The sequence below is a fragment of the Tenrec ecaudatus genome, chromosome 5, assembly GCF_050624435.1.
Source record: "Tenrec ecaudatus isolate mTenEca1 chromosome 5, mTenEca1.hap1, whole genome shotgun sequence".
Lineage (NCBI taxonomy): Eukaryota > Metazoa > Chordata > Mammalia > Afrosoricida > Tenrecidae > Tenrec > Tenrec ecaudatus.
In genome coordinates, this window is record NC_134534.1 from 128,676,119 (window position 1) to 128,820,297 (window position 144,179).

General features: G+C 43.5%; 1 protein-coding gene and 1 non-coding gene across 2 annotated transcripts; one reads left to right on the forward strand and one right to left on the reverse strand.

Annotated features, from left to right (window-relative positions):
* Nucleotides 1-11,963: 11,963 nt before the first annotated feature.
* On the reverse strand, nucleotides 11,964-12,127 carry LOC142449740 (U1 spliceosomal RNA). The gene has a single exon (XR_012784854.1). It is a non-coding gene; the product is annotated as a U1 spliceosomal RNA (small nuclear RNA).
* A 10,614-nt stretch (nucleotides 12,128-22,741) lies between these two features.
* RYBP (RING1 and YY1 binding protein) lies at nucleotides 22,742-99,482 on the forward strand. The gene is made up of 5 exons (XM_075549887.1): nucleotides 22,742-22,882; nucleotides 23,638-23,763; nucleotides 97,102-97,278; nucleotides 97,373-97,471; nucleotides 97,885-99,482. The coding sequence occupies exons 1-5, from the start codon at nucleotides 22,851-22,853 to the stop codon at nucleotides 98,135-98,137; spliced, it is 687 nt and encodes a 228-aa protein (XP_075406002.1). The 5' UTR covers nucleotides 22,742-22,850; the 3' UTR covers nucleotides 98,138-99,482.
* Nucleotides 99,483-144,179: the final 44,697 nt, after the last annotated feature.

Sequence of the window (144,179 nt, forward strand, 5' to 3'; positions counted from 1 at the left end):
GGCAAGGGGACTCTATCTGATCAAAGGGTATCTGTTCATCACAGCTGGCTCCTAGTTTTCCCTTCATAGCCCCTCCCAGGAAAAGGTCACCTTGGCAACTCCCATCCCTGCTGGAAGGTCCCAGTGGCTGCAGGGAGCAACCGCCTTTGGCTTTATTTGCAGACACACAGTATCCACACGCCTGCTCTGGGGTCTGTGGGGGTGGGCTCCCTGAGCCCTGACCCACAGCGCTCTCCCTCCCTCTCTAATTCCTAACTGCCCTCCTTCCCAGCACCGGTTTCCCTGCCAGGAGGAAGCCGTTGGCTCCCTCCCCTCTTTCAGACACAAGTCTACCCCCAACTCCTCTAAAGTTACCCAAGCTGCCTTGGGAACTCTGCGAGTTTAGATTGATGGAGCATGAGAGATGGAGACCAGCAGCCTTTTCTTTACTTCTGCTCGGTTGCATTTCTTTTTTGAGACTGCGCACATGGGCCCAGCAGTCTGCGTGGGGAAGGGAAGAGCAGGAGAAGCAGAGAGGTGTGGTGCCTATCACCTGAGGACTCCAGAGCTTCACTCCCAGGCCTGCTTCTTCCAGCCTGCGATTCCAACAGCCCGGAACTCCTCGGTCCTGTTTCAAAGTAACATTAGCTGCCGGAAGCTGGAGCAATTAAAAAAACATTTTAAAAATTGCTATAGGGTCAATTCAATTTATGACAACTCCTTATCTTAGACCAGAACTGTGCTCCCTAAGGCTTTCAATGGCTGATTTTGGGGAAGTGGATTTCCAGGCCTTTCTTCTCAGGCACCTCTGGGTGGTCTCTGTAGGAGAGCTTAAATTCAGAGCACCCTGGTTAGCAAAACACTGTGGATGCTACTAACAACCCCAAATCCATTTGCTGAGTCCCCACATAGATTAAGCCTCCATTGGATTCTTTCTGATAGTTAATTAAGGGTGTAGATAATCTTGTCCTCGGGCTGAATGCCTTGGAAAGGAGATTATCTCCAGCTATCCCAGGGAGGGGCAGTCTCTCTCTTGGGCTTTCCTGAGTGTGTCCTTGATGGAGGTCACCATACTGGGGACCAAACAGGGAGTGGAATGATCATGAGTCATGCCCTATCAGCATCGGCCTAAGTGCCTTTGCTGGAAGGCCCTACACACATTTTGTAACCCCTTCCTTTTTCCTCCCCATTTGATTGGGAGCTCTGCAGATATTTTATAACAATCCATAGTTCAATTAGATCAAGCATAATTGTACAATTGTGGCCACCGTCATTTTCAAAACATTGTCTTTCTTCTTGTACTCTTTGTTATCAGCTCCCCTTTTCCCCACCCTCTTTCCCCCCTCCCCCAATGTCAGTTCCCCTCCCCACCTCTCTTTCTGTACCCTCAGGGAATTATTACTCCCTTCACAATTCCTGAAGGGTTTTCTCTATCTTGGATTTCATGCATCTAGTGATCTTAATTATACACATGAACATATGCAGGTCTTACAGAATTAATGAGGTAAAACTAAGACCATAATAGTAGGGGGAGGAAATAAAAAAGAACTAGAGGATTATTATGTATTTCAACAGTGCTATCCCACACCCTGGATATATCATCCCTTCTGCGTGACCCTTCTGTGAGGGACTGTCCAATTATCTTACAGGTGGTTTTTGGCCTCCACTTTGTCTGTGCGCCTTCAGGTTAATTTGGTTGCTTGTTTGTGAACTTCTGATACCTATTCCCATTGACACCTCATGATCACACAGGCTGGTGTGTTTCATCCATGTGGACTTTGTTGTTTTCCTGCTAGATGATTGCTGGTTTAATTTCTAGCCTTTAAGAGCCCAGACACTGTATCTTTTAATAGTAGGTTAACATCAGCTTTCTTCACCACACTGGTTGACACACCTATTTTGTCTTCGACGATCGTGTCAGGAAGGTAAGTAACATACATTATCACATTATTAGAACAAATCATTCTTGTATGGAGGTAAGATTGGAGGCCCAAAGTCACACACACACACACACACACACACACACACACACACACACTCCTATCTTTGTACATTGAGATATTTACATATCTACCTTTATACCTATATATATTTTACTTTCTTGTTCTTTCCTCTATTTCTTTTTTCATTCCTCCTGCCCCACTATCATGTTTATCCATCGGTCACCTCAGTAATTTCTCTTGGGTACCTTTCAATATGCGTCAGAAAGATGAAAGCCTCATCTTTCTACTGGTTTTTTTGAACTCCTGACCTTGCAGTTAGTAGTCCCACATGTAACCATACTCACTGCCATCGAGTCCATGCTGACTCATAGGGACCCACAGTGGGTTTCTGAGACTGACTGTTGACAGGAGCAGAAAGCCCAGTCTTCCTCTCGAGGAGCTGCTGTGGGTTTCCAGATGCAGATCATGTGGATCATAGGCCAGCTTGTAACTATTAAGTCGCTAGATTAGGGACAAAGGGAGGTTGTCTCCTCAATGCCAGCACAGGGCCCCAATACCGGGGTTGTAAAGAGATCAACCACACTAATTAGACACCTATAGGAAAAATCCAAACTGAGCATGCTCAGACACAAGCCCCTGGAGCCCAGGTGGAAGATCCACCTGGGCACACAGGCTAGACCCAGCCACATGACATTACACAGGTGGGCCTAGACTCAGCCATAGGATCAGCCAATGCCCTCAGCCATGCCTCCCCTGGCCATGCGGGGCGGGAGAAAATAAGAGGCAGGAGCACAACCCAACATGCTTTAAGCCCTCTTTTATTTTGCCCTTGCTCAGGTGCATGATGCAAAGGGGAGGTCGGGGGTGGGGTGGAGTGGGGTGGGGTGTGCACACTCACCTGCATGCCCCCCTCAGGGCCTTCCCAGGCCCACAAGTCCTCTAGGCCTCCAGGGATCCCCCAGTTCCACACGTGTGGGCTTCACACACCCGGTCCCTGTATTCTTTCCACGTGGGATTTGGAGCTCAGTCGTGAACACGTGGGACTTCCGCACAGCCTGGCACCACGCATTCCAGAAATAGCACGTACCTTTTCAAGACTGTCATACCTGAAACGTTCCCTTTCCTTCATAAAAACTCACTTGGATTACAAAAGTGCTTCTGCCGTGTGCACTTTCAGCTCTGGGAAGCAAAGAACTGAGGTAACCCCAATCCAGAAACCAAACGCAACCACCGCACAACCACAGTGTGTACTTTACAAATGTCTTCAGAAGCAAAAGTATTAAAAATAAGAAAAATATGGGCACCTGAATGAATTCTGCCTCTGGCTTTACCACTTTCTGTGTGTGACCTTGGGCAAGTAATTTCCCCTCTGTCTGTCTTCAGCCGTGACAGGGAGGAGACATGTTAGAGATGAAGATGCTGGTGCTCTTCAAAGTCTGTAGTTGGAACTTTTTCTTCTTTTGGGCCTTCCTAGATCCTGCCTCTAATTTACTGTCTCGTGTCATCTTCCAAGTGGGCCTAAGCTCCTTTGCCCCATAAGCCCTTTATAGAGGAGTCTCCTTCTGACCTACAATTCCTGGGAGTTGACATTCAGTAGAAAGCAGGACTTCAAAAGAAATCCTTCTGGCTGGACCCCTGACTGAGGATTTGCATGTCCATTCCCAATGTACTGAGTCAGAATCCACATTTTCCCCCAGCTCTCCAGGGGATCCTGTACTTTCTCAGGTGACTCTTTATGTATGCAGGTCTCTGAGATGGGATGTGGATGCTCGGCAGGGGGCACATCCGGAATGAGCTGATTCAAAAGGTGATAGAGTGGAGAGAACTTGGGATTCTGGTTCCACCACACCCAGTTGTGGACTGTGGCCAGGTGCCTGCTCAACACTCTCCTTTGGAAGATGGGAAGGGTGATAGCTCACTCACTGGCTCCTTGGAGGCTGCCCTGCCTGGGTTTAAATCCCAGCCTTGCCGCTTTCCAAATGCATGATTCAGGGCGAATGACTTCTCTTTGCCTCACTTGCCTCCCCTTGGAAGGGGGCTCCGAGATAGCACCCACCTGACATGAGGGTCATGGTTCAGATGAACTGAGGTCTGACACCAGGAATTCTACGCACATGTGCAAGCAGGCATTCATTAATGCAGCTGGTGGTTTCCACAAGGGCCGCTTCTCTTCAGCTCCGGCCAGCCACCTCAGGAAATGCAAGCAGACGCCAACCTTTTGTGTTCCTGTGGGTCACTCAGGTCTGCAAACTTGGGAGACAGAGTCAATCCTGTCCCTACAACAACTTAAAAATGATTCAAGAGCCATAAATAGATTTTTGTAAACAAATGAAATCACTGTTACCCTTTAAATAATAATCCTTAAAATGTTAATTAATATCCTTTACGTTTTCTCAATTTTCACCCTAGAGTAAGGTGACCAGATTTTAACATTGGTAAAGCAGGACACCATTGACCGGGGGCGGGGTGGTGGTGGTGTGCTTGATTAAAAATTTGGTCTGTATGGAGCAACAAAAATTTTCATAGAACACAAAAATAGTATTGTAATATATATTCTTAAATTTCAACATAAGTACAGTTTACAAATATAATACATTAAAAATTATGTATAGTATTATTTTATTCTTTGGCATATTTTTCATTTGAGTGAATTTTTTATTAGATTGCTGTTGTTTAAAAGGTCATGAAATTTTTCACAAGAATTTGTTAAATTATATTTCACACATAAAATGGTTTTCAAAGTCTCAACACTTAATTGTGATTTTTCTGATGTCCACACTTTATTTACCATACAAAAACCACGTTCAGTCGCAGCATTAGTTCCTGGTAAGGACAGCGCGTATTCCACAATTTTTAGCGCATTATTGTATGGAACATGGTTTCTTTCAAAATGATGAAATATTTCTAACCATTTGATCTCTATTGTGATTTTTGCGGATACCCAAGATTTAACCTTTTCCTTATCAATATATATTTTAAAATAATGATACCTCATTAAAAAGATCATATTTGAAAATATTACTATATGGGAAATTTTGAGTAATATGATCGAATGATTTTTGCACGGTGGGAAGTATGATATTTCAAAGCACTTGGAGACACAGAAACATAAAAGATATTTAAATACTGCTGCATCTTCCTCCACAATACAAGGATTTTTCTGGAAAACAACTTATGGAGACAAAGAAATTAGCATTAACAGAATCGCTGATTTGTTGACCTCACTTGTTTAACTAGCACTAGCACGCAGTACGATGTGCAACATCTGAGAGCCAGTTACAAAATGTTTTCATCATTGCCAGTGCCAAAAAATGCCACTGTTCATTAAGTCCAAACAATGGTGGTCGAATTCTAACAACTGGTCAACAATACGAACTTTGATAAGCAGTTCTCAACAATTATTTGTTATTATTAAAGTTTAACATTATAAAATTAATAAAAATAATATAAAACTCATATCCTGGCGAAATAGCCACATGGCAGCTGAAAACCATATATTCCCTTGCCGTTCTCCCTCCGTTCCTTAGCTTGTCATGCATTCTTTCCAAAATTCGGGACTTTTTTTTTTAACAATTTATTGGGGTTCATACAATTCTTATCACAGTTCATACATATACATACATCAATTGTATAAAGCACATCTGTACAGTCTTTGCCCTAATCATTTTTTTCTCCTCTTTTCTTTTTTTACATTTTATTAGGGACTCATACAACTCTTATCACCATCCATACATATACATACATCAATTGTATAAAGCACATCCATACATTCCCTGCCCCAATCATTCTCAAGGCATTTGCTCTCCACTTAAGCCCCTTGCATCAGGTCCTCTTTATTTTTTCCCCTCCCTCCCCTTTCCCCCCTCCCTCATGTGCCCTTGGTAATTTATACATCGTTATTTTGTCATATCTTTTAAAAGGACACCGGACAAATTGTTAAAAATCGGGACTGTCCCGCCAAAAGCGGGACGTCTGGTCACCTTACCCTAGAGTCACATGTACATACAGAAAGCACCCTACTTTACCAACCTCTTCTTCAAACCACTTTCTTAATCTGATTAAGAGTCTGGAGATTGTCGGCTCCAGGCTTCCTGTTTGTGGCAGCACCTGCAGAACGTCCAACCAGAAAACCAGGTTTGGAAGCCTGCTCCAGGGACAGTGGCAGCTCCCAGAGGGTGAGCCTGAGGATTACGAGGAATGGAATGGAGATTGATGGGATGGTAGTGGGCTTGGCTTCCTTCTGTCGTGGGTGCGGCCCTCCTCCATCAACTCTGCCTCGATGGGCTTTTTCCTCTGAACTAAAAAGACCCAGGTGAACCAGGAGCCTTTTGTGACAAACAAGCTCCATTGAGTTGTGCGAATTAGTTGTTAAAATGGCATGTGCAATCAGGCTTCTGTCTCAGGTAGCCATCACAAATTTGCATTCCTTCCACAGTTTTAACGAGCATCTGCGCACCAGCATATTCTGAGTGCTCATAGGGAGGTGCATTCCGTCCGTAGGTAAGCAAAATTAGATGGAACTATGCTGGTAATAATTATTCATTTTGTAAAAGTCGTTATACTTCTGATGAAATGCTACATTTTTATTCCTTTGTGTTTGTTGCTTCAGAGAGCCAGCATATAATGTAAAGAGAAGAATGCCAACCAACCAGAAGGTGACACGCTGTCATTTGACTCAGCTTTGTGTTGCACCCCAAATGCCTATGAGATATTAAGAGTGAATTAATGCAATTCCTGAAAGTCTTCGAAGAGCTAAAAACACTCTCAGAACAATTGGTGTACATTCAGCAGAAGCAGAAAGCAAAATGAACATATGTTCAGAAAAGAGAAGTCACCTGTGCCTAATACACCAAACATCATGACTATTGTCAATTTCTCCTACCGCTAAAGGAATGGGATTCTACAGTGAAAAGATGCTTAAGGGTAAATCCACAGCCGGCGATGCGCACATAAAAGTGAGGAATATTGCAAGGGAGGATGCCAATCAAGAATATGGAAATATCATAAATAATGTATTTATTGGGTTTTGTCAGGTATTGTTTAGTATTTTTATTACTATTTTAAAACTCTTATAACATGATCTAGTTCTGAATCCCTCTTTTATTGTGCTTCTTTAAATATTAACTGTATGAAATAATAAACTACCTGTTGGGATATTGTTTTTTCTTCTCTTATACTTCAAATGGTCATTGGGGCAGAGAACTGGTTGTTTAATTATTTGAATCCCACTATTGGACAGCACTTACTGCTTAGCATTCCACTACCAAGCCAGGGGTCTCAGAAGGAAGCCCGAGGATCTGCCTGTGAAAGCTCACTATCCTGGAACCCCTGCAACACAGCCCCGGAATCCCCATGACACAGTTCTCCTCTGCACACCAGGCATCTGGGTCAGAACAGCTTCAGGATCACTAAAAAAAAAATTTTTTTTTAAGCCAAATGCTCTTCACTCTTTTACAACCTCAGAGTTCTGACACAGATTCTAAGGGTAGAAACGCAAAAATCAAGAACAAAGGAACCAACTTTCGGGGCTCAAAGGTCACTGCCAATGCTCTGGTTCTGACTATTATGACCTGTTTCAGGATTTACAAGACTAAGAGGAGGCCTGGCGGTGTGGTGGCTATGAAATGGACTGCTAACCACAAGGTCGGAAATTCCACTGAAGAGAGATGAAGTCTTCTACTCCCATAAAGCTCTGTGCTGCCCGATCGGGGTGCTATGAGTTGGAATCAACTCAATGGCAATGAGGAAGGCTTTCATTTTATGGGAGCAGATGGCTTCACCTTGCTTCTGCAGAGCACTGGGGGGGTTGGACCACCTCCCTTTCAATCAGCAGTCTAATGGCTGACAATCCTGCCAGAGCTCTTTGGGGCCCAGAATCAATAAGTACTGCTCAGTCAGTGAAGGATATCACACCACTGTAGGGAGCTCCTAGCACAGCCTCTTCCTCGGGCACAATCCTGAGCAGTCCTGGGCGGGAGGGCAGGCGTCATTCCCTCCCTGGGTCCTGGTGCATGGGCCATGTCTGCTTTGCCAAAAACTTATGGTAGGATCGGTCCTCAAACTTGTAACTTGGCCGGAATTCCCTCTCGTTAAGAGGAGACTGTCCTCTGTTAGCAAGAATCCCTTCAATCTCTGTCTCTGCTCACCTTCCGCAGGGACTCCCCAACCAACCTCCCTCTTGAATGAAAGCCCAGTTGCAGAACCAGTGCAAGGAGGAGGCTAAAGGCTGGAGTTGGGAGTCAGATATTGAGGACGAATTCTAACTCTGTCCCTCAGTTAGGGTAAGACTTGTTTTCCTCATCTAGCAAATGGAGTAATAATCGTTTTTACCTCACTAGTTATTTGAAACTACTTCATTCCATCTAGAGCAGTGGTTCTCAACCTTCCTGATGCTAGGACCCTTTAATACAATTCCACATATTGTGGTGAGCCCCAACCATAAAATTAATTTCGTTGCTACTTCATCACTGTAATTTTGCTACTGTTATGAATCGGGTGGCCCCTGTGAAAGGGTTGTTCGAGCCCTAAAGGGGTCGCGACCCACAGGTTGAGAACCGCTGATCTAGAGAATTACTGAGTTCCTTCTGTGTGCCAGGAGTTCTGAGTGTGCAACCAGTTGCTAACTCAGAGGTTTGAGGTTTGAGTGACAATGCTCTTATAAAAGGGGGGGGGGGGCGCACATTAAAAGCCCTATGTAGCAAATGAAATAAATCAGCTACCAAAGGACATATATTGTATGATCACAATTATATGAAACATCTAGAATAGATGAGTGTATGGAGACCAAAGTTTATTAGTGGCTACCAGGAAAGGGAGGGAGTGGGGAAGCAATGCTGAGTGATCAATGAGATTCTTTTAAGAACGATGGGAAATTTGGGGAATGTTGAATGATGACGGTGGAACAGCATGATGAAAGTATTTACTGCCACTGAACTCTGCATGTCAAGATGGTAGAAATGGCAAAGTACTGTCATCGATACTGTTCTTATTTTTGGTATTGGCCAATAAGTCAATTTCAACATGCAGAGACCTCCAGAGTGTAGAGCAGAACTCCATACATAAGGCCTTCAAAGCTGTGACTTTTCAGAAGCAGGTGAGCCAGGCCTTATTTCCAAGGCACTTCTGAGTGAGACTGAACCATCCAGCTTAGGTTAGTAGTTTACTGCTTAACCATTTGTGCAGCCAAGTGGCTTTTATTACCTATATGCTTACTGCAATAAAAATTTCAAAATGTATATACATAGGGCTTCAAAAAAAGTCCATGATCGTTTTCATTTTTGCAAGCCTTTTTATATACACACATACACATACATTGTTGTTAGGTGCCATTGAGTTGATTCCAACTCATAGCAACTATGGACCACGGAATGAAACACTGCCTGATCCTGCACTAGCCTCCCAAGCCTTGCTATGTTCCATCCCACTGTTGTTGCAATTGCATTAATTCATGTTGTCAACAGTCTTCCTTTTTCACTGACCTTCTCCAAGGACTGGTTCTGATAACATGTCCAAAGTAGGTGAGACAAAATCTCACCATCTTTGGTTCCAAAGAGGATTCTGGTTGTATGTCTTCCAAGACAAATTTGTTCATTCTTCTGGCAGGCCACAGTATTCTTTGCCAACACCATAATTCAAAGGCACCGATTCTTCTCTGGTCTTCTTCATGTATTGCCTAGCTTTTGCATACCTGTGAGGCTTTTGAATATACCATCATTTGAATCAGGCACGTTAGTCTTCAAAATGACACCTTTGTTTTTTAACACTTCAAAGAGATCTTTTGCAGCCCACTTACACAGTACAATAGTTTGTTTGATTTCTTAACTGCTGCTTCCAACTGGTGTTGATTGTGGATCCAAATAAAATGAGTTCATGGACAACTTCAATCTTTTCTCCATTTATCATGTTGCTTACAAAACGGTGAGGATTTCTGTTTTCTTTATATTGTGGTGTGATCCATCCCGAAGGCTCTGTGGTCTTTGATCTTCATCTGTAAGTGCTTCAAGTCTTTTTCACTGAAGCAAGTAGGGGTGGCTCGTCTTGTTAGGTTGTTAATGAGTCTTACTCTAATCCTGAGGTCACATTCTTATTCAGCTCCTTGGGATATTTGTGCCACATACAGATTGAAGACGTACAGTGAAAGTATACAACACTGATGCACACCTTATCTGATTTTACACCACACAGTTGGCCCTTGTTCTATTTGAATGACTGCCTCTTGGTCTCTGTTCAGGCTCTCTACTAGTATCTTTGTGTTATGACATTCCCACTTTGCAACTTTACCCATAATTTGTTATGATCCACATAGTTAACTGTCTTTGCATGGTTGATAAAATATAGATAAGCATCTTTCTGGTATCCTCTGTTTCCAGCCACGATCCAACTGCTATAACCAATCATATACCTCACTCCATGTTCTCTTCTGAATCCAGCCTGAATTCCTGAAAGGTCCAATCAATGTACCGCTGCAACCATTTTTCAATGACCTTTGGCAAAAAAAATATTACCTCCATGTAATATTAATGATATTGTTCAGTAATTTCCAAATCTTGGTGGATCACTTTTCTTTGCGTTATGTACAAATATGTATCCCTTCCAGTTCTTAGCCAGGTAATTGTCTTCCAAATTTCTTAGCACAGTTGTGTTAGTCTGGGTACTTTAGAGAAACAAATCCACAGAAACTCATATGTATAAGAGTTTTGTATAAAGGGTAAGTGCATATCAAGAAAACATTCCAACCCAGTGTTGCCCAAGCCCACAAGTCCAACATTAACCCCTATGTCTGACAACAATCCACAAAGTCCTCCTCCATCTCACTAAACACACACTATGATGCCGACTGCAGGAGGAAAGCCAAATCAGTGAGCGTGTAAGCATCTCAGTGCTGGCAGGGGTCTCCACATGGCTGCTCCAGCACCCAGGGCTGCATTGGAGTAGGTCCATGTGACTTCTCCTCAGGGATGTCTTGCAGGAAGTGAGCCTCGCCAACTGAAGCAGGAAACTGGCTAAGGCAGCTGCACCCTGGTCTGACCATCAGAAAGCAAGAGACCTGAGAACTTGAAAGACGAGGCTCACCGAGCCATTTATCTCTCCGCCCTTCAATTAACCCCACGTGTGTTTATCGGCCAGGCTGGCACAATAAACTAACTCAACAGTAAACTGAGCACCTCCAGGGCTACATCCATTTGCTGAAACATTTCTCTTGATATTCCATCCATTCCCGGAGTTTTGGTCTTTGCCGGTGCCTTCAGGGCAGCTTGGATCTCTTGCTTCATTGCCATAGCTTCTTGATCGCATGCTAACTTTTGGAATGGTCAAGGAGTGATCAGATCTCTTTGGAACAGTCCAGCCTTGTATTCCTTCCGTCTTCTTTTGATGCTGCCTGCATCATTCAGTATTTTGCCTTTAAAATCCTCCAATGTTACAAGTTAAGACCTAAGGGGTTTTTTTTCCAGCTTCAAAATTTATTATTTTAGTTTGAGAAATGCTGAGCATTGTTCTTCCCATTTGCTCTTCTTTAAAAAAAATGCTTTTATCATTTTATTAGGGGTTCGTACAGTTTTTTTTTTACCGTGCGCCCCCCCCCAGCGCAGGCCCGCGGCCGAGCCACACCTCGTACAGTTCTTATAACAATCCATACACACAACCATTGTGTCAAGCATATTTGTACCTATGTTGCCATCATCATTTCCTAACATTTTCTTTCTACTTAAGCCCTCGCTATCAGCTCATTTCCGCCCTCCTCCCCTCCCCTCAAGAACCCTTGACAGTTTATAAACTATTATTATTTCTTCATGTTTTACACTGACTGATGTCTCTCTTCACCCACTTTTCTGTTGTCCATCCCCCTGGGAGGAGGTTATATGTAGATCCTTGTGATCAGTTCCCCCTATCTCCCCCTTGCTCCTTACCCTCCTGGTATGGCTACTCTCATTATTGGTCCTGTTTGTTTTTCTAACTCCAGGTCTTTGCATATTTTATTATGATACTTCGTCTTATGGAGCTGCCCTTTGAAATATTCTGTCTAGCTCTTTTTTTTTTATTAAGGGGACAGCACGAACGCAGTCCCCCACTACCACAAATTTTGCAGTCAAGTTTCCCACATTTGGGGAAATTGCAGGGGTCAGCACATCCCAAGTGCAATGGGTGAGCCTCGCCCTGGGAAAACCACCTTCATAATCATGGTGTCTCTCCTGCCAGGTACTTTAAGTAGGTGTCTAGCTCTTTATCTTCATACTTTCTTCTTTTCACTTCTATGTTCAAGAGGAAGTTTTCAGAGAGTCTGAGAGGAAAGTACATGTACACACACACAGGAGGGGATTTCAAAAAGTGGAATTAAAAGATAATAGAATTTTTCCATGAATTTTTGAAGCCCTCTTGCATATAGACATGCTTATGTATATATTTATATAAGCACACACAGACATATAAACATGTGAAGCATAGTTCCTCTCTGACACACAGGGAATGCCAGGAGTCAGAATCCACTTGATGACCACTGTGCCATGCATGCCAGGCACTGACACAGATCCTAGGCTGTGCGAACAAAGCAAAGTCATTGCTACATTGCAATGAAATGTTGGCGAAAGAGTTGGGGAACAAACAGCTAATACATCATGTTATGCCAGGTCCTGAATGAGAAGGGTATGAAAAATATAAAGCGTGAGAAGGAGGTGGCAAGTTCCTGGGACTTAGGCTATGTAAGGTATTTTTTAGGGAAGTCCTCTTTGCAGAGGAAACAGCAGACCCTGTGGATGGAGTGGAGGGGCCATGGGGACATCCGAGGGGAAATGGTGGGGAGGCATGGGGGGGAGGGCACTGCGTTTGGCAGGCAATAGCTCAAGGCCAGCCTGACTGAGCTGAATTGGAGTGCAAGGCACACTCATAATGACTTCTGTGGGTTTCTAAAACCTTAACTCTTTCCAGGAGTCAGTGACCTCATCTTTCTCCCACAGAGCAGCTGGGGATTTTGAACTGCTGACCTTGCAGTTACTTCATTGAGGTGAGGTGAGTAGGTGGAAAAGTGATGAAATTGCCGAGTGCTTAATGCCGCGGTGGTCAAGCGTCTGGATTTTCACCGGGGTTGCATAGTAGCTGCTGTGATTTGGTGCTACCAAGTTGGTTCCCATTTCTGGGGACCGTGTGTGTGGCAGAAGGAAATGCCATTGGGTCCTGTGCTGGCTCTACAATGATTGCCATTTCAGCCCAGTGTCGCAGCCGCTGTGTCAGTCCAGCCACAGAAGCTACTGGAAAACTTGGAGCAGGGGAAGGTCTTTATTCTTTACATCTTCAAAGGATCCCTTTGATTGCTCTGTGGAAAAGAGGACTTTCAGCATTGTGTCGTCAGGAAGCCTGTCCCCAAACATTTCTAGTTTCTTGTCCTCTCAAGTTGCACTACATGGTCCATTGGGTGAGGTCGTGTGTAACTCTTATCCAGGTGACTTCCAGGCAGAACATTTCATTGCCAGTGTGAAGCCTTCCAAAGTTCCTTGTCTCTGTGTCACACGCGGCCAGCCTGGGTTCCAGAGTGGGGATGTGTGGAGCAGCTGGCTGAGCTTACACATAGCTTCAACAAGAACGCAATCTTTACTGCAATCAATCCCTAGGATTTGATCAGTGTGTCACCTGCCTACCACAGTCTAGCATATCCTAACATGTACTTGTAACAAGAGAAGTAGGGAGACCAGGTAGGAGGCTGGCAGGTGATCCTAACTTGGATGGGAGTGACAGTGACAGTGATAATGAGATAGTGACCAGATTCACAGTGATGTGCTGATGGACTGGATGTAGGGTCTGAAGGAAAGAGAGAAGTCAGGCATACTTCCCAGGATTATGGCCTTGCTAACTGGGTGAGTTCTGCACAGGGCAACACTGGAGGAAACAGAAGATTATTCACAGTGCTGGGCACAAGACAAAACGAAGCAGCCTCTTGTGGTCCTTACTGCCATGGACTGCAGTTTGTTGGGGGAATTTTTCAATCCACAACGAGGAGAACAAAACAGAACAAAGAGATTTATTTTCAGTTTGCTTTTGTTTTTTAATTGTTTTGTTTTAAAAACAAATAGATTTACTAAGGCGTTCCTTATATATTGTAATATTTGCCCTTTTTAGTTTATAGGCTTAAGGGTTCGGACAATTGTTTTGTTTTATAACCTCCTGCACATCCTGCTGTGCCCCGTTGTAGTAAACTCCTTCCTTTCCCCGTAATTCCTGGCAGCCATTGGCCTGTTGGTGACGCCTGTAGCTTTGCCTTTTCTAGAAGAAGGTGGTCGACATGGAATCACACACTACCGGCCTTTTTAATTTTTATTTATTTATTTTTATTTTAACAATTTATTGGGGCTGATACAATTCTTTTCACAGTTCATACATATACATACATCAATTGTATAAAGCACATCTGTACAGTCTTTGCCCTAATCATTTTTTTCTCTTTTCTTCTTTTACATTTTATTAGGGACTCATACAACTCTTACAACAATCCATACATATACATACATCAATTGTATAAAGCACATCCATACATTCCCTGCCCCAATCATTCTCAAGGCATTTGCTCTCCACTTAAGCCCCTTGCATCAGGTCCTCCCTTTTTTATTTTTATATACACTATCTGACTTTAAAAAATTGGCATCTTTCACTTAGGCTAAATACATCTGAGAACCCTTCACGCTGTTCCGTGTGTCGGTGTTTGTTCCTTTTTATGGCTGAGTAGTACTTCATGGTCCAGACGTTCTACACGTTGTTTATCTATTTACCAGCTGGGGAACATTGAGGTTGTTTCCAGATGTTGGTGATTATGAATCCCATTATGAAAGCAACAAGGCTTTTTTTTTTTTTTTTTGGTGAGGGGGAGGTGAGCACAGTATTTGTGGGAACATAGGTGTTCATTTTCTCAGTTCTTAGCAGTGGATTGCTGGGTCATATGGTTTATAAGAAACTGCCAAACTACTTTCCAGTGTGGCTTTATTACCTTATCTAACCCCTACCAGCAAGTATGAGTTGCTCCCCATGCTCCCCAGCACGTGGGACTGTCAGGGTTTTTGATTCAGAGCATTCTGATGTTTAGTGGTATCCCCTTGTGGTTTTTATTTGCATTTCCCTAACGAGTAATGATGTTGAACATCCTTTCACACACTCATCAGCCACTCGTATATCTCTCTTTTGTGTGTGAAATGTCTATTCAAATCTCATTAGGTTGCTTCTCCTATGATTATCCTGAATACAGTCTTCATATATTCTGGACACAAGTCTGTTATTAGATACAGGTTTTGCACATATTTCCTCCCAGTCTTTGGTTTGACTTTTCATTTCCTAACAGTATCTGTCAAAGAGCAGAAATCTATAGATTTGGTGAAATTCTCTTTATCACCATTTTTTTGAGTGTCTTATTTTTCTTTTTCTAAATAATTTTATTGAGGGCTTCTTGTACAACTCTTTTAAAAATATTTCATTTAATTTAAAAAATTGTTTTATTAAGAGTTGTATGAGTCCCTAATAAAATGTAAAAAAAGAAAAGAGGAGAAAAAAATGATTAGGGCAAAGAATGTACAGATGTGCTTTATATAATTGATGTATGTATATGTATGGACTGTGGTAAGAGTTGTATGAGCCCCTAATAAATTGTTTAAAAAAAAAGACCATGTGCGAAGTATGTGGCATGAATGGATGTTGTCTGGTCAAGCCCGACTTAAAAAAAATTGTTTTATTAGGGGCTCATACAACTCTTATGACAATCCATATATACATCAATTGTGTAAAGCACATTTCTACATTCATTGCCCTCGTCATTCTCAAAACATTTGCTCTCCACTTAAGCCCTTGGTATCAGCTCCTCATTTTTCCCCTCCCTCCCCACCACCTCCTCTCACGAACCCTTGATAATTTATAAATTATTATTTTGTCATGTCTTACACTGTCCGATGTCTCCTTTCACCCACTTTTTTGGGAGTCTATCCCTTAGGGAGGAGGTTATATGTAGATTCTTGTGATTCATTCCCCCTTTCTACTCTACCTTCCCTCCACCTTCTCGGTATCGCCACTCTCACCACTGGTCCTGAGGGGTTCATCTGTCCTGGATTCCCTGTGCTTCCTGCTCTTATCTGTACCAGCAAACATGCTCTGGTCTAGCCAGATTTGTAAGGTAGAATTGGGATCATGATAGTGAGGGGAGAGGAAGCATTTAAGAACTAGAGGAAAACTGTATGTTTCATCATTGCTACCCTGCATCTTGACTGGCTTGTCTCCTCCCCACGGCCCTTCTGTAAAGGGATGTCCAATTGCCTACAGATGGGCTTTGGGTCCCCACTGCCCCTCATTCACAATGATATGATTTTTTGTTCTTTGATGCCTAATACCTGATCCAATCAACACTTTGTGGTCAGCATAGGCTGGTATGCTTCTTCCATGTGGGTTTTGTTGCTTCTGAGCTAGATGGCCGCTATTTATCTTCAAGCCTTTAAGACCCCAGATGCTATATCTTTTGATAGGTGGGAAACATCAGTTTTTTTCACATTTGCTTATGCATCTGCTTTGTCTTCAGTGATCGTGTCGGGAAGGTGAGCATCATGGAATGCCAGTTTAATAGAACAAAGTGTTCCTGCATTGCGGTAGTACTTGAGTGGAGACCCAATGTCCATCTGCTACCTTAATACTAGACCTATAAATATATGGACATAGATCTATTTCCTCATCCTCATATATAAACATATGTACATGCCTGTATTTAGACCTCTATAAATGGCCTTTGCCTCCTAGTGCTTTCCTCTATTTCCTTTCACTTTCCTCTTGTCCCAGTGTCATGCTCAGCCTTCATCTTAGTTTCACTAATTCCTCTTGGTTACATTGTCCTTGAGCAAGTCCTACCAGGCCTCCTCACCATCAATTTTGGGTCATTTGTTCCCTTGTCTCTGGGTTTGTTAATAGTCACATCCTTTCCCCCACCTCCCCCTCTCCCATGTCCCCCTGGAACCGTCAGTCCCATTGTTATCTCCTTCAGATTATTTATCTATCGACATTTTCATTTAGGGTTCATGTTCTTTGTATCACACCTAAGACATCTTCCTCATATCCAAGGTCACAAAGATTTTCTACAAAGCCTTCTGCTAGAAATCACATAGCTTTCAGTTATACATTTAGGACTACGAACCATTTGGAATTCATTTTTTTCTTGTCAATGGTGTGAGGTATAGCCCAGACAATTTTGGCTTGTGTTATTTTAAACTCTAGAAAGCGCAGGTTGATAAACTTCCCATCTTTGTTACTCCTGCGCATAGATGCCACTGCAACCGGTTGCAAAATTTTGGTGAAGTTTGAAACGCAGATGGACAGGAAGCCCCGCCTCTCCCTGACTCCATGGATACTTCTTGAGCAATGAATCCTTTCTTTCAGCATCAGTCTCCAGATGCTCCCACAATCCCAGCCCAAGCTGGAGACGCTCAGAGCCAGGTGCTCCCTGGTTCCTAAAATACTCCAGGTAGGTAGCTGCTCCAGGACACAATGTGGCTTTCTTCAGTCACTCAAAGGACATTCATTGGGAAAGTCGGTTATTCAATCTTGGCAATGCGGATAGGAACATGAACCTTCTTAGCATCATTTCTTCTTGAGCGGTTCATGGGAATTCTGACATGCCTGGGTTGCAGTGAAAGACTAATGCACTCAGTTGCTAACTGAAAGGTTGAGGTTTGAGTCCACCCAGAGGCAGTTTGGGAGCAAGGTCTAGAGATCACTGCCAAACAGTCAGCCCGGGAGGAGCCTGGGAAGCAAGGTGCTACTCTGACACACGTGGGTTTGGTATCCCTTAAAAGTGGCTGCAAAGCAACTGGTTGTTTCTGTGGACACTGTTTCCCCCTCCTGTCCCACGAGAAGCCACTAGCTTTAGAAGCTGCATTACAGCTGTCACAGAACTTTCGGACTCTTCAGAAATTCAAACTCACTGCCATTGAGTTGATTCCAACCCCCTTCTCCTAGAAAAACAAGTAATTGAAAAGATATAAACCAGAATGAAAATGCAGAAGGGAAGAATCAATCAGGGGCAATTTACTTGGACATGGATCTAGGTAGACATATACTTTTTCATTATTTTTCTAACTTCACTGCAAATGAGTGGAAACTGCATCCAACTTAGCCAGTTTGGGACGCAAACCATGAGGAGGTGTAACGTGGGCGCGGTGAGGGTACGCCCCTGAGGTATTTGGGGAAAGGCTTTCTTCTCTCACTGGTTATCTAGTATTGCTAAAGTTCAAAGTCCCAGTCCTGGCTGGTAATCCAGGGTTTTCTGCCTGGCAATTTTCACTTGCAAATGGAAAGGCTGCGCTGATAATATTCTAAGCCCCTCCTTTGGCACACACTTACAGCTTTCACTTCTTTCTTGGGTGACAGGAGGACAGGACACCCACTCAAACTGCCATTCCTGTTCAGTGTCCAGGCCATTCTAGTGGTCTCCTCACTTACCCCCCAACCCCAAAGCCTCTGCCCACATGTTCATGAAGGCAGACAATGGCCACTCAGCCCTTGGCAGACAGATGTTCTTGGCAACCCCATCAGTGGCACCTTTAGCACTCAGGATAAAGACTCCTCTCCTAGGGTTAACTTGTCCTGCAGGAACTTGCCAGCACTCGGTTCCAGTATCTACTCTCCCAGGTCTGTGGACCCTGCTGCCTGTTTTAGTTGCTCCCAATTGCCAAACCCCAGACCACGCTACCCTGCTTGTATACTAGGTAACCTTCACCGTCTAAGGGAAGCCTTCCCTCACCAGCTCCAGGGACACCCTCCCTCCTTGGAAGCAGACTGCCTCATCTTTCCTTGGTAAATTCAAACCACCAAGCTTTTAGTTCACAGTAAGTTGGGTTGGGAATCAATGGGATAGCAATGGGTTTTCCTTGTTAATAAGGCAATACTATTGCCAGGTATTGTGTCTCCAAATATTTTTGAGACATAAAAGGCACAGATCACCAATGAGCCAAAGAACAGGAGCTGAAAAGGAGTGTAGAACCTTTCCCCAGAGCCTGCACAGAAAGAAGTCCTTCCCAGAGAGCCTGCACTCTGATTTCAGACTTCCAGCCTCCTAAACTCCCAGGAAGTAAAATTCTGCTGGTTAGAACCACCCACTTGTGGTATTTCCATTATAGCTCTCACTTCCATTGAGTCTGTTCCAACTCAGAGCCACCCTATTGAGATCCTAGCATGACCTTGGGACCCCCTGGTGGCATAGTGGACTATTAATTGAGCTGCTAACCCACAAGGTCAATGGTTCAAACTCACCACTGGCTTCGAGGGAGAATGATGAGACTTTCTGTTCCTGTAAAGATTTACAGTCCCCTAAACAAGAAAGAAAGATTTACAGTCCCAGAAACTCAAAGGGGCTTTCTGCTTTGTCCTATAAGGCTGCTATGAATCTGTTACAGAAGCATTAGCCACCTAAGACACCAAACTAAAAACTCACTGCCTGAGTTGATTCTGGCTCATAGTGACCCTATAGGACAGAGTAGAACTGCCCCTGTGGGTTTCTCAGACTACTCTTTATGGGAAAAGAATGCCCTTTCTTTCTCCCAAACTAACACGTCATCACTCTAAAATCACAGTATGTTCCAGAGTCACACTGGTCCTGTCTTACTTCCTTAACGACGATATTTCCAATGCATATCTACCTCCATCTGAACCAAACTAGAGCCTCTACTTTCACAACTAACTACATGATGTCCATAGTAGAAATTAGTTCTCTATCCTGGAACTTTTTCTTGAAAAACTTTTTTTTTTTTTAAAGTTCTTTGGTCACGTGTTGGGTTGTTGACTGTGAGGGTCAACAGTTTGAAACCACTAGCTGTTTCTCGGAGAAAGATGAGACTTCCTGTTCCAGTATACGGTCTTGGAAACCCACAGTAACGAGGTGGCACTTTGGACAAAAGAACTGTATGCTTAATGATTCTAATCTTGCTGACTGTAACCTGTTTGCTTCCCTAATGAACTCCTATATCATGAGCATTATCTAGAAATTCTGTATGGTTTTTGAAATGGATTATCAGATTATCAAAGCTAGCAAAGAAGTAGAGAGATTTCAGGGAAGGGGGGTGAGAGTAAGGAAGGTAAAGGCAGTTGGAGGGTGAAGGCATGTCTGACCTCTACCTTTTGGTCATCAGCTTCAGGCTGGTATGGAGTTGGGTTCTTTTGAAGCAGGAGGAGGTCACTTGTGGCTTCCATACCATTTTCTCATATGCATTTAAGCAAACAATCAAAACTAAACTGAAAAAGGCAATATGGATGAATGCCCAGCCAGACACAAAGCGTACATAGCGATATGATGCATTGTACAAAGCTCATAGACAGGCAGAATTAATGCCAAGTGAAATAGTGGTTCCCTAGGGGGTGGAGAAGCCCTATTGTCTCTGTGAGCTAGGCATTGGGCTGATAACCACAGGTTGGTGGTTCGAACCCACTAGCTATTCCCATAAATATCTGCAGTCTCTATGTTGGAATTGCCTCAATGGCAATGAGCTGGGCTACTTTGCTTTTGTGAGAGAAGGAGCCTGGTGACACAGTGGGTTAACACTGAACTATTAACTGCAAGGTCAGTTGGCTGTCTGTTCCCTTAAAGATTTATAGATTCACCAAATCCTAAGGAGCAATTCTAGTCTGTCCTATGGGGTTGCTATGAGTTGGAATTGACTTGAAGGCAGCCAGTTTGAGTAATTTTCATTGTTGGTGGTGGCAAGAGTCCCTGGATGGTGCAAATGGTTAATGGGTTTGGCTATTTAAGCAGACGGTTGGAAGTTCGAGTCTACTCAGGGGCATCTTGGAAGAAAGGCAATCTACTTCCTAAAATTCAGGCTCTACAAAGCATAGAGCCTAAGTAGGAGGAGTCCTCTGACATATGCTGCTGCTTCTCCATGGGTTGGAGTCAACTCAGGTGGGAACTGGTGCTTGTGAGGAGCACTCTCTGGGAGGCCACATTTAGATCTGGATGGAGCTTAGGGGGTGTAGACATATGTAAAATCCACCAAGGTGAGGTGTACACTGAGGAGCTCTGCAGTTATTACTTTGCAAAGTACAGCGCTAATAGACATAAAAAGGCAGGGCTCCTTTCTATCACCTTCTGTCCCCAGCTACCTACCTTTTCTTCTAAGGTCACCCTCCCTGCTAGGAGCTTACTCCCCCTTTCTTTTGGTACCGCCACACGAAGGACAGAGTCCTGGGAGCATGTCAGGAGGCTCCCACGGCCCAGGCACCTGTGCACCTCCTCGGCTTTCTAGGGTCCCTCTGCCCTCCCTCAGGAACTTTGTCTCCTCTCCTAAAGCTGGGAGACCTGGGAGGCTGCTGACCCTTGCTAAACAGAGTCCTGCCTCCTGCCCCTTCAGGGTGTGCCTGCCTGGAGCACAGTATGTGCAGAACAACTTATCATGACACACTGTCTCCCTATTTTATTCTCTATTCTCATCCCCCAGACTAATCCTAGAGCTTTCTGCTCCTGGGCTCTCAGGCTGAGCGCTTCCCTGGTTTTTTGTTCTAGTAAACTTCCTTTCCAAGGGGCAGTCCTGATAACCCATTTTGTGTTTGCATTTAAACTAGGCCTGTCTTGGAGGAGCTGAACGCCTTATCTTCCTGGACACCCTCATCCCCACCCCCTTCTAGCTTTGTCTTAGGGCCCTGCCCCCTCCCCCATCGTCTTCGACTTGTCTTTTATCTCATCTGGCACCTCCACCCTATGAGACTCTCCAACCCCAGCGGGACAGAGGGCCTGGAGTCCACTGTTCAAGTCAATTTGGCAAGCTTTCTTGGAGGAGGGCGAACGAGAAATGTACTACTTATTCTTGATTTTCAAGAATCTTTTAAGACGGGGAAATGGGCACAACTCAGGATTGGTTTTAGTAGTTTCCAACCCAATTCTGCTCTTAAGTGCCAGGCACTGACTTGTGTGCATTTTGTAAGTTAATCTTTGAATTTTCAAAGCGACTTCAGGAGGATGATTATTTCCCCCATTTTAGAGATGGAGATGAGGCACAAGGTCATACTGCTGGCACGTGGTCGCTAGGATTTGAATTAGCCATTTCCCTAAGGAAACGCCCTATTTTCCTGTACTAGGGATTCCCAAGGAAAGCCAGTGCACCTGGGCTGTGGGTCTACCCCCACCCCCACCGGGGTGGGGGCATTTAATTGTGCTATTATACCCTTTCTGCTCATTTCCCTGAGTCAGGGGCCTGGGAGGGGGCTTCCGGCCTGCCAGCGTCTCAGTTGGAAGCTGGGACTTCAGATACAAAGCCCCGCGTGGCAAAGGAGTCGAGGGGTGCGGAGGAAATCAAGGAGGCCCTGCCCACTACCGGGGCGTTGCAAGCCTCGAGGCGTTGCGAGCTACCGGGCTGTTGCAAGCCCGCGGCGCGCGAAAACTGCGCGGAACTACTTATCTGAAGCAGCTTTTGAACTAGGGACTCAGCGACAGTCCCTGGGGCGGTCGTGAGCGGCAAGAAACCCGTTGGCAGCTCCCGGGCGCGGCCACGTGCGCCCCGCCGGGCTCGCACGCTCCGCCGCGCCGGGCCTCGGGGCCACCGGCAGGCACGCGCGCCCCCAGCGCGCACGCACACCGACGGCCAGGCCCACGTCCGCCACTCCCCGCCCTCCCCCGCGCCCCGCCCCCGCCCTCGCGGCGCCGGCTTCGGCCCTCCTATTGGCTGCACGGCCGGTGACGCGCGGCGCCCGGCCCCGCCCCTCGTCAGTCACTCGGCGGAGGCGGCGCTGGCGGGGACTAGTCTCGTCCGGAGACTGGCAGCGGCGGCGGTAGCGGCGGCGGCGGCGGCGGCGGCGGCCGGAGCTCGAGCCCCAGCGGCTGAGGGCGGGCGCGGGGGAGGGAGGGGGGCCGGTCCGCGACGACTCCCCGGACAACGTTTCTCCTCAGAGCAGCGCCGGTTTCGGCTTTGGGGGGGGCGGGGGTACAGCCCATCCATGACCATGGGCGACAAGAAGAGCCCGACCAGGTACCTGCTCCGAGCAGAGGGGGCGGAAGGGGAGGGAGGGCTGGGGGCGGGCGGGGGCCGGCGACGACTAGGCCCCGGAGCCACCCGGGGCGGGGGGGAGGCGCTGCTAAGATGGAGATCCGGGGGCGGGGGGAGGCGGCGGCGGCGGGCGGTGGCGGCGGCGGCGGGAGGCGGTGTCGCTCCTGCTCGGGGCCAGCGGCCGTGCGCGCCGCAGCCATGGCGGCTCCTCCTCAGCCGCCCTCCGCCGCCGCCGCTGCCGCCGCCGCCGCCACTCCTCCCAGACAAAGGGAGATTTAACCAGGTGGGGAGGGAGGGAGGGCGCGAGCTGGGGAGGGGAGAAGGAGCGGGCCCCTTCCCCGCCGCCGGCCCCTTCCCCGCCGCCGGCCTCGGGCTGCCCCTGCGCGCCCCCTCCAGATCCGGCCCGCGGCTCCCCTCCCGGCCCCCCCAGGCCCACGCTCAAGTCCACAAGTCCGCCCGCTTCCTGCGCCTGCCGCGGCCCTTCCCGGGGCGCCGCCGCCCGCCGGGTGTGTTAGCTGATCCCACTCGGGTCCGGGGGCTGCGAGGTGCTGGAGGGGGCGCCCCGGCTCCCCGTTCCCTTCCCCCCAAAGGGTGGGTGGTCGCTCGCTGGAGCGAAGTTTCCAACCCTGGATTCCTACGAAAATGACGACGGCTCACCAGTGTCTGTTCTGCTGTCTCCCTTTTTCCTGCTCCCTGTTTCTTTCCTCCCCTTTCCCCCACTCCTTACTCCTCGGAAGGCCAAAAAGACAAGCGAAACCTGCTGCCGATGAAGGCTTTTGGGATTGTAGCGTCTGCACCTTCAGAAACAGCGCTGAAGCCTTTAAATGCAGCATCTGCGATGTGAGGAAAGGCACCTCCACCAGGTACTTTAGGATCTATGTTACCTTTTGTTAAATGACTTTTTTCCCCCTTCGAGGTGGGAAGAGGATTGCGGGGCCCTACTTTTCTGCTCTTTCCGACTTGTTGATTACGCCTTTTTCTGCATTGGGGGGTGGGGTAGGTGGGTGAATGGTGGTTTTCGTGGTTGTGTGTGTTTAGTGTTGGGTGCAAAGCCTCGTGTTCACCGAATGATTTGTGGGAGGGAATTTCTCCAGGTTTTCTTCTTACTCCAAGCAGACACTGGGTTTATTTGACAATTGTAGCCATTGGACTTGGAACAAAAGGGGGGACATAATAAGTGCTTTAGCTGTGGATTTTAGGAAGATAGACTTGATTATTTTTGCCATGTGCAGAATGGTTTTTAATTTGCCTATCTTGAGTTATTTTTCCCCCGTCCCTGAGAGATTTAGTGTAGTGATCCAGTGCTCGCTGTGCTTTTCCTGCCTTGAGCTGCAAATGTCGGTTATTTTCTTGCACTTGATAATAAGTTGGGGCTTGATAAGTGCTTTCCCCCCCTATTTTTTGGGAGGAGTGAGATGTCAGCTTCCCCCCCCCCCCCTTTTCTTTTTGCCTTGCTTGGCTAGCACAGTGTGGTGATGGAGGATTTTGTGAAAAACGTGAAATGAATATAGTGGTTCCATTGAAGTTGTGTTTTCCAGCTTTATTGTTCTGAAAAGAATGTTGACTGAATTCATTTTACTTTAGATGAACGTGGTGCACTGCATCTTGTGTCAGAACCAGTTGGACAACTCCAGATTTAACATTTAGATATACTTGGATAAAATGTCAAGACTGATTTTGTACTCTTTGCTCCTAACATGTATCCAGAATATGTTTCAGTGGAGCGAGACTCTGAAATGAACTGTTCTTGGTGTCATGTAATAAGTAGGCATGGGGTCGGGAATGAGAGAAATGAGGGCGATCTGGGAATCTTGAGAGTTGGCTGCCTAAGTCTTATTCCATCAGGTCCTTGTTTTTGGGTAGTAGGATTCTAAAATTCCAGTGGAATGTCCTTAAAATGAGTGTGCATGTTAAGGTTTCATGGCTTTATTATACCTGGAGTTAAGTAGGGAATTGGGCAATCTTAAAGAATACCACCCTGGGATTAATTGGTTCAATCACTGGTGGTAGAACTGTGAATTCTCCTTTTGAAGTAGTCTGAACTTTGAATAAAAATACCCAGGAACTAAAAATACCTTTTTGATAGTAGTTTTAAAGTGAATGCATGTTCTTTTTTGTATGTATGCTTGTGGAGTAGATGGTTCAGCTTAACTAAATGTTATGAATGATTTTGGGGTTATTTTTGGCTTGCTATCTGAAATAGGGAATTCCAGCAAATGGCATAAATGTTTAAAAGTGAATTTGTTGCTTAAAACTAGTGTGATTATACATTATTTATAAAGAGGTTTTTTTTAATATATATATAAATTTGTAGAATCCCTCAGGGGCCAAACCTCTTTATTGTGGTTTTGCTCTGAGTGTTACTGGAGAACACATTCAAGTAAATTGGTTAGGAAACTCCTAAGAACTTGAGGGCCCTACTGGTGATGGGCCACTTAAACAAACCCAAAAGTTTGTATTTGATTTATTGCTGGGAATAGTGACCTCATAATGAAATGTTTAACAATTTCTGTGTGTCTGAAAATCTAGTTTATCAGTTTCTTAGTAACACGTACATGTGGGAGATTTTGACTTTAAAACAATGCATTTGTTTTAAAATTTGAACTATACTGTCATCTGTGGCCCTGAAGAAAGTTTTAAATTAAATCTCTATTACTCCAATCCAAACCCACTACTGTCGAATGGATTCCTACTCTGGCAGCCCTCTTTGGGCAGAGTAGAATTGCACCCTGGATGGTTTCCACGACTTTTCAGTCTTTCATTGAGTGGCTGGTGGGTTTGAACCATTGGCTTTTTGGTTAGCCCCAGCAGGACTACTTTTACAAAATTACAATAACAAATGCTTTAGATTTTATTCAGGGATGGGATACTTGCCATAAAGCATTTATTTTTAGGCCCTTCCATGTAATTTTTTTGATACCTGGTGTCAAGTAGGATTTGAATAAAAGTTTCAGAGGTTTGCCTGAGAACATACAAACTTTTAACAGTTTGTGATACTCTTTTATAGTCTCATTTTGTTTTATCTTGGTTATTGACATTGTTAGTACTTTGGTACTTGCACCTATTTTAGAAATCATTAATTGGCTGTCAATATTTTCATTTTGTCTAAATGCTGTGGTGGGTGTCGCGGGAGGAGGTGAAGTCTACAGGTTCTCACCATGTCCCATCTGGTGTATTCAATGTTGGTCCATCTCTGTGTGTTACCACTTACTACAGTGTTTTCTTGGCTTTTTTCTTGTCACTTTTCTAGCATTTCATGGATTTGATGTGAACTTGATATTTCTTTTTTTTGGGTAAACTTGATATTTCATAGTCCTACATTTTAATCAGTTGTTCATGACCAAAGAAAGTGGCTTTTGGTTTGGTATGGTGTCAGGGCTGCTGAGTATAATGGATAAGAGTTAGCACTTTAAAAACCCATGGGCTTATTTAAGAGGACTTTCACCTTGTTGACTGATATAGAACTTGATTTCATTGTTCTAAGCTGGTGGATGACTTGTATTATAATAAGCCTTAGCAGATAAATTGGCCATTGGTTGGTCATTTTGAGTTTTGTTCATTATTTCTGTTTTTATCATCATCTAGCAGTTAACCAAGGTTGAACCTAGCGGTAGTCAAGTAGGACCCAAAATATATTCCTCAATTTTATTAGGAAAATACTGCCATTTTCAGGATGAGTCCTGCTCAACATTTGAAGGTAGCCATGGCAGAGAGCCAAATGACCTTTGTTATAAAGGTGCTAAAAAAACAAACCAAACTCATTACCATTGAGTTGATGCTGACTCCTAGCAACTCTATAGGACAGGGTAGAATTGCCCCTGTGGGTTTCTGAGACTAACTCTTCAAGGGAGTCAAAAGGCTTTCTCCCTCAGCTGCTGATTGAATTGCCATCCTTGCTGTTAGCCCAAAGTGTAACCCCTGTGCCATCAGGGCTGGTAAGGTGGTCCAGCTGTGGGAGGTCCCAGTAGACTGGCTCGGGAATCTTTGAATTTCTTCCCTTCCATTTCTTCTGGTCAAGTGGGATTGATTTCTACAAAATCCTCTGCAACTTTTCACTACTATTGCCCTGGGCATCAGATATATTTAATTCTACAGCTGGAATTCTGAATGCGTGCTGTGGTTTTTCTTCTTGGATGATGTAGACCTGAAAAGGTCAGAAGCTCCTAAGGACTGGACCCTGTTAGGCAATGTAAAAAACCAAACCAAACTCAGTGCGGTCAACTCACAGTGACTAGGACGGGATGGATCTGTCCCTGTGAGTTTCTGAGACTAAGTCTGTACTATAGTAGACAAGTCTCATATTTCTCGCAGATTTCAAACTGCTGACCCTGTGGTTAACAGCCCAACCGTAACCACTGCACCACCAGGGCTCCATTGAGAGATGGTAAGTAGCCTTTTAATAGGCTACTTAGAGGTTCGAGGGCCAGTAAAGAGCTGCAGTTCAGTTGTGGTTGAGAAATACAGCAGTGTGCCAATTCAGAAATATTTGATGAGCGTTTTCTCCCATCTATACATTCCCACTCTACTCCTTTCTGGTTATTAGTATGATTTCATAGCTTTGTTGAGTTTGCTTAAGTTAGAAGTGCTGACCAGCAACTTAATAACATTGAGGTGTAATTTACATATCATAAAATTCACCCATTAGTTCAGTGGCTTTTTGTCATTTTAAAGAGCTATGGAACCATTACCAGAGTGAAGTTTTAAAGTATTTATACTACTTCCGATGGTTACTTCATGCCTGACTATGATATACTTCTTAGGTGTAACATTGGAGCATGGGGGAGTCACTGGAACCTGGTTAGTAATCCAAGATTTCCTCTCCACCATGCTGGTATGCTTGCGAAAAGAAAGGCCCATGTGTGTACCCATGTGGAAGGCAACAGGTGGAACAGGTGGAAATACTATCCCTTATTTGGTGGTAACCAGTGTAGTTTGTAATTTCCCAGCCTGCTTTGCCAGCCTTAAGAAAGAGGATACCAACTTTAAAAGAAGAAGAAGAAAAACAACTCACAAGTCCAAGAATTGACCTAGTCAGTGTTCTTTGAAGTTGATGTTTTTCAGAGCTGGGCACAGCGAGCTCCTGAAGTTGGTGCTGCTTAGATATACTTTACACCTGGGGCTGCCTCTCTTTGGATGCCTTGGTAAACCTGTATTGTAAAATGCAAACTGCTACTCATGCATTATGTCTTTGATAATAGTGCAGCATTTTGATCTTTAGCTTCCCTTAAGTCATACTTACACTTGTAAACAAGGGGAAATTTTTTGTTGCTTTAGGTAATTACAGCAGAACTAGAGTTCTTTCAGTTTTCAGCTCCAGGTTTTTGCAATGTGTTGAGTTGAAAGTATGTTTTATGAAACCCTTGTTTATTTGTATTCTGGTCTTTTTAAAGAGCTTTTTCAGATCAGAGGAAGTCAGGAAATTTCTTCAGATGAAGAAAAATTGGTACTCAAAAAGAAAACTGAAGGGAAGGATTGAAGGGGTGGCAGTATATTGTGTGGGAAAAAGGTATTTGTTGTAGTTTTAACTTGGTCCTCCCACTCCCTTGGATTTAGGTATCCTGACATCACAGTCTCTGTCCTATAGTCACAAAGTATTTCAGAATTAATTTCAAGTCAGTTCTGATTCACAGCGACTGTATAGGATATTAGGACTGCCCCATAAAGGGTTTTGGAGGACGTGCCAGCCCGCTCACCCGTATTCCTGCCAATCACAACAGCAACTTTACCCCCTTAGTTTTTAATTCTTGGTTTTGTTGAAGTGTTTGGTTTTGTAGAAATTCTCCATAAAATACTTAGAAAAGTACTTAGGCCATATCAAGCCTTTTCAACCTCAAACTGGGACAGAAGTTAGTGTGGATAAAAGACCACTCTTATCCAGAAATTGTAATGATTAATTTTATATTTGTTAATACATTGTACTCAATGATTTATTACTATGGACTGGGCCTTAAGTACACGAGGTGACCTTAAAGTAAATTACCTGGTAGTTGTGGTCATTTGAAAAGAGTCTATTGAGCACACAACTAGCTAGCCTTTTAGGCTCTGGGCATACAGTGGTGTACAGTACAGATTGGTAGGCTCTTTTGTGCTTGTGGAGTTTAAAATCCTACGGAGACAAAGAAGAAAAACAGGTAAACAAAAATAATATGAATAATGCCACTTGAGCTAAGTGACAAGTGCTGTGGAGAAATTAGAGCTAGATAAGGAACTTTTTATAGGCGTCCTAGTGCTGCAGTGGGTTACGTTTAGGCTGCTAACTGCAAGGTCAGCTAGCTGTTCAAATCAATCAATCAGCCACTTTGGCAGAGAAAGGAAAGGCTTTCTACTGTCATGAAAATTTAGTCTTGGAAACCCACAGGGCCAGTTGTACTCTGTCTTATAGGATCTCTTGATGGCCCTGAAAAGAGTTGAACTTTTAAAGGTAATGGGAACAAGGCCAGGTGACTATAGATAATACTGAGATAAGCATTTGACTTTCTAGTATGGTAAAAAGCTGCTTGCTTCTTTATCAGGGGGAGTAACTATTTTTATGGATGTATCTATGTTTAGTTCATTGGATTGGGACAATTTCTGGAGTGTGCATATTTGTATGCAGGCTATTAAACTTTTTAGTTGCATATTGAAGACAGCCCAGGTGGACTGACTTGCTAGTATTTGCTGCTAGTCATAGGGTAGATTAAGAGTGGATTAGTTTTATATATTTATTCATCTGGTATATATTACATGTTTCAGTGGGTGCTAAAGAAATTTCAAGATTCCCTAAAATGTGGTTTCTACCTACAAGTAGTTATGACTTACAAAGTAATTATTAGTAATAATTCATATTATTATTTTAGATAGGCAGCTGCAAAAGCATATGCCCACATTTAATCCTGGATCATGGACTATTGTACAAAAGTTTTAATTGCCAGGGGACACTTAGTAAATTTTTTTTTCTGAAAAGGGGACGATAGTAGGCCAAATAAGTTGGGAATCCTGTGGTTTGGATAAGTCATGGCCCCAGTTCTCCCTCCTGAAATGAGTCTGCGGGCGCACGCACACACTCACACTCTAGCCCTCTGGTGCCCATCACCAGTGCCTTTTTCTCTTTGCAGCAGCTTTCTTTATGCTCCGGTCACGGGATCTCTCCCACCTTTCGACTTGGTTCTTTTGATATCGTCGTAAACTACATGTAACACAAACATTGCCATTTTAACAATTTTTCACAGTACCACTAAGAAACATTAATTACATTTGTAATATGCAACCATTGTATTTGCTTGTATTATTTTAAGTAAACTTTTGTTGAACTTGAGCATGTAGAGATGTACAGATCATGAGTTTATGGTCTGATGATTTTTACAAAATGAACATACTTATATTGAGAAACAAATACCGGGAGCTCCAGAAGCCCCTATGTGATCTTCCAGTCCCTGCCGTAACTCCCTACCCTTCAAAATCGCTGTCCTGACTTAGAACACTGAGAGCTGCAGACCTAGAGCAACCTTATAGGACACGGTAGAACTGCCCCTGTGGGTTTCTGAGACTGTAACAAGAGTAGAAAGAGCCCCATCTTGTTCCTGCAAAACTGCTTGTGCCTTAGCCCAACTCATAACCACTATGCCACCAGAGACCCTCAACTTAGGAAACTAGAGATGAGTTTTGCTTACGTTTAAATTTTACAAATGAGTATAGTCCTACAGTGTATGCTTCTGATCGTGGCTCCTTTAAATCCTGATTATGTTTGCGAGATTCACTCATGTGTGCACCTGTGTATTTTATCAGTGCAACTGGAGCCCTGGTGGCTCTCCTTGTTAAGGGTTGGGCTGCTAAATCACAGGGCTGGCAGTTCAAAGCCACCACCTGCTCCTGTAAGGATTTATAGCCTCGGAAACTATACAGGGTCTCGAGTCAGAACTGACTGCATGGCAGTGGGTTTTCTGTTTTTAGTTCTTTGCCTCTTGGCATTTCCCCACCCCAATCCCTGTTTTAAGTGTTCACTTTCTGTGGATGATGTCATCCACACCCTTTCACTTCTATGATGTATTAGGCATATACTCACAGCCATTCCTTGGGCTTCTCCAACTGGACAATATAAAGGCACCTCAAATCTTCCGGGCTGAAAACCTGAATTCATCTATCAAGGTGCTTTTAAGCTGCAAGACAGATCTTAACCCTTTCCTGCTGAAAATGACCTTGGGATTCTCACAGCCTTTAGGATATAATCCAAATCCCTGGGCAGCAAAAGGGCCTTCAGATTTGGCCCTTTTTCCATGTCTCTTTCTAATATGTCTGGAAGCTGTCTGCCTGGCTCTCTCTCACTAGCCTTCCACACACACGTTGGGTGTTTCATGTTAACTGGTTAGAGCAGTGGTTCTCACCTGTGGGTTAGGACCCCTTTGGGGGTCCAACGGCCCTTTCACAGGGGTCGCCTAAGACCATCAGAAAACACATATTTCTGGATGGTTTTAGGAACTCAGACACCAGGCAGGTCTTTCACATGCAAATACGCCCACATACGAGTACCTGATGTGAAGACTACTACCCATGCTACACCATGCTTCAAGATAAAATTTCATTTATTTGTCATTAGAAATAAATAGGTCACAGTATATAAGTACATACTGTTTTTGTGATTAATCACTGTGCTTTATGTTCAATTTGTAACACTGAAAATATATCCTGCACATCAGATATTTACATTACAATTCCTAACAGCAAAATTACAGTTATGAAATAGCAACGAAAATAATTTTATGTTTGGGGGGTGTCATCACAACATGAGGAACTGTATTAAAGGTTCTCGGCATTAGGAAGGTTGAGAACCACTGGGTTAGGGTCTCCCAAGTGTGGGTTCTTTTCTCACTTTCTTACTTCCAAGTGCTTTTCCTCTGGGTTTTCTTCTGAAATGCTTTTTCTTCATGTGCATCCTGGCTGACTCCTTTTTGTCCCTTAAATCATCTAGGACGCGTTTAATCACCCCCTAATCGTGCACCTCTGTGGTAGCACTTCAACTGCACTGTTTCATTTTTCCAATCCCTCCCCGTTAATATTGTCAGGTTTTTCAGGACAAGACCTGCCTTCTCGGAGGTTGTATTCTAGTCCATGTTAGGGTTCAGTAAGCGAGTGTAAAGTGAAGACTGGAGGAGGCATTTCAGCTGGACTGAACCCCTTTTAGCACGAGCCTAGTAAGCATACTAAGAACACTAATATTAGAACATTCTTTTTTTTTATTAGAACATTCTTATGAGGGTTTTGCTTCCTGCATGTTTAATGTTCTTGGAATAGGGGGTAATCTTCCCAAAGTCTGACTTTAAAAGTAATACTCCTGCTCTGATCTTGTTTTCTAAGCTAAAACTTAACGCAGCAGTTGGAGGCAATGCCCTAATAGTGCTTGCTGGCTGGGGTGTCGCACTTCAGAGTGGTGGCAGACACAACCTGAATGATAACAACTCTGACAATTGTTTTTTTTAACTGACAATTGATCTTCTCTTGCTTCTTCATTTCATTTGGTGATTTTTGTACCCAAAAGTCATAGTGAAAAATTTGGTGAGCAAAGCAGAGAATCAGTCATGCTGTACAAAACCGGTTCTGAGTAGTCAAAAATTACGATGTGATCCAGCACTAGATGCCTGTAAACTGGCAGCTGTCAAAGGGTCTCCAAACATTTTGAGTGTTACTGGAAATGTTAGACTGCCTGTTGTCTAAATTCTGTCTTGATAATGTACTCATGACTTGAAAGTCCATATCTTGTACAAGGTGCGTGTTACGCTTTTGTTGAGTAATTTGGGTTAATTACTCAACAGAATAGTTGAAGTCTTGACTCATTCACTTCACTCATTTACTAACCTATAATTTCAGTTTCATGCAGTGATTGATATAGATTGTGGTGCCAAAATTGAGTTCTGAATAAAGGTGTAATGTAAATAAACTCTTGTGTTATTAAGAGTCATGAATAGTTGAAATTATAAGGTAAACAGGTGAAGATTTTTTATTTTCAAAATAGGATTAGACACTATCTTCTGCTTTTTTTACCCTACCTCTGCCAGTTTAGACAACCTGTTTAAATGATCTGTGACTGAGAAAAGCAACTACCAGTAGGAGATATGGAAGAAAAAGCATCTTAAAACTTGCTCAGATCCTTTTTCGCTACACTTTAAGAATATGGGCATTACAATTTGAAGAGGAAACCCTGGTAGCCTTTGGGAAGGACAAGCAATTATGAGCTTGTGGGATGTGCTTGATGCATCTGGGTATCGAGTCTTTGATGAACAGTAAGTGCATGGTGGTTAGTCAGAGGGAGAAAACAGCCTAGTGACTGCTTTCTAAGAATGGATCAGATTTCATACTCTGTTAGACTGTAAGACTCTTTCCTTCATTCATTTACAAAACTAAGAATGTTTACTACCATCCCATGATTCTACAAGAACTGTCAAGCTTGTAAGAAATAGAAATCCAATTCAAGCTTCCTTAAGCAGTGGACACAAAAAAGAGTTTATTGGTTTGCATAGCCACTAATGAGCAGGATACCATCTGAAATCAAGAGTCAAAGGAAAAGCTGCAGGAATCTGGCCCCAATCACTTGTCCAACCTCTAAACCATTCTTTGCTGCCTCACTGCCTTTGATAGACAAAGTATGCTGCCTCCAGGAAAAAAGAAAAACAAAAACCACTTCACTGCCAGCAGTTGATGCTAACTCATGGTGTCTATAGGACAGCGGCTGGTGGTTTCAAACTGCTGACCTTGTGGTTCGGAGTCCAGTGTGCAACCACTAAAGCATCATGACTCCCAGAGGATGTGATAATGCCATTGGCCCAGCCAACTGACCCTGTACAGGGTCCATTGCTTGAATGGAAATGGGAAGTTTACTAAATGAATAAGCAAGGCTGACCATAATAATACCAGCTTTGTTAGAGGGCTCATACTGATAGGTTCTTGAAGGTGGGGACTGCACTGAAGTTAACCTGTCATCACCCTAGCACTGGGCAAATGATTGCTAAACTTACTATATGAATAAAGGGAAGGTTTTCAGCAAAGATGAGTGAAGTATTCTGTAGCTTGTGTTTTCTTTTATAGTAAGTTATATTTGATCACTGCTTCTTTGTCCTTTATTCTGCTTGCGAAGGCATTATATGTTTATTTCAGAAAATTTTAGGAAAAAACATGGCCAAAAGTAATCCATAATCCCTGCACCAGAATTATTCTTATTTATTGAATATTCCTTCATTGGACCACAAATGTTTCCTTAGCTAAAATTGTTGAGGGGCTGTCCTTTCACACACTATATCATTAGATTAGATTTTCAAAATAGGGTCGGTCTAATACTTAGTGGGAGTGGGAAAATCAGGGGCTGTGTGTGATAGGAAATGAAATTTTTTACTTCATATACATACCCTTGTTTGAGAACATCATAATTTCAGAAGTCTTTTCAGTAGAAAGTAAAAATTCCGTTTTCTTCCTGTAATTTTTTCTTTGGGAAACTAAAACTGAGAAGCAGTTAAGCACCCAGGGAAGCCTAGCCAGTTTCTATACCAGTTTGTTTAGGGAGGATAGTGTTCTGATTTGTTGTTAGTTGCTTCTGAGTTGTTCTGACTTAGGAGGGACCCAGTGTACAGCAAAGCAAAAACACTGCCTGGTCCTGCACCATCCATGTGATTGTTATATTTGAGCCACAGTGTCAATCTATATTGTCAGGGACCTAATACTTTACAAAGCATCAAGTCTTTTTCCAGGGACTGATTTCTTGATAATTTGTCCAAAACGTCAGCATTCCAGAATCACGTGGCCCTCTTGTTAAAACATGTAGTGCTGGGAAGTTATGGGGCAGGCCCTGAGGACCCCAGATACTGCTGATGCTTGCCTGCTGGTCTGAGGAGTACACTCTGGGAAGTGCAGTTTTATATGACCTTACATTCTCCTAAAGAGAAGCCAGCCAGGCTTTCTAGTGAAGATGAGGATAGATTTTGATGTTATGGAAAAATTATTAGGTCTTGGCATTTCAGAGTGAACTTAAAAGAAGGGAACAATCAATATTCTAGGAACCATAGTTTTCATCTAGATTTGGCAATGGAGATGACTGCTTAATTAATGAATATACATCGCAAAATATAAGAATGTATAAATTAGGGATATTTCAGCTATAATTGTATGCATTCACTTTATGCATACAAAATCAGCAATTTTGTATTAACATTTGGATTGAATCTCAGACATAATACATTTAAAATTCAATTTCTTTTTGACACGTTAAACATTTCTCAAAGTGGGCAATACTGGTGTGGGGTGGGGAAGTTGGGAGGGGCACAGCAACAATCCATCTAGGTTGCTGAAAGGCCTGATAGCTACATTTTACCCTGGATTATGGGCTATATATAGTACAAAAGTTTTTAATTAACTGGGGTGGGGGTATTGAGTGATTTTTTTTTTTTTTTCTGGAAAAGAAGCAGTAGACCAACTAAGTTTGGGAAACCCTGTGTAAACAGAACCAGTCTTAACATATATTTAAAAAGTTTAATGAAATCAGCAAATCAGCACTAGTAAAAAGTTGTCAAGGAATGTGAACAGCCAATTCAGATAAGAAGTACAAGTTAAATCAATAACAGAATTAGTAGCATAAGATCACTTCTTTTTGGGGGTGGGAGTTTTTTTTTTTTTTCAAGATGGCAATGTAAAGTGATGAGTAATAATGGAATAAGCTAAAAAGTGCTATTGGCACCAGAGGAGCACCTAATCCAGCCTGGAGCAGAGAGGTCATTCTAAAATGAGCCTGCAAGGAAGTTAAGAGGGCAGGGCAGAGGAAAAGAACGAGGTAACCATGGAACTGTCCTTATTTTAAAATCTGTTCTGGAGAATGCTCTATGTGAGCTGGTAAAGTGATAAATATTGTGCTGTTCGCTTGAGTATTTTATGTATAAGAGGTCAAGTTTGTTCATTGTGTTAAGTTAATCTATGTTGAGTTTCTTTAATCAAAAGTGGTGTGTTAAAGTATCCTATTTTAGAGTCCTCTGTCTCTTAAATTCTGTTTGACTTACATATTTTGCAGCTGTTTGATTGGTTGCATAAATATATTTATTATCCTCTTGTTTCATTGAATACTTAATCCTTGTCTTTTCTCAAGCTTCTTTGACAAATCAAACTAAAGATTTAAAAAGAAATTAATAGTGAGACTTAGGGGATAGTGGACCCACAGAGACCCTAAGTGACTATGTGAGATTGTATATTTTAGAGAGAAGTTGACATTGATATTTAATGCTTTCAGAATAGTTGTACTCCATTATCTTATAAGTTAACTTCAAGGGCTTGGTGTGACCTCCATGTAAAAAGTCTATGTAAATTCATTAACAGAAATGTTTCTTATAAGTACCTAAATAGAAATCATGAGAGACCAGTTAAAAATTATGGAGTAGCCATGATAGAAATTTTTAGCTATTAATAATATTTTAGGGGAAAATATTTTAGGGTTTGCTGATAGAAATGTAAATGGGCTGAAAGTGGCACAGCCATCCTGCAGGAAATTGTTTGCTGCCTTTTCTTACAAAACTTAATTATGCATTTCACATCTTACCCAGCAGTTGCTTTCCTGCACATATATCCCAGAGAAATGAAAATGTGTGTCCCCATAAAAAACTGTTTACAGATGTTTATGACCAGCTTTATTTGTATTAACTTCAAATTGGAAACAACCAAAATATTCAATAAGGAAAAGGTCCATATACTGTGGAACACTATGTAGGAACAAATGATTGGTACATACAGCAGCTTGGGTATAGATCTCGGGGGTTATTGTATTGAGTTTTAAAAAACTCAAACGGTCACAGATTGTAGAATTCTGTTAGTGTTCTTGAAATGACAATGTCATAAGCATTGGCAGGATTGATGGTGCCAAAGCATTGGTTAAGCAGGGATGTGAACAAGAGATCTTTCTGGGGATGAGACAGTTCTGTGTCCTGACTGGTGACAGTTGTAGAGATCTGTACCTGTGATAAAATGGCCCAGAACTATACACATGCATGGAACAAAGTGCCATATATTTCCTGGTTTTGCTGTTGTATAATGAGCCAGAGGAAAAATGGGATTAAAGGATAATGGGATTTTCCCATTAATTTTTTGAGACCGTCTTGTATCATAAATTAAGAAGCTGCAACCATTATGGGCAAACAGTTATATGGGACCCTTGAGTTTGGTCTTAGTAATTTCTATGATTCTAATTATTTTTAGAGTAAAAAATTTAAACACATAATCATTAGGAGCAAAGAGCAAATAAACTATAAGATAACCACTAATAAAATAGAATTTAATATATATGACTAATCAAGAAATTAACTAATTGGTGGTAGAATTGATTCTTTTGTGCTTTAACAATTTTCTACAGTATTTGCATGGGTGAACCTGAATAAAGTTTACACTTGGAACAAAGGTTAACAACATTTTAAAACTAATTCTGGATGATTGAAATTGGATAATGGAGCTGTGAGTTACATTCAGGATTTCAAGATGTGCTAATTGACCTTGCAAGCTTAGTGTTAGAGCAAGTATTAAAACAGGACAAGATCTAATTTGGTTATCAAACATGGTTGTGTTTGTGACTTTAAAGTTGGTTTATGATCTTAAGTTCTATTTGAAGATGCCTTGATTCTGGATTTGTTTTGCCTGGTACCAATACTATAAACTGCATTAAAGTTTTCTTACCAGTCACAGTAAAAAGAAACAGGTGAAAGTAATTTTAAGAAAGTATTTTTTGTAGCCTCCTGTGTTAAAATTATTACAAATGCAACTTGTAGTCAAGGTAAAATTATTGCAAGATAATTTACACGCCTCTTTAAAAGTTTTTCTTAAACGACATTTGAAATTTGGCGTGTATTTCCTACTCCAAGCACATGTCTTTTCAGCTGGATTCCCTGGAATTACTAGTGAGTGAGAAGTGGCTACCATGTTGGAGAACTAGTAAGAGCTAAGGCTTAGGAGCCAGCCAGGTGTGAGTACCACAGTGTGTCCTTCATTTGCAAACCTTTGGACTTAAGCATGTTACTTGAGCCCGAGTTTAGGCTTACATTTGTAATCTGTGGAAAGTAGCTACTCTATAGGGATATTGCAAGACTTTATGAGTGAATGTGTTGAAAATGCTGCACAGGACCTGGCACAGAAATAATGCATACTATAAACAATGCTTAACTGTTAGTATTGTTACTTTTTAATGTATTTGTGTATTGGTATGGGTAATAATTTGAAGGATATGACCGATTTCTTGATATTGTGAATAAATGTATTGATACATGAAGCAACCGTCATTTTCCAGAATTAAAGTATATTTATCCAATGTTTATAGTTTGAATGAATGAGCAAATGAGCACTTATTCATATGCACAGTATTGTACTAGGTGCTTTTAACATTGTGCTTGTAGGTCTTAAACCTCAAATACTCTGTATTTTGTATAGCACATTATGTTTCATATGTCAGTTTTATATCCATTTTATCAGTAATATCCTGAGAAGCAGTAGGTTCTAGTCTAGTCCACGTCTCACAGTCCAAGAGGCTGAGGCTCAGAAAAATTTTGAAGATGGTAGTGATTTTATATGCCTAAATAGTCTCACTGCCATTGAATTGATTCCACCTCAGTTAGAAAGGCAAGATAGAATTGCCCCAGTGGATTTCCAAAACTACCTATGGGAATTTAAAGCCCATCTTTCTCCTGCAGAGGAGCTGGTGGTTTGAACTGCTCACTTGTGGTTAGCAGCCTAACATACCCCACTATGCCACCAGGGCTCTACTCAGCTAGATGAATAGAAGAATTAACTAAGTTTCTGTATGGTAGCAAGATGTGTTAGCCATTATCTTTGCTTTGATTCCTTCTCTCCCATCGTGGCCTTCTTAGGGGAGAGCACACCATACATGGCCAGAGCCATTTTTTATCTAGAAGACCAGTTGCTCAGAATTGTCCTGATAATAAATAGAATCAAATCTCCTACAGTGTAAGAAGTTAAAATAAGCTTGGATGGATCAGGTGATTTCTTTAGCATTTTATGGCACTTCTTTTCTTAAATTTGAGGGTTTCTCATCTTGTATCTTGGTTAAATGTATCCATAAAAATGCTGAGGATATGCAGTATATGCTAACTGCCTTCAAATCAGGTTATTTGAAGTGCTGTTCATTGCTTGATTTACTCAGAAAATTACACAATTCTTTGAAAGGATATTGCATTCTGGCATTAAAATCACTGGTGAGAGGCAGTGCCTTTATCAATGATTGACTCTTGTAAGGTAGGGGTGCAGCAAAAAGACATTAGTCTCCTGGGCAGAGTCAGCTGGAGCACGCGTACATCAGCAGAGTCTATGTTGTAATATAGATTCTGCTTTCATTGTGTGCATTACCGGCTTTGTTTCTGAGTCTTCTCCAGTTAAAATGTTGAGCAAGTCACAAGGCATCCACTGTATCCTCCAGAACTGCGGAGCAAAAGGTATAGTTTACTTCCAGTGTACACTATTGGAGCACGTGGGGGCGGAGGGCGAATTAAATGTTGGTACAGAGTTGGAGCAATGATGATTGGAGCGGGGGTGTAGAGTTGATTTCTCTCCCCCCCCCCCCCCCCCCCCGTGTTTTCATTTTTTTTCCTTTGATTCATCATGATCTGTATTTATAATGCTTCTCTTTAAGAGAGTGAGGACTGCAAATCTGATAGGAAGACCCCACCAAAACATTTATACCAAAAATTTTGCATGAGGATTGTTTATTTCTCTATTGCAGCTTTGTTGTGAGGATTGTGGACCTCGGCTATCCTGTGATTGAGTGACTTCATTAAAATCAGATTTTGGTGTATGAGGGCAAAGGGGGTATGAGTATCTCTACCTAGCGTTACAGGATTCACTGTTCAGTTTAAAGAACATAAATGCAATCGCATTATAGTTAGATATTACTGTATAGTGAAATGTATATGCTGTATTGTGATTACGACTGGGTTGTAATTAAAATTTGAAACTCACAGAACTCTAGATTCTTCTCACTTGTATAAGACTGATTTGTATCAGTTTTGGCAGTATATAATATTAACCTGACACCTAAGTATTTCAATGCTATATTATTTGTCTAAAATATATAGAAAATACTGCCTTCTCTCCTCCCCTTCTCTGTTGTATATCAGTGGAAGTTTATATACTTGGGACTCGATAAATAGTTTTAATTTTCTGTTATAAACTTTTATCCTCTTGAGTTTATGTGTAAGATGAAGTTCGCTTATTTAAGCGAACAATAATGTTTTTATTTTGAAACCTTTCATCTTATCACTTAACCCTAACATGCTTATCCCTGGTTTCCCTATTCAGAGAAATACAAACAATGCTGACTGACAAAAACTAGATTGAGCCAACGTTCTTATTCATGATCATGGATAGGGTTTCATATCCAAACACCTGATGTGGAAGACAAATAGCTCTTGTAAAGGTATAAAAAGGATCATTTCATATAAAAGAATCAGTTTGGTGTGTGTTTTTTGGAAAGCATTTCATTCTATAATTAGGTAATGTCCCAGTGCAAGGCTTGGTCCTAATAAGCATGTGTGTACCTTGGACACACTTCCTGCTTAGAATTTACTGAAGAACTGTTAATTTTGAGGTATGCTAGGTGCTGAAAGACCACCACCACCAACTCAGAAGGTGATGTGAAAATAGCAGGGTGCAGCTCATGAAAGGTTTCATCAGTGGCTTCCTCCTTTTGATGATAACATTCACCGGGTCAACATTTAATGGGCATTTAACCTGTAGTAAACACCAGGTTAAGCCCTGGTGGCACAATGGGTTAAGCATTGGACTGCTGTCCACAAATTCACTAGTCTGCTCCTCAGGTGGAAGATGTGGCAGTCAATCCTGTATGGTTGCTTTGCAGTCAGTTCTGAGTTTCTTACTAAGCTTATTGTTTGCATGTCCTGCAATCCTTGTAAGAGTGTGATGCATACCTAGATAACACCCACATGAATATCAGCTGAGGCACCTAATTTTACACCCCCCCCAAAAAAAAACTGCATTAAAAATGTGCTGGGGGGCAAACTCGGCTTATACATGAGTATATGTGGTATATGTAATTGACAAAAGTCCTGTTTATCTTTGTTTATTTATCTTTTCTTCTAGAAATGGCATTTGTCTACAGAATCGTCCAGTCTATAGACATTCATCCACAACATTTAGTCAGATACCAAATCCTATGTATTTGTGTAGCCACCACAAATAATGAGTTCCCATTATTTCAGTAGTCACTGAATTGTGATCCTGTTTCTCACACTTGCACCAGCACCATTTCAATAACCTTGAAACTGGTCTAACAGGTAGATGCTTCTCTCACTACCTAGAGATAGCTCCAGAAAACAAAAATCATGCAGCTAACTGCTGGAAAATTTTAGTTTCTGCTTAATCGTAAAAGAAAATATTGTGGTATTTCCTTAGCGTGGCATATAAGACTTGGCTAGCCTGACTCTGCCCTATCTTACCAGCCCCATCTTATTCACACCTTTGTTTACCTTCTGGGCTAACCTTCACAGTGTTGCTGAATACATCCTGCTAGTCCACATGCACTGCTTGAGCTACCTGGTAAACTCCCAACTTCAAGTCCCAGCTCATGTCAACTCCTTTGGGAGGCCTTTCTAAGAATCTTCTGTTGTCTTTGAAGAACTCTAGCCCAGCACTTTGTCATTTGCTATTGGACTTGCTTGTTTGTTGCCCCAATTAACCTATAGAATGGACAAGGACTGTGATATATTTATTAAGTCAACAGAGTGTATAGTTGCCCATTGCTGCTTCTGTATTCTTCAATACAAAGTGCAATGTACTCTTCTACTTACTTAAAATATGATAGGTTTTTTGGTGTGTATGTGTTTTGGTCAATTAATTGTATCATTAAATATCTTCACAAATGGCTTTCCCATTAAAAAGAATTTGGTAAATGACAATAGAAACGTTGCCATACTTTGTCTTATGAGAGACTTTATACATATTCAAATGTGGAACTGAATTCACTCACAAGCTTATGTCTGAGTCAAACAGTGTGTTTGTTAAGTGTTAGGCGCTGTCAAGTGGGTTCTGACTCCTAGCATCCCTATCTGTGTACAAAAGACCAAAACACTCCCTCCTCGCAGTGCCGCCATAGCTGTTGATGCGTGGGGCCCATTGTTGCAACCAGCGTGTGCTATTCTGTCTCTTTGAGGGTCTTCCATTTTTCCTCTGACCCGCAACTTCTCCACGCAGGATGTGTCTTTTCCCAAAAACAAATTTCCTCAGTCTCACCACCATGGCTTTTAAGGAGCACTTGGGTTTTACTTCTTTCAAAAACTCGAAGGAGACTGCAATAGAGAAGAAACAACCCTTGAGAACAAAAGGTCAGCACTTACCCCCCCCCCCCAAAAAAAAAAACAAACAAACAAAAAAGGAGGTAGGTAAAAAAGACAAATGGAATTTCGGATTCCAGGGAGGAAAGGGTAAAATACTGTTAGGTTGAAGGAATTGCCACTAATGCCACAAAACAAGATGTTGAATGGGAGACTAATGCTCTCTGTAACTTTAACCCATGTCACAGACACATGTTCAAGAGAAATAGTGCCCCTTAGTTTATTTCTCATCTTTAGCTTGTGTTTTTGCACAGCCTCTTTGACTCTTCACTATTTCCTTCGTTAACTCCCTTTCAAGTTCATACCTGTTTTTCTGCTCACAACTGAGACTAACATTTGATTGCAGAACAGAATTCTTGAGAATCCATGTCTCTCAGGAAGGCTGCAAAAGAATGCCTTCTCCTTACATTCGTTCTCTGTAGTAGTTTAAGATTTGAGAAGCAGGTGTAAATGGAACCGTGTGAGTGGTCCAGAGTCAGGATATAGGTTTAAGACCACACCCATTTGCCTGTGGAAATAGATTCCAATTCGGTGGAGCCCGTACGGTTTCCAAGGCTATACTTTTTTCGAAGCTGACAGCCACGTCTTTCTCCTGTCCTAAGAAAGGGACCAGTGGGTCACAATCAACTAGAACATAAAGTCTCTTTTTAAAATTTTAAAATTATATCTTTAATTCCCCTTTTCTTTGACTTTTTGGAAGCCCCTGCAGTTGCAGCTCAGTAGGACTTAAAAGTGTAACTCTGTTCCCAAAAGAGGTGAATAGAGAATTTCTTGAACTGATTGATAATTCAGATAGTGCACTTTTATTTTCTTGGAATGAAGTCTCAGATATTTCCCTCTCAGCTCATCTTATTTTGTAAATGAACCCTCCAAATTGCTTATTAGTGTTTTCTGAACTCTGACCTAATAATGAGTTTTGTGAGAGAAGACATTTATTGTGATGAATTGAGATATTTTGTTGTGTTTTAAATTAATTTATTAGCCATTAATAAACTTTAATTACTGGAGCATGAACTTTTAGAACAAACACAATTAAAGTAGAGATAGAAGCTGAACTGCAAAATTGGATGTAAAATAAATGTTGTATAGACACTTGTAATCTCTACAGGAAAGTTCCTGTACAAAGTGAGTACCCTGGTGCATAGAGACCAGGTTGAGTTCTAGACGGGAAATTTAACATGTGACTTGTTGCTATCTTGTGGTTTTGAAAAGGTGTATTTTAGAAATTAATTATATTCTCATGCTCAGAATATTGCTATGTGCCTCTTGGTGGCCATTGTAGTGTAGTGTGTGTAAAATGTTGTGTTATTGGGAACATACTCAATAGAACCAGTTTCTATACACACTATTTAGTGACATGGATTACATTCTGTGAGGTGTGTGACCCTCCTCACCTCCGTTTTCTGAGGTGTTACTCCTCCATTAGGAAAAATTTCACTGCCCCTAAAGGCTCTTATCTTTGTTGGCTGTTGTGGGTGGCACTGTGCTACTGCAAAGTCAGTGGGTTCAAACCCATTATTTCCACAGGACAAAGATCAAGCTGGCTATGACTGTACTGAATGAATGACATTTTTATAAATCCATAGGAAAAGTTCTATTTTTACTATAGGGTCACTCTGCATTGAAATCAGTGCGGACAGCAGTGATTTTTTGTTGTTGTCAGGTCCCAAATACAGCACACAACTACTACTTAATATCTCCTTGTCTGACATTACACGTTCTATGGGAATATTTTGTACATTAATGAAATTCATCTGTAGTAACAAACGCTGATGCGAATGGAGTTGCACTGGCAATGATGGCTATGTGCCACCTTGACTGGGCATAGCGCTCACTGCTAACGGTTATGTAATGATGTACTTCTCATAGTGCTGTAAAGATGTAATTTTTTACAACTTTGCAAGCTTTTAATCCTATTTTGTGATCTGATTAGGCCGTCCTGCGTTTTCATGTAACACTTTTCTATTTGACAACCTGGTCTTTGGAATCTCACCATGTAAATGAGCAGTGAATATAATGCTCAGGTAAGGTGCTTACAAATGAGCTGTTTAGCTTTAGACGACCCTTGATGACCCAGTGGTTAAAGAACACACGTGCCAAGCTGAAGGGTAAGTGTTTACCCCCAGCTACCATGCAGGAAAAATGCAAGTCCACTTGCATGAAAGATTTCCTTATCACCTTGGAAACCCTATGAGTTAGTTTCTTCTTTGCCCTGTAGTAGGTTGTGGAATTGACTTGATGTGAGTGGGGTTGGGTTTTTTTATTGTTTGGTTACAAGAGAAATTAAAGGAGGATATTTTTGGCTTAAGATTTAAGTATTATCTCAGGGCAACAATTTCCGAGGTTCTTCAAATATTCATGACTCCAGGGAAATTTGGAGTTGAGGAGAATGTGAAGTTCTGTTCTGTATCCCCCATCAGGATTCTCCTGTGAAGTCTTTGATGGAAATGGAAATGCAGTTAGCCACATCTTCTTCTGTGTGACCCTCCTGTCCTCTAGTCTGGTCACACTCAACCACTTCTGTCATTTGCAAGCTTTTTAACTAGAATATCCCATGAACCCATGACCCTAAATAGCTAAACCCAGAAACCAAATTTCATGGTCTTTGTATGAATGTAGCCTTAGCAGCTACCCTTTTTGCTTGTGGTCTTTTGTATATCTAGCACACAGACCAATAAATTACTTTTCAGTTTGTTTTTGTTTTCAGTTTAATGATTGCAAGTAAGTAGATCCATTTTTCCCCTATTCTGTTCTTTATCCAGACTTTATAGTTTTACATAAAATAACTTTAAAGATGTGGTTTTTATTTGTAACTTTTTCCACTATTAAATGCATGATGTGAAATTAAAATTTTCAGTAATTTTTATTTTTTCCCTTAGGGTATGATGAAGCAGAAACACCCTTCAAACATTACTCTTGGCATTTTTATGTAACTCGTCATTTTTTTCTTAATCCTAATGTTAACCTTGTTCCTTGGACTTTATGGTATCATCTTGCTTGGTGTTTTACTTTAAAATTTGTTATGTATTTACTCGATAGAGCAAACCTGCTTAGGTTGGAGGTTTCGTTGGTAAGAAAGCATGAGTTGGTGCTTCTTTACTGTTCGTTTTATTTAAAGTATAGACGGTTGGGTTCTTTATAGTCAGAATATCTGTATTGTGCCGGCAACTCACTTTTGCTATGGTCGTGTTCCTATGAATAAACTTTAACTCTTGGTTTAGCAGTACATTTTCATGAAATTGTGAAATAACTTTATCAGTGCAAAGTTTCCATTCCTAACCACTGTCTATGTTCCAAGCAGGGCTGGTAGGCTCCTGCTTATATGTGACAGCAGGAAGCCAGAGTGGGAGAGTGGTGACTGCACAGCAATTGGCAGCCAGCTTCCAGTTGTCTTATGTGACTTCGAATGTTCTCATCTAATTCAGAATTCATTTTAACTACTAGCTTGTACCTTCTCATCCTCCATATCTCTTCCAAACTTTTCCCCTCTCAAAACAAAACGGAACTCAAGTCTTAGATTAAAAACAAAGGCTTCTGGAAAATAAAGAAAAACATTTTTATATCTACCTTTCCAGACACAAAACGTGAAAGAAGCCCCACTTCTGCGCAACCCCCGCCCCCATGCTGACACTGCACAAGAAATAACCAAGTGTATATAATTGACCTTTGAGCAAACTCAGTGTGGCTGTGTTTCTCTGATATCTTGTCTTGAAATAACATCAAACTTTCAGATCAGATACTGATGTGAAGATAACCAATATTGCATTGTAGGGAAAATAGTAAATAGCACAGGGATTCCCACATCACTATTTTTCCTTATAAACTAATGAGGTTTATGATCTTGTCCAGGCATCAGACAAAACACTGTGTGCCTTGGTGACACTGTGACTATATGAATTGTTAAGCAACGGAGCACTTAACCTCTTTGGGTCCCCACTCTGCACCCTCCCCCCTCATTGTTCCCTGATACCTGATCCCATCAATAATACCTCGGGATCAGCACAGGCTGGTGTGCTTCTTCCATGTGGGTTTTCTTGCATCTGAGCTAGATGGCCGCTTGTTTATTGTCAAGACTTTATTAAGACCCCAGACGCTATATCAGGCACCATAAGTTTTCATCACCACATTTGCTTATGCGCCTGCTTTGTCTTCAGCAGTCGAATTGGGAAGGTGAGCATCATGGAATGCCAGTTTAATAGAACAAAATGTACTTGCATTGAGGGAGTACTTGAGTGGAGGCCCAATGTCCATCTGCTACCTTAATACTAAACCTGTAAATGTATGCACATAAACCTATTTCTCTGTCATCATATATAAATATATTTACAAATGTACATGCCTGGATTTAGGCCTCTATAAATGCCCTTTGCCTCCTAGTTCCTTTCTCTGTTTCCTTTTACTTTGCTCTTGTCCCACTGTCATGCTCAGTCGTCATTTGAGTTTCAGTAATTCCTCTTGATTACATTGCCCTTGATCACGCCCGACCAGGCCTCTTACACCACTTTGCTACCGATTTTGGATCACTTGTTCCCTTGTCCCTGGATTTAACACCGTTTTCTTTACTCCTATCTACCCCTCTCCCATGTCCCCCCTGGAACCATTGGTCCTGTGTTTTTCTCCTCTAGATTGTTTATCCCACCTGTCTTATCTAGACAGACCTGCAGAAATAACATGCACAAAAACAAGACAGAGGAAAACAACAACAACCAATGACCCCCCAAAAAGCTCCTGTAAATAGTTCAAGGTCTGTTTGTTGACCTTTAGGAGTGTTTCCCAGTTGAGTATGATATGGGGTACCTCACGCTAGCCCCCAAATCTATCTTTGGTACTTCCTCGCGCCTTCCTTGCTCTGCTTCCCTTGCTGTTCCGTTGCGTGCCCTTCGTGTTTTGCCTCAGTGCAGTGGGGTCAGCGAGGGATGTCATGTGTCATAGTTGGGCCAGCCCTATGGTCCTCTGTGCATTGGCTGCTCTGGGCAGGGAATACCGTCCTGAAGGTTTGGTGGGCCAGTATGTTCTCCACTCTCTCTTCCTCCCCCTTCAATTGCCTATATGTGTTTTGATCAGACATGTTCCTGTTCCTGAGCTGTAGCTTCAGTGCTGGCTTCTGAAGTAAATTCTTCTGGGGGGAGGGGTGACTGTCCAGGTAGTTGCTACCCACCCAGGCTCTTATACAGTGTTTTCTTTAGTGTAGTTTATTTCAGTCAGCATGCTTATTTTGAGGTTCATCTTTATATATTCCATTTTATTGCTAAGTAGCATTCTATGGCATGAATTATACACGTTTACAGCCCACTTAATTATTGATAGATATTCGGATTGTCTTTATATTTGGGCTACCACAAATAAAACTGTTGTATAAACTGGTGAAAGGTCTTTGTGGTTTAACTTGTCTTGGGTAAATACCTAGGAATAGAGTGACTGGGTAATATGGGGGGTATACCTTCAACATTAATAAGGAACTTCTAACCTGTTTACTAAGATAGGGCTTTGTGTCATTTAATGTCCATAATAATGTTCTGATGAAGTAGCATATTCATTGTGCTCTGGACATTATGTGAACTCAGGAGCCCACTAAAAGTCATCCTCCTTTCCCCTGCTGCCTCTGCTGCTTTTGGTGACAGAAAGGGTAGTAGAGTGAGCAAGGGGTGAGGATAGGGTGGGAGGGTGGAGTTTAGCAAGCCCAGGCCTTGCTGCTGCCTTGTTACCTGTTTGACAATCATAAGAGCTCATGTCCAGAGCCATGCCCTCTGCCTCAACTGCTCATAATCACAACTATCATCCAGTGATGTGTTTCTCACTGCATTGAGTCCGACTAGTAGCATAACAGACACGAACTGCCCTATGGGTTTCCGAAACTGCAGTTCCTTACCAGAATACAAAGCTTCACCTTTCTCTCACTGGGTGATTGGTGATTTTGAAGCACTGACCTGGAGGTGAACAGTCCAACTTTAAAAACCTTTGGGAGAAACAATAAACCCAAGGTTTTCCCCTTTAAAATAACAAACTTTGTGGGGTCGTAGATGTATAAGTGGGTAGACATTTCCCCAGCTCTGGTTAAGCAACGTATACCTTACCTGTACAAGGAAGACTTCAAAAATTGAATAGAAAATGACAGTCTTTTAACTGCAATTTTTCATGACCTTTTTTTTCTTTTTTTACATTTTATTAGGGGCTCATACAACTCTTATCACAATCCATACATATACATACATATACATACATCAATTGTATAAAGCACATCCGCACATTCCCTGCCCCAATCATTCTCAAAGCATTTGCTCTCCACTTAAGCCCTTCATGACCTTTTGGAATTCCTCACGCCATTTGCTTGTTTCACATCCTCACCACAGCTGATAATGGTCAATCTTTCTAATTTTATTATATTGCTTGTCACTAAAACAATTCATTGCCATCAAGACAATGCTGACTCATAGTGACTCTACAGGACAGTGTAGAACTGCTCCTGTGGGTTTCTGAGACCATAACTATAGGAGTAGAAAGCCCATCTTTATCCAAGCAGTATTGAACTGCTGACCTTGCAGTTAGCAGCCCAACATAAAACCACTGTGCCACCAGGGATTCTTCTAATGACGTCTTAAATGGGGTTTTAATTGGCTTTATCAAGTAACTAATGATGTTATGCTTATTTGACATCTATTTTATGTTCACTTTTACCCATCTTAAAAATTGGCTTGTGTGACTTATTACTGAATTGTGAGGATTTTTTCATTCTAAATTTGGAGATGTGTGCATGTTGTATATGCTGTTGAGTGTTTAGAATAGACCGACCGTATATATTTGAATATAAGCTGACCTGAGTATAAGCCGAGGTACCTAATTATTACCTGGGAAACTAGAAAAACTGAGTATAAGCCTAGGGTGGGAAATGCAGGATGTGAATTAATACAGAGACCAAAGGGGAGAGACAGAGCACAGCCACAGACACATCCTTACCAGTTTAGCTGGCTGCATAAGTGAATCACTACAGGTACTTCTGCTAATCGGAGCCTTCCACGTCATAGGACGACTGATTGGTTAGATGTGAGTAAACAAACATTCAAAGACCTGCAGTCCAGTGGGGCTTTGAATCAACAGTGGAGGAACGGCAGTCACCTGCGAGATGTTACACCTTGCTGGGGTACCACTGACCCGTGTATAAGCCGAACCAGTTCTAACTTACATTTTTCTATTACATATGGTAGTCTAACATATTTTTCTATTACAGCCTATTACTTTTGCTTCATATTGAAGAAGTCATTGCCAAACCCACAATCAAAGATTTCCTCCTTAGAGTTAGGTATTTGGTCCATTTTGGGTTTGTATACATTTTGAGGTAAATTTTTCTTAGATTATAGCACAATTTTTGGGGTAAATATTGTATTTTTTACTCACAACGTTGCATGAGATATAGCACGATTTATGGAAAAGATAATCCTGTCCTCTTAATAGCTTTGGCTAGTTTTGAAAAAAACAATGCATTGTTTGAGGGGGTTTCAAAAAGTTAATGGAAAAGTAGGATGAAAAGATAACAATTTGTTTCACAAATGTTTGAAAGCCCCTCTTACGTATGGCTCTATTTCTTTCTGGGCATTCTATTTTCCATTTTCTTTATGTACATCAATACTCAATATCACTCTATATGTCTGAAAATGGAATAAAGCAAGTCAACTAACTATTCTTTAAAGTTATTTTGACTATCCTAAGTCCTTGACTAACTATCCTAACGTTATTTTGACTATCTTATTTACCTTTCCATAGTAGGTTTTCGGCTCAGCATGATGATTTCTACACAAAAAAATCCTGTTGGGATTTTTATTGGGGTACATTAGCTCTATTGATAACAATTGACATTTGAACAACAACAAAGTACTCAATACCTCAGTCCTTGAGCACAGTATCTCTAAGTCTTCTGTCCACAGGATTTTGTGGTTTTCAGTTGATAAGCCTTGCACATCTTTTATGTTTATAAAGGATTTGTTCTATAAGTTTCTTATTTTGTAATGTATTTAACTGGATTCATAATCAGATTGAGTTAGAAATTATTCCTTTATTTTCAGTATTCTTTATGTTTATAGAGCATTGGTATGATTTCTTTCTTTAAATACCTACTAAAATTCACCAGGGAGGATATTTAGAATTGGACTTATATATGTGTGTGTGTGTGATAAGTAAGTATGTCTAGGTATGATTTGTTGAAATTATAGCAAGACATGCCAATGATTTCTTTTATTATTATTTAAAAAACATTTTAATGGGGGCTCGTGCACCTCTTATCGCCATCTATCCATTGTGTCAAATACATTTGTACATTTGTTGCCATTGTTATTTTCAAAACATTTTGCCCTTGGTATCAGCTTCTCACCCCCACCCCAATGAACCCCTGATAATTTATAAATTATTTTTTCATGCCTTGCACTGACCCTTGTCTCCCTTGACCCACTTTTCTGTTGTCCATCCCCCGGGAGGGTAGATCATTGTGATTGGTTCCCCATATCTTCCCCTACCTTCCCTGGTATTTCTACTCTCAATATTGGTCTTGAGAGGTTTATCTGTCTTGGATTCCCTGTGTCTCCAGCTCTTAGTTGTACATGCTCTGGTCTAGCCAGATTTCTAAGGTAGAATTAGGCTCATGCTAATGGGGGTGGGGGTGGGGTGGGGAGGAAGCATTGAAAGAACTAGAGGAAAGATTTGTTTCAGTCTCCTTCCTGGCCCCCTTCGGTAAGGGTGATGTCCAGTTGCTTACAAATGGGCTTTGGGTCTCTACTCCACTCTCCCTCATTCATAATAAGATTTTTTTGTTCTGGGTCTTTGTTGCTTGATACCTGATGCCAGCGACACCTCATGATAACACAGGCTGGTGTGCTTCTTCCATGTGGGCTTTGTTGCTTCTCAGCTATATGGCCGCTTGTTTATCTTCAAGCCTTTAAGACACCAATGATTTCTACATGGAGAATTTAGTGACGTTATATTCAAGTTGTGTAATCATTTCTAATTTCCCCCCTTAGGAAAAAAAATTTCCTCCACTGAAATAAATGCGCTGCCTATGAAGTGTTCTGTTAATCTTTAGAGTTGGAATCGTCAATTTTATCCCATATTGTTAGATTTTAAAAGAGCTCAGTGCTCGAGACAGACATTCTTTACCAGTTAAGTTAAGCTACTTGGTTTTTAGAAGACTTTGGAGGATATTTTTGGCTTAAAGTTATCTCAGTGCAATAGTCTTATGGATTCAGCCAGCCGTCATAGCTCCAGAAATCCTGGATTTTATGAACGTTTGAAATTGTATTTTGTATTTACCCCTCTTTGGGTTGTGAAAAATTTCATTTGGAGAAAAGGGTCTAGCTCTTCTATACACTCTTTGATCAATTCGGTAAGTAATGGTTATAAGGCACTTTGGTCTTATGGTCCTAGGGGAAAAGAGGCAGTTCTTGATGAGATAATTAACCACACATTCCTCCTCTTCCTCATTCTCTTTCCTGCAGGAGGAAGAGACCAATCTTTGTATGTTGGGTGGCTGTTATATTAAATAACTTATAACTTCTTAAATGCCCTATTAGTAATTTTCCACTTAACCCATATATATAAACGATGGTAACTTTTGCAGACCTAAGTTACAGGCAGTCCTGATTATGAGTGATGTCCACTGGGTGGTTCCTACCCATTGGCAGTTCTTCAAGAGGAAAGAACTGGCAGTCTGATCCTGTCACAAGCTTACCGCCTAGAAAGCCCTCTGGGGCATCTATTGCCCTGTCAGGACTGTTAAGAGTCCGAATGGACTTTCACATCATTCAGAATTTGTGCATGGATCAAGAGGCAGCATGGATCAAGAGGCAGTTTGACCAGCAAGGGAAAACTGCATAGTTTAAAACCAGGAAAGGTGTGTGTCAAGGTTGTATCCTCGCATCCTACTTGTTCAATCTGTATGCTGAGCAAATCAGAGAAGTTGAATTACATGAAGAGTGTGGCATCAGGAATGGAGGGGGAAGGCTTATTAACAACTGCAATATGCCGTTGACAGCCTTGCTTGATGAAAATGAGGAATTGAAGCATTTGCTGGTGAAGATCAAGGATTGTAGCCTTTGATATGGATTTAACTCAATTTTAGGAAGACAAAACCTCACACTTGGACCAATAGGTAACATGATAGAAAAAAAGTTGAAGTTTTCAAGGAGTTTTGTCTTAACTTGAATCCATAGTTGGTGCTCACGGAAGCAGCAATCAAGAGCTCAAAAGATGTGTTGCATTAGGTAAATCTTCTGTACAAGACCTCTTTAGAATGTTGAAGAGCAAAGATGTTACTTGGAGGACCAAGGTGCACCTGACTCAAGCGATGGTATTCCCCATTGCATCATATGCACGTGAAAGTTGGACAGTGAATAAGGAGGACCATAGACAAATGGGATGCATTTGAATTGTGATGTTGGAGAAAAATATTGAGAGTACTAAGGACTGCTAAAAGGACTGTCTTGGAAGAAGTAAGGCCAGAGTGCTCTTTAGAGGCAAGGATAGCAAGACTTCATCTTACACACTTTGGGCATGTTTTCAGGAGAGAACCCAGCCCCTGGAGAAAAGGGCATCATGTTTGGTAAAGTGAAAGGGCCCCTAAAAGGAAAGCCCAGTGACACTGGCTGCATGGATGGGCTGAAAAGAACAATTGTGAGGATGGCCCAGGACCATATGGTGTTTTACTTGGCTGTGCAGAGGGTTTCTTTTCTTTTTTAAAAATCACTTTATTGGGGACTCTTACAGCTCTTAACACAATCTATAACATCCACCCATTGTGTCAAGCACATTTATACATATGTTGCCAACATTTTCAAAACATTTTCTTTCTAATTAGCCCTTGGTTTCAACTCATTTCTTTCCCTACCCTCACTCTCCCTCACGAAACCTTGATCATTTATAAATTTTTTCCCCCTTACACTAAGCATTGCCTCCTTTTACCCACTTTTCTGTTGTTCACCACCCTGGGAGTGGGTTATTTGTTATCATTGTGGTCTGTTACCCCTTTCTCCTTCCACCTTCCCTTTCCCCTCCTGTATGACTACTTTCTTTATTGGACCTGAGGGATTTATCTGACCTGGACTCCCTGTGTTTACAGCTCTTATCTGTACCCATGTACATGCTCTGATCTAGCTGGATTTGTAAGGTAGAATTGGGGTCATGATAGTGGGGGGGGGCGGTCACATTAAAGGAAAATTGTATGTTTTGTTGGTGGCTCGTCTCTTCCTTCTGTAAGGGAGTTTCCATTCCACAGCATGCTGGCGCGCTCCCCCGCCCCCTTCACATTGATAAGAATTTTTGTTCTGGGACTTTGATGCCTAATAACTGATCCCATCAACACCCCGTGATTACTTAGGCTTAGTTGCTTCTTGGCTAGATGGCCACTTGTTTATCTTGAAGCCTTTAAGACCCCAGATGCTATATCTTGATAGCCAGACACCATCAGCTCTCTTCACCACATTTGGTTATACACCCATTTTGTCTTCAGCAATCCTGTCAGGAATGTGACCATCACAGAATGCCAGGATATTAGAACAAAGTGTTCTTGTATCGAGGTAGTACTTGAGTCGAGGTCCAATGTCTGTCTGCTAACTTAATACTTGACATATAAATATATGTAATTAGATCCATTTCCCTTTCATTATATATAAACATAATTGTATTTAGACCTCTATTAATGTTCTTTGTCTCCTAGTTCTTCCTCAATTTCCTTTTACTTTCCTGTGCAGAGGGTTTCTATGGGGTCAGAGCTGACTAGATGGCACATAACAACAACCCACTCATGACTTTTTTTTTCTTTCTTTTTTTTTCACTCATGACTTTTTAACAAGTGGTTTGCAGACTAGATCATCATTTATCATCAATCAGTGCATACACCTTTGTTTTATCTCATATTCCATTCCCTTCGATGTAAAATCACTTCATCTTGCTTCCTCTCTATTTCTTGTTGTCATTCCTCATCCTTTCATAATGCACACTTGTGAACTTTGTTCTTGGGGTAATTGCTGCCTTTTTGATCGCAGTGTTTGATCATTCTAAAGTTCGAATACCTCACTAGGGTTATTGACCTATCGCTTGGCTGCAATTGGGTCGCAGGTTGACTTATTTCTCTACCTAAAAGGTGACCATAAAGGACACAGCCTCAGGGTTCCACCAGTCTCTCTGAACAATACACCTGATGATTTTTATGATTTTGAGTTTTGTTCCACCCACTTTATTGAGGACCTTCTAATGCAGTGGTTCTCAACCTTCTCAATGCCACGACTGTATTTCAGTTCCTCATTAAAAAAAAAAATCATTTTGTTGGGTGCTCATACAGCTCTTACCACGATCCATACATACATCAATTGTATAAAGCACTTTTATATACATTTGTTGCCCTCATCATTCTCAAAATATTTGCTCTCCACTTAAGCCCTTGTCATCAGCTTCTCATTCTCCCCCTCCCCCCTGCTCCCCTCCCTCGAACCCTTGATAATTTATAAATTATTATTTTGTCACATCTTACATGGTCTGACGTCTCCTTTTTTTATACTTTTTATAAGGACTCATACAACTCTTATCACAATCCATACATACATCAAATTGTGTAAAGCACATCTGTATATTCTTTGCCTTCGTCCTTTTCAAAGTACCTGCTCTCCACTTAAGCCCTTTGCATCAGGTCCTCTTTTTTTTCCCTTCCCTACCCTGTTCCTCGTGCTGTGGTGACCCCCAACCATAAAATTATTTTCGTTGCTACTTCATAACTGTCATTTAGCTACTGTTATGAATCATGTAAATATCTGGTGCGGGATGTATTTTCATTGTTACAAATGAACATAATTCAACGTAAAGCACAGTGATTAAGCACAAAACAGTATGCAATTATATACTGTGAAATATTTGTGTTTTCCGATGGTCTTAGGCAACCCCTGTGAAAGGGTCGTATGACTCCAAAGAGATTGCAGCCCCCAGGTTGAGAACCGCTGTCCTATAGGGTTCCAGTAAATCAACTTAATGACAGTGAGTTTGTTTGCTTTCTTATAACTAACTTTGTCCCTTTGCATTCCACATTCATTGATATTTTTGCTGCAAGCATCTCTATCAAATATCTAGATGTATTGTAGGTGAACTCCCACTTTCTAACACATTCAGTCTGTAACTACCCATGCAATTGTCGGCTGTTATTCTCACAAGATTTTCTATGTTAAACTTCCCAATGTTTTTACTGCCTCCATCATTTTTTGTCAACCTCTTTTTTTAATTGTATTTTTGCCCCTTTTCATTTTCTTTAGTTTTCTGAAAGGTCAGCATTCTGTCCACAGTCAAAATGTGGGAGAAAAATATCTGCTTTCACAGAGATTACAGCCTTGAAAATCTTATAGGGAAGTTCTCCTTGCCCCAGAAGGTTGTCATGAGTTGGAATAGACTGAACAGTATTGAGTTTGTGTGTATTTGTATCACTGTATGGTTTAACTGTGTTTTTTTTTTTCACATCATATCTTGAGCTATTTTAAAGCATATTCTCTTGGGACAGTGTCTTTGGGAGTGAGAACAGGAATGTGTTTTGCAAAACCATGAGTAGTTTTGGAATTCAACTTGATTAGAAAACCTGCCCTGTTACCTGGTCTGTAGACGGCCCTACTGCCAGGAAGTATAACCCTTTGCTATCAATTCTAGCCAATCATAACCCTTTAGATTTGCCATTTAGCGTTTCCAAGGGTATATATTGATCAGAACACCTCTCTGAATCTTGAGAATTCACTGCAGTGAACTTCCTTACAGATTTGACTTTTATGGCCTCTGGTAGACAGCATAGTGGGCTACGCATTGGCCTGCTAACTGCAAGGTCAGCACTGTGAAGCCAACAAGCCACTCTGAGGGATATAAATGAGTCTTTCTACTCCTGTAAACAATTGCAATCTTGGAAACCCACAGTGGCAGTAAGTTTCTCGTTTTTTCAAAGATGCATCTTTGTTGTTTGACACTATTTTTGTCACTTCCTGCCTAAGAAAAAAGTTTCATTGGTATATCCTCTAATTACCTTAAACTTCATTAAGATAAACATTCAGATGGCTTTGCATCACAGATGTACAAATTTACAGAACCACACATAAATTTTGGTCATGTAAAACATCTTTAAGTTTATGTTGAGAGATTTGTAAGTTTGATAAGCTTTAAATTTTCTAAGGACGTCACTGAAAAAGAGAAATAATTATTAACAAAGTAGAATTTAGTAATTGTTATTATTAGGTACTCTGGAGTTGGCTTTGACTCAGAGTTACCCTGTGCATACCACTGCCCTGTCCTGTGCCATCATCACAGTCATTGCTGCGTTTGAGCCTACTGTGGCAGCCACTGCCAGCATAGCTCATTAAGAAGCTTCCTCTTTTTCTGCTTACAAGACACGATGTCCTTTTCCAGGGACTAGATTCTCTTGATAACATGGTGAAAGTTTGTGGAACAGAGTTAAAGCATTCTGGCTTTTCTCTGAAGATAGATTTGTTTGTTCTGGCAGTCCGCGGTACTTGCAGTTTTATTCCTTCCTCACCTCAGACCTTGTGTTAATCTGGGTAAATTAGGGAAACAAACCCACAGAAACTCAGTATATGTATAAGAGACAGTTTTATATAAAGGGTAAGTGTACATTCAGAAGCCATCCCAACCCTAGCCAGTCCAGCCCATAAGTCTGGCTTGGCCATTGTGACTGACACTGATCTACAAAGTCTTCCTCAAACTCACAAAACACACACAATGACGCTGAACGCAGGAAAATCACAGGCCAGTGGGTTAGACGTCTTTGAGTCCAATGGTGGAGTAAGCATCTCAGTTCTGGCATGGATCTCAGAGTAAGTCCAATGTGGCTTCTCCCCTCCTTGAGGATGCCTCGCAGGAAGTGAGCCTTGCCAGCTGAGGCAGAGAACTAGCTAAGGCAGAGACAAGAGAACCAGAAAGGTGAGGCTCACGGAGCCATTTCTTTCTCCTCCCTTCAATTAATCCCACATGTGTTAATTGTCCAGGGTGGCACAATAAACCTTAACTATCATAGTCCTCAAAAGGATGTCTTTGCTCTTTAACACTTTAAAGAGGTCTTGTGAAGCAGATTTACCCAGAGTAGTATATCTTTTGATTTCTTGACTGCTGCTTCTGTGAATGTTGTTTTTGTAGCTAAGTAAATTGAAGCCCTTGATGATGTCAACCTTTTTTCATTATCATGATGATGTCTATGGGTCTAGTTGTGAGGATTTTTTTGTTTTCTTTATCTGTAATCGATACTTAATTTTTAAGCCAAGTAAATGTCAAATTTTTATATTCCTTCCGAAGGTATAAATGAGCCATAAGAAGTAATTAAACTAGGTAAATTTGTAAAATATCTTCTTATGGTAGACTTAAAGATGGCATTTTCTGTTTAACTGTAAGTTAGCTGTTATCAGCACATAGAAAATATTTTTCCTGGTAGTATCCAGTTCCTCATTGACTAGATCAGCAAGGTTACTAATATAGTACATAACACCAGATAAAAGTACTCATTATAAATGATGAGTTTGGAAGCATTATGAAACAGTCTTTTTCCTGTTTGTATTATTAAGTATTCAAGGAAGACAGCCATTTTTCACCTATAAATTCCTGCTTTTTGAAGGTGGGTACTGTGGGTTAAAACCCCTGGTGGTGTAGTAGCAAAAGCTCTGTAGGTAGAACCCACCAACAGCGCTAAGGAAGAAAAATATCTCTTTTCCTATAGAGACTACATCTTTGGAAACAGAGCAGTGTTATTCTGTCATACAGGGCGACTGTGTAAGGGTCCATTGGTGCCATTGTGGATTAGGCACTGGGCTGCTAACCACAAGATCCTTAGTTCAAACCTGCCAGAGAACGATGAGGTTTTCCACTCCCATACAGATCATCTGTCTTGGGAACTCTAAGGAACAGATTTACTCTAATAGAGGTGTTGTGAGTCAGAATTCACTTAGTGGCAATGAGCCCATTGGTCACTTGGGTTTGGCTGTCAGATTAACTGCTCACACTTCCTCTCACTTTAAAATTATCGTACCCCTACTTGCAACAAATTCTTTTATCACAAAAGACTTAATTGCTTGTGTGGCTTTTAAATCATTGAAAAAGATTTAAGCCTATTCTCGTTCTAACTTCAAACCAAATTCACTGCCATCAAGTAAAATCTGACTCAGTGACTATATAAAGACAGAGTAGAACAGCTCTGGTGTAAGTAAGAACTATGCACACCTATTCTGATTCACCTACACATTCCATAGAAGATACAGGAACAGATCTCATTTGTTCCCTCTGCTTTCCAGAATCATGTTTGTATCCTTGGGAGAATTGAGAAAATTACTGCTCACATCATGTGTTGTGTTCTGAGTCTTGGTGAGAGTTCAGGGTTGAGAGAGATTATAAGCCTAGAAGAGTATACTATAATTAAATCAATTCTCATGTGACTGTCCAAGTGTAAAAAAAACTTGTAGTAGAGATGTTCTTTGGACTCGAGGCATCACCACCTACCTGGCACGTGCTTCTAGTTTTCAATCGTCCAAATACTTAGAACACCTACAGTTTTCTTGGTATGTGACCATGAGACTTGGCTGCTTAAATTGGTTCACGTTTTTCAAACTTCCTTGGATTTCCTCTCCTTTATTACAATTGTCCACAAACATTTTTTTGTGGGTGGGGAAGGTCCCTGTTTGTTTTTCTTTCTGCCCAGAGGGATGATCTATTCAGAGACTCCTTGATACTTGGTCCACTGAGCTTGAAAATGAACCTGACATTTTCATGAAGCCTTGATTCATCTCCTAGGACATAGTTGAGCCTAGTCTTACACCATCATCTTTTTTACTTTTAGTATGAAAAATTATTTTACAGGATTATCTCCTTTTAAAAACCATTATTTCTAATGCAAAAGGTAAACAGCATTCACTTATAATCTCTTGAACCTGATCCATACTGCTTCCGTTTCACTAAGGTTTTACCAGTTGTATTGGAAGCAGTTCATGTGGTCAGTAAAACAGAACACTTTGCCCCACATAAAGATAGGCATAGTTTTAGCTTCATTACCACCACACTCATCCAACTGAACCCATGACTGCACTACAGCCTGACAGAGCAGACACATTACATTTGTATTCTCAGCCATGTAAAACTCTAACACATCAAATGCAGGTATGTAATTAGCTGCACAGAAAGCACTAGCATGGCATTTAAAAATGAGTATTAAGAGAGCTTTGAAAGTGGTATGGATCTAGAAGAGGAGGTAGTTAGGTTGCCTGCGCTGTCAATAGCTAATGGTTTTAAAAGGTCAAGTAAATCTGGGGTTCCAGTTTTCTCATTCGTAAAATGGTTTTAAGAGAATTGCTGGAGAACATTGTATGAGCAAGTGTGCTCAAAGTAAGAAAGTGAAAACCAGAAGTGTGAAGTATAGTGAAACCAAACAACGGCAGAGCTGGAGTTGTTGAGCTTTTTCTAGCCATTACTTGTCATTCACACCTACAGTGGATATTCAGTAACTTTATTGTCACAGTGAATTCTATAGGTTAGATTGGGGTACCGAAGGAGTACCCTAAGCGAAAAGGGTACCTCTAGAGCAGTGGTTCTCAACCTTCCTAAAGCCGTGACCCTTTAATACCGTTCCTCATGTTGTGGTGACCCCCAACCATAAAATTATTTTTGTTGCTACTTCATAACCAAATTTGGCGACCCCAGTGAAAGGGTTGTTTGATTCCCCCCCCCCCCCTAAAGGGGTTGTGACCCACAGGTTGAGAACCGCTGCTCTAGAGAATGACTAGATGTTCAATGCTACTTGGGAAGAGACTATGGGGTTAAGAACGTAGATCTGGCCTATATAGCACAATGTGGGAGCCCATGCTGATACAGTGGAGGCGGGAGGGTGTAGTGCAGTCAGCGTGACCATAGAGAAATTCACTCTAAGCCCTTTTTGATGAACTAAAGAACCGGCAATGCAGGAGGTGAGGAGATTGGGAGTAGCTAGCAGCTCTCAGGTGAACTGTGATAGCAGGAAGGCAGGATAGTAACTATTTGTTTAATGATTGTTAAAATTTGTAGATAATTTTTTTTGGTGGATGGAAGGTGGGGTAGAAAGGGGAAACCGATTACAGGGATCTACATAAAACCTCCTCCCTGGGGGATGGACAACAGAAAAGTGGGTAAAGGGAGATGTCAGACAGTGTAAGATATGACAAAATAATAATTTATAAATTATCTAGGGTTCATGAGGGCGGGGGCAGTGGGGAGGGGGGAAAATGAGCTGATGCCAGGGGGCTTAAGTGGAGAGCAAATGTTTTGAGAATGATGAGGGCAACGAATATACAACCGTGCTTTACACAGTTGATGTATCTTGTGTGGATTGTGATAAGAGTTGTATGAGCACCCAATAAAATGATTTTTAAAAATTAGAGATAACATTTTTAATGATAGTTTATTACCTAATCGGCCATTTAACTAAAAGATATAAAAGGCGACCTCAAAATAGTTTTGGCACCAAGTTTAAAGACTGTCTCAGGCCAGTAGTCTTTTCCATCTAGTTCCATAAACCAGGGTTTTATGAATTTAAGCTCTGTTCCTCATTTTCAGGGTGTGGAACAGAACAAATCTCCCCATTTATCAGGGCCTATTGTTTTTCTGATCAAAACAGTAACCCGGCAACCCCTATTTTTTCTGGCCTAGGGAGTAGGTGAGGTTCTGGCAGACTATTCTTAGTTTTTCATTGCTAAGACCATCATTTCTTATTTGCTCTGAACACATAGGGACCAGTAGTTGTATTTTAGATGGTTGCTCACAAGCTCTTTTGCACTATGGATGGTATTCACCAAACTAGGATAAGAGAACAAAGCTTGCATACTATGTCCCTTATGCACTTACTTAAACAAATTATCTGAGTTGCCCCCACAAGATTATGGTCCTAAGCCTTCAGACCCCATAAACTAGTCCTTCCAAGTGTTTTAATAAGTATCTATGTTTGTGTGTTGCATTTGCTTTATTGTATATATCAATATATGGTTTATACGTTTACATAGTTATTGAAGGAGCTTTAAACTTCATAGAATTAAAAGATAATGTCTTTTCCCATTGAATTTCTAGAAGTCCCTATGCATATACATATACATCTCTACACTTCTGTGTACATATACGTGTGTTCACAAACCTATGATAAGACAAGCAATTTTATTGAGTTTACTTTATACAGCAGCTGTGAAGGTACTTAACATCCATCTTAAAAATAATATAGGCATAACCCATCCAGAAAATACATAGTATGATATTGCTAACTTGGGTTGCATAGGGAGGAATTGTGTGAAAGACAGAAATATGGGTGGGGTGTTGTTGGGGTAATTGTGTACTTGGGAAAGAACTGTCCTTACTGGATCTCATTATGCCCTTGGAAATTAGGTGCCAGGCTAAACTGAAACTGTCGGGCGGGGACGGGGCTTCCTTTGAAAACTAGTTAGGTGTTTTTCTGGTTATTTATCAAGAACTTAAACCTTTCAATTCTGATATTTTCAAGACTAGTCTTTGAGGAAAGAATACTATTCACATGTTAGCTTGTTTGAAAAAGAGCTGATGAATCTTTGGTGGTGGTGTATTGTGAGAGCTAGCTCCTTGATTAGTGGAAGAAAATAATATTTACAGACTTTTGAAGGAAACATAAAACTTAGTATTTAATTTTCCCACATCGAAGAATAACTTAACCATATTAACCACGCAAAGAAGAAATGGAAATACAATTTTTAACTCATTTTATTTCTTTCACATTTGAGAGACTTTTTCTTGAATTAGATCTCATGTCCTTTTCTTTTTCTTTCATAGATCACATGTTTATATAACATGTTTATATAACATTGCCACCAACCCATTCTGACTCAGAACCCTGCATGGTAGAGTAGAACTGCTCTCTCCGGGTTCCAAGACGGGAAATCTTTGTGGAAGCTGGCCACCTTTTCTCTCACAGTGAGGCCGGTGGCGCTGAGTTGGTGTAGGATCCTGTAATATTAAGAAGAGTTCTGCTCTTCTGATTTATTGCACCATATTATTAACCCATCGGCCATTCATCAGATATTTTACTGGTTTTTAAATTTATTTTACATGTCCTGAATATTTTGTGGTGGTGTAGGTTTCGATAAGAATGTCAAAAAGGTTGACTGGACTAGCTTTCACTTGGGCTTAGCTCAAAAATAGAGGACCATTACATTCTTTTGTGTGTGTGTGTGTTGTGTGGTAATGATTTCATAAATTCTTTTCTTTTTATTAAATACTTTTATTACGGACTACAGGTCTCATTGCAATCCATACATTCATTCATTGTATCAAGCACATTTGTACATGTTGTCATCATTTTCAAAGCATTTTCTTTCTACTTGAGCCCTTGATAACAGCTCATTTTTCCCTCCCTCCCCCATTCTCCCTATCTCATGAACCCTTAATAAAGTATAAATTATTATTTTCGTATCTTATAACTTCTGCTGTCTCCCTTCACCGTCTTTTCTGTTGTTTGTTCCCCCGGGAAGGGGTTATATGTAGATCATTGTGATCGATTCTCCCCTTTCCCCATCTTCCTCTTATCCTCCTGGTATCTCTATTCTCATTATTGGTCCGGGGGGGGGGGGTGTTATTTGTCCTGGATTCCCTGTGTTTTGAGCTCTTATCTGTAGCAATGTACATGTTCTGGTCTAGTCAGATTTGTAAGGTAATTTGAGGTCATGATAGTGGTGGTGAGGAAGCAATTACAGAGCTAGAGGAAAGTTGTATGTTTCATGGATGCTAATACTGTACCCAGACTGGCTCGTCTCTTTCTTAAGGGAATGTCCAATTGTCTACAGATGGGCGTTGGGTCTCCACTCCATGCCACCCCCTGCTCACCCCATTCACATTGGTAAGATTTTGTTCTGGGTCTTAGATGCCTGATACCTGATCCCATCTACACCTTATAATCACACAGGCTAGATGGCTGCTGCTTTATCTTCAAACCTTTAAGACCCCAGATGATATATATCTTTTGATAACTGGGCACCATCAGCTTTCTTCACCACATTTGCTTATGGACACATTTTATCTTCAGCGATTGTATCGGGAAGGTGCGCATCACCACAGAAGGCTGGACTATTACAACAAAGTGTTATTGCATTGAGCGAGTATTTGAGTCAACGCCCAGTGTCCATCTGCTACCTTAATACTTAACATAAAATATAAGTACATAGATCTATTTCAGTGTATTATATATTTATTTTCGTGTATAAGCAGAGTTTTTCAACACAAAAAATGTGCTGAAAAACTGGGGTTTGACTTATACCCAGGTCAGTGGTACCTCAGTGAGGTGTAACATCTCGCCAGTGATTGCCATTCCTCTACTGTTCATTGAAAGCCCCACTGTTGCTGCAGGGCTTTGCATGTTTGTTTACTCACATCTAACCAATCAGAGCAGTCCTGTGATGTGGGCGGCTCCTGTAGTGATTCACTTACGCAGGCAACTGAACTGGTAAGGATGTGTCTGTGGCTGTGCTCTTGTCTCTTCCCTCTGGTCTCTGTGTTAATTCACATCCTGCATTTCCCACCTTAGGCTTATACTCAAGTCAATCCATTTTTCTAGTTTCCCAGGTAATAATTACCGTATATACTTGTGTATAAGCCAAGTTTTTCAGCACAAAAATGTGCTGAAAAACAGGGGGGGGGTGTTCGGTTTATACACGGGTCAGTGGTACCCCAGTGAAGACAGTGTCTACGATGACCTCACACCAGCTGAAGCTCTGCACTGGGATACGGATGATGATGAGGAATCCAGTTTTGAAGGATTTTAACTCTACATTTTAGCTTGGTTACTGATTGAGCTCAGGGAACAGTACTCTTAAGGTATCATTGTTGATATCTTATTGTTTTTGTTGAACCTATTTTCCACTTACTGTGCTGGTTTACTAATGTTAAATGACCTTTCCTTTTTGTTTTTTTAATGTGAAATAGATATTTAAATACATTACCCCACTGATGTCTCAATTTTAATAATTTTATTCATTTATTTTTATGATTGAAACTTACAAATAGCTTCTGCATTCTCCACCCTAGGCTTATACTCGAGCCAATCAGTTTTTCTGGTTTCCCAGGTAATAATTAGGTACCTCGGCTTATACTCGGGTTGGCTTATATTCGAGTATATGGGGGTACTTTACTCTTGTCCCACTATCGTATTTGGCCTTCATTCAGGTTTCAGTAATCCCTCACTGCTACATGCCCTTAAATCAGCCCCAATAGGTATCTTAAACCCTTCTCCATTGATTTTAGTTCGCTTGGTGTTCCCTTGTCCCTTGGTTGGTTGACCCACCCCCACCTTCCTTTCTCCCACCTCCCCATCTCCCGTGTTCCCCCCGCCCCCCAACCATCGGTCCAGTTGTTTTCTTCTCTTGTTTATCCCACATATCTAACTTAGATAGGCATGTAGAGGCATTAATAAGCTCAAAAAATAAGGCAAAGCCAAATAAAAGAAAAACAAGAAGAAAGCCAATGACAAAAAGGGAAAAGCCTAAAAATAGTCAATTCTTTTTTTTTATCTTTAGGAGTGTTTTCCGGTTGAGTGTGATGGGGTGCCACACCCTGTCCCCAAAGACTATTTTTGGTATTCCTGGGGACTTCGTTGCTTTGCTCTGTTGCATGCCCTTAGTGTTTTGCCCCAGTGGGATGGGGTCGGATGGGGTATACACAGTGAGTCTCCAGTGGTTTCCCCCATAGCACTATGATTCATTGAGGGTATTTGTGTCTTGTGGTGGGCCAGGATGTGTTCCATTCACTCTCCTTCCCTCTTCGTTTGCTCCTGTGTGCTCTGATCAGAAGTGTCCCTCTCCCAAAGCTATAGCTTCAGTGTTGTTGTCTGTCTGAAGTACATTCTTCTGGGATGGGGGTGGGTGGTGGTCCACGTAGCTGGGATTTGGGCCAGCCCCACAGGGAACATTACATTTTTAAAAGTTCTAGTAAGTCGTGTGTGTAAAGCTGTATCAACTGAATGAAGTACTAAAAGAGGGATTGGTTTTAGACGTTTTAAATTGCAGAATTTATAGAAATAACTTTTAGTAGTACTACATTAAAAGAATGATGTTTAATAAAGTCTTTAGTGCTATTTCTACCAGCTCTGAGATGTAATGTTAACACAGCAAACATAAACATGGTGATGGTGGAGTATGACACATTTCCCCGAATGCATCCATTTTAGGAGGCTTGCTGTTGAAGACATTTTTTCACTGTCCTTTTCCAATCTGTAGAGCTCATGTTTTAAGAAGGAACTCGGAACACTAGTGAAATGTGTTTTAAATTATGTCATCAAAAGGTAGAGTGGAATGTTCTTGTTCATGGATTTAAAATAAAAACAAGGGAAATAGTTCACTGAAGTTCTAACTAGAAGTTTTAGATACTGAAGGCATTTGCTAAGGAGACATTGTTTTTCTTTTCATCCAGACTGCACATTACATCTTGTGTTAGGCCCTGACAATTATTAGGCTGACAATTCCACATATTTTATGTAGTTGAGGCACAGTGACCGGTGTTCAGTGAACAGAATAAAAGTATGAACCCCAGTGAATCAGTTCTCTAAACTCTAGTTTGCACAGACTGTACAGCTGGAGATGTGGAGAAGAGATTGTAGGCAAGGAGTGGGTCAGGTAGTGAATGGTGCCTTAGTCACATTGATGTGAGACTCTAAAGCAGGCCTCTCAACCTGTGGGTCGCGACCCTTTTGGGGGTTAAATGACCCTTTCACAGGGTCTGCCTAAGACTATCTGAAAACACCATTCCTCTATCCATCTCCAGGCAAGTCCCCCTACGTGCAGATATGCCCACATATGTACCTGGTGTGAAGGCGGTTAACCATGCTACAAGACAAAATTTCATTTATTTGTAATTAGAAGTAAATATTTCACAGTATATAAGTACATACTGTTTTTGTGATTAATAACTGTGCTTTAATTACCATATATACTCGAATATAAACCGACCCGAGTATAAGCCTAGTACCTAATTATTACTTGGGAAACCAGAAAAACAGATTGACTCGAGTATAAGGACGGCTCTGATTGGTTAGATGTGAGTAAATAAACATTCAAGCCCTGCAGTGCCAGCAGGGCTTTGAATGAACAGCGGAGGAACAGCAATCACCGGAGAGATGTTACACCTTCCTGGTTACCTCTAACTACTTTAGCCAAAAGCAAACTAAATCAATTCTAAATCACTCTACCAGAGCAGGACCATGTGAAGTCACTTTCCCTTTAGAGCAGTGGTTCTCAACCTTCTAATACCAGTTTTCTTCTTCATTGTGTCACTTATGATTGAAGAATAGATTTAGTTTTTTTTTTTTAATAGATTTAGTTTTAAAACAGGTGGAAATTGCACTGCATCCTTTCCTTTGGGGGGGAAATAATGGTAAACAAATCCTAATTTGTTTTTTCATATGTATCATTGATAATGGGTTAAAATAACCAGATGCTTTAACATTTGTTTTCAGGGATATGTAGCGTTTTAATAGTTAGCACTGATGCCCAGATAATCCTAAAGTAACCAGCAAAAATATGAATTTGCCCATAAAATGGAATTAATTCTGAGTTCTTAAGTAACAGAACTCAGCCTTATTCGCCTTTTAATTGGGCATATGCAACCATTATTAGGTGTGGAGCGCTATTATTACAGATAATATTAGCTACAAATTTTCTTAGGTAGCAAAATGAACTTTTCCAAAGACTATGTGCTTAGATTCAGACAGATTTAATTAAAAATCGACCTTGCCTTTTAGTTCTCTAAAAGCCAATTTTAAGTTTTGTGCCTGGGACACAGCAAGCAAACATGAATCAAATGGTTTCCACCTTCCCTCTTCTTTCCCTCCTTCATCCCCGTGTTGTCTGATAGTCTTATCTCTTTTCTGCGTAGGCAGGGTGAACAGAAGTCACTACTCACTTCAGGGCAGCTTTATTTAACTCATCATAATTTCATGCCAGTTAGCTTGTGTTAAAGGGTAACAAAAACTGTGTAGTTCCTGGGGCCTAGATACCCCTGCAGTTGTGTTGATCTAGGAGTAACCCTGGTGAGGAATGTATAGTCTTTAGAAAGAACCAAGAGACAGGGGCTACTTCTGGAGAGAAATATTAAGGAGAACTATACTTAGGCATAGTAGATTCTTGGTGGGGAGTGGGGGAATTTAAGGGTAAGGGTGCAAGCTGGTTCTGTGGTAGCAATTCTTTGCCTCTTAGCAACATGTGATGTTCATTCTTCAGCACCTTGCCTGATAACATCCCATCCTTGAGCTGTCCTTCAGCTCCAGAAACCCTGCTCCATCTTCTTGATGTTCCTTTTCTTTGAACTACGTGTGTGTATTTTCTGTATATGTGCCTGATTATTTGCTACTCTGAGTCCAGTTTTAGACTAAGCCTTTTAAGAGTAGGTATATGACCAAGGGCGATACAGGGGACAACACCAGAGACACAGTGTGGGAACTGCACCTGACCTGATCCCACCACACAGAGGCAAATCACTGGGGGAGTGCAGCGGAACAGCAAGGGAATGGAGTGGCAAGGTCCCCAGGGAATGCTGAAAGTGGACTTTGGGGCCAGGGCGTGGGGCCCCAACAGACTGGACTGGAAAATACTCCTAAGGGCCAACAATTGATCCTTGAACTAACTACAAGCTTTTCTTTCTTGATGTGTTTTGTTTTGTTCTTTGTCAGTAGTTTATTGTTGTTGTTTTGTTGTCTGGTTGTATACTGTTGCTTTGTTTTCCTCTGTCTTGTTTTTGTACATGTTATTGTCTCCACAGGTCTGTCTAAATAAGACAGGCTGGATGAACTATCTGGAGGAAAAACAATGGGACCGACAGTTCCAGGAGGACTTGGGATAGGAGGATGTGGGGGGTAAGGAAGAGGTATCAACAAACACAGGGACAAGGGAACAACACGGGATTCAAAATGGTGGTGAGGGGGGAGTGGCAGGCCTGGTAGGGAATGATCAAGGGTAAGGTGACGTAAAGAAGAGGTATAGCTGTAACCCAGGTGGAGACGGAGCATGGTAGTAGGGCAGGAGGAAAGTCAAGGGAGATGGAGGAAAGAGCGAAGGAGTCAAAGGGCATTTATAGAGGTCTAGACAAAGACATGTACATGCAAATATATATAGGAGGATGGGGAAATTGATCTATGTGTCTACACATAGATTAAGGTGGCAGAAGGACCTTGGGCCTCTACTCAAGCACTTCCTCAATGAATGAATACTTTCTTTTATTAAATTGGTACTGTACGATGCTCACCTCCCCAACACAACTGCTGAAGCCAAAGTGGGTGAACAAGTAATTGTGGTGCAGAAAGCTGATGGTGCCCGGCTATCAAAAGAGATAGTGTCTGCGGTCTTAAAGGCTTGAAGTTAAAGAAGTGGCCATCTAGCTCAGAAGCAACAAAGCCTACATGGAAAAGGCACACCAGCCTGTGCGATCACGAGGTGCCAAAGGGACCAGGTATAAGGCATCATCATTCATACATACATATATATCTATATCCCATAGTGAATGAAGGGGGAAGTGCAGAGTGGAGACCCAAAGCCCATTTGTCAGCCACTGGAGATCCCCTCACAGAGGGGTTTAGGGAAGGAGATGGGTCAGTTAGGGTGCGGTTTAGTACCGATGAAGAATACAGCTTTCCCCCAGATCATCCTGGATGCTTCCTCCCCCCAACTAACATGATCCAAATTCTACCTTGCAGGACTGGATAGGGCAGAAGTTGTACACTGGTGCATATGGGAGCTGGAGGCACAGGGAATCCAGGGTGGGTGATAGATACCTTCAGGACGAGGGGTGTGAGGGGCGATACTGGGAGAGTAGAGGGTGAGTGAGTTGGAAATGGGGAACTGATTACAAGGATCCACATGTGACCTCCTCCCTGAGAGATGGACGGCAGAGAAGGGGGGGGGGGTAAAGGAGACTCCGGATAGGGCAAGATATGACAAAATAACAATCTATAAATTATCTCAAGGGCTCATGAGAGGAGGGGGGAGCGGAGAGGGAGGGGGAAAAAAAAGAGGACCTGATGCAAAGGGCTTAAGTGGAGAGCAAATGCTTTGAAAATAATTAGGGCAAAGAATATATAGATGTGCTTCATACAGTTGTTGTATATATATGTATGGATTTTGATAAAAGTTGTATGAGCCCCTAATAAAATGTAAAAAAAAAAGGGGGATATGGCTTGATTTTGTTCACCATTGGGTTATACACTTCATTGCCAACCCCGAGGTTAATTAACCTACCAGCTACTCTGCACGAGAAAGATGAGCCTGTCTACTGCCATTAAGATGTAAAGTCTCAGACACCCACAAGGGACAGTTCTGTGTCCTGCAGGGTCACTATGAGTAGAAATTGACTCGATGATAGTGAGTTTAGTGTGGTTTTTGGTATGTTCCCAGCAGTGCATAAACAGAACTGCCAGAAATTCAAGGCAGATTCAAATGAGGGTGGATAGCGATGGATACCATTGCTGGTGTCAGGTGGATCTTTACTGAAAGCAGAAAATTTCAGAGGGGTGCTTACTTGTGTTTTCTTGACTATGCAAACACATTTGATTGCGGATCATGACATTTTGCAAGGCATTATGAAGAACGGGAATTCCAGAACAGTTTGTTATGCTCATGTGGGAACCTGTACATGAACCAATAGTCACTTATTCGGATAGGACAGGGAATGCTGAGTGATTTAAAATCAGGAAATGTGTACGTCAGTGTTGTAATCTGTATCTGCTGAGCAAATCTGCAAAGCTGGACTATGAAAAATTGAAGGGAAGACTCATTAACCCTTGCATTGTGGCACAACCTTGCTTGTTGAAAGCAAACAGCAAACAAGTGATTGCTGATGAAGATGAAAGACAATAGTCTCCAGTATGAACTACATCTGAGTACACTCATTGCCATCCATACTCAATGCCATCAAGGTCATTCCTACTCATAGTAATACAGGAACTGCCCTGGTGGGGTTCTGAGACTAATTCTTTACAGGAGCAGAAAGCCTCACCTTTCTCTTGCAGAGTGGTTTGTGGTTAGGAGCCCAACTTGTAACCACTATGCCACCAGGACATAAAAACCCACAACCTCACAACTGACCCTTGATATATGGAGAAACTATTGAAGTTACCAAGGATTTCATTTTACTTGGATCCACAGTCAAGGTCCTTGAAAAAAGAGTCAAAGAAAGAAAGAAAGACAGTTCAAAGGATGGCTAGCACTGAGCAAGCATAAAAGGCAGTGATGTCATTTTGAGGACTAAGCACTGGATAAAAACCATGGCACAGCCCTCCCTCGTTGGTTATCTGTAAGGGATTGGTCCCAGGATGCTTGTGGACTTCAGAATTTGCAGATGTTCCAAGTACCTTATATAAATTGGCACGGTGTTTACATATAACAGACTCATCCAGCTGTGTACTTTAAATCCTCTCTAGCTAACTTTCTAATTGAGTACATTGTAAATGCTGTAAATAGCACCTTCCCTCTTAGCCTTTGTATTAGTGTTAGGTGCTTAATCAGTGCACTACCAGGGTTCTTTTTTAGGGATTAAGATTAAAGGTAGCAGCATGATTTTGGACAAATAACTTAGTGCTTGCATTTAAGTTTCTTCATCTGTAAAATAGAAGACATTGGGCGAAGAACAAATGGAACATGGTTGCCTACTCAATTGGAAGACAATGTAATAAATAGGACCAGAGAAGAGCAAGAGTAGGATTACCTTATCTCTTCCTCCCCAGTTAATTTGTTATTGGTTTTAATTGTCCAGGAAATGAACGGCCTGGGGAGCTATCAGGATTCTGTAATAATGATGAGCCTTCAGGAAGGCTAATCCTATTTAGTGGATGAGCTCCCCGGAAAGCACCACTGAAGCTGGAAGACCCTGGCAGGTCTTGGTGGGTGACCAGCAGCACTTGATCTGAATATATGTGACACTTCAATAGCCTGTTAAGTGCCTTGACTCCTTTTGTCTTAAAGCAGCAAGTATACCTAGGTTCTTGTTAGTAACTGCCTCTTCCAACTGCGTTTTCTATTTATTTCCTCTCAAGAATTGTCCCCAAAAGTGCTTTTTAAAGAATATCTTGAACAGTGTCCGCCATGAATTGGAATCTAAGAGCAGCTAACAACAACGCAGACTTACTTGCTTACCCTTTTGCCCCATGTCTCTCTCCTTATGGATCAGGTAAATCACAGAGGCTGTTGACTGTGATTTTCAGATGTACCCTGGTAGAAGCAGTGTTGATGTAGTGGGGTATGCACACAAGGTCAGCAATTTGAAAGTACCAGCAGCTCCATGGGCAAAAGATGAGGCTTCTGTTCCCATATGGAGCTAAGGTCATAGAAGCTCACAAGTTCTACCCAGTCCTTTCGAGTTGCTGACAATCAGTGCGTTTGTGTTTTTATTTTTCGTTCTGGGGCCCTATGCTATTGTATTTTTTCTTTTTTATTAAAAAACAAAGACATTTTATTGAGGGCTCTTAACAGCTCTTGTAACAATCCATACATCAATTGCATCATATGTACACGTTTGTACATATGTTGGACAAATGTACATTAGTATATGCGTACATATGTTGCCATCATTCTTTTCTTTTTTAAAAAAACATTAGGGGCTCATACAACTCTTATCACAATCCATACATATACATACATCAATTGTATAAAGCACCTCCGTACATTCTTTGCCCTAATCATTTTCAAAGCATTTGCTCTCCACTTAAGCCCTTTGCATCAGGTCCTCTTTTTTTTCCCCTCCCTCCCCGCTTTCCCCTCCCTCATGAGCCCTTGATAATTTATAGATTGTTATTTTTGTCATATCTTGCCCTATCTGGGGTCTCCCCCCCCCCTTCTCTGCCACTATTGTGTTTTTTCTTACTGTCTCTCCATTTCACAAGCTACCTTGAAGCCCAGCGTCAACATTTGAATCTCAACTAATTCTAGGAACGGTGTTACATCGTTTCTACTTCTGATTTTCTACTGTACTTTGTCACTGGTACTGATTTTTAAAAAATAGTAATAAACCTATTGTGTGTGCATTTTTTGAGGGGTAGAATGTTATTGTGGAAAATGAAAGGGAAGTGCTGCTGTTGAATGTGATTTTTTTAGTCCCAAATCACCTCATTTTTAGTCTCATTTCTACTCTTTGAAGAATTTAGATAATTCTATCTTTATTCCTCTCTCAGGCCTCCATTAAAGGTTTATTTATATATATAAATATACATATGTATATGTCAGTGGCCCCGTGTGTATGTGTCAGTGACCCTGTATTAAATTTATTAAGGACATGTCAATGTTCTTAAAGCCATTGATTTTCCCTAAAATAATACTTCAGTTTTTAACAAAATACATGGTAAGCATGGGCATTCTCTAAAAGGCATTCACGTTTGCTAAGTGTTTCTAAAAGATTATGTAGACTTGTCAAAAATTCTCAGTGTTAGTTTTCAGGTTCCACAGATGTGGCAGGGTCTGCTCTTATTCTCCCTGTCAACTGGGAGACTGTGTAGCCACATGAGAATGCAGAGAACACCTAGCCTGAGCTCCGTTTGGGACAGAGGGAGCTTGATCTAGTTGGTGTTCTTGTGGGGCCAGTCAGCGCTATCTATTACTGTTGATGCCCCCCACTCCCCAAAGGGAAACAAAAACACTGCCATGAAGTCAGTGCTGACATAAGGGTCCTGTGGGTTTCTGTGGCTGTAACTGTTTATAGGAGTAGAAAGCTAAGTCTTTGTTTCAAGGAGCCGATGGTGATTTCGAACTGCCAACCATGCAAATCTCAGCCCAACTCGTAACCACTACACCACCAGTGCTTTTGTCAATTGGCCCACCAGACAGATTTCAAGAACTTTAAATGAGATTTTCATTTGAGAGAAGGTATTTAATATAAAGCTCTGAGGGAAAAAAGAAGTCTGCCTAGAAGACTTCATTTTAGAGTAAGCACTTATCTTTTTTTTTTTATTAAGACAAAGCAGAAGGGCACCACAGGAAATGCAGGATTCACTGTGTTCCTTCACATCCAAGCAAGTCCAGGAGGTAAGGGTTTGAGCTAAGTGAAACTGTTTGAGGCACCATTGAGTAGGGACCTGCTAAGCACCAGAAGGTGCTTTGCTTTATATTGATGAATCTCCTGTAGGTAAGTTAGGAGCTGAGATAGGTGAAACAGCTGGAGGTACCATTGAACTGATGTAAAAGCAACTCCTTGTGGAAACGTGGGAAATACCTGAAATTTCCCGATAAATTGTTTTAACGGAAGTCAAGTATCCTCACCTGGCAATGTGCGTAGAGAAAAATGTGGAGCTCAAAGAAGTAAAGTAAAAATGGTTAAAGGCACTACTGAAGGGAGGTTCTTCGCACAGCTCCTTGAGTGTGTTAGTCTAGGAACTTTAGAGAAACAAATCCACAGGAACCCATGAAAAAGAGAGGGCTTTATTTATTTTAAATTGTCTTATTAGGGGCTCATACAACTCTTTATCACAGTCCATACACATACTTTAATTGTTTAAAGCACATTTGTACATTCATTGCCCTAATCCTTTTAAAAACATTTGCTCTCCACCTAAGCCCCTGGCATCAGCTCCTTATTTTTCCCCTCCCTCCTCTCCCTCTTCCTCCTCCCTCATGAACCCTCGATAATTTATAAATTATTATTTTGTCATATCTTGCCATGTTCGATGTCTCCCTTCACCCACTTTTCTGTTGTCCGTCCTTCAAGGAGGACGTCACATGTAATCGGTTACCCGTTTCCAACCCACCCTCCCAGTACCGCCACTCACACCACTGGTTCTTAAGGGATCATCTACCCTGGATTCCCTGTGTTTCCAGTTCCTGTCTGTAGCAGTGTACATCCTCTGTTCTAGCCAGACTTGCAAGGTAGAATTGGGATCATGATAGTGGGTGGGGAGAGGAAGCATTTAGGAACTAGAGGAAAGTTGTATTTTTCATTGTTGCTACATCACACCCTGACTGGCTCATCTCCTCCTGGGATGTCCAGTGGCCTACAAATGGGCTTTGGGTCTCCACCCACACTCCCCAACTCATTCATTATAAGATTTTTTGTTCTGATGATGCCGGAAACCTGATCCCTTCAACACCCCGTGATTGCACAGACTGATTGCTTGTGGGCTTTGTTGCTTCTGAGCTAGATGGCCTCTTGTTTACCTTGAAGACCCCGGACACTATATCTTTTTTTTTTTTTTTTTAACATTTTATTAGGGACTCATACAACTCTTATCACAATCAATACATACATCAATTGTATAAAGCACATCCGTACATTCTTTTCCCTAATCACTCTCAAAGCATTTGCTCTTCACTTAAGCCCTTTGCATCATGTCCTCTTTTTTTCCCCCTCCCTCCCCGCTCCCCCCAACACTATCTTTTGATAGCTGGGCTCACCATCAGCTTCCTTAGCCAGAAAACACTTTTCTTAAGGCAAGTTTAACAAGGAGATTGCCATTCCCTTTAGAAAATGGTTCATTATCTTCTTGGAAATGGGATTTTCCTAATATGAGCACTGAAGCCAGTTGTGGGTGGGTGGGGGGAGTTCCCCCCTCCTGATGATAATGTCTCTTGTTTGTTTTCCTGACTCTTTAAGAGTAAGAATGCCTTCTTACCATCCAACATCTGTGCAGGGACCCAATTATTTAAGATTTCTTCACTGTGTTTTATGTATATAAGGGTTATGATTTTTTTAAATTAAGGATTAAGATTTTTATAATTCAGACACTTAAGAATTAGTTAAGTTTAGCTCCCCAATGAGGAATCAATCCCAGAGAAGACAAATGATTGCACATAGGTTACACACGTATGGAGAGCTCCTATTTATTGTTAGGAGAGTTAATTTAGTCAGGTTAACCTCATTTCAGGCATCCATTGGTCCAAATACCATTACTCTATAGAGCTGTGTAATTAGTGTGAAACATGAGGCATTTTAAGGCCAGAGGATGTGATGGTGGCAACTGGTGTGAAGATGAAGGTACACTGGGTACCAGAGTACTAATAAGTTTTCTTTTGGAGGCTCCTAGGACATACCACATTTCTACTCTTTGTAACTGCTTCTGTCTTGAACTGGAATTATTTCAGTTCACATATAGAAGTTTTTACAAACTAAAATGCCATTGAGTCAATTCCAGCTCATTTTATGTGGATTTGTCTATAGGATGCATGTGCTTGAACACACCTCATTTTAGTCTTCATTAATTAGCCCTGTCACTAAGGAGAGCCCCTAACGTGATTTTCACACTTTAAAAATGGTGTCTAAGGATTCACTGTGAAAGTGCTTTATCAATGCACAAATGACACATTGTCTCATCAGAAAATACTCCACCCCCTCCAGTTATCCATTGTTCAAGCTGTCATGGGAGAGAAAGTAATGTATGCATCTTGATAGTGCAACTGTAGGCATTGTATAGTTTTTGTTCATCTTAAATAATCATTTTGCAGAGGCTTGGAGGTTTTAAATGAAAAGGGGAACAGTCTAGTTCCTGATTAGAAGAAGTTATGATTTAGTTTGGGAAATTTAGGAAGGTAAACAGTTCTGTGCTGTCTTATAAAGTTACTCTGAGTTGAAATCAACTTGGTAGAAATGGGCTAAACAAACTAAACCAAACTCTTAAATTTATTTTCATTAATAAAAATAAAACAAAACGGATCAGACTGGAGAAGGGAAAACAGAGTGTCCACCTTCTGGAATGGCTTTGATTGTGCTTGGTCTTCAGTATCGTGCTGGTAAACCGATGCCGCCCCTCCTGTTAACAAGACTTCCATGGAATGTGTGTGTTAACTTTTTCATTGAAAGTTGTACTCCAGTATGTGGATAGTTTTGACACTCAACAGAAAGTTTGCTCAACTTAATTTTTCCACTCAGGATTATATAAGTTGCACCAATTGAAAGATAACTATACTGTTGGCTTTGCTATTATGCTGCTGTTAATTGTTGGTCCTCTTCAGCTGGGGCACAAACCAAATTGCTTTGCACCTTAATGTGGATGATCTACCTACCACTGTGGACTTAATCATCACCGTTTTTCAAATGAGGGGCTACTGATTTCTTTGGGAGTTGGCTCCATAAATTTTTGTAATGCATCAGTTATTTTCACCATTCTTCCACTTCACTGTAAAATTTGGTTTTGCTTCAGTTTTAGCCAAATTCATGTTGCTTTCATAAAGGTTCTTTTCAGACTAATGTCAATCCCTTCTTAGTGCCTCAAACTAGACCTAGTACGGACATGTTGTAACAAGTCAGCACAAGTTTATTTTGATGTGCTTACCCCCCACCCCCAATGAAAAGCATTGAATAGTTTTTTTCGTAGTATTCATTTTCCATGAACTTTTTGAAAGACCTCTTTGTACAGCTAAAGTTGTTATTGATGGTGCAGTGATGCCCATCTACTTGTCAAGATTTTTATTCCCAGGCAACTCAAGTAGAAATCAGCATCTCGGGACAGTAGCTCTGTGTGCAAAGATGTATCTGGCAGCCATGGTGCATGCACAGATTTGATAATAGGCATGCTTGGAGTCTTTGGTTTCTCTATTGTGAATCCAGAGGTGGAGGGGATGTTTCACGTGCATTTGTTCAAGAAGTATATACACCCAACCACAACTTGGAAAATGCTCTAAATTTATGTAAAGCCATTCCAGGACTGTAAATAGGTCTTAAAGTTTGAAAATCCTGTGTATTCCTGACAGTTCTTCCCTTGAAATTACACCCCACCCCCTTCAAGATTTTTCTCTTTCCACCAAGTGGATATATTTTCTCCTTTGCATCAAATTCTGCTATCCTTTGTATTTTCTTGATATTGATCCTATTCTACTTTAAAATAAATAAAAGAGGGCTTCAAAAAGTTCGTGGAAAAATGGGAAAGATCATGGGATTTTTCCCACGAACCTACTATGCTCCCTGTATTTGCCCTCAGTTTTAAAAACATTTGTACAGGGTTGACTTGCAAAAACAATTTGTTTGCAGAGAGGCAGGCAGGCAGGCAGATCGATCCTTGAGCCCAACATTCTCCCTGTTGAGGAATAGAAGTGAGAAATTTTCTGTTTTCCCCATTTCCTCTCTAAGCAGGTGTATGGGCAGAATTGGGCATTTTGTAGGCAGGCTCAAGTTTATCAAGAACGGCGCTTTTCCAGGAGTTGGGTGTATATGGGAGGCTTTTGCCCTTGCCTCCATGCCCAATCAAGCCATAGCAGTTTGTCAGTCTTAGCTCGTGGATATGACTTGCAGCTCAGAATGTTAAAGAGGAAGAGTGTAGTGGCGTGCTGTGTTGGGTATTGCGTCGCCCACCTATCCCCCACCCCAACTGAACCACTCACTCTCCTATCACATCTTCTATTTTAAAACACACTTTTTTTTTTTTTTAAACTCTGGAAAAGTTTGTTTGGGGCAGTGAGGATCATTTTAGTGACATTTCCTAAATTGGTAGGGTTGTTATTTTTGTTAAACCATTTAAAATGGTTTGGCACAACTGCACCTTAAGATATTTTGGCTTTACAACATATTGATTGTATGTGTGTAAACTTGTGAGTTTTTGTACTGTTTAAAATATTAGGCTGTTGAACAGAGAGATTCTTTAAGGAGATGGCCCATTTGTTGAGTAAGCAATTTCATCTTTTATGGCTAAGATTTTAATGATTAGTCTGAGATGTCCTTGCCCACATCACTAACAATCAAATTTTCTCTTTTGTTGTTTGAAGGAAAGTTTTTCCTCAGTTTTTCTATGTTGTTCCCATGAGATAGTGTTTGATATTTAAAACTGAATGGCTCTTGATTGTATGATCTTAAATTTTTAAAAAAGATTTTAGAGTCCCTGATGCATATGGGAATAATAATTGTGGCTAGAAATTCATTACCTTGTAGTCTGCTCCTGGAAGTTTTCTTCTTGTTTCTAGTATGTCTTGAATGCATTCCCATATCTGAGGTTAGGATTGGAGTGTAGCTATGGCTAGAAGCAGAAAGAATGGACAGCTGCTAGTATAATTGCCATGGTGTGGTGATCATGTATGTAAAAGAGTTGAATGCTACCGGGTCTTGATCTTCTGCTGCCTTCATGAAGGGCAACTATGTTTGTCTATCCTAGAGGGTATTGTGTAGTGCCTTCCACACGAGAGGGCTCATCTTTGTCTTCCATACCATTGGGCAGTTTTCTTTGGTGATCCGGTAGGGCTTTCAGAAATAGATTGCCATTCTTTTCTGCAAACTCAAGAAATTTTGCCAACTTGGGTGATGCTGCTGCTATTGGAAATACCACTAGCACATCTTCCATCACCACAGAAGCTTGCAAGACCCCACCGCCTGACAGTACAATTGATACATACTAGCTGGCTGGTGCAGAACTGGTGCAGCTCAGAATACTTATCCAAGAAATTTCAGCCAGATCAGCCTAACTAATTAGAAGGTTAAACTATATTTTCTCATACAATTTTTTTTAACAATGGGGTCTCTGAATACTACTAAAAACTACGTTTCTGTTGGCTTGTTTTGACACTGGGAAGTATTATTTTATAGAAGAAAATCAAGCATACAGATGGTGTGTGTGAAGGTAATAGGGTTGTATCCTCTCAGCATACTTAATTGAGTATATATGCTGAGCAAACCATCAAAGAAGCTGGCTTATATAAAAAAGAATGTGATTTCAGGATTGGACGAAGGTTTATCAATAAGCTGCGCTATGCAGATGATACAACCTTGCTTGCTAAAAGTGAGGAGGACTTGAAGCACTTGCTGATGAAGATCAAGGATTGCAACCTTCAGTATGGATCACAGCTCAATGTGAAGATGCAAATCCTTACAACGGGACTAATAGGTGGCATCATGATACATGGAGAAAAGGTTGAGTTGTCCAGGATTTTGTCCAGCTTGGATTCACAATCACAGCTCATGGAAACAGCAGTCAGATCAACATGACCCAAACATGGCGCAGGACCAGGCAATGTTTTGTTCCTTTTTGTGTAAGTGCTATAGATCGGAAATGATTTGATGGCACCGAAGTAACAATAGAAAGTTACTTGGAGATCACTGGTGGTGTTCAATAAATGCATTGTGATTTTCTTATTGACATTATTTCGTGTATAGTGTGAATCCTGCCTTAAGTTTACTAGTTTGCCACCTTAACAAAAGCTTTTACAAGTAGGTAATGGTTTTAAGGAATGGGGTTTCATTGTCTTAAAATTTTGGTGGCAACAAAATTCGCATCAGAGCATTAGCTTTGTGGAAGGGTCTTTCTTTCCTTGTCAATGGTCCTGGGTGGCATTCTGTGGTGAATTATCTTCATACGGCACTGTCCCACACGTGTGTGTCTGTTTTTAACAATACCATACAGAAAAGGTTGGGTTGAGGGTCCGTCCTTTTTAAACACGGGTTCAGTTCAATCTATAACAAACCCTCTGACATGTTTGTCGGGAAATTTTATTCTGGTTTTATTAAATCAGGTTTAAAAAATATGAATGTGCTGTAGGTTCTTTTTACAATTTTATCTAAGAATTAAGACTAGCATTCAAATTTTAAAATTATTTCTATTAAGTTATTTTAATAGGCAAGCCAGTTCCATTCAGATCCAGAAATAATAACAAGCCAATTACTTCTTAGAATCCTTTGGAATATCTCCTGTCTGATTGCAAATCCATTTTTTGTGTAATCTTTCCGATGGGACTGGGGGGCGCTAGGGTGGACGTATCCAAGCACTACTTACTTTCTGTCCAGCTGTCTTTCCCAGTCTTGTCTCTTGTGTGTCCATCCAATTTACCGATAATACAAGCAGAATATACCCTTAGTCATCTGGGTCAGCTGTTTTAAGCATTAGGTTCTTGTGAAGGTGTGTAGTTCAGAATAGAAGAGCTACCATTCTGTTCTTAAAGAAGACAGCAGATGGTTGTCTTTTTGCTGTTGTCCCAGCTTTCTGTGTTCTTGTACTTTAAGACATTCCTTTGGGCATGAAACTCAGCTGGCTTCTGATTTAGTTATTTCTGACTTTTACAAAAATTACTGTAATTTTAACACAAACAGATCGGAAACTAATAGATTCTGACCTCTATCTTATAACCTAACGTCAAGAGATAACAGTACTGAATGTTGTGGATGACTGGGAGCAATTAGAATGCTCCCGCAGTATGTAAGATGCTATAATCATGTTGAAAAAAAAGTTTTGGCAGTTTCTTTAAAAAGTATATATTTACTGTGAAGTTACATGTACACCTAAGAACAAATACACACACAGACTTATATGTGAATGTTTCTAGGGGCTTTATTTGTGATAGTGGAAAGCTGGAAAGAACCCAGATATCTGTCAGTCTCAACAAAATACCAGGAACATGGGTGAATACCTGGAATATTATGTTAAGAAAAAGTAACCATAAAAGAAAAGAGTCTTTGCCATATAGCTCCATTTATGTGAAAATCTAACCGCACAGGTGCATTTCTACGGTCTATAAATTGCACCTAATTAAAATGTTGTCCAGGTTCATCACCTGTTCTCCCCAACCTTCCTTGGGGCCGGGGGCCAGCCAGGTGACTAGCAGGTAAGCCTGCCTCTGGCAGTGCAATTCTGAAGGAGGCATGCATTCAGTTATTTCAGGGTAGCACAGAGGACCAGATGGTCTGCTTTCTTTGTTGCTCTATTGGCTTTATTTTGAAACATGTATTCACATATCTTTGGCTCTTTTAGCCTTGTTCTTGGACAAACTAACTTCTGGTTCTTGAAATCATCTTTTTTTCTCTCAGAACCCCAGAAACACATTATCTAATAAAGAGGTATATATCATTATGACTTTAATTTCTACTTACAGATAACAAAATTTTGATCATGTCTTATCAAGAATACATCATGTGTCTTAGTAGAGGCATTGGAGTAGTAATGTAACTTTATCTTATTTTCAACTCAGAGAAAATGTATACTCATGATATCCAGAGCCCCTACTTTACTACATACCGCCCAGCTTGTGTCAATGGTTATATGATCTGGAATGTAAGACTTATTGGGCTCAAACGTAAGGACAGTTTTGAGGTACAGGACTGGGTAGTGTTCTGTTATACGTGGGATCACTATGGGTTGGAACAACAGCAGAAAGAAAAGCTAGCGATCTCTTCCAAAATCACTGCAGACTCTAACCCACCATTCTGTGCTCATAATTTTTATTATGGAATTTCTGTGATTCAGAGGGCCAATTTGATGGTAGGTAACTAGTAAGAACATCATGAGTGCCTTAATGTGAAACCCCAAGTTACGAGACAGCAGCATACCAATCCAAACAGAAGGCTATTCCACAATAGGTCAGAAAGTGTCAAGGTATTATTGACAGACAAGGCAGGATCGAGGAACATACACTAGAAGAGGCTGGAAATAAGAAATAGTGTGTACCCAGGGCCCCATGCTTTTGATAATAGTTCTGTTTTTGTGAGATGCTAAAAGGTAAGGAGCAGAGTATGGAAAATTGTAGGGGGTTCCCCTTTTTTCATGGTTTTATGTTTAAAATAGGGCTTGATGCATGGTGGGTTAAGCATGGATCTGCTAACTGCGAGGTGGGTGATTCAAGTTCAACAACCTCAGGAAAAAGATGAGACTGCCTGCTTCTGTGAAGATGTATGCACAAAGCAAAGCACAGAGAAGATCATAGGACTGGGCCCACTACGAGACACGGTGCCCCTCACTGACCCATAGTGCTTTAGGTTCAACACTGGAGACAAAGTGCAGGAATTGTGCCCGATTTGACCCCACCACCCAGAAGAAACACTAAGGGTGTGCAACAGAACAGCAAGGGGAACAGATAGTGAAGTCCCCGGAGAATACAAAAAATAGACTTTGGGGCCAGGGAGTGGCACCCCATCAGACTCGACCAAAAACACTCCTACAGGTCAATAAACAGGCCTTGAACTATTTACAGGCTGTTCTTTTCGTCCTTGGTATGGTTGTTGTCTTTTCTTGCTTTGTTTTATTCTGCCTTGTTTTTTATGCATATTACCATCTTTGAAGGTCTACCTAGATAGGATAGGCAGGATAAGCAATCTACAAGAGAAAAAAAGGGGACTGATGGTTCAGGAGGCATGGGAGAGGCAGGCAGAAAGGAAATTGATTGAGGGGGAGGGGGTAGGATGCCAGGCTTGATCAAGGGCAATGTAACCGAGAGGAATTATTAAAACCCAAATGAAGACTGAACATGATAGTGGGCCAAGAAGAAAGTAAAAGGAAATATAGGAGGCAAGTAAAAGGAAATATAGGAGGCAAAGGGCATTTATAGAGGTCTAAATACAGGCATGTACATTTGTAAATATATTTATTATGTGATGACGAAATCTATGTGTATGTATTGGTTTAGTATTAAGGCAGTAAATGGACACTGGGCCTCTATTCAAGTACTCCCTCCTTCAGTGCAAGAACTTTGTTCTATTAAACTGGCATTCCATGATGCTCACCTTCCCAACACAATTGCTGAAGACAAAGCAGGTGCATACACAAATGTGAAGAAAGCTGATGCAACCCGACTATCAAAAGATACAGCATCTAGGGTCTTAAAGAGTTGAAGGTAAACAAGCGGTCATCTAGCTGAGAAACAACAAAGCCCACATGGAAGAAGCACACCAGCCTGTGTGATCACGAGGTGTCGAAGTGATCAGGTATCAGGCATCAAAGAACACAAAAGCCAAATCATTGTGAATGAGGGGAGTGCAGATTGGGGCCCCAAAACCCATCTGTAGACAACGGAACATCCCCTTACAGAAAGATCACGGGAAGGAGACGAGCCAGTCAGGGTGCAGTATATAGCACCGATGAAACATATAACTTTCCTCAAGTTCTTTCATGCTTTCCAACCCCCACCATCATTATCCCAATTCTGACTTACCAATCCGGCTAGACCAGAGGATGTACACTTGTAAAGATATGAACAGGAAATATAGGGGGGAATCCAGGACAGATAAACCCTTCAGGACCAATAATGAGAGTAGCAATACCAGGAGGGTAAGTGAAAGGTGGGGTAGAAAGGGGGAACCTATCACAATGATCTACATATCCCCCCCTCCCTGGGGGACGGAACACAGAAAAGTAGGTGAAGGGAGACATCGGACAGTGTAAGATATGACAAAATAATAATTTATACATTATCAAGAGTTTGTGAGGGAGGAGAAAAATGAGCTGATACCAAGGGTTCAAGTTGAAAGAAAATGTGATAATGATGACAGCAGCAAATGTACAAATTTGCTTGACACAATGATTGTGATAAGAGTTGTGTGAGCCCCCTAAAATGATTTACTTAAAAAGATGTATGCACAGTATCAAACATTAGGGAGCAGTCCTGTGAGGTTATGATGAGTTGGAATCTACTTGATTATAGTAGATGGGGAAACGTTTAAAATTAGTTTAAAGCATTAAAAAAAGTTTTACACTTATTTTGTCTGTGCACAAATCAAAATGCCAGCAAACCTTAGAAGAGAAAAATTCTTTATCAGTGGTCAGTATTTCCACATATGGAGAGTCCTAACCTCCTTTGGAAACATGCACTGCATAAAAATTGGAGGATTTTGATGCCAAAGGTCAGATAATTGTATTTAGAATATCAAACTGAAAATTTTCTGAATTAGGATGAATAGATCCATGCAAATACTTGTATGTATGCCGTATATAGTCATTCCAGTTTGTGCCAATGCCCTTTAAAAATTAATCTAGGATTTAGATAGAGCTATATATTCTGTGATACTGCTGTGTATATAAGAATTCCAGTTGATGCCTCACAGTGCTTATTTTTGTGACTGTATGTGTACTTGAGGTTAAAGACGCCTGCCCTTTATTTCTATCATGCTTCAGGGCTTAGTTGTAATGATCTATAGATCTTTTTTGATTTTGAAAGAAAAACAGAAAAGACCAAGAGCATTCCTAAAGGATTTAGACATAACTTCTATTGAATTACTATATGTCCCCTCACAATGTGTTCAATAAATCCTAACCTCTGTGCCTCTGAGTTGTCACCCGCTTGGACTGAACTGTCTTTATGGGTGCAGCAAGATTAGTATGTAGGGGGGTATCTTGACTCGCTCAGTCTCTTGTGATAGAAAAAATGCTTACTAGACCAGCAAAGCAGAGATGGGGAAGTAGAGATGCTAAGCCACATGAAGATTGATCAGGAGCAGGCTCTAAAGAGAGGCAAGAACCTAACTCCAGAGCAAACCAGAAAGCTAGAGCTGCCACCTGGAATTTAAACTTTATCACCAGTTGTGAAAAAATAAAGTTATTTAGAGCTATTCACTTAAGGGAATCTGTTACAGAAACACCCGATAACTAAGACATTCCCTAATTTTGTCTTAATTCCTTATTCCTAGATACTTAAATATAGGCACTGAAACACAGAATTTTAAAGCCTTCCTGGGGAGTGTGGAGTGTTCTTTATAATGTAATTTGCTAGGGTTCGGTGCCAAGATAGTTTGGAAACCCTGGAAAACCAGGCTCTATTCCTTGTTGTCCAAAGTGGGTGATAATCGCACCTTGGGGGTACTGGAACAATCCAGGGGTACTTCAGAAGCAGATGCTTAAATACTTTATCCTGAATTGTGAACTATAGTACAACAGTTTTTTAATTGCCAGGGTGGAGGTGTACTGAGGTTTTTTTTTAAATCCACCCCCGCTCCCCTGAAAAAGGGAGTGGTAGGCCAAATAAGGAAGGGAACTTGTGCTACAAACTGCTAGTTGCTGGGAGGAATTAAGGGTCTTGAAGTATGGTTGCATTTTGCAAATGAATTATGGGATTGGGCATTCAGAAACTAAGTGATTAGCCAGATAAGCAAACACCCCAATTGATAAAGAATTTCTTGAAGGTAAGATGACTAAGATAACCTCCAGAGTACCCTGATTCTAGTAGGTGGCAACATCTTTATGGTGAGTGTACAAGAAAGATGAGCAAAATTAATACTACTGCATGTCAGACCAGGATATTAAAGGGTTAATTTTTATAAGTGATGCAGTGTGACTGAGAAATAGCCAAGTTACCTGGGTTTTTAGTTAGGGCCAGTGAATAGTCTCGGAGCTTCATATTAGATGGTGAGAGAGGTTCCTCCGCTTCTGAAGGATATTGTGAGAAAACATGTTTAGGATCAGAATTAGGAGAGAGGAAGGCAATGAAAGGCAAAGGGGACAGCATAAATCAACAAGTTTTAAGGTCTTGTTCTGTGAATAATGAGGAAGTAGAGGGTATTTAATAGGGATTGCTGAAGAAACTGTTAGCACCCAATCTGATACATTCATTTAGCATCATTTCCCCGTACTTAGTTCCTTGAATGGTTCTGTTGAGAAACGTACTCATGGGCTGGGAGAGGCACAACATTAACTTTTCTTCTAGATTTATTTGTTAATGTAAGTAAGGTCATTAGCTTCAATTACTTTGATTATTTGAAATTAAAGGGCTGCCTTCTAGAAAGTCTTGGTGAGGTTCTGCCACGTCGTCCTTAGTCTCAGTAAATTTAGATAGCTTGTTTATGGGGACAATTTGTTTGGGATACAATACAGGTAGGCGCCTGCTTGGATATGTTAAGGTTATAATGAATGACTGCCAACTATGTTTCTGAAAATAGCCTCTTTTTTTCAATCACTTTAAGTATAAATGATACCACAACATTTTCCTTCCTCTCGTGGAAGCCCAAAGAAACCACAATAGCCTGAAATGTGTAAATAATAGTTCTCAGACGTAATTGTGCAGAGACCATCAAGTAGTCTTTCCTCCAGGGTTGGTCTGGTGACTGGTTTTCTCCTTAGAAAAGGTGCTGCACAGTAAAATAACATTCATTAACCTGAGAGTGATTGATGTCACCAACAAAATATATCATGTTAGGTATACATGGGCAAATCTAAAAGAGCTACAGAGTCATAGAAACTTCAAGTAAACATACCAACATGAAGTACTATTTCACTAAATAGCCTCCATGTATGTCTGTACACGTCTGAAGGCCATACTTGTTACTATCTCTTTTAACCCTCTCTGCAGACTTTTGGCATTGTGGCCATCCTGAGGGAACTCGTAATGTTCCTTGTCAGTGTTCTTTGACTTTTGGGAAACAAAAAAATCTGAAGGGGAAAACTCTGACCTACAATGGGAGTGGGTAAGGAAGGTGTCCCAGTGAAATTCTCATAGGACGGCCCTTGTTATCTTTGCAAAACGAGCGTTCTGTCTCCCACAGCACTCCCTACTTCTCTGCTAAGATTCTACAATTCATTTCAGAGATATTCTTCATGATCAAGGGTTTATTAAAGAAGCCAATCAGTTACAATTCAGGTGAGATGTGCTCAGGATATAGTTGTTCAGTCAGGCATGTTATAAAGGCTGTTTAAAGCTGCTAGTAAATCCCCAAAAGGCATTGCCCTTCCAGCTCTGTGGGTCAGCAAACCCAGCTCGCTGAATTAAAGTGCCCAAAGGTGCCCCGCTCCACCAGCTGAGTCCTCTGCTCTGTCTCATGTCTGTTTTCTGGTTCTTCTACTGCTATTGCCGCTTTGTATTCAAAGCTGACCCTGGGTCAAGTAGGTTCACTGTGCACAAACTTCTGGGTCCGGTAGATTTGCTCCGCTTCTGGCTCTTGGTGGTAGTGAGATTACCCCCATCTTGCCTTTGAGATGACTCATTTTATATGCAGCCTGATGCAGCCACAATGAGTCTTGTTAACAAACACAACTGAAACACATCTGTCAGTATCTTCCCCAGACTTCTACCCAAACCCATTAGGAAAAGATCCTTTGGTGGGAGTTACAGGGACTATGGCTAGAAGACCCACAGTGTCATAAATGATGGAGACAGATTTCCTCAACACAACTTCCCTGGACCTTTTCTTTTCAATGAAGTTAACAGTTTTCTTAAAACTCCTTCAAGAAAACATTTGACAAGATGACCCCTATGGAATCCCCAAAAGCATCATGACCTTTTTTGGTATGTTTCTTTTTCATTACTATTACTTATTTATTTAAAAATCATCTTACTGGAGGAATCACACAACTCTTATCACAATCCATACATACATCAATTGCGTTAAAGCACATTTGTTACCTCATCATTCTCAAATTATTTACTTTCTGCTTGAGGCCTTGGTATCAGCTCCTCATTCCCCCCCCCTCCTTGATGAACCTTTGATAATTTATAAATTATTTCGTTAAACCTTAACACTGTCCGACATCTCCCTTCACCCACTTTTCTGTTGCTCAGCCCACATGGAGGAGGTTATATGTAGATCCATGTAATCACCGCCCCCCTTCTACTCTACCCCCTCCACCCTCCTGGTATCACCACTGGTCCTGAAGGGATCATCCGCCCTGGATCCCCCGTGTTTCCAGTTCCTTTCTGTACCAGTGTACATCCTCTGGTTTAGCCAGATTTGTCAGGCAGAATTGGGATCATGAGAGTGGGGGTGGTGGTGGGGAGAGCATTTAGGAACTAGAGGAAAGTTGTGTATTGCCTCGTTGCTTCTGCTTCTCCCCGTGACCCTTCCATAAGGGGATGTCCAGTTGCCTACAGATGGGCTTTGCATCCCCAATCTGCACTCCCTCTCATTCATATTGATTTGATTTTTTTTTTTCTCTGATACCTGATCCTTTCAACACCTCATGATCACACAGGCTGGTGTGCTTCTTCCATGTGGGCTTTGTTGCTTCTCAGCTAGATGACCACTTGTTTACCTTCAACTCTTTAAGATCCTAGACTCTATATCTTTTGATAGTTGGGCTGCATCAGCTTTCTTCACCGCATTTGCCGTATGCACCTGCTTTGTCTTCAGCGGTTGTGTTGGGAAGGTGAGCATCATGGAATGCCAGTTGAATAGAACAAAGTATTTTTGTATTGAGGGAGTACATCCGCTACCTCAATTCTAAACCTATACTTATATGCATACAGATCTATTTCCCTTTCCTCATATATAAATATATTTACAAATGTACATGCCCGTATTTAGACCTCTATAAATGACCTTTGCCTCCTAGCTCTTTCCTCTATTTCCTTTTACTTTCCTCTTGTCCCATTATCATGCTCAGTCTTCATTTGGGTTTCAGTAATTCCTCTCTGTTACATTGATTGCCCTTGGTCATGCCCTATCAGGCTTCTCACCACCGATTGGGATCACTTGTTCCCTTGTCCCTGGTTTTGTTAGCACCACTTTATTCCCCTCACTCTCCTTCTCCCATATCTCCCCAGAACTCTCAGTCCTGTTGTTTTCTCCTCCAGATTGTCCATCCAGCCTATTTTATTTAGACAGACTTGCGGAGATAATAACATGCACACAAAAAAAGACAGAGCAAAACCAAGCAACAAAAAACCAATGACAAAACACCATGATCTTCTGAGTTGACCTCTGCCTTGAATCTAACTGGTTCAGCAGATTCCTTTGGGAAGGCACCCTAAGGAGACTTAAAGACAAATGTATTCACTGACAGAACCTACCTTATTATAGAGACAGTTGTTTGGAATAAGCCCATGCATAGGTGAACTGGAACCATTGTAGCATTGCATCTTGACTTAGTGATTATACAACATGTAAAAAAGATCCGTGTTTAATCACTGTAAATGATAAAGTTTTGGATGAGTAGACTGTTACACTGTAAAGTCACTGCCACTGAGTCTATTCTGATTCATTCATAGATTATTAGATACTTTGAGGTTGAAGTCCTTCTGAAGTGATAATGAATGGGTTTCAAGAAAGTAATTTTAGGAAACCCATTATAATTTGGCCACAAAATAGTGTGTTTGTGAGGACTGCAGTGAAACCTGTGAGTGCCAATGGACTGCCTTGTTTTTCTGGGGTTCTGCAAGTTTTCTCCCCTTGATGGATTGCCGTCCTCTGTCTTCCTTTTTGACAATTTTTGCTTTACACAGGTTCCATCTTTCTCAGGCTTCACTGTATTTTTATCTAACACCTAGCAGTGTTTTGTTTTATTTTTGAGTTGATATAACTCTTCAATAACCTATTTGTTTAGACTGGTAGTTCTCAACCTGTGGGTTACAACCCCTTTGGGGGGTCAAATGACCTTTCACAGAGGTCGCCTGATTCATAACATTAGCAAAATTACAGTGATGAAGTAGCAACGAAATAGTTTTGTTTGTGTCATGAATTGTAATTTTAGATTGGTTAGGTGAATTTTCAATGGCATTTCTGACAGCTATAAAGTAATTTTCAGAGCAGACCGTATTGTTTGAGTATGGTGTGTATGTAGAGGTTCACTTCAACAAGTTTATTATGATTTGCTTAGAGTGATTTTAATCTTGTGATTTATTTTAACCACTGACATTATTTATAAGGAGTTTTGTCTGTCTTAAGGGGGGGCATGTTCAATTTACTAAGCAATCAATATGTATAGTTGAGTTGCAACATTAATTACAACCTTGCTAGCAGCACCCCCAGAACAACTTATCCGTGACAAGATGTGTCTGAGCTAAAAGAGCATTCTTATCTTTGGGTTCCCGACTGACGGGATTGGACTGCTGGGATCCATCTGACTTTCATTGATTGATCTACCCTCCCAGCACACAAAGCCTCCCCTGAGTGACTGGCTGCACTTTGGGGCACACTGGGCATGAATCAGGCCTGGATCTCCCCCACCTGGTTGGTTAGAACTCTACTAAATGGGTATTTTTAAGGATTCCCAGAAAATTTTCAGAAATTAAAACATGTTTCAAAGACAAGAAGATAGGAGACATTGCATTAGCCATCTTCACATGTCATTTAGTCCATGGAAAACACCATAAGATATTGATTGCCTTGTGATTGGACATGACCTCTCTCTCTTTACCCTCAGATAGATAAAACGTGTCTTGACTGCCCCTAAAGCCACCATATATTTTTAAAATTTAAAGACATGTCTTAGAATTATCCTGAAAAGAGTCGATCTTGTAGACCTTTTGAAAGGGCCCTAGAGACTAGACCCTTAGCCTGTGGATCACACATTGAAAACTATTCAGCAAATGTCTCTGTTGTGCTGCCAGATTGGTTTATAAAATACCATATGTACTCGAATATAAACTGACCCAAGTATAAACCAAGGTACCTAATTATTATCTGGGAAACCAGAAAAACTGATTGACTCGAGTATAAGCCTAAGGTGGAAAATACAGAAGCAATAGGTGAGTTTCAATAGTCAAAACAAATGAAAATAAAATTACTAAAAATTGAGACATCAGTGGAGTAATGTATTTAAATATTTATTTTAAATAAAAAACCTAAAAGGACAAGTCATTTAACATTAGTAAACCAGCACAGTAAGTGGAAAATAAGTTCAACAAAAACAATAAGGTGTCAACAATGATACCTTAAGAGTACTATTCCCTGAGCTCAATCAGCAACCAAGCTAAAATTAAAATGTACAGAGTTAAAATCCTTCAAAACTGCATTCCTCCTCCTCCTCATCCGTATCCCAGTGCAGAGCTTCAACTGGTATGAGGTCATCATAGACGCTGTCCTCACTGAAATCGCCCCCACCACCATCACTGCTGTCATTTTCATACAAAGCGCATTCTTCACTGCCATCCATAGCATTACAAATACTACATTTCTGGAAGGCACGTCACACCATGTTTTCTGGAACGTCTTCCCATGCATCTCGAACCCACTTTGCTATTAACTATGTCAGGCTTCATGAGATTTCCTCCATTTGTTAGTCGGGCTTGACCAAATGACATTCATTCATGCCACATAGCCTTTGCACACGGTCTTTAAAAGACTTATTCAAAGATACATCCAGAGGCTGCAGTACAGATGTAAGCCCACCTGGAATAACGGCTAAAGTAACTTTACTAGATTTTGCCAATTTTTTTTATGCCATATGATAGGTGGGCTCTGAACAAATCCCAAACCAGCAACAATGGCTTTTTCTTTAATGCTGCTCCTGGTCGTCGGTTTCAAATTTCTTCTAACCCATTTTTTTGTTCCGTCTTCATCCATCCAGCCTGTAACATGTGCACGCACAGTAATTCTTGGTGGGAAATTGATCTTTTAAGGCAAGGTCTTTTAAAAATAATGACAAGGACGCAGCTTAGTTCCATTAGCCAAACATGATAGAACAATTGTAAAGTGTTTTGTTTTAATTTTTTCTTCAAGGTATTGTGGCAATTTCTGGGAAATCTTTGTTCTTTGTCTCAAACATAGTAGGCCAAACCTATTCATGAAGCTAGTACACCATCCTGCTGACGCAGCAAATTTTTCAATGCGTGGTGCTTTATATTTGTCATCCTTAGCCATTTGTAGAGCACATATGCAGATTCCCATGCGTGTTATGCAGTAACCCTTTTGATGACACTCCATAAGCCATTTATGCAATTCATTCTCTAGAGCCCCATAAAAAGACATTAAACCGCGACGAGCTTTTTTAGCTTTTGGAATCTGTTCCAAGTCAGCCTTCATTTTCCGCCAATCCCTCATTTGCTTTTAGTCAACACAGAATTCCCTACTTGGAATACTGTTATTGCTCTCTTCTGCTCTTGACACAACCTTCATTTGGAAACCAGCCTCATATGACCTGCGTTTTTATTTTGGTTCAAGAGTATCCATTTCTAATAGGATAAAAAAACCAAGACTTTGAAAAAGAACTCTAATGGTAATACTCACTCCCCCACCCCCGACACGTGTTACCCGGGAAGAGAATCACAAAGTAAGTGAATCACTACTGGTGCTTCTGCAAATTGGAGCCGTCCATGTCATAGGACGGCTCTGATTGGTTAAATGTGAGTAAACAAACATTCAAAGCCCTGCAGTGTCAGCAAGGCTTTGAATGAACAGCGGAGAAACAGCAATCACCCGTGAGATAATGGACGTTTGTCCCGTTACCTCAGGGGGCCCCAGAGAGATGTTACACCTCGCTGGGGTATCAGTGACCCATGTATAACCTGAACTCCAGTTTTTCAGCACATTTTTTTGCTGAAAAACTCGGGTTATACACAAGTATGTATGGTAGGTGTGTGTTTTCAAGAGTCTTAAGCCACTTGTAATTTTCAAAAACTCTCCTTGTTTAAATGTCCCTGAGTTGACCTGCTCATGTGGTACTCACATATGTATCCATTGCGTTTTCAGAGCACATGGAACATTGGAATGAATGTTCAAGATGACCTTTGGGGATCTAAGGTGATCTTTAGGGATCTAGAGTAGAATTTTCGAAATGTGCTCTTAAGCATAAAGTTAAGGTTGTGTGTTTAATGCCATTTGTTCTTAGTCCAGCTCTGTGTGGTGAGGGTTTGTGGTACCCTGAATCTCATTCACTACATGGAGTCGGTGCTAACTGCTAGTGACCTCTCTCCCCAGAAATTAAGAATCCTTTGAAAATGTTTCTGTTTTGTTTCTTTAAAACAAACCAGAGATCATCCGTTTCGTATTCAACAATTGAAATAACATTTGTTTCAACTCATCTATTGCAGTCCTCTCAGTGCGCTATCACATCTCTCTTACTAGGTTTTCTGTGTGCATTCCTCCTCCTCCTTTCCCAATCCTCTGAGCATTATTTGGTAAATGGTGTTCTTTTGATTTGAAGTGGTAGATCATTCTACCTCAGGATGAGTTCCATTTCAGATGGAAGGGTGTCGATGGGCCATAATCTTGTGGGGAATGTTTTCTTACCAGTCTCGATTCTACCAGCGGGTCTCTTTCATGGTTTTGAGTTTTGCTTCACATTTTTCTGAATTGTTGATAGTGTGGTAACTGGGCACCATCTAATTCTTATAGTCTTGGTTGCACAGTCTGTCTATTAGCTGAAGCGTAGGCATGCAAGGACTAACTTGCTGCTCAGTAGTGCTAGATACCTGACACGGGCTCATTCCCACAGGCAGTGGAAAGCAAGAGCATTCTTGCCAGCACCGCCAGTTGCTTGCCTGAGTGAAGTGTGGCAGGGCTAATGAGGGCATAATGATGTTTTGGAAGATAGCATGCCACACGAACGCTTTGTGGGTTGACCAGAACTTTTAATTCCTAGTACACTATTCCCAAGTCACATCACTCCTCTCCCTGACTCTCATGTATAAACAACAGCAATCAAAGGTGGACTTGAAGTGTTTGAGGATACACTCAGAAAAGGAATCTATGTAGGGAAAGAGTCTATAGGGAGCTCAGCCACTGGACACTGGACAAGGTTTTCAATCTTTCTGCTTCTCAGCCTTCATCTTTCATGAAGTGGAATCAGTAATTCCCATTCTAGGAGAGGCAGTGCTAAATCTGGCTTTGAAGTGTGCCTTTCTTGTGGTTCTGACCCAATCTGCTTTTCTTGGCACGGCGCAGTTTGTCATTTCTGACTTGAATGCTCTGGCTCGGCCCCACAGAAGAGCACAGGCTCGCTGGAGACGAGACAGTCACACCTGCACGCTACAAGAGGGTATTCATCTAGAAACTAGATGATGGCCGAAGCTGCCCAGACAGTTCTAATGGGTGCGAGTCCTTGGGGGGAGGTGTCCCATGGGTACCATGTAGTTCTTTTCCCCCACTTAGCTGAATTTCCTTACTGACCCCACCCCACTGTGAGAATTTGGGGGAGCAAATTGGAAAAAAGTTATAGTCATTAAGTAATAAGAATTCATCTGTTAGGGAAGGGAGTTTTGTGTGTGTGTGTTTTGGAGGCATTGGGGTAATAGTAGTGAGGGGTGATTAAAGTTGTTTAAGTTGTTGCTGATAAAGAATATATGAAGTTTGGAACACATTTCCAATTTCTTTTTCGCAGAGGCTCCATTTATCTTGGTGTAATAACCAGGTCTCAGATAGCCCCTTTCATGAGTGAACTTGGAGCTCCACAGAGAGGAACACTTGTTTCATCATTCTATGAAGCCTGCCATGTCCTTAGGAACACCGCTGTCCATACATCATACCTGGTAGCACGAGTCACAGCCCAAGTTCACCTTTTACACATGGAGCTTATGTTCTTGAGATAGTGGATGGATCGTGTTACATGTGCTGAAGGAGCCTTCTGAGAGTGAGTGTATGTCAAAATGGTGAGAATGGTCATTAGTGGTATATTCAGATGGCACCTGGCCATCCTCTCTGCGCAGTGCTGCCCACAGCATCGTCTGTATCCTTGTGAATAGACACTGTTAACTGTGAAATTTGTAAAGGATTATCTTTACCTAGCTTCTCTATAGGAACCTTGGTGGTATAGAGCAGTGGTTCTCAACCTTCCTAATTCTGCAACTCTTTAATACAGTTCCTCATGTTGTGATGACCCCTCAACCATAAAATTATTTTCATTGTTACTTCTTAACTGTAATTTTGCTACTGCTATGAACTGGGCGAGCCCACAGGTTGAGGACCAGGTATAGAGAGTTATGCATTGGACTGCAGTTCTGTACCACCAGCTACTTCACAGGGGAGAGAGGCGGCCTATGACCCCTGTAAAGAGCTGCTGTCTGTGAATCCAAGGGCGGCAGTTTGTGTGTTCTCCTCTAGGGTCACGATGATAGGAAGTTTTTGTTTTAATAGTATGTCTTCCCTTGTACTTTTAAAAAATGGTTATTGTATTCTTTTCTTCTGGTACTTTGTTGTATGAATTTACCCCTTATACTCTTGCCTATTCTCAATGTTCTTTCAAAGTATATTGATTCAAGATGCCTTTTTGCTAGAAATGGCCATGCCAACCCTACCTCGGGCCCCTCAGTTCTCAAAATGGAGTTTTTCTTTACCTGTTTCTTTTTACCAGCCCCAATCTGCTCCCCTAAAAGTCAGAAATGATCTCCTCATGACCAAATCATGTGCCTTCTTCTCAGTTGTCCTACTTGGTCTTTCTCTACACTGTTCATTCACTCACTCGATAAATAATTGTACGGAGTATCTGACTCTATGCTGGATGCTTTGGGATGTGATTCAGAGGTGGTCTTAGCCATTAGAATACACAGTAGCCTGGCAAGTACAGTGCAAGTGACATCATTAGAATGTCACAGGGGTCCACAGGGAGAGGGCACCCCTAGCCCACATTGTGTGGGCCTGGTGTTCTGAGTTCTGGGGCTAGTACCTGGTGTGCTATCTCTCCCCAAGTGGAAGACACATTATGGTTCAAGAATACTCTCTTCTTGGGTCAGAAATCTGTGAAATAAAGTGCATAAATTGGCTTCATTGAAATTGTTCCTCAAGGTGTACACTCTTGGGCATTTTTTAACAGCTCTGGGCTGAGTTGATTCATTGTGATATCTGTATATTGACTGATGTGTGGCATTTCATTTCCATTTGGAGTAAAACCCTGCAGTAATCCCTGTAGACAGCAGATGCTTGTCCCCAGCGAGTGCTTGAGAGAAAGGTTTTGTAGTGATTATCTTCTTGGTAAGCATTAACACATTCATAATTTTTCTTTGGAGGAAGAGAGTGTGTTAGCATGGCTGCTGCAGGGGGACTGTGAGGGGAACCTGGAGGCTGCGGATCTAGTTGGGGGAGCTTGGAGTGAGAGCTGTGGCCACCCACACGCACCAGGTCGAAGTGGCACGTTGGCTTGTTTTTCTGTAAGGCTGTACCGTAACTGAGTTGCTCTGGAAACCCAGAATAAACCAATGGTTTCAACACACATGACCAAGGGCTGCTTTGTGAAGGGATCTGGGTTGCGGGTCCCTACCTCCTTAAATAGCAGGACGGCTTCGAAAACCTGCTGCCTTTGAGTGCTGGAGAACAGGGGCTGGCTTTATGACCTTATTCCATCTTGATGCTGGTGTGCCTCTTCCGTAGGTTCTAAATGTGTAACTGCAGGTCTCCCTGGCCCCGCAGTATCTCATCCCCTCCCTCTTGCACACCTTGTCAGCCACATCACACCCACTGCCTGGTTTCCCATAGCCCAATTAATTTAGGTGGTTAGCATGCTGTGTACCTAGCCACTAAGCCCCTTTACTTGTTTGCTCTCTTGGTGTCTCTTGGCTTTCTTTCCGAAACATTCAAGGCAAAGCCCTGTTTTGTTTCCCTCTGTCTCTCCTTCCCCACCTCCCCCTCTTGGCTATCCCATCTACAGACCATGCCACCCAGTGGGGCTCCTGTTACATCCTGAGTAAGGGAGAGGCAGTCACAGCCTCCAAAAGCGATCCATTCTGGACGCCAGTTGCTTCTCTCCTTGATGGCCTATTTGGTTCTTTGTTGTTCTACCTTGCACGTGGAGAGTTTATTCTACTGTGATGTCTGTCTGGACACAGCAGTCTTTGAAAATTCATGTTGTATAGAAATACTGCATAGACATTCCTTTCTCTCCTTTCCATTTGGGCCTGTGAATGGCTATGCATTGTGAAAGTGTTTGGCACCACTTAGAATTGTAAACAATAGTGCTAAGAATCAGTGTCAGTTGGAGATTGGTGCGGACATAATTGTCAGTGGCACAGTGAATGTCTCACTTGTCTACGTTTTTTCATAGTGACTTTGAATCCTCGTCCCCTTGAGTGAGTATGAACCACAGCTACCTGTTATCGCTCTGCGTATGTTGTCCGTGCCAATCATGGTGCTGCGGGGGAGCAGACCACGTCGGAATAATTAGATTGAGGAGGGAATGTCACACTTCTAATTTCATTCTCTTTTCAAGGGATTACTAGTGTCCAATAAATAAAATGAAATTAGCCCTGTGAACCAGGAGTATTTGAAAGCTGTCAGTCAGTATAATCTTGACAGCTCAGAGGAAGTAGCAGGTTCAGCATTCTTAGAGAAGGGAGCATTTTATTGGCTGAAGGAGTCTTCCTGCCCAGGCATACATGTGCTGCCCAGGAGTATGTGTGCAGTGTGACCACATAAACTCAAGAGAGAAGGGTGCACACTAGAGAGCATTTGAGGAAGAAAACGCTTTATGGATTTACCCATACTGCATAGGATTAATAATGTAGAAACAACACCATGTAATTGAGTTTTAATTTGGGATCAAATGACCAAAATTAAAGGCTTAAGCAATGAAGCGAATAGTGACGTATCTTTTCTTCGACCTTTTAGAAAACCTCGGATAAATTCTCAGCTCGTGGCACAACAAGTGGCCCAGCAGTATGCTACTCCCCCGCCACCGAAAAAGGAGAAGAAAGAGAAGGTGGAAAAGCCAGACAAAGAGAAACCGGAGAAAGAGAAGGAAATCAGTCCTAGTGTTACCAAGAAAAACACCAGCAAGAAAACAAAGTAAGTTCCTGGCCCCCTGAGTGTGGATGTTAATCTGCTGCTGAAGTAAAGACACCTTTGTAAAATGCCTGTCTTTTAAATTCCTTTCTTTTAGACCAAAGTCGGATATTCTGAAAGATCCTCCTAGTGAAGCAAACAGTATACAGTCTGCAAATGCCACGACAAAGACCAGTGAAACGAATCACACCTCAAGGTACTTTTAAAAAGAGATAAAACGATGGCTGATTTCTGCAGTCATGAGCAAGGCCCAGGGTGGCTTTGTACTTACTAGTCCCTTCCTAGACTGTGAAGGGCGGGCAGACTGGGATGAAGGGCTTGGTGTGGGATAGAGATTTTGTTTGTTAAATAAAAGCTAGTTTTCCTATCACTGCCCCATTCTGTGCCCCCCTCACCACTGAAACACAATATAGGAGAAAGATACATTAATAGTAAATTTTCTAGCTCTCAGAACTTTGCCAACTAACGCGTGGTTTCTGCCATTGCCCAAGTGACTCAGCCCACTCTGTAAAGGCCTGGGGACGGGTGGACGTCTGTGTGTGGGCTGATGCCGGTCGACCAGAAGTAGTTTCTCTGACAGCCTGTTCTGCCCGGTGGCATTTCTTTCAGGCCCAGGCTGAAAAACGTGGACCGGAGCACGGCGCAACAGTTGGCGGTAACTGTGGGCAACGTCACCGTCATTATCACAGACTTTAAGGAAAAGACTCGCTCCTCCTCGACATCCTCCTCCACGGTGACTTCCAGTGCAGGCTCAGAACAGCAGAACCAGAGCAGCTCGGGGTCAGAGAGTACAGACAAGGGCTCCTCCCGCTCCTCAACGCCCAAGGGTGACATGTCAGCAGTCAATGACGAGTCTTTCTGAAATTGCACATGGAGTTGTGAAAACTATGAATCAGGGTATGAAATTCAAACCCTCCACTTGCCCAGGCTGTGTGCCCTCCCGAGATGCCTCTGCGGACACCAGCCTCTCACTGATGCTGCCGGGATGGTTTCTGCTGCCACGGGCATCTGGCCAAGAAATTCCGCACCCTGACGATTACTCTTGACACTTTTATGTATTCCATTGTTTTATATGATTTTCCTAACAATCATTTATAATTGGATGTGCTCCTGAATCTACTTTTTATATAAAAAAAAAGAAAAAAAATCTGCTGTGCACAATTTTCCATGTACATTACAACTGGTTTTTTGGGTTTTTTTGTTGTTGTTCTGGTGGGGGTGGGTGGGAGAGGGAACTTTTATTTATTGTGTTCACAAACTTCATCTTTTCAGCATATCCTTTTTAAGTTTAGTTCTTCCTTCCAGTTATACTATGTACTATCAGTTTTGATATAACTATATATAAATATAAATATAAAATTATATATAAAGGGTTATTTGAAACCAATCCATGGCAACGCTGGTGCTTGATACACTGTGAAGTGAATACAACTCTGAACAGTCACAGATCTGGGACAGTCCCTTCTATGAAAGTGCTGAAATTGGATTAAAATCAGTTTTACATGAAGTATGTTTCAACCCACGTGGGAACTTGACCTCTCATCTGTCTAAAGAGTACTGGACAATATAAAAAATATATATTTTTTAAACAATGTGATCTCAAATTTAAAGACTGCTCCAGGTAGCCTGCATTTGCAATGGAATAACTGACAAGTCCTGAGTGGTTTCGGGAGGGCTCTGATCAGTCCAGAGTCACTGCGGCCAGCTCCAGAATGCCAAGTTTTCATGTAAATTACGGTTACATGTTAACGTTGCTGTTCGACATACACATTCATGAAAGTGTGGTGTTGTCACTTGAATTCATCCATTTTCCAGACTTCTCTCCATGTCTGATGTAACGCTATAAAATTATCTCTTCGTTTTAGGATTAAAACAATCTGAACTGTGTCTTTTTGGTCCACTCAGGAAGCAATTCCTTGTTTCTGCTTCCCATGTGACATTGCCAGGTGATTTTTGGTAATTGAAAATCTATTTGCCTCTTAGCCCCTCTGTCTTCACTCCTCACCCTACCAATTCAGTTGTGAGAACAATGTCCTTTTCTTTCTTAAAATTTGACTATTGTTTGCTTCACTAAAGAAAGGTTATCCACCACAGAGTCACTGCTGGCTTGGAGACACGCCTCAATTCCCTGCTGTGGGAAGAACTCAAAATTGTGAATGGCTTTAGCGCCAGCAGCAACCAGATCCACAGAATGTATGTGCTGATGGCGAGTGTGTGATGTCTTTCTTCCTGGACATAAAGATAATTTGACTAAACTCTAAAGTTTCTTTTTATTGTGATTTTTTTTTCACCGTCTTGCAAAAAAAAAAAACAACAAAAAACAAAGACCACTGATAGGAATTCACACCTCCCCATTTTACATTTCTCTTGTTCTGGAATGGGGGTGGGGTGGGGGGGCCTGGATAGCTTGCTCTTTCTTGGGTGACTTGTCCATTCTTAGCCACCAAATTAACAGTACTTGAGTTATTTGACACATGGGAACTCAATGCTCACGTTCTTTATCTGACATCCTCCAGTAGGGTAACAGGTTTAACATAAAGCACCACATTTTCATCTTTAAAAAACAGGTTTGGGTATGAATATAAAAGTAACTTGTCTGTGGAGGCAGCACATTTTTAAGAAAAAATTAACAGCTTGATTTGAGTAGCCAACAGGAAATGTTCCATTCACATTTACATTAAAACTACCCTGTAGTCACTGGTGTACCATCGTTCAAATTCTGTTCTTAAAAAGGTTATCGGTTACAAAGCAGTGCCATTTGTTGCTGTGATCCTAATCTCAAATGCATGGACAATGTTCCCTTTTTAAAAGAATGCTTGTATCTGAATGCAAGTGGTCCTCTTTTTAAATACATTTTTAAAGTATTTATTAACAAACCAAAGGAAATCAGATGCTTTCCATAGGCATCAAAATTATATAGTGATTTGACTATGAATTTTAAATCCACATTTTAATATTCGTGGGATATTGCAAAGACATTCCTTATAACGTTTTAATATTCCTTTTATTAAGGGTCTCAGGGAGGGTATAAATTAGCCAGCCATATTTATTTTCCAGAGTATAAGGACAATGTTTTTAAATTAACTTTTTTAAAATTCAAATGCCACCAAACAACATGGGTCGCACTGCTTTTTGAACCATAAGTGTTGATCTGCAGTTTGTTCACAAACACTTACTCTTGCAAAGTTAGTTTCATGTAAAGTGATTGGACCACCGTAATAGTGGGAAAAGCTGATAAACCAGCTACTCATAGGCTGCTAATTAATTCATTGTCAGTGTCTTGGTTTTTCAGTTTTGCCTCCATGATAAATTCAAAGTAAATGGAAAGTGGGGGAGGGGTGCTGGAAGGGAAGTGGGCTTGAACCAGGTGGAAGGAAACTTCCATTGGGAGGGAACTGCATGCAGCAAGTAGCCGGGGCCCATCTGAGACAATGGGGCTGGTCCTTTGGTGGCCCTTGTGCATTCTGCCGTGGCAGCCAGGTGGCAGGTGCCTAGCCTCTCAGTTTCGGAAGTAGATGACATCCTTCAGGCACGTATTCTGGAAATGGAATTCCTGTCACTTTATGTATTTGCAGTTTGCCCTACAATTAGTAGGCAGCACGTCAAAACACTAGTATAGATTATAAAGATTTCTATTAAAGAGAGGACCAGAAATGCTTGGTATTCAGTGGCACAGAAAGCAGGTTCAGAAACACTCAAAAGCACAGTGTTAGGCTTGCAAGGCTCCCTCTGTCGAATCTCACAGGATCTTTGCGCCTGGGTGCGTACATACAGAGCTTACCTGACTTGCTCTGCCTGAGTCTTGCAGTTAAAAAAGGGGTAAGGACATCTTGACACCCGCAAAATAACGTTAATCAAAACCTTTCCGTTTCAATTTGGAATTTAAAAACATGGGCAGAAGCTTCTATGCGTTTAGTTCCACTATGATGTTTCACCTGCCTTATCAAAGACCATTCTCAGTCTACTTTTTTTAAGCTACCGTATCTTAAATTATTGAAAATTTATTAATTGCTGAATATATAATAACCTTTGCTTGTAAGTAACGGGGAAAAATGGTCTGAAGAGCCAACATTTAGAGTAAGACAATGGAGCTGAACAGTTTTTAATGCGCAAGCCGTTCTGTTCTTGTGTATGACTTGTAACCTTAATTTACTGTGTAAAGATGGTTACATTATTTCCTTAGCTTTGTTTGTTGGAGACAAATAGAGAATGCTTGTTAAGTATGTCAAAACATAATCTTGTGAATTTTTGTTGATGTATTATACGAGCTATATTTTTCATTTGCCCAGAAAGACAGCTTGTATAACGCTCTGGAAGTTCCTGCTCTGTACCGTCCTTAGAGCTGACAGTCTGTTAGGTTTGTTTTTTCCTTCATGCTAAAGTGTCAGTGGTTTTGTGAACTGGTCAGAAATTCACAGGTCTTAAATGTTTTGGGGAAATTTATATTGGACACTGCTCTTTGTCTAGCAAATAAAAGATGTTAATATATTCCTGTTACTGGCATGTGCACGACTATGTTATTAGAAGCCACTTTATCATTTTCCTGCTTTAAATAGAAATGTCTATTTATGAATTCTGCTTGTAGTTTTTTCACAAATAAAATAGTAAAATTTACCTTGGCAATCTTTCATTTGTGTGGGTGTGTGCGTAGATTTTAGCCTCTTAAGTTGGTTTTATATTCTGATGTTTTTAAGTCATTTTATTGGGGGCTCTTAAAACTCATCATGATCTGTACATACATCAGTTATATAAAGCACATTTGTATATTCGTTACCCTTGTCAAAACATTTGCTCACCATGTAAGCCCCTGGCATCAGCTCATTTTCCCCCTCCCACCCCACTCCCCCTTCCCTCATGAGCTCTTGACAATTTATAAATTATTTTGTCATGTCTTATATTGTCCAGCATCTCCCTTCACCCACTTCTCTGTTGTCCATCCCCCAGGGAGAAGGTTATATGTAGATCCTTATAATCGGTTGGCCCTTTCTACTCCACCCTCCCTGTATTGCCACTCTCAGCACTGGTCCTGAAGGGATCATCCACCCTGGATTTCTTGAGTTTCCATTTCCTAACTGTACCAGTGTACATCTAGCCAGATTTGTAAGGTAAAATTGGAATCATGATAGGCAGGGGGGAGGCAGGGGGGGAAGGAAGCATTTAGGAACTAGAGGAAAGTTGCATGTTTCGTCGTTGCTATACTGCACCCTGACTGGCTCGTCTCCTCCCTGCGACCCTTCTGTAAGGGGATATCCAGTTGCCTACAGATAGGCTTTGGGTCCCCACTCTGCACTTACCCTTACAATATGATTTTTTTGTTCTTTGATGCCTGATCACTTCAGCATCTGGTAATCACACAGGCTGGTGTGCTGCTTGCATGTGGGCTTTGTTGCTTCTCAGCTATATGGCTACTTGTTTACCTTCATGTCTTTAAGACCTTAGATGCCATATCTTTTGATAGCCGGGCTCCATCAGCTTTCTCCACCACATCTGCCTATGCACCCATTTGTCTTCAGCAATCGTGTCAGGAAGGTGAGTTATGCTCTGATTTTTAACCTGAGGGATACAACCGACACGAATGGGAAGCTCCTTTCACTCACGGAACATAGGCCATTTAGCGGAACTGAGTTGCTTTGGGTGTCTCAGCACATGCCTCAGCACATGCCTCAGCACATGAAAGCAGGCAAAGGAAGGACCAAATCTCAGAAGAAAATGACCTCGTGAAATATATCAGAAATCTAATGAGTTCTGAAATCCAATAGTGAAAACTAGCAGGCTTTTGTTGCTCTCATTGCATGTCTCAGCCCTCCTAGCAGAGATGTTTCATAGATTTAAAGAAAAGGATAATGCCTGCAATGATAAATTTCGTGAACAAATAGTGTATGGCTGAAAACCTTCAAAAGAGCCCCTGGTTCTAACTCTGCAATGAGGGGTGGTAGCAAAGGAGGGCGTCAAAGCTGTCAGTCGCCATAAAGCGGGCTTCTTGCTTTCTCTAAGAGACTGCTGCCGGCCACTCAGGCCACAGCAGTTACTATCTGTCAAATAAGGAAGTCACATAAAGACATCCCTTAATTACTGGGGTATTTTTGGGGGGGTGGTGGTGGTGGTGGTGGTGTTTGTCCTAATCATTAAACAGGGAAGAGCTTATTAGTGCTGCCAGACCCTTCTTTGAGAATGGGTTTGCCTTGGTAAAAGAAAACATGGCCAACTCTATTCTGCTTTGCCCTTGTTTTTCCATTTAGCTCTTCCAGTCTTAGAAAGGTTGAAGGGCTGGGGCCATATGGTTGCCACTGGATACTGAGAGGCCATCTGCTGTGTCCCCATCCCTCTGCTTTTGTGGGTACCCAAGAAGTCATTTGTGAAGGTTCCTATTGCTGGTGGCACTTTTCAGAAAGATGGAAGTAGTGCCTCCCACTAGTAGGCATGAAGGAAAGTGACTGTCCCCTGTGGGGCTAGGAAAGATTATTTCCTGTTGTAAAATGGGAGCAATTGATGTCTTTCCTCTACAAAGTCGTCACCATCTTAGTGAGGAAGAGCTTGCCTAGGGACACCATGTCTTAAGACGTTCTCACTTAGTCTCGCTCAAGGGTAGCATGACATCTTAAGCCACAAAGTGCCCAGCCAGTTCTGGCACGTGGGTGGCCATCAAACATGAAAATCAGAGGTTGCACAGCCCAAGCAAAAGGAGAGTCTGAAGATGTTGGAGGCCCCAGCCTCCCAGTCGTTCTGAAGACACATCTTACACTTCAAAATCACAGCAAAGGAAGGCTAGAGTCAGTCTCTCTGCCTGTACCAAAAATTCCTGATCAAGGTCTTGCTTGTCAGTCATCTAAAGACACCAGTTGTCAGGAGTCAACAGTGACCCCTGCCGAACAATGCGTGTCTAAGTGAAACTGCTACAGAGAGTCTTCAGTGGGTGGTTTTGTTTGTTTTCAGAAATAAGTGATGAGACCCTCCCCAACCCCCTCAGGGCATGTACCTTTTGGGCAGCAGCTTAGGGCATCACGCCAGGACTGCAGTCCTCTAAAGAAACCAGAATTGAATCTAGTTGTCTTTCATCTGACTTCGGCCAAGAAGCTGCAGCCCTCGCCCAGCCCTATGCCCTGCAGACAGTGGCCCAGGCACATTGCAGAGGAGGTTCTGGTTTTCCTAGACAGGATTGAAGGGTATGTTGGTCAGCTGGGGATGGCCAGCCTTGGAGTGACAGTAGCCATCCAGATATTTATGTGGGGACATGAAAAAGTTTATGGGGAAAGTGGTATTGAAAGCTAATGGATATGTCCCAACTATGTGGACACCTGCCCCTCCCCCCAGAAGAATTTATTTCAGAGGACAGCACTGAATCTGCAGCTCCAGGAGAGGGATATGTCTGATCAGAGCACATGGGAGCAAATGAAGGGGGAGGAAGAGAGAGTGGAGCACATCCTGGCCCAACAAGTCTTGAGGATGATATTCCTGCTCAGAACAGCCAATCCACAGAGAAAACCACATGGCCGGCCCCACTATGAGACACAACATCCCTCACTGACTCATAGCCCTACAGGGGACAACACTGGAGACACAGTGTGGGAATTCCGCCCGATCTGATCCCACCACACCGAATCAAAACACTTAAGGGTGTGCAACAGAACAGCAAGAGAACAGAGCAATGAAGTCTCCAGGGATTACCAAAATAGACTTTGGGGCCAGGACTTGGTGCCCCAACAGACTCGACTGGAAAACACTCCTAAAGATCAATAAACAGTCCTTGAACTAACTACAAGCTTCTTTGAACTAACTACAAGCTTTTCTTTCTTGTTGTGTTTTGTTTAGTTTTTTGTCATTGGTTTGTTGTGGTGGTGTTGTTTTTTGTTGCTTGCTTTTGCTCTGTCTTGTTTTTGTACATGTTATTATCTCCGCAGGTCTGCCTAAATAAAATAGGCTGGATGAACAATCTGGAGGAGAAAACAATGGGACTGACAGTTCTGAGGGGACATGGGAGAGGGAGAGGTAGGGGGGAAGGTAGTGGATTAACAAACCCAGGGACAAGGGTAAAACAAGTGATCCAAATCGGTGGTGAGGAGGGTGTAGGAGGCCTTGTAGATAATGACAAAGGGCAATGTAACAGGAATTACTGAAACCCAAATGAAGACTGAGCATGATAGTTGGACAAGAGGAAAGCTAAAGGAAATAGAGGAATGAGCCTGCAAAGGGCATTGATAGAGTTCTAAATAAAGACATGTATATATGTAAATATATTTATATATGAGGATGGGGAAATAGATCTATGAGCATATATTTATAGGTTTAGTATTAAGGTAGCAAATGGACATTGGGCCTCCACTCAAGTACTCCCTCAATGCAAGAATACTTTGTTCTATTAAACTGGCATTCTATGATGCTCACCTTCCCGACACAATCGCTGAAGACAAAGCAGGTGAGTAAGCAAACGTGGTGAAGAAAGCTGATGATGCCCGGCTATCCAAAGTTATAGCATCTGGGGTCTTAAAGGCTTGAAGGTAAACAAAAAGCCGTCTAGCTCAGAAGCAACAAAGCCCACATGGAAGAAGCACACCAGCCTGTGTGATCACGTGGTTCCGAAGGGATCGGTTATCAGGCATCAAAGAACAATAAATCATATCATTGGGTGCACACCTCCATGATACAATCTCTGAAGACAAATGGGTGTATAAGCAAATGTGGTGAAGAAAGCTGATGGTGCCCGGCTATCAAAAGATATAGCGTCTGGGGTCTTAAAGGCTTGAAGGTAAAGAAGTGGCCATCTAGCTCAGAAGCAACAAAGCCCACATGGAAGAAGCACACCAGCCTGTGTGATCACGAGGTGTCAAAGGGATCAGGTATCTGGCATCATCAGAACAAAAAATCATTGTGAATGAGGGGGTGAGTGGGGAGTGGAGATCCAAAGCCCATTTCTAGGCCCGTGGACATCCCCTTATAGAAGACTCTGGGGAAGGAAACAAGCCAGTCAGAGTGCAATGTAGCAACGATGAAACATACAACTTTCCTCTAGTTCCTAAATGCTTCCTTCCCCGCCTCCCCTACTATCATGATCCCAATTCTACCTTACAAACATGGCTAGACCAGAGGATGTACACTGATACAGATAGGAACTGGAAACACAGGGAATTCAGGGTGGATGATCCCTTCTGGACCAGTGGTATGAGAGGCCATACAGGGAAGGTGGAGAGAGGGAGGGAGGGTTAGAAAGGGGGAACTGATTACAAAGATCTACATATAACCTCTTCTCTGGGGGACGGACAACAGAAAAGTGGGTAAAGGGAGACATCGGATATGGCAAGATATGACAAAATAATAATTTATAAATTATCAAGGATTCACGAGGGAAGGGGGAACGGGGAGGGAGGGGAAAATGAGGAGCTGATGCCAGGGGCTTAAGTAGAGAGCAGATGTTTTGAGAATGATGAGGGCAATGTATGTACAAATGTGCTTTGCACAATTGATGCATGTATGTGATTGTGATAAGAGTTGTATGAGCTCCTAACAAAATGATTAAAATAAAGCAAAAAGATAATGGATGTGAATCAATTTAAAAATTAAAATTAAAAAGCAAAGATAAGTTGTTACAAACTTTTTGAAGTCTGGAATGTTCTATCTGCTAGGCCTGCCTTCCTTCCAGGCATTCACCATAGCCACTAGGTGGGTGCCAGGGGCTCACCCTCCTGCCTCCAGGCATGGAGCATATACAGCCCCTGATAGTGTGTCCAGCCCTGTACTATGGAAGAGCAACACATCAATGTGTGGAGGGGAAGGGACAGAGTACAGCCCAAGCCTCCAAATAAAAATCACTACCGTGGTGTCCACTCAGCCACCATAGAGCACAGGGTAGAACTGTACCTGCGGGCTTCTGAGACTACCTTTCTGGGAGTAGAAAGCCTCATTTTTTCCCTCAGAGCAGGCTAGTGGTTTTAAACTGCTGAACTCAAAGATCGAAGTCAATGGATAACCACGACACCACCAGGGTTCCTAGCCCAAGCCTACCGGTGTGTTTTTAGACCAGCATGTTACACCACCTGCAACTGGCTGGCACCCACCTCCAGAGCTGCCCGATGTCTGATCATTACTCTTTCTCTTACAGCTAAATGCAGGCTCCACCCTCAACACAGTTTGGAAGGGGGCAGCACCCCATGTTCAAATGAGGTCAAGGCCATTTTCTATTTGGGATCTGTACAAAGTTACTCAAAGCAATTGGAGAACGGTACGCGGCAGTTTGGAATCAGCTTCCGATGCGGGCACCTTCTGGAGCCGCAGCAATGAGGAGGAGAGGGCCAGCTGAGAGACCTGGAGGAATAAATATCAACGCACGACTCTTCAGAGTCCTGCTTTCTGTTCAAAACAAGGAGCCCTTGTTGAGAACACTGCGGCTTTAAGTGTGGCTTTAAACCCCAGGCCGCAGGGCCTGCCAGCCATGCTGGGTACCTCGCCCTGCAGGCCAGACACAGACCTGCCTAGGTTGTTGTGCCGGTTCTGCTTACCCAGGGCCTCTCATATAACCAGGCAGCACACTAAACGGATGTGATTCCTGGAAGCAACAGGATCCACCTTTGGAGTCAGAACCGGGCGAGATTCCAGCTCCACCTGCCTTGGGGACCTTGGGCAAACCAGTCTCATCAGGCTTCTTGTCCCTGAAACAGCGAGTGCAGGTGTCCTCTGATCCTGCTTTCTGCTGCATGGAGTCCGCTGGGGGGAGGGTTGGCAGCCAGGTCTTTATGTGGAGCACCATTCTCCTCTGACCTTTGGATGCTTCACTGACTACAGTACCAGGAATTAGAAGGCATTTGTTTATTTTTAATGGTTATTTATTGAGGGTTTTTCCCTTTCACCCCAGAGGAAGGAGCAGTTGATTGAAAGCCACTTATAAGTAAAGTCCAAAGGGGATTTTGACACCTGCTCACATTTCTCTACTAAAAATGTTACAATGTATATGGGTTTTCTATAAATCATTAAAGATTAATTTTCAAAACAGTCTTGTTCTTAAAAAGAAAAGAAGGGGTGGGGGGAATGTTTAGAGTCAGTGCCAAACCAAACCCAAACTCACGGCCATGGAGTCGATTCCAACTCGCAGCGACCCTGTAGCACACAGAGTGAAAACTTCCCCTGTGCGTTTCCACCACGGTTGCTCTTTATGGGAGTAGGACTGTCTTTCCCCTGGAGCAGCGGGGGGTTTCACACTGCTCACCTTGCAGTGAGTAGCCCAAGGAGGGCCGCTAGCGACCCTTTCTGGTTTTAGGCGCCATCAAGTTGGTGGTGACGCATAGCCATCTTGTGTAGCGAAACGCTGAACAAAACACGGCCCCTTCCATGCCGTCTTCACCATTGTTCTTACATCTCAGCCAACTGTGGCAGCCGCTGTATCAATCCGTCGTCTTTTTCACAGCCCTACATGGGGCTTCCCAAACCAGAAACCTTTCCAGCAGCAGACAGCCTCATCGGACTCCCTCAGAGCAAGTTGGCTGGTGTGAACTGCCAGCTTTGGGTTAGCTGCCCCGTCAGGGCTCCTGGGCACGCGCAGTGGGAGTGTAGTCAGTGCTAGTTCTTTGAGTACCCAAGGGGGCTTCAAAGAGTTCATGGGGAAGCTCCATTATCTTTTAATGCCATTGATTGCCAACTTTTTTTAAAAAGTGTTTATCATGAACTAGGTGAACGTTTCCGGGAAGATCATCTGCTTTACAGTCAACAGCTCCTCGAGCCTGGTCCAGCCCCAGCTTTGCTCTCCGGCCGCCCTCTGGTAACAAGCATGAAGGGGCAAGGTCAGGGCTGCCGCTGTCCTCAGAGAATGGAGAGCGGCTGCCAGGGAGGATGGGGCAGTTCATGGCACGGCTTTCCTGGCCTTTCCTCAGCGAAGCGACGTTGGTTTTCTTAAAATGTCTTCCTAGCTTAGAAGTTCTGTGATGAACCCACCTTCGTCTTCCAGAAAATCGATCGAGACTGTAGTACCATGTCATTGCAGTCCCGGCGCGCAGCCCAGGACCTTGTGGACTGACCCCTGCCTCCAGGGTACCTGGCCCGGAAGAGACAGCTGCTGCTGTCACGGGCCACCACCACCCCTTTTCCCACAGGCACCCTAAGAAGAATAAGGCCGCCGAGAACTGGCCTGCAGCCGCCCACTGTTGGTTCGGGATGAGCAGGAACATGTATCAACTGGAACCTGGGAAGCATGGCTTTATGACGCAGCCGTAGTACCGAGAATGTTTGCCCAATTAGGAATTGGAGAGCGGAGTTTTCCCGTTGTGCATGAACGGCACAGCGCCGAGCTGAGGCCAGTTGGAGCATCGGAGCCCTAGGGCGTCCTCGAACCCCCTCGTGGAGGGGAGCGGTGTGCCGAGCGGGCCGGGGTATCGTCTGTATTCGTCGCCTCTGCACGTTTGGAGGCCTTGGTAGCCGCTTGGAGACGTCCTCTGTAGCGCGACCTCTTTGGCTGGCACTGTAACAATCTGCCAGAGTAGAAAACGTGTGACTTCGACGCACCCCCAAGAGGGCAGCCTGCCCAATAAACCATACTGTGCGGCCCCCAGCGACACGTGCCTGCCGGGATCAGCGCCGGCAAACAAACAGGGCAATAAGCAAGAGTTGTGAGTCTCCCGTCCGTCTGGGAGCAATCAGCAGTCGCCACCGCTGTTCATTACATCTCGGTGGACAGGTGGAGGCCACTGTGGTGGACAGATGGAGGCCACTGTGGTGGGCTACTGCGCAGAGGCGAGTCTGCAGTCAGCCCTGCCGGGCGCGCAGCTCTGCTTTCTAGCCCGAGGCCCAACTTCTGCCCACGAGCCTGCGTGGGGGGAAATCAAGGCCCGTTTTGAGGGCCAGGTGGGTGGCGGCCTCTTCTACGTTCCCTGACCTCTGACACTGCAAATCCGGTGCACTGCTCACATGCAGGCACCGCTGTGGGACAACGGAGCTCACCGGGTTGTTGTGGGCACCGGGTAATGAGCTCGCCCAGACTAGCCCTGTCCTCCACGGACAACCTAACCTAACCAGTCACCACCGGGTACATTCCAAGGTATGGCATGTGTCAGAGTGGAACTGGGTGTGCCAGAGTGGAACTGAGATCCACGGGGATTTTTAGGAGTACCTCTCCAGTCCTTTCCTCCAAGGTCGATTCAAACTACCAAGCTTCAGGTTACTGCTCACTGACTGCCGTGTTGAGTCCATGCCGATTCATAGCGGTCCTGTAGGACAGGGTAGAACTGCTCCTGTGGGTTTCTGAGACTATACCTCTTTATGGGAGTAGAAAGCCCCATCTTTCTCCCGAGGGTTGGATGATGGTTTCAAACTGCTGACCTTGAGGATTGCAGCCCAACAAATAACCACTAGCCACTAGGGCTCAGGTTACTATCCAGTGTTTAAATATTTGTATCTATTAAATGCATTAGGTGTCAGTAAACTACAGCCTGTGGGCCGTAGCCAACAAGGTGCCTGTTTCTACATGGCCCCTGAACTAAGAACAGTTTTCATATTTATCAGTGGTTGAAAAATATAAAAATATTTTGGTGACGTAAAAATTACAGAGGAGGTAATGGCAACAGAGCTAGGGAGGGTTCGAATCCTTGTGTGACTGAGGCATTACCGAGGCTGGGGTCACCCTCCCAGGCGACCCCAGTTAAGAGGTGGCTCTTCACTGTGGTTGAGGCCTGGGAACTTTCAGCCTAACCCTCCTGCCCCGGCAGAGTGAGCATGAGAGGAGAGAGTGTGGGTGGGATAGAGGGAGCAGGTGCCTCCCTTCTATAAAGAGCAGAAAGCAGCTGGCCCGGGTCCCCGAGGAAGATCAGCGCCCCCTCACCCAGGCCCTCTCCTCTGACAGGAGCTCTCTCACGCCCCCAGTCGTGGACAAACGGAACGAAAAGATCATGGAATCTCCACCATCTCTTCGAAGCCCCTTCATATAAATTTTTTTAAAGCAGAAGCAGCAAAAGATAAATTGAATCTCATTAAAAATTTAAAGATTTTATTCATCAAAAGGTTTTAGATCTGACAAGAAGTGACTAACTCAAAAACATGTGAAACGACTTAACAAAAAGACAAGCAATGGAAGGATAAAGTAGACAACGAGGTGTAACAGGCATTACCCAAAAGAGCAATTCACATGCCCACTAAGTACGCGAAACAACGCTCAGCACTATTAGCCAGAAGAGGGATGCAAGTCAGAACCACGGAGAGGGGCATTTCACGCCCACTAAGATAAAAAACCTTCAGCAGAAACAAGCAGAAAACAATAAATGCTGGTGAGGATGTGGGAAAATTGACGTTCTTGTCCATTGCCGGTGGGAATGCAAAATGGTACTGTGGCTGTGGGAAAGTGTGACAATTCTTCAAAAAACCAAAAATAGGACTAGCGGGTATCCCAGCAATTCCACTTGCAGGTATATATCCAAATGACCTGGAAGCAGACATGTAAAAGAAGACATGGCACTGGTGTTCATGGTGGCACACTGATGTTCATGGTAGCAACCAAAAGGCAGGGCACTCTGTGCGTCTGAACAGATGACTGGATGAACCTAACATGGCCCCACAGCAGGGGAAATGAGGCCTTGATACAGACCCGGGTGGATGCAGCTCGAAGACAGGTGGAACAAGAGAAGTCAATCACAACCGTATACAGTGTTGTACAAGGCTGTTACTTAAAAAGAGGCAAAAAGGGGCCAAAACTGTTACCAGGAGTGGGAGGGAGAGGGAAAGGTGGCAACGGTTGACAGAGACTCCCAGTGATGGAGGGTCAGACTGCACAGTTCACTATCGTAATTGCTGTCTGCACGCTGTACACCTGTAAAATGTTGAATGGACAAAACATATGTGATGGATATCTATACTACAAACAATAAAAATGTGTCACTGTTCAGGCTACTTATGTATAGCCAAACACCTCACAAAAGGTGGTTCCTTGATTTGGATGTTCCGAGTCATGGAGCTGTGGGCCATTCCGGTTAATAAGCCTGCTGATGTGCCCACAACCTGTTTCCCCGAGCCAGCCGCCAGCTCCCTGCACATTGTCTTAGGTCTGAAAAGCTTGCAAGCTGCCATCGAAGACACAATAATTGGTCTCTAGTCACCTGAGGCAAGAGAAGAAGAGTCAGGAAAAGCATATGCATTGTGGCTGTGAATAACGACCTCTTTTGCCATGGGACCAGAAAAACTGGATGGTCCCTAGCTACCACTATTGAACATTCGTTTATTACTACTACTGAAAATTTTGATCAAGGATTCTATCAAATAGATGAGTCATGGTCAAAGGGGGAAAGAGTCTGGATAAAATTTCAGATTCGCAAAGACTCTAGACTTTTTGGAGCCATGGAGAATAGATGAACTCCTGAGCCTATTGCCCTGCTCTAATCTCTACACCCAACACCCCAAATAAACCCACTGAAGCCATCCTCAAACCAAACAACAGTTTAGTTTAACTAGTAAGGAAGATCTGGCTTGCATATTATGCTATTTTAAGAATGATCTGTATCGAATTGAACATAGGGGATAAGGGCAACTTAAAAGATTCAATAAGCACCTTAGAAGGCAGTGAGTTCATGGTCATGGTGGCCAACAGCGCAGAGAAGGGGGGTGAGAATGACCGTGCCGCCCACTGTCCCTGAGTGCGTGCTACATGTAGAAGTTGTTGTGTTGATGTGCGCTTTGGTGTGTAGACTCTCAACAACAGCAAGCCAAATGAAGGAATGTTAGAAAGAACGAAACAAATCTTGCAGAAAAAGACCTCATCGGGTTCCTTAACTTCTTAGCCTTACAGGGAAAAAGCTCTAGTCGACAGATCCAGGGCCTTGTGAATAAGATTTTCTGAACCCCCATCTGAAGAACCCCCATTTGAAGATTTTCTGAACCCCAGAGAAGAACTGCACTGAGTAGGGCTGCAGAGGCTACTTCGTGAACTGTGGGTTGACGACCTCTCCCCCACAGCTCCTGGTGGTGAGTGCAAGGCTCTCTCCATCTGCTTGGAAACCCGTGCTAACCTTGTGGTTAGCAGCCGAGCACGTTAACTCTCAGAGCCTCTTCCAGCAAGCCCCCACGCCAGCTGCTGTCCAGCCATTCTGCCTCCTGGTGAGCCGTGTGTGTACAGAGGAGAGGTGCTTCCGGAACGTTCAAGGCCGGGGCCTTTCAGAGCAGGTCAGCAGGCCGATTCTCTGAGGTGCCTCTGGCTGGGTGTGAAGTTGGAAGGTGAGCACTCTGTCAGCTGCACCACCCAGAGACATTGACTGAAGCGGGGTGTTGTGGTGGGCGTCGTCGTTAGGTGCCCTTGACTCGTAGCAGCGCCGTGTGCACCAGAACGAAGCGCTGCCTGGTCCTGCGCCAGCCTCACCGTGGTTCCTCTGTCCAAGCCCTTGTCGCAGTCACTGTGTCCATCCAGCTCCCGGGGTGCTTCCTCCATTTTGTTGTCCTGCTACTCTACCAAACATGGTGCCCTTTTCCGGGTACTGGCCTCTCCTGACAACCCATCCAAAGCCCACGAGATAAAGTCTCATCGCCATCCTTGTTTCCAATGGGCATTCTGAGGGTACGGATTGATTATCTTCCCAGACGGGTTCATTTATTCTTCCCCAACACCATAATTCAAAGGCATCAATTCTTCATGAGGTGACTGAAAATACTCTGGCTTGGTGGCTTGGACATACCTGAATGCTCAAAGTGACACTTCTAAGTAATTAAGATCATAAGTACAAATCAGCGCTCAGTGACCCTGAACCAATCATTCCGTCTCTCAGGACATCAATTTCTTTCCCTGCAAAACACTCAAGATTAGTGTGCTGATGAGTTCCGGTCTCTTGATAGATGCTTAAAAGATGCTAGGCCCCGGTCCCAGCCCTTTCCTGAGGGACTCAAGGATTCTCATGGCTGCAATCCCGCCTTCTCCCCTCCAGAGACACACGGGGAACCCAAGAAGCTCTGCAAAGTGACAGCTGCCTCACCTTCAGGGGCTTCCTGGTGACAGAAGGGCCCGTCAGAGCACCCCAGCACAGCCGGAAAAGGGGATGCCTGGCATCCCATCAGTGGGTAGGCAGGCGCTCACAGAGCGCCTGAGAGCCAACGGCATGGCCCTGGCAGCAGGGTGCCTTGGTCTCACGACCAGGTGGGATTCTCTCGGGTTATTTTCTGGGAGACATGGAAGAGTGTCTTGGGCTGTCAGCAGTGCTCTTGAATACACTCTCATCTTAGTCACGCTCCTGCTTAAGTGAGTCATTCTTGACTCCCTGGATACCAGAAGCCTTCCTTCCTGACAGCAGGTGAGAGGCTGGCAGCCTCTTGACATGACCGTCCACTTCAGTGCCGGCGAAAATCCCCAGCCAAATCCCCCGCCACGCTGCGACTCACACCTGGAGATGGTGTCGAATGGAGTCCACGGCCAGAGGCTGTGCGGGCTCAGCGCCAGCTGAAGACTCTTCCCTCCTCGGAGAGGCTGGCACTGCACAGATCCGGGCGCACAAGATCATTAGCAGAATCATGGAATGGAGGGAAGTGAAGCGCAAATGCAACATGGATTTGTAAGTACAGAACAGTTTCCAAAGAAATATCGCATTCCAAGTACTGTCTTCCGTCTCAGTGGGCACTTGCCTTGAATGTTCGTGAATGCCTGCTACTTGCCTGCCATCTACCCGCCCGGTGCCTCGTTTGAGGAAAGAATTAAGCGAGAACGAGAGATCAAGGACACTGCTGTGGGCAGTTTCTCGGATCAGCAGCTGGCCAAGTGAGAATCAGCCACTCTGGCCTCCAGCCTTCCCTGCTTTTACGCTGTCTCTGCTCCCATGGGAAGCCACCTCTCCTCTCATGAAGACGAGCGCCCACTCGACTCTGGGTCTGCTCGATGCCCAGGGGTCTTTCTAGGACAGCAGCCTATGCAACGCCCTCACCCCTCACCCCTGCCTCCTCCCCACCAGGGAGGTTCCTGCCTCACTTTATAACTCCCTTGAAGAAAAGGCACTTCTGTTCTGAGCCCGCCAATTCCACCAGGAGCTTGTCAGCCCAAGAGGTGCCAGGCCCTTTGGGCAGTTCCAAGATGGTGCTCGGCCTTCCGCTACTATGGGGAAAGTCTGTCCTCAGCTATGCGGCCTTCAGTTAGCAGACTCGCTCTTCCTTTGTCAAGACGGTTATCTTCCCTCTGCCCACTTTTCAACCTTTGTCAATGGGAGCCCACACTGAAATGAGTGTCTGACGCTACCGCCCACAACCCGTCTCCCCGAGCCAGCCGCCAGCGCAGGGCAGCCTTCCACCTTGACTGCCTCTGCCACGGTGGCAGCCCCCTGGGTCTGTCTCCTTGACCAGCTTCCTCTGTCTGCGGATGCTCTCCTTTATCGAGCACGATGCCCTTTGCCCGGGACTGGCCTCTCCTGAGAGCCGCACATCAGTCCGCCGTAATGTGGTGGCTTGAGTGTGGCTGCGACGCTGCAGGCTCTGTCACCTGCATTTCAGGTGCCAGCAGCATTACTCGCGGTGGACACGTTTCAGCACTTTCCAGACTCAAAACAGATTCGACCAGAAAAAAAGAACAGCTGGTCCACTTCTGAGACATTACACAAAACAAAAACCCACTCGATGCCATTGAGTAGATTCTGACTCATAGTGATCCTACAGGACAGAGTGGAGCGGCCCCTCCCTGCTTCCAAGTCTGTAAATCTTTACAGGAGTAGCAGCCTCATATTTCTCCCTAGGAGCAGCTGGTGAGTTCGAACTGCTGACCCTTGGCTTAACAGCCAATGTGTAACCCATCATGGCCTCAGGGTGCCTCAGTCACTGACAATTTTATGGATTGTTTGACCTCTTATAGGTGTGACATGAATATGCTTCTGTTTTACTTGAGCCGCTATTTACTTTAGGTTTTTCTGTTATATGCAGATGAGCTTAATTGTAATGGATATTTTTTCCCTAGTAAAACTGATGCTGCAGAAAGATGTGTCATGCCTTTCCTATGGCCTCCTGCAGCCCTGGGTTTGAGTGGTTGGGACTATGGCAATGCCAGGGTAGAAAGCCAGTGGGTTTGGGATCCAGATCCACCCACCACTTAATAACTGGATGACCTTGATGTCTTCTCTCATACAACATAATAATATTGCTCTCACGGGGTTCCCACATTACTCCAACAGATGCTTGTAGCTTGCTTTCTTTGTGAGAAGTATTGCGATGTGTTGACTCATATAGGCCCCAGTTCTTCAGTGGAGAATTTCCTAAGTGGTGTGTCAGGTTTTACATAGTAAACTTAGTCACTGCTCCTGGGAGTTTTTGAAGAAGGCCAGACTGAAGCTAGATTTTGATTCAAGGAATTATGAATGAATTTCAGAGGGTCTGCTCACTGCATACCCTGAGATCATTCACAAAAAAAATGTGTGTGTACATGTATGCACGAAAGACCAGGGTTTATAATCTTTCTAAGATTCAGGCTGGAGTGATTCCATGATCCCAGATTGGAGCATTGCTCCATGCTATGAAGGATTCAATAATTTCAGCATGGCTCTCCCTTCTCTGCCCCTATGTGGCTTCCTTCCTCACATATAAAGAATCTCTATTATGCAGACAATGTGATTACCACAGAACTTGAACAGGAGACTGGTTGGCAGTTTGGGCCTGAAGACATCGCCACCAGCTATGTCCTGCTGCTGTAACACATGACCTCACACCTCCAATGCTTACAACCACAACAGTGTGTGTCCCTCGTGGCCTCTGTCCATCACAGCTCTGCTCACTGTTACCTTTGTTACCTTACGGTCAGTGTCGGCAGAAGGAGTAGTAAACGGGACACGGGTTCTTCAGACTTCTGCTTCTTGTCAACACTCACCCCTTCAGCTCCCTTTTATCAGGCAAAGAAAACCACATGCCCACATCTGACCACTCTAGAAAGGGATGCATGAGCAGCCTGCAGGAGGGGCAGCAAATCTTTTGAACATCAATGAGTCTGTCACAGAAGTTTACTGGGATAGAAGAATACAAACAAAAATTGAGCCAGAACTAGTCAGAATTAAACCTCCCCTGGCTTTCCTACAAGAAGCCGTGGTAGTACAGTGGTTGACTTGACTGCCAAGCAGCAGGTCGGAGATTCGAACGCAGCATCAGCAGCTGCACGGGAGCAAGAGGTGACAGTTTGACGCTTACAAGATCACTATGAATTGAAATTGACCCAAGGCAGTGGATTTGCATGTTTCTATTTTAATTCTACACTTCTCACCCTCTCATAGCTAAATAGAGAAAAATCTGGCTTTTTCATTCTTTTTTAATTCTTATTGAATGTCACAGTTGGAAGAAAAGTGAAGGGAGGTGGAGGCAAGGCAGTTGTTTGGTGAGGTAAGAGAGCCAGGCGGAAGAGCCACCTGACTTCATGTTTCCAAAGAACCTTGGTAGGATGGTGGTCACATGTTGGACTGGTAACTGCAAGGTCAGCAGTTCAATACCACCAGCCACTCAGCTGGAGAAAGAAGAGGCTTTCTACTTCCATAAAGAGTTACAGTCTTGGAATCCGACAGGGGCAGCTGTGAATCAGAATCGACTGGCAGTGAGCTTGGTTTTCACATTTCCAGGCGCCTTTGTCTGTTGAGTCACCTTGTTGTTGGTGGTGGTGGTGGTGTTAGCTGTCCTCGAGTCAGCCCACGCACGATGGAGCACTAGGCTGTCTAGCCCTGTGCCATCCCTAGACTGGTTGCAGATTGGACCACTGTGGTCCGAAGCATTTCTGTTGGGTGATTTAAAAAGTCGATCACTAGGCTTGTCTCCCTCCTTTTCCTTAGTCTGGAAGGTCCCCTGAACCCTATTTAGTTAGTGTCATAGCCACCCGCAGTGTACACGGACCGGACATGCTGCGCCTGAGAAGCCCGGTGGCAGACTGGGTGATGAGTTGGACTGCTAACCACAAGGTCAGCAGATTGAAAGCACCAACTGTTGTGCTAAAGAAAGATGAGGCTTTCTGCTTTTTGACAGATTTACAGACTTGGAAACCCACTGGGAAAGTTCTCCCTTGTCTTATAGTGTTGTTATGAGTTAGAATCCACTCAGTGGCCGTGAGGTGGGTTTTCTGACTTAGTGCTTACGGTGTGATGGTTAGATGTCATGTCAACTTGTATCTGTGCAAAAGTGTCGGGGTGGAGTCCAACCCATACATCAGGGTTGGCCTGATGATGCCTCCTTGGGGGGCGTGGCCTTATAATAAGAGGGACAATAAGAAAATCTCTTCTCTGTTTGCCCCACCTTCCTCCTCACTGCTGCCCTGTGTCTGCCTCCTGAGGCAGCCCATGTGGACAGTCACCAAGCGGGAGAGCCCTGCCACGTTTCTACCCACCTTGGATCCACGCAACTCTGGCCCGTGCTTTCCCTGATCCCCTCCTCACTTTTTTGTATCATCGGCCTGTGGCGAGACAAGTCTGGACAGGAGGACTCTGGCTCACAAACGGCCTGCGGACTGCAGTTGGACTGAGCTGTGATGCCCCCTTGATGTCAGATACCTTCTTGATATCAAGTTCTTTCATATACTTATATAAGTGTTACTGTCTTTTTCCTCTAGATAACCCAGCCTAATTCAAAGTGTATTGGCCAGGAATTGAATCCAGGTTTCGTGCTCTATCGACAAATCACCAGTACCCACTTCTAGTCTCCTAAACAACCCAAGGAAAAACTTGGGAAATGTTATTAAGCTGGGGATTTCTGAGGCCTGAAGTTTGGGGTAGAGGAAAATCGATGTTTCAGTTGCACATTTAATTTCTTCTGCTCTGAAGGGATTTCTTACAAGCCTCATCTCTGTAGCCCTTAGCTCCAGTGATGTCAATGGACAGAATTTTATCCGAAGCAACATTTTTATAAATGACTACCATCAGCCAAATCCAGTGCCTGCCGTGTTTATGTTCCCAATGCTGGACTGTACTTGAGGAAGATATTGGATACACCACTCCTAACATTCCACAGTCAGGATATTCTCTTAGGTTGATATGGATTGAACTGTGCCCCAAGTCTCCGAATATCTGTGTTGTAAATCCTAATCTCTCTGCCTTGATCCTAATCTCGTTTGACAATGGCTTGTCTCTGTGGTGTGAATGAGCCAGGATTAGTGTAGAGCATGCCGTGAATGAATCTCCCACAAAATATAAAAGGAGATTAGAGAAGCAGAGAGATGAAGATCACCTTGGAGCAGATGCTCAGAGGAGATAAGGACCTTCTTCTAGAGCCAATACACAGAGAGAGAGCCTTCCCTTAGAGCCAGCATCCTGAATGCAGGTATATCGCCTCCTAAACTGTGGTGGAACATCACAAGGTTGGCAGTTCAAACCCATCAGCTGCTTCGTGGGAGAAAGAGAAAGCTTTCTGCTCCTATAAAGATATACAGCCTCAGAAACCCACCAGGGCAGTTCTTCCCCGTCCCATGGGTTTGCCATATGTAGGAATTGGCACAATGGTCACGAGTGAGTGAAAAGCCTGAGTCTCTAATGTCTTGAAGGTAGAACTAGGTGTGCTAAAGGTAATTCTGGTGAAGGCCGCAAAGAAGTGAAGTGAGCCATAGAGAATGTCTTTTTTGTCTTAGAACACTGGTTCTCAATCTTCCTACCCTCAACCGTAAAATTATTTACTTTCTTTCTTTCTTTTCTTACTCTTACTGGGGCCTCTTACATCTCTTATCACAATCTGTACATTCATCCAGTGTGTCAAGCACATATGCTGCCATCATCATTTTCAAAGCATTCTCTTCCCACTTGAGCCCCTGATATCAGCTCCCCATTTCTTCCTCCTCCCTTTCTCCCCCGCCCTCCCTTACAAGCCCTTGATAAGTTATAGATTATTACTTTCATATCTTACATCATCCCCCATCAGCCCTCCCCTACCTTTCCATTATTTGTCTCCTAGGGAGGTGGTTCTAGGTTGATTCTTGTGAGCGATTCTCCCTTTCTCCACCCACCTTCCCCTAATCCTCCTGGTATCTCTACTGTCACTGTTGGCCCTGAGGGGTGTATCTATCCTGAATTCCCTGTGTTGACGGCTCTTATCTGTAGCAGTGTGCATGCTCTGGTCTAATCTGATTTGTAAGGTTGAATTGAGGTCATGATAGTGGGGGAAAGGAAGCACCAAAGAACTAGAGGAAAGTTGATGTTTCATGGGTGCTAGACTGCACACTGTCTGGCTCATCTCTTTCCTCTGACCCCTCTGTGAGGGGATGTCCAATTGTCTACAGATGGGCATTGGGCCTCCACTCTATGACCCCCCCCTTCACATTGGGTATGATTTTGTTCTGGGTCTTAGATACCTGATCCCATTGACACCTCATTATTACACAGGCTGGTGTGCTTCTTCCATGTGGCCTTTGTTGCTTCTGAGCTAGTTGGCTGCTTGTTTATCTTCAAGTCTTTAAGACCCCAGATACTTTATCTTTTGATAGCTGGGCACCATCAGCTTTCTTCACTACATTTGCTTATGCACCCATTTTGTCTTCAGCGATTGTGTTGGGAAGGTGAGTATCACAGATTGCTGGATTGTTAGAACAAAGTGTTCTTGTGTTGAGGGAGTGCTTGAGTCGAGGCCCAATGTCCATCTGCAACCTTAATTCTTAACATATAGATATGAATACATAATTCTATCATAGAATATTTCCATTGCTACATCATAACTGTAATTTTTCCACTGTTATGAATCATAATATAAATATCTGATAGGCAGATATATTTTCTTTGTTACAGATTGAACATAATTAAAGCATAGTGATTTATCACAAAAACAATATGTAATTATATATTGTGAAATATTTATTTCTAATTACAAATCAATTAAATTTTGTCTTGAAGCATGATATAGCATTGGTAACAGTCTTATAACAACAGCAAACGACATTACTACATTTTGCGACAGTATGCGTAAAAAACCAATGTCTCGTTTCCTAAGACCATTCGAAATATGTGTTTTCTGATGGTCTTAGGTGACCCCTATGCAAAGGTGGGTCATTCGACCCCCAAAGGGATCATGACCCATGGGTTGAGAACCGTTGTCTTAGGGAATACACGTGGTACCAGCAATAGAATGTTGCTAGAAATGTAGATATTAAATGTGCTTCTAGTGAGGCTTTAAAAGAAAATGGTGAACATCTGACTGCATAGTGAAGGAAGGGTGATGCTTTCCAGGCAGTGGCAAAGGGTTTTTGAATTATGATCACATGTTTGGTGGAAGGTAGAACTTGTAAATGATAAACTTAGATATCTGGCCGAGGAGATTTATAAACAGGATAATAAGGGAGCCATGTAGATTTTTCTCGCTGTTTTTAGTAAAATGTGAGAAGCAAGAGATAAGCTTTAAAATAAATAGTGTCCTTTGGGAAGGGTGTTTTTTATGTCTCCACAGGGAAGGGAGAGAGGGACCAGACCCCATCCCAGAGCGCCAAGCCTTGTTGGCAAACATTTGCATAGAACAGCAAACTAGCAGAGAGGGTGACAGTCAGGCCCAAGCCAAGCTATGCTGAGTCCCTCCCCAGAAGAATGTAACACAGAGGACAGCACTGAAGATCTAGCCCGGGAAGAGTGGTGGGTCTGTCCAGACCACATGGATGCTAATGAAGAGGGAAAGAGAGAGAGTGGACCTTATCCTGGCCCACCAAGCCCCGGGATGACATCCCTGCTCAGAGCAGCCAATGCGCAGAGAGGACTGTAGGGCTGCTGCCACCACGAGACATGACATTCCCTCACTGACCCATCGCACTCTGCTGGAAAGCACTGGTGACACTGTGGAAAGTGTGCCTGGTCTGCCCCACGCACAGCAGGGTGAACCTCGAACGGAGTGCAACAGGGCAGCAAGGGGAGCAAAGTAACCAAGTCCCCAAGGGAATCCTGAAAATAGACTTTGACTCGGGGAACAGGACTTGGCACTCAGCAGACCTGATTGGAAAACACTTCAGCGGACAGACCTGGAGCTATTGGCTTGGTTTGTTGTGGCTGTTGTCTATCTATAAAAGATTAGCAGGACGAACAGTTCTGAGGAGAAAACAATAAGACTGGTGGTCCCGGGGTGGACATGGGAGAGGATTGAGTGGGGAGGGGGAGTGGGGAGCCAACAAACTCAGGGACGAAGGAACATCAAGAGATTTAAAAGTGATGGCAAGAAGGCCTGGTGGGATTTGATCAAGTGCAATGTGTCCAAGCGGCATTATTGAGAGCAGAGTGGAGGGTGAACTTGATAGTGGAACAGGAGGAAGACAAAAGGAAATAGAGGGAAAAAATAGGAAGCAAAAGCTATTTATAGAGAGAGGTATAGCTATAGGCATGTATATATGTAAATATATTAAATTACAATGAAAGGATAGAGGCCAATGTACATATGTTTATATATTAAATATTAAGATAGCAGACAGATTTTGGGCCTCTACTCAAGGCCTCCCTTAACACAAGAACAATTTGTTCTAATAACCTGGTACTCCTTGATACGCACCTTCCTGACATGATCGCTGAAGACAAAATGAGTACATAAGCAAATGTGGTGAAGAGAGCAGATGGTGCCTGGCTATCAAATATTATAGCGCTTGGGGTCTTAAAGGCTTGAAGTTAAACAAGCAACCACCCAGAGGGAAGCAAACTAGCCCACATGGAAAAGCACACCAGCCTGTGTGATCATGAGGTGTTGATGGGATCAGGTATCAAGTATGAAAAAATCCAAAACAAAAAATTATATCAATGTGAATGAGAGGGGTTGTGGTGGAGACCAAAGTCTACCTGTAGGCAATTGGACATTCCCTCACAGGAGGGTTACAAGGAAGAAACAATTCAACTAGGAGGTGCAGTATAGCACCGATGGAACACATATCATTCCTCTAGTTGTTGAATGCTTCCTCCCTACCACTACCATGACCCAGTTCTACCTTACAAATCCAGCTAGACAGAAGTACACACATTGGTCAAGATAAGAGTTCTGGACACATGGAATTTAGGATAGATACTACCCTAAGGAACAGTAGTGGGAGTAGCGATATCATGAGGGTAGGAAATGGCTGGGTGAATGGGGAAAGGGGAAAAAGGGGGAGCCATTCACAAGGTTGGATATATAGCCCACCCCAAATAACAGAAAGGTGGCTGAAGAGAGTCAACAGACCGTGTAAGACATGAAATAACAACAATAATATATATTGATCAAGGATTCATGTGAGTGGAAGGATAGGGGAGGGAGGGGAAAAAGAACAGCTGATACCAAGGGCTGGAGTAGAAAGAAAATGTTTTGGAAATGTTGATGGCAACATATGTACAAGTGTACTTAATACAATTGAATGATGGATTGTCATAAGATTTGTAAGAACACCCAATAAAATTATTAAATAAATAGAATAAACAGTGTCAAATGAATACAAAATGTAAAGATTTGGAAGATTCGGTTGGAAAAACATATGTCCTTGAATTTTCACCGAGGACATGGTTGCACAATTTCTTAATAAAGAGAGTAAACCTGAAAATAAATAAATAAATGAAAGAGCGTAATCTATCGCAGCAGCAAACCCACTAGCTTAGACTGGAGGGGACAGAGAAAGGATGAAAGGACCGCGTGCTGTCTGCCTCTCGGAATTCCACAGGGGAGACAGGTCAAAGGGCCACAGGCCCCATCTGTGGCCCCCACGGAGACAAAGGGATGCTCTCCCTGGAGAGCTAGAGCACAGCAGGTACACTGGAAGGGGCAGGGCAAGGAAGGCCTTCTCCATTTCAGCAGGTGGGGGCATAGTCTCTTGGTTTCCAAGGGCCGGACCTTTGCCAACTCTGCTCCAGAGTGTGGTGTTGCCATTATGGTGTGCCAGAGAATGGGGCTTCTGGCCAAAGCTGAGGGAGCAGGGCTGCCACGCCCTCTGAACAGAAGAATGGGGCTGGGTGGGGCCAAGGGGTGGGGCCAGCCCTCAAATGTACTAGAAAAATGGGGCCACCCAAAGCTGAGGAAGCAGAATTGTCAGCCCAGGGGGCCTCCAAGGGTACCTGCCTCCGCCCAGAATCAGAGAACATGGCAACAACCAGTGTCTGGAGGGCAAGGCCTCTGCCCAGATGGTCCCAAAGCACAGAGGATTGTTTTCAACCTTGAGAGCTACTGTCTTCCTTTGGCCATTCTCAATTTCGTCAGAACAAACCCACCAGCTGCTCGGTGGGCGAAAGATGAGACTCTCCCATAAAGATTTACACTACAGTCTTGAAAACCCACAGGCACAGACCTACTCTGCCCTACAGGGTTGCTATGAATGAAAGTTGACTCACGGCGGCGAGTGATGACGAACAAGTTTCAGCAGAGTTTCCAGACTAAGACAGACTAGTAAGAAAGGCCCAGTGATCTAATTCCAAAACCCAACCTCTGAAAATGATGGATCGGTTACTAAGGTCTGAGCCACAACTGGTCACGGGGATGGCACAGGTCTGAGCCATGCCTTGTGCGGTTGTGCGTGAGGCCGCCATGGGGCACGCATCTGGACGGCAGAGAAATGGGCAGTGACCGCTAAAGGGTATGCGATTCTCTGAGTGAGATGAAAATGTTCTAAAATGTATTCTGTACTCTCAGTAAATACCCGAATAAAACATTGACTTGTACACTTCAAATGGGTGAAACTATAACATGTAAATTAGATCTCATGCTTCTGTATTCCTACCAGGCCCCTTATGTTAATTTGGGAACCCCCTGGGCTGTATTGGCCTCAAGGTCTGGGGTGAGGTGGGTGGGGTCACGGAAACTAGCTCAGGGCGGCCGACCGTCCTGTGGCTCACGAGCTGTGCAGTCTTGGTGGAAGACTGAGTGCTCCTCTTTGGAGCTTTGTGCCTCGGATGCCCTGGAACTGGGCACCACAGTGACAGACTGCTGAGGCCACACGGAGTTGAAGAGGCCGTTGCTATCTCCATCTATGACTAGGGAGTTTCCAAGTATCACCCAGAGGAAGGGTTCTGGGAAAGCATGTGGGGCCCGGGCCAGAAGGGACACTGCTTGGCCAAACTAATGGCGGTGGGGTGGTGTACTTCCCTTGGCGCCGGAGGCCCCTGTCATCCCAGCTATGGCTGGAAACACACGTTGTCTCAGGCTTCCTTCAAACAAGTCTTGGGGTGTAGTGGGTAAGCACTGCTGCTCCTGGATAGTTAGCCGGTTGGATCCACTAGCATTTTCTGGGACAAAGGTGTGGCCATTTGCTTCTGCAAAGGTGGCGCCCTTGGAACCCTTATGGAGCGGCTCTACTCTGTCCCCTGGGGCCGCTCTCATGCCATGTGGTCTGCTTTACCAACCGAGTAGTCGGGCAGTACCTTCCTCAGAGCCAGGAGCAAGCCCATCTAATTGGTGGAGCCGGTGGAATATTGTCTGCCTCTCATTGTGGTCCCAGAACTGGAGACCCTCTTACTTGTGCATCCAGGACCACATGCTGAAAAGCTGGTGGTCGTGGCTCTAAATGGAAAAAGTAAGAAAACCACATTTTAGATGGTTTGGGGTGGTTTGAAGTGGTTTCTAGCTAATCCCAGTCCCACGCAGCCATCTGAGCGGCTCGGCTAGAATGAGGAAACGATTTGGCTCGGCCAGCCTGCGAGGCTGCATCCCCGAACACGGAGCAGAGGACTCATCTCGGAGAAACAGAGGCTTCCAGCAAAGGCTTCTTGGAAGTCAGTCTGTGATTAACCTTTATGTAACATGAGATTTCTCAACTGAATGAGGGAATAGATTCAATGTTAACGATGAACAGATACTCCCATCCCGAGGCTCCACTGTGCTTCACTGAGTATTGAGGACCTCAGAGTCGGGGTGTGAGTCCACAACATGCAGACACTGAGCTAACCTATATATTCTTTATTATTCCTGGGGACTTTCACCCTGACCTTGGTAAACAGGCTGAGTGTTGTTGGGCTGGGTGTGGAGGTGGCCACACATTTTCTTGAGCCTGGGGCACCAACATCACAGTGAGGGCCTGGCTCCTGTCCCTGCCCTCATTTAATCTGTGACCTTGCAGACTCATCTCCAAGCCATAATTGAATTCCTCTTTGATCTGCTTGACCTCAGCTTCCCACAGAGGCAAGTCCCGGGTGGATCGACTGCACTCTGGTGTGGCCCCTGTGCCCTCCAGTCTCTGGGCCAGCTTTCTGTGGCCCACTCAGGTTGAAGAATGTTTGTGCTTGGGAATGCCTTTTGACACCAGGGCCCTTTGTTTGGCGTCACCCCCACCCCCATCCCCACCCAGCACCTTCTTTTCTCCAGGGTCTTGCTGCCTCTCATCTTTATATTCCCTCTGACCTCTGGGTGCTTGTAGATGGTGACTCCTTTACATTTACAAGTCCATTCCTTCACTCATACTCTAGTGGCCACATCACAAACTGCTGTGAACATTACCAGCCTGTCCCTCTCCATCACTGCGGCTCTTCTGCCAATCCATCTCCCCGAGTCTCCCACCCTCCTTTACCCTCTGCTCACGTCGACCCTGTCTGATACTGTGGAGGACACTACTCTCTTGGGATCCACAGGCTTTTCATTGACTGGTCACTGTGGGTGACCCTACTGTTGGCATAGCTTCCAGCATCAGAACAATGGGGCCGCCATCATGGTCCCACATATGGGTCAGCAGGTGGAAGATTATTTAGCAAGGACCCATTCCTGCAGGGAACATGAGTCTTCGCCCTCACGGAGTATGAGGGGCATAAGGCAGCCAGACCTGGACCATTGTTTACAATCTGCATGTATAACCCCCTGTGACCATTGTCCACAGACTGCGTGTATACCCCACTGTGATTTGTTATGTGCTAAGCTGTGCATGGAGCCGGAGGCTGCGGGGGAAGACACAAGATGGGCTCTGAGGGCAGAGAAGTCAAGCAGTGTAGAGCTTGTGGCCCACGGGAAGATCACGCTCTGCAGGTCCAGTGTGAGGCGGTTGAAAACCTGTCGGCAGAGGGTGACATGGTCAGAGTTGACCTGAGGGAACCAGCTGGAATGAGTGGATGGGTTTTGGAAGAGCCCTGAGGGATTGCAGCAGGTTCCCAGAGAAGAGCACCCGGTGCGGTGGCTGAGACGGACAGACAGGGCTGGCCTGAGAGGAAGGGGGCAGAGTTTGCAGGTCATGGGCATGGAGCTGTGGGTAGTACAAAGCAAAGGCAGGATGTTCGAGTCTGCGCAGAGATGCAGAAGAAGAATGCTGGGGGCTCAGTGCCGTGGAGAAAGCCCTCCTCAGGCACCGTTGGACTTGACTCAAGGACATCTTTCCCTTGGTGTGAGGGGATGGGCTAGCAGAGGGCAGGAGGAAGTTTCAGGGATTTCAGAGTAAGAAAAGTAAGAGAATCTGACTTGTAAGGCAGGATTATGAATCTGGATTGTGTTGAATTCAAAGGAGATTCTGGACTTGACAGAGGAGCTACTTACTGTCAATCACGTACTCATTTGGTCATTGTCCATGGAGCCTTGCACACGACAAGCACAGTGTTAGATCCAGGGACACTACAGTGAGCCGCATTTGTGGGCATTCAAATGGGGAGACAGACAATAAACAAGTGAGCAAGTAGATACATGGTTACCGCCTGTGACAAGGAAGCGAGGCCAGTAGTGTGACAGAGAATGACTGGGGATGGCAGGGATGGGCTACTGAAGTTGGAGTGGACAGCAAAGACCTCTCTCAAGAGAGACATCGGAACAGAAACCTGAGTGGTGACACTGAGCTGCAGGCCAAGCCTCGGGAAGAGCTTTCCAAGTAGAGGGAACAGCATGTGCCAAAGGCCAGAGGACAAAGAGGACCCCGCATGACAGGTGTAGTGTAGTAGAAAGGGAGGGAAAATCTTCAAGTGAGATTGCAAGAACAGGGCCAGCTCATGCAGAGGCTTACAGCTGAAGGAAGGTGTCCTCATTTTATTCCAGGTCTTTCTTCCTAGTCTGTCTTAGTCTGGAAGTTCTGCTAAAACTGCCCACTGTGTGACCCTCATAGGTCATGAAATACCAGTGAGACAGTGTTCAGCATCACAACAACATACACACCGCCTCAGTCTGACAAGCTGCCAGACGGGTGGTGGAATAGTTAGGAGCCCCCATGGTGGCAATCCACAACAAAGGTCTGCAGCCGTGGACTGACCGATCAGTTTCCATGTTGTAAGCATCAGCCCAGAGTTGAGGAAAAGCAAAATGGAATGCTAGGGACAAGCAGGAGCCCCGCTTCAAGGCGGGGATGGGTTGGGGGGGGTGATGTCCCCATGCGGTGGGATAGAGGGGTAGTGTATACATCTGATAGATATGGTTTGACTGAGTGAGAGGCTGGTTTTAAGGAAGAAAGAATACGAAAAGCACATATGTGACTCATGCGTCCTCTAATCTAAAAGGTGGGGAGTGATGGGACCATTGCCCACTGTGGCTTTGTCAGTGGAGTGAGTGGAGTCAATTTGGGGACCCTACCTGTGGTCGTTACATAGTCTGTTGTCAATTTGAGACTTAAGAGTGAAGGGGTGGAGTTTAGCCTGTCAATCAGGGCGCAGCTTGATGACCTCCCTGGGAGATGCTAAGAAGATAAATAGCTTGCTGGATGCAGGGACACCGGCTCACTCTATTGGAGACTCTACTAACAAACCTCACTCCCTGCGAGACATTACTGACGACAAGCCTCAGGGATCTACACTGATGGCAGCCAGAGCCTGGGTGCTGAAGGAGCCACATGGAGACCCCTGCCAGAGCTGAGATGCTCACACTGCCACTGGAGCCACGAGACTTTCCACTCACTGGCCTGTGATCTTGAATGCGGAGCCATTGCATGTGTTTCATGATTCTGAAGAGGAATTTACAGATTGGTATTGAACATATGGACTAATATCAGAATAAGGGACTTCATCTATACTGGGCTGGAATGTTTTCTTAATATACACGTGCTGTTTTATATAAAGCTCTTTCTTATACACACATGAATGTCTATGAATTTCTTTCTCTAGTCTACCCCAACACACCACCCCCTTCTCTGAGAAGCACCCTGCTTCAGCCCCATGTGGTTCTGAAGGAATTGTCGAGAGTCTCTGCCTTCTCAGTGAGCATGTGACCGGTGATGACCAATCAAGGTTCCCCGTCTCCTAATACACATGCATGTTCAGAGAGAGACTAGCAAGGAAGAGGGAACATCTCGCTCCCTTGGGAGTTGTGGGTTCTTCAGGTCACTGGTTTCAGGAGCTGCCAGAAGTCACCGCTGGTATTGTGGACAAAGTCCATGTGGAAATCAGACAAGAGAGAGAAGTGGAGCTGAGAGACAGAGACATGCCTTCCAGCCTCCTGGGCCCTCCCTCCTATCCCTAAAGGCATGAATTGCTGTCAGCTGCTGTAGAGTTGGCACTACTCATTGGAATGCCACGTTTACTGCCCGGTCCTGCACTACCCCATGACTACGGGTGGATTGTGTCGTGAGATCAATAGAATTTTAAGTTCTGATTTTCAGAAATAGGCCGCAAGAGCTTTCTTCCTGTGGTAGTCTGGAAGCTACACCTAAACTTCTTCAACCCATAGCAGAATGCAGCCCTCCATGGACAGACAAGAGGCAGTTGCGTGTGCTTGAGCTGACGTGGCTGAGAATGGAGCTTGGGTCTCCTGTGTACTACTGAATCACTCTTTGAAAGGCATGAACCCTGAATTCCCAGCCCCTGCATTTCCTTCAGATAAGAGCCTGTACATCCCTGTTTCCTTTGTTCAGTTTGAATCAGGGTTCTGTCTCTTGCACCCTAAGGATTTGGATGAACAGATTGGAAGGGGAGCCTTTTCGGGGGGCATGTGGACAGATTGGAAGGGGAGCCTTTTCTGGGGCATGTGGACAGATCCCAGAACCACAGGAGAGGTTTGCATAGCAGGAGTCTAGCTTCCCCGCCTTGGAAACGGAGGGGCGCCAAGACCCAGCCCCTCTTGTGTGGAACAGCCGCTCTTTCTCAGAGCTCCTACACATGCTTTCACGAAAGATGTCCTCAGCCAAAATGTTCGATTTCAATCAGGGGGCCAAGTTCACACTACTCAGAGCTGAGTTCAAGTTCTGAATGTCCCCTTGCCGAGCGGTGGCATGTGGACGCTCCTCCTAAGGCCTCTGAGTCACCGTCTCCTCAACTGTGCAATGGGTTAGCAGCAGTCACACGGGATGTGGTGAGAATTCAGTGGGGCGATGCCCATCAACGCTTAGCCTGGCCCCTGTTGCTCTGCTGTTACAGCAGGCAGTCCATGGCTACTGGTGCGTAACCTGCTGCTAGGGACACCTCTATAAATGCTAGTCTATGAAACTCCGAGATCCGCGCAGTGGTTTGTAAAAACAAGCAGGTGCAGCATTGCCTTGCCCATCAAAGCATGATCGTTGCTGTATTATTGCATAAGTGATATTTTTATGTCTCTGGAAGTGTAGAATGCTTTTTATGCATAGAAAGGTACACTCTGTATAAGATGAACATTTGGCTATGTGATTTTAGATACGAATGCACCTCATTGCTCCAACTTAGCTACACTCTCACTCAAAGACAGACTCGGGGATGGAAGTCCTTCGTAGCCCAGGGGCAACCTGCCCTGAACTCCAAGGTTTGCACACATGCTGCGAGGACCGGGCGGGAGGCCTCACAGAGCTGGACTGGCTTGTCAATTGGCGTTAAGATCCCACCTCGCAGTAAATTTCCGATGGAAATGAAGCGTGAGAACTCAATGTTTTCCCACCTAATGGAATTGTGACTACTGTGCTTCGAGCCAGGGTTCTTGCCTGGTGAGTGACACTGGAGCAAATGTCGCCACCGGTCACGCGTCTTTGCTTTACTTTTACTGTGAGGAACAATCAAAATAAATTAATTGGCTGTGATTTCCAGTAACCGAAAGAGAAAAGAATTCCTCTCTTCTCCCCCCCTCGACCCCCCTCATCTGCCTCATCAGTGTACCACCTTCCCTTTGTTCCAAGTTCAGACGTCTAGAAGCTTCTTGGCTCTGATTTACTGCACCATGTTCACCAGGCTTCAGGGATCCAGATAAACGCATCCTTACTGCCCAAGTCATCTCCGAGACAAATATGAAGCCGAGGCCGCTGAGTCCCGCACCAGGCCAGCCACTGGCCTGTGGGCTTGGAGTGCATTCTCTCAATTAGCTCCCCAAAGAACTAAGGGCTTGTATCAGAAATAGAAATAGGAACAGAAAGGTACACTCTAGCCTATAAAATAAGACAGATACACACTTTTGTAGATAAGGACACTGAGGCCAAGAGATCTCATACATCTTGGCAAGGTCCCAAGAAGCTCGGGTGGAAGACAGCGTCAATGGAAGGGCTTCTGAAAGAGTGCTGAAACTGCTGGTCTGTGGAGACTTTCTGGGGTGGGAGTACAAGCAGAACTTCTATCTGGGCCCCGGGGTGGATAGGGAGGAAGACAGAGGGGCCTGATCTCAGGAATACTAACTCCCCGGCGGACAGGAGCTTCTACGATTAGTCGTCTCACCCAACATAAGAACTTCTAAACATTCAAAGTGTGTCGGTCAGGGTTTGCAATCACACATTTACAACAATAGCTGTCGTTTATCTGGCTTACAGATCTGTGGGGTATCTGAGACAGTGCTTCTTTAGTTTGTGGGGTGAATCCCCGGGAATCAATTCATGCTGGAATTAGTGATTACCAAGAAGATGTCTTAAGACTGATAGAGGAAGGTCAAAAGACCAAGTCAAACTACGCAAACACATAGACAACGTCTGTCTGTAGCACGTGAGCTCACATTTGGTGAGCCAAATGGCCAAGTCTAACATATGAGGAAAGAATAGTGCACTCGCTCTGCCATCCGGTCTGTCACACAAAGGCAGCACCCAAGGCCAGCTTCCCTTCCCACAGTGGCCAAGAGCTTCGCCTCTTCTTTCTAAGAAGAGGAGTTTGGAGACTTACCAAAGGAGCCATCCTCAAGGATGGGGAGTGAAAGTTGGAGTAAATGCTTCCAGGCTGAAGCAGAAACCATGAGGCAGTTGTGGGTACTTTCTGCTGCTGTTTGCCCAGCAGTCATTCTGTTGGGAAATGACGCCCAGTTTTCATTTGACGAATCACCTCTCCCATTCTCAGTCCAATCAAGGGGGGGTGTCATTCCCCTGCTGGCTTCAGAGGTGAACAATTCGTCATCCTGGGAAAGAAGTTATGTATGTGATGGTGAATTTTGACCTGAATTAAGGGACTAGGTGCATATGAGGACCCTCGTGGGGCAGACAGGTGGGAGTCCAATGCTAACTCTAATAGCATTGGACTAATAGGTGGGGCTGTTGGATGCCACCCGTAACTCAGGAGAAAGACCCTACAACCTACTTTTGTAAAGATTCACAGCCTTGGATGCCCTAGGGAGTGGTTCTCCTTTGTTCTCTAGGGTCACCATGAGTCCGAACCCACTTGATGGCTGTGGGTTTGATCTGGAGGATTATATCTATTTGGGGCCCATTTATTTTGGCTCACCACTTGTCTGTCAGTTTGGGGCACTGAGATGGCTCATGTGTTGCTGAGATGGCGGAAGCTTTGTCACTGGTATTTCAAATACCAGCAAGGGTCACCCAAAGCAACAGGCTGAGTAGAGATTCTAGGCTAAGAACAGACTCAGAAGAAGGAATGGGCCGACTACTTCAAAGGAAGTGGCCACTGAAAACCTTGTAAGTAGCAGAAGAACATCATCAGATACTAGAAACCTTATGAGTAGCAGTGCTATATTGCTGAATACAGTGCAGAAGGCGATCCCCTCTGGGGGCTCATCACCCAACACATGGCTGAGGAAGAGCTGTCGGCTTTCAGTCCAGCTGGTCAGATGACATGGATGCAATGAAACTATCTGAGACTTTCATTTAATGATGAGGCATGACTCAATAAGAGAACAACTGCAAACATCTATTAATAATTGGAACTTGAATGTACAAATGATGAATCTAAGAATATTGGAAGTCATCAAAAGTAAAATGGAACACATAAAAATCAATATCCTAGGCAGTAGTGAACCACATGATTGGTATCGACCATTTTGAATCAAACAATCATATGATTTACTATGCCAGAAATGAAAAATTCCAGAGGAATCATGTAGGATTAATGATCAAAAAGGACATTTGAAGAACTATCTTGAAGTACAATACTACCTGTGATAGAATAATAGCTATAAACATATAGGAAATTCAGTTAATACAACTATTATAAAATTTACACACCAACCACTAAAGCTAGTGATGATTCTAACAGCAGCTTCAAATATGTAATCAAGATGCACTGATAATTATGTACCATTAGCATACTAAAATGGGAAACAAAGAGGAAGCAACAGTTTTTGGAAAATATGACCTTGGTAATAGAAATGAAGCTGGGGATCGCATGATAGAATTTTACATGACCAATGACTTCATCACAAATAGCCATTTTCAACAACATAAACAGTGACTATACAGGAGGACTTTCCAGATGGAACACTCAGAAATCAAATTGACTACATCTGTGAAACAACGGAGAACCTCAATATCAGCAGCCAGAAAGAGGTCAGGGGCTGACAGTGGAACAGATCATTAATTGCTCATATGCAATTTCAAGTTGAAACTGAAGAAAATTACAAATCCATAAGAGCCCAAATACAATCTTAAGAATATCCCACCCGAATCTCCAGAATATAGTTGACTCACTGAACACTGATGACAGGAGCTGTGTGAGCTTCAAGGTGGCATCAAGAACCCTGTAAATGGTATGGATGTGCTTTATACAATTGATGTATGTATATGTATGGATTGTGGTAAGAGTTGTTTGAGTCCCTAATAAAATGTAAAAGAAGAAAAGAGAAAAAAGTGATTAGGGCAAAGACTGTACAGATGTGCTTTATACAATTGATGTATGTATATGTATGAACTGTGAAAAGAATTGTATCAGCCCCAATAAATTGTTAAAATAAAAAAATTAAAAAAAAAGAACCCTGTAAATGAAGAATGCAAAAGATCATTTAAATTAGAAAGAAAGATCTAAAGTAGATGTCAGAAGAGATTCTCTTGATCATAGAATAGCTAAAGCAGATGGAAGAAATGGTGATGTTAAATTGCTGAACAGAAGATTTCAAAGGGCGGCTCAAGAAGACAAGTAAACTATTGTGTTAGTCTTGGTTGACTAGAGAAACAAATCTTGGGACACTCATCTTTGTGAAAGAGAGAACTTTATATCAAAGAGCAATTGTATATTAAGAAAATATCCCAGCCCAGTCCAGATCAAGTCTATAATTCTCATATTAGCGCATATGTCCAATATTAGTCCATAAATTCTTCTTAAGACTCACACAGCTCATGCAATAATGTTGAATGTAGGAAGGTGACAGGCTGGTGGGTGGAAAGTCTTGTGGATCCAATGGCAGTGGAAGCATCTCCATGGCTGTGGCTGCCATCAGTGTGGCTCCATGTGGCTTGTGAACAGGAATGTGAAGCAGAGACAGCGTGGCCACCTCTTCTGATGGTAGAATCCTCATGATTAGGTCACACCCACAAGGAGACATCTTTAGGCTATGACATGATTGACAGGCTAAACTCCACCCTTTCATTCTTTTCTTAAGTTGACATGAAATTGTATAACTACCACAAGTATTAAATTGAAATTTGCAAACGCCTGGCATTAGAAAAACAAAAAGGAAGAATACACTCAGCATATCTTAAACTAAAAGAACTCATGAACAAATTCAAGCCTTGAGTTGCAATATTAAAAGGTTTTATGGACAAAATATTGATAACGCAAGAAGCATCAAAAGAAGGAAGGAATAGAGTCACTGTAAAAACAACAATAACAACAATAACAAATTTAGTCACTATTTAACCATTTCAAGCGGTGGCATATAAACAAGAACTGATGGTACTGAAGGAAGACGTCCAAGCTGCACTGACGGCATTAATGAAAAACAAGGCTGCACTGTAACAACTGGAGTATACCAAGGCTCCAGAATACCAACAAAAACAATTGTCAGTATACCAACTGAAATGTTTCAACAAGCCAATAAAGAACCAGAAGTACTCATTCACTTATTTGGAAGACAGCTACCTGGCCAGCTGAAGAGATCCATGTTTGTTGCCATTCCAAAGAAAGGTGACCCAAGAGAATATGGAAATTTTTGGAAAATATGGTTAATATCATGTAATAGGTAGGTTTATTGTGCCAGCCTGGCCAATAGGAACATATGGGATTAATCAGATCCCAGTTTGACTGGAGGACAAAGAGATAAATGGTTCAGCTGGGCCCACCTCTCTATCTCTTGTTCTCTGGTGATTGGACCAATGCAGAGGCTACTTTAGCTAGCTCTGAGCCTCAATGTGTGAGCTACACTACCTGTGGACTAAGCCAACCCATGGATCGTGTTGCTAGAGCTTGAGGTTCCTTCAAGACCCGCTTCCCTCGCTGCTGGTGTGTAGATTGCTTGAGCTTGAGGTTGGTGGATCCTGTCGTCTTCCATTGCTGGGCCTGCTTCGCTAAGCTCCCGAGCTGCTGTTGATGACTCACCCTACTGTTTGCGGCCTGTGGGCGGACTTTGCCTGCATTGCCCAAGGGAAGATTCAGCTATCTTCTTCCTTGACCTTGGACCTGGCAGCCATCTTGAGTTGAAGGACTTCCAGTACATTAACTGTCCCACAGAAATGAGTTGAAGTGAGCCCTCTGTGCTGCCGTTTGGACTTATTAGCTATTATATTCTTTCGTGCTGTCTAAATCTATCTATCTATCTATCTATCTATCTATCTATCTATCTATCTATCTATCTATCTATCTATCTGTCTATCTGTCTATCTATCTGTCTATCTAATCATAAATGTCCTGGTTTTGTTTCTATAGAGAACCCTGCTTAACACATATCTCATGCAAGTGAACTTTTGCTAAAGATCAGCGACAGGGTGCTGCTAGAAAAGCAAACAAGTGATGGCAACAAACGTGCTTGACACAATGCAGGGATGGATGGATTGTGATAAGAGTTGTACAGCCCCCAATGAAATGATTTAAAAAATTAAAAAGAAAGAAAGAAAAGCAAATTAGATTTAGAAGAGGGCATGGAACAAGGGATGTCAGTGCTGCATTTCCACAGCCTCCAACGATGACCAATATGTAGTCGGTATTTTCACACTTTTGTAGAATGAGTAAAAGTGTGGAAGAGATGAATGGCAAGCAAGGTGGTTCTTATGAGCAAAGGTGAAGTAAAGTATTCTCCATAAGTGAATTTCAGTTGAAAAGCTCCCACAATTTGAAGAACCCCACTAAGGGAATAACAGCGAGGGGTGTGGACGCAGGAACGGCGGTACAGGTGGAGCACAAGGGTCTGCAGTTTGGAAAGCATCAAGTGACTCAGCTCTGGCAGCTGTTCCAGCAGAACGTTCTGGGCTCCTTTGAATTCTCCTGTAGTGTGTTCTTTGTTGGTCTGAAGCAGGAGGGGAGATGCGTCTGCCCAGTTTCCTGTCCATTGTGCCAAATTACCACAAGGCGAGTAGCTTCGACAGTAGAAATGTCCTCTCCAATGGTTCTGGAGGTCCAACATCAGATGTGAAGGTGTCTGTAGCGCGGCACTTCCTTTGAAAGCCCCAAAGGCGTCTCCTTCATTGCCCATTCCAGCTTCTGGAGCCGCCAGGTGCTCCTCGGCTTGTGACTGCATCAGTTGACTGTCTGCCTCCTTTTCCCATGGCCGCCTCTGGGTTTGCGTCTTCTCTTCTCTCTCTTAAAAAGCCCACTCACCATTGGATCAAAGACCCAGCCACGTAACACAGGATGACCTCAATTCAAGACCCTTAATTTAATTACATGTGCAAATACTCCTTTCCCAAAAAAAGTCAGTTTGACAAGTCCCAGGGCACATGGGCATATCTTTTTGAGGGGGCCACCCTACCTGGGAATCATTTGTTCAGCCACAACCCCAGCCCTGCTGCACTGCCCTCTTCCAGGCACTTCTACTATGCTCCCAAGCCCCAGGGGATGGAAATTTGGGGAACATGGGTGGGCCCTGGTTGAGGAGCAGCCGGTCTTCATGCATTGACCTCTTTTTTCTGGCCAGTTATTTCTGAAGAAGGAAAAACAGGGGTTGAGCGGGGGTGGGAGGACTTGGTTCGTGATGAACTCCTTGAAGGCAGCAGTTGGCTGCCAACCTCCACGGAGTCACCTAGACCTCCTCAAATTCCATGCCTATTGCACATGGGAAGGACAAGGGACGTCCATACTGCAGAGGACCTGTGGGCCGGGATGCCTCCATGCATGTGCCCCAAATGCTCAGATCATGTGCGCAGATCTCTTACTGTGTGCCAGGCAGTGGACGAGACACTGATGTATCCAGCAGGGAGTAACACGGCCAGTCCCTGCTCCTGTAGAGTTGTTAGATTTTTAGGGCAGAAGGGAGCTCAAAAGCACCCAAACAAAGACATAAAACAATTACAAGCCACCATCGCTGTTAGAAAGGCAATAGGCTGGGAGGGAATGGAGAATGGTAACCAGAAGACCTCTTAGACAAAGTAGTATTTGAGCTAAGGGTGGGGACAGCATGCCAGACGGAGGGAGCAGTATGCACAATGGCCCTAAAGTTAGAAAGAGTTCATCATTTAGGGAAGTGGGAAGGTGACCGCTGATCTGGGACACAGCTAGTATGAGTGAGTGTATGAGAGAGTGGCTCAGGGTTGTGCTGACTCAACGTTGCTGTGTTAGCAACATACGAGCTAAAGGGAAGATGTTCATCCATGGACATGGTCCTGTTCACATTCCAAAGAAACCCTGGTGGTTGTGCATTGTGTTGCGAGCCACAAGGCCAGCAGCTTCTACATGCCAGCTGTTCTGGGGCAGAATCTCAGTAACCTCCAGGGGCACTTCTACCTGGTCCTGAAGGGCCTCTATAAGTCAGGATTGACTCAGTGGCAGTGAGCTAGTATTCCACTAAAACTTCACTTGTCAAAATAACTAAATAATAAGATAAAATGAACTAAGTGGCTGGATTGGCCTGCCTGGGGGCAGTCGTGGATGGGGCCCACTGTTAACTTGCTCAGCAGCTAACCAAAAGGTTGGCACTTCGAATCTACCCACGGGTACCTCGGAAGAAAGGCCTGGTGACCAGCCATTGGAAATCCTGTGGATCCCGGTTCTATGCTGACACACCATGAGTCACCATGAGTTAGCATCCATTCAGTGGCACCGGTGGTGGTCATGGTGGGACAAATGTGGGAAGGACAGGAGTCCTATGAGCATCTGAGTTAGTGGCTATGAACCCTGTGCCTTGGTTTTCTCACCTGTAGAATGGGCATAAGAGTTCACCCATTCTTGGTTAACCTGAGAGTTAACCCAGGTGAAGTGTTGCACGTGGAGGCCCTGGTCCGGGGTTAGCGTGCTCCCCGTGGAGGCCCTGGCAGTGACAGAGGCTGCTCCAATGATTTCTGCATTGAGCCAGGATGATCACACTTGTGAAGACAGGCCTTAAAACACGGAGGCAATATGGAGGCAATTAGTCTAGCTAACTAAGTGCTGGTCCTCGGAGTGCGCTAGTGGCTGATTAAAATGTTTGTGTATGGAATTGAATGAATGCTGCAGAGACAGCAAATAGACCCTCCTCTGTCCTCAGTCAAGCAACGTTCTGAAGGCAAATCTTTCTCGCAGGCTCTATTTCTGCCAACCCTTCTGTGCCTTGGGGGCTTGAGTCCCCTCCTGCCATGGCCAGCCCAGATGACCCGTCCATCCTCCCTTGCCCCTGTTGGAGGGAAATCTTTCCAGTTGCCTCTGGGCTGCATCTGAAAGCGAATTCAGCTTTTCCTCTCCCCAGCCCCCACCCCACCACGGGGGCGTTTCTTTCTGATGGTTTGTTAGGAAGGAAACTAGGCAGGAAGGTAAAGGGGCTGCTTTTCTTGATAGCAGGGAGGGGGGGTGGGGGAAGGGAAGTGGATGCACAGAGAAAGGGTTCAGGAGCTAACAGCTTCACTCAGGCCACCCCGGCATGTGCAAGCTGGGGAGCAGGGCATTTGACCTGGGGCTTCCCCTCTCCACTTTGCCGGTGGGTCATCTGCAGGCTTGTGCCCTCTGAGAGCGGCAGCTGGAGATAGGGAGACACCTTGCTTTGCAGCACTGGTGGGTGGTGCCCGATGGGAAAGCCCAAGGGGTTGAGAAGAGAATTTTAAGGCTGAAAATGAACTCCCTTGCTCCTGGGCCTGCTCTCCCAGAGCAGCTCTGGATGAGGAGGACTCACCCAGATTTCTAGGTTTTTGTTTTTTTAAAAAAAAATGATGTCACAAACAATAACTCAAGAGACCTTATAGGACAAAGCAGGATGGTCCCCACTTTATGGGGGCAGACAGCCAAGTGGTTTGCGGCTGAGCACTTTCACCGTTGTGGCCCCAGGGATTTTGAGGATGTAAGGACTGGGTAAACTCTGAGAGTCCAGGAGCTGCTATATAGTAGACAGGTGGATGGATGGATGGATGAGTGGGTGGAAGGAGTAGACAAGTGGATCTATAAATGACAACTAGCAGAGAAAATGGGAAACCCAAGCCAAACCACAGTTAGTGGATGCTGATTCAGACCCAGCAGAACAGAGTGCAAACTGCCCCACAGGGATGTCCTCCTCATGGACCTAGATGGTCACATCCTTCCCTGGCTAGTGGGAAGCAGCTAGTGAGCTAGGATTGATGACCCTTCTCTCAGTAGCAGAGTGATGAACGGCTGCACCCCGAGGCTCCTCTGGATAAACGGATAGTAGAGTACAGGCAGCTCCATGATGATAGATGGGTGAGAGGTAGGTAGATGGATCAATAGATTGGGCGGGTCTCTTCTATGCAATCAAATGAGTGTCATCGACGATGTGATGAACAAAGATGCATGGAGAACCTTCTCTCTGGCAGTCATGTGCCGAGCACAGTTCACCCAGTGACACGTGGAGTAGACCCAGCCCAGCACTCTCAGTGCCCTCTGTCTGTTGTGACATCTGATGCCCTGGATGAACAGAGGCTCTTTTTATTCCTCTGGATATTTCCTAGGGTGAGGCCCACCACAGCCCACAACCAACCTATCACCACCGAGAACAAAGCAGAGGCAAGAGCCTCAGGGCTGGTACCTACATAGGTGCGTCTTGAGAGGCTGACAGGCTACTATTATGACCCACTCAGACTCTAATCCCCAATTTTGCTGCTTCTGAGCTCTGCTGCTGGATGTGAGTCTCCCCCCACCCTGGCTGCCTCCCGTGGCCCTTTATTGTTGACTCGTGTTCTTGTTAAGTACTAGCCATTGCTCTAGGCACTGAGGATGCAGCAGTGAGGACGGTGGCCAAGACCCAGTCTTTGCAACTCACATTCTAGTTGGGAGGAAGACTGGATCCACAGAAGACCAGCTGGTGATCGGTGGAACGGAGAAAAACAAGGCAGGGTCAGAAGTCCGGGGAATTTCACTTAGAGAACATACCTGAAGGAGGGGCAGGGGTGGGCCGTGCAGTTATCTGGGGAAAACACATTTTTGGCCAAGGGAATAGCCAGTGCCAAGGGCCTGCGACGGGATTTTGAGATGAGCTTATCCTGGATTATGTGGCTGTGCCTGGTGTAATCACAGGAGTCTTCCTACGAAGGGAAAGGCGGCCTGGTGGTGCCCATGGGGTGGGAGAAAACGGAGGCGATTTGCTCCGGTTAAGATTTGTAGCCCCAGAACTGCTATGTAGGGTTGCTATGAGTCTGAGTAGATTGGATGGCAGTGGGTTTGGCCTTGGGCTATAAGCAGCACGTAGGAGATTTGAGGGCCACTTGGCAACAGAAGCAAACAGTTGGGGTGATTCAAGGAAGGGCCCAGGGGCCAAGGAGCACAGGTGGCCTTTAGAAGTTGGAAAAGGCAAGGAAACAGTCTCTCTCCTTAAGCTTCTAGAAAGAAATCTCCTCTGACACCTTGGTCACAGACAGCACAGCTGCAGAACTGCAGGAGGATAAGGGGGTGTTGTTTTAAGCCATTTAATTGTGGTGATTTATCACTATAGCTGTAGGAAACTAATCTAAGAAGGAATTCATTCTTCTTTGGTAGCACCAACAGGGGACAAGGCGGATCTTTGCCTACAGCCCCATAGAGCTAGGGTCTGGAGTCCGGCAGCCCTGTCAGAGGCTGCCTGACGTGCCCAGGCAGACAGAATGTTCCCCAGGGAGCCCATGGGAGCCAAGGGTGGGGCCTCCACTCTGCACATCCTGCCCCATTCCAGGCCCAGGGCACCTTCTCCTGCCTCAGCCAGTTTACTAACGCCTGCTAACATGGTTCACATGTCTGAAGAAGCTTCACTTCCAGGGGTCCCCAGCTGGCTCACCCCTTCCCTTGTCCTAGCCCTGTGAACCTCTGACTCCTCCCTCCCTTCCTCCCTGCTCCCACTGCCTGAGGTGCCCCTTCTGGCTCGGCTCCACTCCTTAGCTCAGTGCTTCCATCTGGCCTGGTATGTGAATGCTTGTTTCCAACAGTTCCTACGTTTGGAGGCCGCCGAAAGGAATGGGTGTGAGCCAGGCAGGGCTGCTACGAGGAACTGACCAGGCTGGCACTGGTGAACTCTCCTGACTGGTGCCCACTGGAGCTGAACAGGTGGCAGCAAGGATGCTACCCATTCCCACTGAGTGAAGTCCAACGCAGGGCAGAGCAGAACTTCCCAGAGGGTTTCCAAGGCTGTAATCCTTCTAGACGCAGGCTGTCTCCTCCATCTCCCGCAGAATGACTGGTGGGTTACAATCGCGGACCTTTCAGTTAGCAACAGCCTAACCGCTTGGTCACCAGGGCTCCTTGGCCAGTGTGCCAAGTGCTGACTAGTCGATTCTGACTCCTGGTCACCCAGCGTGTGTCAGAGCAGGGCTGTGCTCGATCAAGTCTTCAATGGCTCATTTTGCTGAAGCCGATCGCCACCCCTTTCTTCTGAGGCACCTTTCAGTTAGCAGCCACAGGCATTCAGCATTTGTAACGGGGGGGGGGGGGGGGGGATTTTGCAACAAGCCTGTGGGGTTGCTTTTGGTTTCCCACCTCTTTTATAGACCAGGAAACTGCTGGAGAGCAGAGGGGCCCACTCTTTGCTCCCTGAGCCTTATGTTTGAAGCAGTTATTGACTGTTTTGACAGTTCCTCACCGTGACCCTGTGAAATGGGTGTTATGAATTTACAGGTGAGAAAAATTGAGGCCCAGAGAGGCAAAGTCACTGGCCCACGGTGACAGATCTAGCAAACAGCTCAGTGGGAGAATTTGAGCCCTGGTCTGCCTGGCTCCTGCGTCTGAACTCTTTTGCTTCTGGTGTGCTGTCCTCTGAGGGCAGAGACTAGGCCTTCTTCACTTGTTTCTGGTGCAACAGAATCAGAACCTGAGCTTGCTGCACAAAGAGGTAAATGAGGAAGGAATGGGTCCAGAGGCCATCTCGCTGTTCCTGGGCTGCGACTCTGGGGTGCCTCATTGCCTGGCTTGTCATCCGCACCTAGGGGTGGCTGTGAGGCTCGATGCAGCTCACTCCTGAAGCAGCCCACGAGTCGGAGGTTCTTGCTGGACTGGCACACATTCATGTGAGGTGGAATTCACTTGAGAGCACCCACCACCACCACTTGGGTGTTAGGCCTCTGGGGAAAATTCCAGTCTTGCCTCTCAGCCTCCCTCGGCCCAGTGCAGTGTAGCTTTTCTTAGGCTGAGCCCTGAGCCCTTGGGTCTTCCTGGAAGAGGCCCTCTGCCCCACCAGGACTAACCATGCCATCTGGGCCTGTGGCCCTTCCTGGGGGAACCCCAGAGAATTTTCTCCTCCCTGTCCCCAGGGAGCAGGCCTCAGAGAGTTCTAGACTCCTCTCAGCACAGCACGGGGCCCCTCTGAGCTCATTGTGAGGCGGCTGCCGGGGCCCTGCAGCTGCCTGCTTTCATTTGGGGACTGAGTTTGTGGCTCCCAAAGCACATTCCCATTAAAGATCTTGACTGATCCTAATAGAGATCCCGTGGGATGGGTATTTATTGTCTGCAAAGCGCACGTTCATGGTGGTTTGTGAGGCAGGCAGTGGGCTGAGATCATTACCTGATTATGTTTCCTCCTGGTGAGGATTGACAGAGGGCTGGACCAAGTTAGTGCTGTTGGGGAGTGGGACATCTGCGGCACTTAAGGAGCCGCCCCTGCTCGAGATGGCTCAGTGATGCAGGGCCGGAGAGGCTCTGAACAGAATCCATTGGAAGCTCTGTGCACTGGATGAGGAGATGGGAGTTCAGAAGTGGGTGGAATGGCTTGTTCAAGGTTGTCAACTCTGACCCTGAAGACCTGCTGCCCAGCGCAGAGAGTGAGAGAGAACAGGGACACACCATTTTCTTAGATTCTACCCCTGTAGAGAGTTACAGATGCAGACCCCCCAGGGGCAGTTGTCCCCTGCACTGCAGGGCAGCTAGAAGTCGGTGGCCGAGACTCCATGGCAGCTTGGGTGAGTACGTGCTTGTAAATGCCCTGGGCCCTCATGGGCCATGAACCCCTGTTTGCTCAGCTGTGAGATGATGGAGGTAGTGGAGCTGTGGCTAACATATACCTTTCTTCTTCCTACGCCCTCCGCAGCCCAGCCTTATCGAGGCCTGGACTTTCTAGGGCAGCGTCTGGCTCCAGTTCAGGTCCCATAAACATCAAGCAGTCAGCAAGGCGAGATCCATCCCCATCCAGCTGCCCTTTCTCCCTCCCCCACCCAAACACCTATAACTGGAGTCCTGTTATTGAGTTATTGACTCAACGTTTTTATAGGTTCCCCGGGCTCCCTCCCGCGTCCCTCCCAAACAAAGGCGCTATGAGACTGGAGTCAAAAGCACGACTCAGAAACTGTGCCCATGACCCAGCCGCGGGGAGGGCACGCTGGAGGACCTTCCAGCTAGGCCTGCTCGCCTTCTGCGGCTCCTGCAGACCGTTTCTGTTCCTGTCTCACAGAAGCTGCTGTCCCCTCCATGGCGGGGGGGAGGCACAGTTACCCAGCAGGGTACTCCGGTGGCTCTGAGACAGGTCGAGTCTTCATTGACAGGCCAACCCAGAGGCAGTCAGCCAGTCAGCCTGGCATTGTCTCACAGCCAGACTCTGTAGACAGT

Bases quoted from the DNA above. Each gene is read 5' to 3' on its own strand.
- RYBP (XM_075549887.1), top strand. From the start codon at position 22,851: ATGACCATGGGCGACAAGAAGAGCCCGACCAG. The intron at 97,279-97,372 runs GTAAGTTCCTGG...CCTTTCTTTTAG, and splicing joins AACACCAGCAAGAAAACAAA to ACCAAAGTCGGATATTCTGA. The intron at 97,472-97,884 runs GTACTTTTAAAA...CATTTCTTTCAG, and splicing joins GAAACGAATCACACCTCAAG to GCCCAGGCTGAAAAACGTGG.